This window comes from Scyliorhinus torazame, chromosome 5, assembly GCF_047496885.1.
Source record: "Scyliorhinus torazame isolate Kashiwa2021f chromosome 5, sScyTor2.1, whole genome shotgun sequence".
NCBI classification, from domain to species: domain Eukaryota; kingdom Metazoa; phylum Chordata; class Chondrichthyes; order Carcharhiniformes; family Scyliorhinidae; genus Scyliorhinus; species Scyliorhinus torazame.
The window spans coordinates 252816606-252948666 of NC_092711.1; the positions used below are offsets into that span (position 1 = coordinate 252816606).

At 47.9% G+C, this 132061-nt stretch overlaps 2 protein-coding genes across 2 annotated transcripts; one reads left to right on the forward strand and one right to left on the reverse strand.

Annotated features, from left to right (window-relative positions):
* Positions 1 to 20519: 20519 nt before the first annotated feature.
* On the reverse strand, positions 20520 to 60069 carry irg1l (immunoresponsive gene 1, like). The gene is made up of 8 exons (XM_072505354.1): positions 59895 to 60069; positions 43530 to 43608; positions 28425 to 28678; positions 28253 to 28310; positions 27563 to 27750; positions 26225 to 26317; positions 25850 to 26055; positions 20520 to 23902 (listed from the first exon to the last, which is right to left on the reverse strand). Exons 2-8 carry the CDS (start codon positions 43606 to 43608, stop codon positions 22984 to 22986), a joined length of 1797 nt encoding a protein of 598 aa, XP_072361455.1. The 5' UTR covers positions 59895 to 60069; the 3' UTR covers positions 20520 to 22983.
* LOC140421043 (uncharacterized) lies at positions 58961 to 74023 on the forward strand. The gene is made up of 11 exons (XM_072505353.1): positions 58961 to 59072; positions 62544 to 62711; positions 63935 to 65398; positions 66127 to 66219; positions 66309 to 66413; positions 66519 to 66628; positions 69938 to 70132; positions 70629 to 70791; positions 70918 to 71083; positions 71174 to 71268; positions 71977 to 74023. Exons 2-11 carry the CDS (start codon positions 62555 to 62557, stop codon positions 72057 to 72059), a joined length of 2631 nt encoding a protein of 876 aa, XP_072361454.1. The 5' UTR covers positions 58961 to 59072; positions 62544 to 62554; the 3' UTR covers positions 72060 to 74023.
* Positions 74024 to 132061: the final 58038 nt, after the last annotated feature.

Sequence of the window (132061 nt, forward strand, 5' to 3'; positions counted from 1 at the left end):
AACAAATTGCAAGAAGTTATTAAGAAACTTTAAGAATGGGTATATAATTAACAAATTAATTTCTTGTAGTTGATGGTTTCTTCACAGCTTGGTATGAGATGATGTCTGTCTTCAGCTCTTTCCAGTTTTCCTTCACTCCATTAGGATAAACATGTTGGAGATTTTGGAGAAGACATCGTTGGAAGTTCGCTGGCATACATGGCTCTTGAGCCGCTCAACATTGATCTTTTTTTTGAGCTCGTCCTTCTTCATCCGCAGCTTCTGGTGGAGTTTTATGGATATAGACAAGAGGATGAGCCGGTGGGCTAAAATTACCAAACATTTAAAGTACAATGTTTAAGAACTGTATTTACTTCTGGCATTAGCACATTTTATAATCAAATATTTGGGGTGAAATTCTCAGTTTCAGAGACCAAATGCTGGGTTCTACAGCCCAAAAGCGGCGCCAGTCCCGGAGCCATCAGTAATTCCGCCTGGCAGTGGCAGAGCAACACGGGAAGCCCGGCAAATGCCGGGTCGGGCACGTTTATGGTATGCCAATGGCCTTTACTGTACAATTTGCATGCCTACACCAGTGTGCGGCTGAAACACATTCACGCCGCTGTTGAGGCCCCGGAGCATGGTATTCTGTTCGACGCCCAGTGTCGGCCTCGATTTTCGGCAGATGCGTGATTCTCCGCCCAATCGTGATTCCGTCGATGGATGGAGAATCCTTCCTTTAATGTATGAAAACGCTGAACATTTGATTCCACCACAATGCAAAACATTCCACGGCCAATAGGTGGCAGGACTGTTCCATTCAGTCTACTGATGTTGACGTTAATTTTGTACTACGTATTTAATTCTGCCAGTGATCCAAATTAAATGGAATAATTTAAAAAGAAAAGTAGGAATTTAGTACAGAAAGGATGGAATCAGATCATTTGAATGAAGTAACTAAATTAAAGGCAGGTGACCGTATTTTTCAATGTCAATACAATTCTGCTTCATTTGTTCGATTTCAATACAATAACAGCAATGGCACTTACGTCACGATAATGCTTCTTCTATAACAAATAATGTCACACATTACAAGACTGGGGGAAAATGTATCCCATGACTGGGAAAGAATTGACAAAACCAAAACTAGGGGAAGGCGAATTCAACCAAATGATGAGCAGGTCATCCAGAGGCTCCGGCAGGTATGTTGGGACCAAGAATTCCCTCGGAGTTTCTGGGATCATTGTGGAGAACATATTTACACCACAAAGAAGCCAGCTGGAAAGGGCTTGGTGGAGGAGTAGAACTACCACATCTGGAATATTGTGTGCAACTTTGGTCTCCAATTTTGAGGAAGGATTGACTTTAGTGGAGACAGTACAATGAAGGTTCACTGGATTCCTCCCTGGAATGAGACATCCTACGATGAGGGGCTGAATAAATTGTGCCTATATTTCTCTGGAGTTTCGAAGAATGTGAGGTGATCTCATTGAAGAATTCAGGATTCTGAAGGGGCTTGACAGGAAGATACGGCGACTTTGTTTCCTCTGGCTGGAGGAAATTAGACCAAAAGGGGAAGTTTCTGGATAAGGGGACGATCATTTAGGACTGAGATGAGGAAAAATTTCTTCACTCAAAAAGTTGTGGATCTTTGGAAGTCTGTACTCGTGAGGATGTGCCACCATTGAATATATTTAAGGTTGAGACAGACAGATTTTAGGGAATCGAGAGATATGGGGAACAGAGGAGAAAATGGAGTTCAAGGCCAAGGTCAACCATGATCACATTGAATGACAGAGGAATCTTGACATGACATACGCAGTGGGATTCTCCGTTTCTGAGACTAAGGGCTGGATTCTCCGTTTCTGAGACTAAAGGCTGGATTCTCCGTTTCTGAGACTAAGTGCTGACGCCGGGGTGGGAACCCTGGTGTTTTACAACAGAAAAATCGGCGCAACATCTGCACAGATTCAGCTACTTTAAATGGGCTCGCACCATCGCCACGTGGAACGCAATCAACTCCATGGAAAATGGTGCCGGATTCGCCTGGTCCGTGATTGCCGCACGTGAGGCTCGCACGCCGCAGCCGCACTTAAACGTCCCTTCCCCCCCACACGCACCATCCCAGTCAACAAGATGGCTGGAAGGAGGGCAACACCTCGGTTCAGGATCGCCCTCCTGGAAGCCGTGGAGGAAAGCAGGATGCCTCTGTATCCCGGCCTGGGAGAAAGGCCGCCAAGCACCGCAATTTGCCTTGCCTGTGCGCAGGTGGCATAGGCAGTCAGCGCTGTGGGCAACGTCGTCCGGACTGGCATGCAGTGCCAGAAGAAACTCCACGACCTCCTCAGGGCGGCTAGAGTCAGTTGGCTGCTCCATACCCCTGGCACTAACCACTCCCCCGCCCGCCATACATACACACCCGTAACCCGGCCCTTCCCTCCCACGCCCCCAGGCAACGGCAGAACCCCCACACTGCCCCACATGCCAGCACCAGCCACCATGGCTGGGTTTCCTGGCCACTGAGGCAACCATCTACCTAAGCTCTGGGCTGCATGCGTCAGACCGTCTAACGGTGTTGTTGTGTTTCCCCTTCCCCCACCCAGGTGAAGGCCGCGCACAACCGACGGGAGAGGGAGAAGACTGGAGGAGGGCCTCCGGACCTGCGGCCCCTCACCATGGCCAAATAAAGGTCAGTGTTCAGTGGCCCGGAGGAAAGGGAGTTCGCCGAGGTGGAGGCCGCGGGCAAGGAAATGAGAGCCCGCTTAGTTGCGGTTCCACATGACGTGTGTGTCAATACCTCCCCAACACCACCCCCACACCACCCTCACCTAAACACCATCCCAACCCCTCACCCTACACCATCCTCACACCCACTCCCCCCCACAGCCCGCAGTCTAATCATGCAAATTGTCTGCGTCTTACAGGATCTGCTGGAGATGGGGCGGGTCCATCTGGTGTCTCACGATGGAAACAGCTCGGACACCAGCCCTCCGCCTGAGACTCAGGAGACGGGTCGGAGGATGACAGTGATTTTACATCAGTGCTGTCTCCAACACCCTCCATCATCCCAGAGTCACTCACCTCGGTTGGGCATGTTAGTGATGAGGCTCCTGGGACACTATCTGGTGTGCACCACACAGTTGGCCCACAGCAGGTGAAGGTAGGAACACCAGAGGCGGTGGACGGTCAGAGGGCAGGCCAACCCTGTGGGCGGCCCGTTAGCACAGTGGTTCGCACTGTCACTTCACAGCTCCAGGGTCCCAGGTTCGATTCCTGACTTGGGTCACTGTCTGTATGGAGTCTGCACATTCCTCCGGGTGCTCCGGTTTCCTCCCACAGTCCAAAGATGGGTGGGTTAGGTGGATTGGCCATGCTAAATTGCACCTTGTGTCCAAAAAGGTTAGGTGGGGTTACGATGTTACGGGTGGAGGTGTGGGCTTAAGTGGAGTGCCCTTTCCAAGGGCCAGTGCAGACTCATTGGGCCAAATGACCTCCTTCTATATTGTAAATTCTATGATTAGCCCAAGGAACTACATTCCGTCCAGATGCAATGCAAAACATTCCACAGCCAACAGGTGGCAGGACAGTTCCATTCAGTCTACTCCTGAACTTCTGGAACACCGTGCCGGTGACCCCCGCAGGGGAGGAGCCAGAACACCGCAGCACCTCTGACTCCTCCCATCCTGTCCCTGGTGCATCTGGTGGGCAATGGGCAGAACAGGGCAGCACCATGCCACCCGGGACACCCGAGCAGCAGCCGGGCCCATTCAGGCCCGGTCGCCCCAGAAGACACTCGCCAACAGGGACCCAGGTTGCAGGGCAGGAATCACAGCAGGCTGCCTGCACTCCTTTTTTCTTTTTTAAAAATAAGTTTAGAGTACCCAATTATATATTTTTTTCCAGTTAAGGGGCAATTTAGCGTGGCCAATCCACCTAACCTGGACATCTTTGGGTTGTGGGGGTGAAACTCACGCAGACATAAGGAGAATGCACAAACTCCACACGGACAGTGACCCAGGGCTGGGATTCGAACCCGGGTCTTCAGTATCGCAGTCCCAGTGCTAACCACTGCACCACATGCCTCCCTTGGCCGCCTCCACTCCTGCTGTACCAGGAAACTACCTAGACATAGCATTAGGGCCCGTAAGGCCAGTAAACACTAGGCAAGATTGCATGGGTACAGGACACAGTTTAGTTACAGGGGCTACATTCATTCACATTAAACACCACTGTTACAACCTGCCTCGGTGCTCTGTCTGATGGGTGTGAGGGGTGGGCTGGTCTGGGCTGGCCGGTGGCGGGGGCGAATGGGCGGGCCCTGTCCTTGGCTCCACAGCTCCCCACCCCCACCCCCAGACTATCCCCATCACTGCCACCCCAGTGATTCGATGGGACCTTGTGATGGAATGGTCATCTCGTATGCAGGGATCACCCAGGTGGACGGTGGAAAGTGCTACCGTGAGCAGGAGTCAGACATTGTCATATGATGTGGAGCACCAGAGCTCATCGCAGAGCGGGTTGTCATCATCCTCCATCCCATGGACCAGATCCTGTGTAACTGCCAACCCAGTGCCCCCACCCCGTAGTCCGACAGGGATGTATCACAGAGAGAGTTGCAGGCAGGAAGCAGCCGGGGGGGGGGGGGAGTGAGGGTGTGTGTGGTAGTCACCACTGTTGTATTATATTGTATATATGGGTATTACGGTAAGGCCCCTGTACTACAGGTACGGGGGTAGATTCTTGCCTGCTGGCTCCGCCCAGGAGGCGGAGTATAAATGTGTGTGCTCGCCGAACAGCAGCCATTTCGTAAGCTGCTGTCAGAGGCCACACATCACTGTGTAATAAAGCCTCGATTACTCTCTACTCTCGTCTCGTCGTAATTGATAGTGCATCAATTTATTACACAGAGATGTTTCAGAGATGGACCTCCGCATCAAGCCGGATCGCCTGCAGCTGCATCCTCAAGCAGACAACGCCAAAAAGGACTTCCAACATTGGCTAGCTTGCTTTGAAGCGTACATCGGGTCTGCGACAGACCCAATCCCAGAAGCACAGAAGCTCCAGATTCTGTACACGCGGCTGAGCTCCAACGTTTTCCCCATCATCCAGGACACGCCTACCTACGCAGAGGCCATGGCGATACTGAAGGAGAATTACGCTCAGCAGACCAACAAGATCTACGCCAGGCACCTCCTATCCACGCGGCACCAACTTCCCGGTAAGTCTGCGGAAGATTTCTGGCGTGACCTGCTCGCCCTGGTGAGAGACTGTGACTGCAAGCTGTTTCGGCCACTGAACATTCGAACCTGCTAAAGAGAGATGCGTTCATTACGGGCATAGGGACTGACTACGTCCGCCAGCGCCTCCTAGAAGGGGCCACGCTTGATCTCGCGATGACCAAGAAACTAGCGCTCTCGCTCACGGTTGCCTCACGCAACGTACAGGCTTATGCCCCCGACCGCACGGCCCACCTCCCCTGTGCATCGTGGACTCCGCCAGCGGCCACCCCATCGTGGACCCCATCAGCCAACCCCCACGCCTGCGCCGCCCAGTTGTCCAACGAACCCCGGGGGACCCAAGTGCTACTTCTGCGGACAGATTGCACGGCGCGGAGCGCGCTCTGCAAGGCCTGTGGCAAGAATTGACATTTTGCTGCAGTGCGCCAGGCCAGCTCCATCGCCGCTATTGTCCCGGCACCCCCCATGTGCGGCCAGTGGGCGCCTCCATCTTCCTCTCCTCAGACCACGTGCGGCCCGTGGGCGCGCCATCTTCATCCACTCACAACACGTGCGGCCCGCGGTCGCCGCCCTCTTGCCTCAGAACCAATGGGCACCGCCATCTTGCCTGCCCAGGACACGTGTGGCCCGAGGGCGCCGCCATCTTGCCTGCCCCAGGATACGTGTGGCCCGTGGGTGCCGCCATCTTACCCGCCTAGGACCCCTGCCCGTCGGGCACCTCATCGGGCCGCTCATCGCCTGCAACCGCCGACGACCAGCCGCGTCTCGCCTCGGTCATGATCGACTAGTCTCGACCGCACAACCTCACGACCGCTTCAACAAAGGTTAAGGTCGATGGGCACGAGATATCCTGCCTTCTGGACTCCGGGTGCACTGAGAGCTTCATCCACCCCGATACGGTAAGGCGCTGCTCCCTCGCAGTACACCCCGCTAACCAATGAATCTCCCTGGCCTCCGGATCCCACTCCATGGCGATCCGGGAGTACTGCATCGCCACCCTCACTGTCCAGGGCGTAGAGTTCAGCGGCTTCCGGCTCCACGTGCTCCCCAACCTCTGCGCTGCCTTGCTACTCGGCTTGGACTTCCAATGCAACCTCCAGAGCCTAACCCTGAAATTTGGCGGGCCCCTACCAACCCTTACTGTTTGCGGCCTCGCGACCCTTAAGGTCGACCCACCTTCTCTGTTTGCAAACCTCACCCAGGATTGCAAACCCATCGCCGCCAGGAGCAGACGGTACAGCGCCCAGGACAGGACCTTCATCAGGTCTGAGGTCCAGCGGCTGCTGCGGGAAGGTATCATCGAGGCCAGCAACAGCCCCGGAGAGCCCAAGTGGTAGTGGTGAAAACCGGGGAGAAAAACAGGATGGTCATTGAATACAGTCAGACCATCAATCGGTACACGCAGCTCGACGCGTACCCCCTCCCACGCATATCTGATATGGTCAATCAGATTGCACAGTCCCGGGTCTTCTTGACAGTGAACCTGAAATCTGCCTACCACCAGCTCCCCATCCGCAAGCCGGACCGCCCGTACACCGCGTTCGAGGCAGACGGCCGCCTTTACCATTTCCTTAGGGTTCCCTTTGGCGTCACCAATGGGGTCTCGGTCTTCCAACGGGAGATGGACCAAATGGTTGACCGGTAGGGGCTGCGGCCACTTTCCCGTACCTGGACAACGTCACCATCTGCGGCCACGACCAGCAGGACCACAACGCTAACCTTTCCAAATTTCTCCACACCTCCACACTCCTCAACCTAACTTACAACAAGGAGAAGTGTGTGTTCAGCACAAACCGATTAGCCGTCCTCGGCTATGTGATTCAGAACGGAGTTCTAGGGCCCGACTCCGATCGCATGCACCCCCTCATGGAACTCCCCCTCCCCCACTGCCCCAAGGCCCTCAAACGTTGCCTGGGGTTCTTTTCGTATTACGCCCAGTGGGTCCCAAACTATGCGGACAAGACCCGCCCACTCATTCAATCCACCGGTTTCCCACTGACGGCCGAGGCTCACCAGGCCTTCAACCGTATCAAGGCCGACATCGCCAAGGCCGCGTTGCACGCGGTCAACGAGACGCTCCCCTTCCAAGTCTTGAGCGATGCATCAGACGTCGCTCTGGCCGCCACCCTCAACCAGGCAGGCAGGCCCGTGGCATTCTTTTCCCGTATCCACCATGCCTCCGAAAGTCGGCACTCATCCGTCGAAAAGGAGGCCCAAGTGATCGTTGAAGCTGTGCGACATTGGAGGCATTACCTGGCCGGCAGGAGATTCACTCTCCTCACTGACCAACGGTCGGTTGCCTTCATGTTTAACACACAGCGGGGTAAGATCACAAACGATAAAATCTTGAGGTGGAGGATCGAGCTCTCCACCTACAATTACGAGATTTTGTAACGCCCCGGTAAGCCCAACGAGCCCTCCGATGCCCTGTCCCGAGGTACATGTGCCAGCGCACAAATGGACCGACTCCAGACCCTGCACGACGATCTCTGTCACCCGGGAGTTACCCGCTTTTACCACTTCATTAAGGCCTGCAATCTGCCCTACTCCATCGAGGAAGTCAGGGCTATCACCAGAGACTACCAGGTCTGCGCGGAGTGTAAACTGCACTTCTACCGGCCAGACCGTGCGCACCTGGTGAAGGCCTCCAGCCCCTTTGAACGCCTCAGCGTGGATTTCAAAGAGCCCCTCCCCTCCACCGACTGCAACACGTTCTTTCTTAATGTGGGTCGACGAGTATTCCCGATTCCCCTTCGCCGTTCCAAGCCCCGACATGACATCTGCGACCGCCATCAAAGCCCTCAACACCATCTTCGCTCTGTTCGGTTTCCCTGCCTACGTCCACAGTGACTGGGGATCCTCATTTATGAGCGATGAGCTGCGCCAGTACCTGCTCAACAGGGGCATTGCCTTGAGCAGGACAACCAGCTACAACCCCAGGGGAAACGGGCAGGTGGAGCGGGAGAATGGGACAGTCTGGAGCGCCGTCCAGCATGCCCTACAGTCCAGAAATCTCCCGGCCTCCCGCTGGCAGGAGGTCCTCCCCGACGCACTTCACTCCATTCGGTCTCTCCTGTGCACCGCGACCAATGAAACCCCCCATGAACGTCTCTTTGCCTTCCCCAGGAAGTCCACCTCCGGGGTTTCGTGGCTGGAAGCTCCAGGACCCATTCTCCTCCGCAAGCACGTGTGACTCCACAAGGCGGACCCGTTGGTTGAGAAAGTACAGCTACTCCATGCGAACCCGCAGTACGCCTACATAGCGTACCCCGATGATCGCCAAGGCACAGTCTCCCTCAGGAATCTGGCACCAGCTGGGTCCCCACACACCACCCCTCTGCCCCGGCACCACCCTCCCCTCCCCCGGCGCAGCCCACGGCAGCCCCACTCCATGACAATCCGTCCTCCCCTTGTTCCCACCCGGGGATGAAGAGGATTTCGACACGCTCCCGGAGTCACCGAAGACCAAGCCGACGCCTGAGTCGCCACCAGCACTGCAGTGCTCTCAACGACAGATCAAGGCGCCCGATCATCTAAATTTGTAACCTTCTCTGTAATTTTAAAACCAATCTGTATGTATATAGTTTTCCACCACTCCCGCTGGACTCATTTTTAACAGGGGTGAATGTGATAGTCACCACTGTTGTATTATATTGTATATATGGGTATTATGGTAAGGCCCCTGTACTACAGGTACGGGGGTAGGCCCCTACCTGCTGACTTCGCCCAGGAGGTGGAGTATAATTGTGTGTGCTCTCCGAACAGCAGCCATTTCATAAGCTGCTGTAGGAGGCCACACATCTCTGGGTAATAAAGCCTCGATTACATTCTACTCTGGTCTCGTCATAATTGATAGTGCATCAAGGTGTTGGAGGGGATGCAGCGTCTGTGCCCCTGACCAGTCCACCTCCAATCAGTGAACCCGAAGACGATCTCAGCGTCCCGTGTGCGTTGGCCCTGGCGCACATGTCATGCAGCCTCCCATGCCTGCCTGGGTTCCATGTTCTGCCCATCCCCACCCTCTCCCACATCCTCCTCATCGGACAAGGCCTGGTGTTCATTCTCCTCTTCCAGCACATCGTCCCTCTGCTGCACGATGTTGTGAAGGGCACAGCAGGCCACCACAATGTGGGTGACCCTCCCAGAATCATATTGGAGGGCCCCTCCGGAGCGGTCCAAGCACCTGAACCACATCTTCAGGAGGCCACAGCACTGCTCAATCACGCTCACGTTTGCTGCATGGGCTTTGTTGTAGTGGGTCTCCGCGTCGGTCTGTGGCCTCCGGATAGGCATCATCAGCGACGACTGCAGTGGATAAACCCTGTCACCCAGGAGCCAAGGAGGCATCTCGAACATGTCAGGCATCATTGAGCGTGCCAGGATAAAGGCATCCTGCACACTGCCCAGGTATCGGGTGCACACGTGCATGATGCGCAGCTGATGGTCACATATCAGCTGCACGTTCATCGAGTGAAACCCCTTTTGGTTTGTGAAGATCGGCCTGTCATCTGCAGGTGTTCGTAGGGGGACATGCATTCCGTCGATCACCCCTGAACCTGGGGCATCACGGCGATGGTGGCAAACCCCGCTGCCCAGGATCCTGGTGGGCTCGGTCAGTGAAATGGATGTATTGAGCCACCTGGGTATATAGGGCCTCCATGGCAGCGCGGATGCATCTGTGCCCCGAGTCTGTGAGCTCCCGGAAAGATCCCCACTCGGCACCTGGAAGGACCCCGTGCTACACATGTTCAGGACGACCGGCACCTTTACGGCCACCGCGAGCGGGTGTCCTCCCCATACCCCCGCAGTGCCAGGTGTGTCATCATCCGGCAGGTATGTCGCAATCCCTTTGCTCAGCCGGAGTCTTCGATGGCATGCCCAGACCGGCAGGTCCTCAAATGTCAGGCGGTGCCGGTACACACGGCATCTCCTTGGCACCTCCTCCTCCTCGGCCTGTTGGGCAGATGGCTCTGCATCCTGGGCGGCTTCCACCTGTCTCTCTGTGGAACGCTCCGCTGCTGCAGTTTCCGCTTCTTCCTCGAGCAACGCCCGCTCATACAGCCTCAGGGCAATGCACAGGGCTGCAGCGACAATCAGGAAGGTCACCATTGCTGGTTGAATTCCAATATTAATTGTCTGCAGGGGGTGAAAGGAGGACATGTGAGTGTGGTGCATACCCCCATGCCCAACCAGGTCCACTGGGCTACATGGTGACCCCAGTTGGCACTGCGGGCTCTGCACCAGAATGTCCCTCCCCCACACCCTGGCCCCGTTGGCCGGCACTGTGGGGGCCTCTGGTCCTGGTGCCTGTCCCGGATGACAGGGGGTACCCCTGGCACTGCCCTCACCAGGGGTATGCACCGCGGCCCCCATAGGGTCTACTGTCCCCCTGCCAGTGTCCGCCCTGGCATCCACAGTCGCTCCTCTCTGTCCTAACTTGTTATGATGTGGAGATGCCGGCGTTGGACTGGGGTGAGCACAGTACGAAGTCTTACAACACCAGGTTAAAGTCCAACAGGTTTGTTTCAATGTCACTAGCTTTCGGAGCGCTGCTCCTTCCTCAGGTGAACTTGTTATGATTGAGCACTGATGGAGAAATAGATGTTCCCCTGAAGTGGGGGATTTTCCTTTTCAACTCACGATATGGGCAGTCTGAACAAGCTGCAGGAAATTTATTGTTGCATCTATGGTTTTATTTTTGTGTGCACCTGGAGATCACCAAGCCTTGGCTCCACCAACCTGTCCCGAAGCTCACTGGATTTGTACAAGTATCGCTTTGCCAAAAAATAATTGCTGTAACATTTATCACTTACCAGAACACATTAACCTTATTCTTGTCCTAGTTGCAACAAAGAATATACTGTTACTCTTTTTTTGTATTCCTATGAATCTAGGTTATAGACAATTTCAAATGTGAACCGGTAACATTTGAGTTAGCTGAAAGCTGTTGTGATGAAATATAAGAAAGACGTCTATTCATATATTGCCTTTCGTGACCTCAGAACATCTCATCGCTGTCCTACTTATATTGTCCTCCCTACATATCCCTTCATGCCAAATACCAATCCTCCCCCAAATCCCAAATATCTATGCAAGATATAAGATCATAAGATCTGTTGAAGGAAACAGTAGATGCTCTGGGGATCATTTTCCAATCCTCACTAGATACAGGCAAGGAGAATCCCTACAGGGCATAAGGAGGCCATTTGGCCCATGAAGTCTAGACTGACCCCCCCCCCCCCCCCCCGAAAGGTCCCAGAGAATTGGAGGTCAGTGATGTTGAACTATTATTTCAAAAGGATGTGAAGGATAGGCCAGAAAACTGTAGGTAGGTCAGTTTGACTTCAGTGGTGGGAAAATTGTTGGAAACAATTCTGAGATAGGATAAAGGGATGGATTGATCAGGGATAAACAGCATGGTTTTCTGAGGGGAAGATCGTGTCTTACTATTTAATAGAATGTTTTGAGGAAGTAACAAGGAGCATTGTTGAGGGCGGTGCAGTGGATATTGTCTACATGGATTTCAGTAAGGCATTTCACAAGGTCTCACATGGCAGACTGGTCAGAAAAGTGAGATCTCATGGGATACAGGGGAAGGTGGCAAGTTGGATCCAAAATTTGATCAATGACAGGAAACAAAGAATAATGATCGATTGATGTCTTTGTGAGTGGGAAACAGTTTGCAGTGGTGTTGCACAGGGCTCATAGTCCACCTGATGACACCATTGAAGAAATTATTTTGCAGATTGCCCTTGCTGTTTGTTGTATATATATTAATGATTTAGGCTTAAATGTGGGAGGCAGGATTGGAAAATTTGCAGATGCCACAAAAACGACTGTGTAGTTCATAGTGAAGAGGTTAGTTGTTGACTCCAGTTGAGGAGGGCGAGGTGGAAAAGTGGCAAATAGAATTCAATCTGGAAAAATGTGAGGTAATGCATTTGGGAAGGGCAAACAAAGCCAGGGAATACCCAATAAATGGGAAGATGTTGAGAGGGGGTGAGGAAGTTAGAGCCCTTAAAGTGCATGTTCACAGGTGCTTGAAAGTGGCAGAACAGGTGGACTAAATGGTTAAGAAAATATATGAAATGCTTTCCTTTATTGGGGGAGGTACTGAATACAAAAGCAGGGATGTAATGATGTTGCCAGGGTTTGAAATTGCAGCTATGAGGAGAGATTGGATAGGCCAAGGTTGCTTTCCTTAGAACAAAGGCGGCTAGCGGTGACCTAATTGAGGTGCCCAAAATTATGAGGGGCCGAGATAAGGTACACAGGAAAGACTTGTTTTCCATAGTGGAGGAGTCAATGGCCATAGATTTAAAGATCTGTAAAGATTTAATCACCTGCTAATGCTCGCATTCCAAGCATTGTTTGGCATCTTTGAATTTGTCTATATATGTGTTTCTGGAACAGACCTCTTCATTCACCTGAGGAAGGAGCAGCGCTCCGAAAGCTAGTGACATCGAAACAAACCTGTTGGACTTTAACCTGGTGTTGTAAGACTTCGTACTGTGCTCACCCCAGTCCAACGCCGGCATCTCCACATCATGGCTACCATCGACACCGCAAACTGCCGGCTCAAAGTGGAGAGGATCTCCAGGAAGATCGCGCATATAGACACTGACATTAAGTTTCTACAAAGATGCAAGAAAGCAGACAAGATCCCGAAAGGGCTACAGATCACAAACCCACTCAAGTCGACCTACAACACAGACTTCGCTGAGAGACTCTGCCGTCGCACCTCTCTCACACTCCTCAACCACCTCGTCCGCCAGCTCTACAGCAGACGACGCAACCTGGAAACCAAGATAGAGGCCATATTCTCAACTTGCGCTCAGGACGCAGCAGACCATCTGCGGAACACCGCCAAACAGATGAGACAACAATACTATGCCACCTATATGCATACCAAGAACAGAAAGCTTGAGAAACTTGGCATCACCACCGGCAGCAACCAAGCCACCCCCGGTGTCACAGTAGAAAACAATACAGGGGAATCTATTGTCAACTTGTCAGACTACACCCTTCAACCAGACGAAATCGAAGTCCTCAGCAGAGGGCTTAATTTCTGCACCACCACCAAAATGGACCCCATCAGTCTCGCGGCAGACACGGAGGAATTTATCAGTCGAATGAGGCTCCAGGAATTCTTCCACAGACCCCAAGAGGCCAACAGCGAACCCAAGCAGACTACCAATGAACCGGAACAGCAGACCGAGAGATCTGCAGTGCGGCAACCGAAGAGGAAAGAGTCGAATTGGACCCCTCCGGAAGGCCGCTGCCTTAGACTCGACATGTATGCTCAAGCCGTCAGGAGTCGCGTCAATGCCAGATTCATCAGTCGCATTCACAAGACAACCCCGAACGTCACCCAAGCACAACGCAATGCCATCCGCGCTCTCAAGACCAACCACAGCATCGTCATCAAACCAGCAGACAAAGGGGGGGCCACTGTCGTACTGAACAGAACGGACTACTGCAAAGAAGTATACCGACAACTGAACAACCAAGAACACTACAGACAGTTACCCGCAGATCCGACCAAGGAACACATCCGCCAACTTAACAGACTGATCAAGACCTTGGATCCAGATCTTCAGAGCACCCTACGTGCTCTCATCCCACGTACTCCCCGCATTGGAGATCTCTACTGCCTCCCAAAAATACATAAGGCCAGCACACCAGGCCGCCCAATCGTTTCAGGCAATGGGACCCTGTGTGAGAACCTCTCTGGCTACATCGAGGGCATCTTGAAACCCATCGTACAAGGTACACCCAGCTTCTATCGCGACACGACGGACTTCCTACAGAAACTCAGTACCCATGGACCAGTTGAACCAGGAACATTCCTCGTCACAATGGACGTCTCGGCACTCTACACCAGCATCTCCCATGACGACGGCATTGCTGCAACAGCCTCAGTACTCAACACCGACAACTGCCAATCTCCAGACGCAATTCTGCAACTCATCCGCTTCATTCTGGATCACAACGTCTTCACCTTCGACAACAAGTTCTTCATCCAGACGCACGGAACAGCCATGGGGACCAAATTCGCACCCCAATACGCCAACATCTTCATGCACAAGTTTGAACAGGACCTACTCACCGCACAGGACCTTCAACCGATGTTATACACCAGATACATCGATGATATTTTTTTCCTTTGGACCCACGGCGAAGAATCACTGAAACGACTACACGATGACATTAATAAGTTCCATCCAACCATCAGACTCACCATGGACTACTCTCCAAAATCAGTTGCATTCTTGGACACACTCGTCTCCATCAAGGGCGGTCACCTCAGCACTTCGCTTTACCGCAAACCCACGGATAACCTCATGATGCTCCACTTCTCCAGCTTCCAACTAAACACATTAAAGAAGCCATCCCCTATGGACAAGCGCTCCGTATACACAGGATCTGCTCAGACGAGGAGGAGCGTAACAGACATCTACAGACGTTGAAAGATGCCCTCGTACGAACGGGATATGGCACTCGACTCATCGATCGACAGTTCCAACGCGCCACAGCGAAAAACCGGACCGACCTCCTCAGAAGACAAACATGGGACACAACCTACAGAATACCCTTCGTCGTCCAGTACTTCCCCGGAGCGGAGAAACTACGTCATCTTCTTCACAGCCTTCAACACGTCATTGATGACGATGAACATCTTGCCAAGGTCATCCCCACAACCCACTACTTGCCTTCAAACAACCGCGCAACCTCAAACGAACCATTGTTTGCAGCAAACTACCCAGTCTTCAGAACAGTGACCACGACACCACACAACCCTGTCATGGCAATCTCTGCAAGACGTGCCAGATCATCGACATGGATACCACTATTACACGTGAGAACACCACCCACCAGGTACGCGGTACATACTCGTGCGACTCGGCCAACGTTGTCTACCTCATACGCTGCAGGAAAGGATGTTCCGAAGCGTGGTACATTGGCGAGACCATGCAGACGCTGCGACAACGAATGAACGGACATCGCGCAACAATCACCAGGCAGGAATGTTCCTTTCCAGTCGGGGAACACTTCAGCAGTCAAGGGCATTCAGCCTCTGATCTCCGGGTAAGCGTTCTCCAAGGCGGCCTTCAGGACCCGCGACAACGCAGAATCGCCGAGCAGAAACTTATAGCCAAGTTCCGCACACATGAGTGCGGCCTCAACCGGGACCTGGGATTCATGTCACATTACATTCATCCCCCACCATCTGGCCTGCGAAATCCTACCAACTGTCCTGGCTTGAGACAATTCACACCTCTTTAACCTGGGGTTACCCCATCTCTGGATCTGTAAAGATTTAATCACCTGCTAATGCTCGCATTCCAAGCATTGTTTGGCATCTTTGAATTTGTCTATATATGTGTTTCTGGAACAGACCTCTTCATTCACCTGAGGAAGGAGCAGCGCTCCGAAAGCTAGTGACATAGAAACAAACCTGTTGGACTTTAACCTGGTGTTGTAAGACTTCGTACTGTGCTCACCCCAGTCCAACGCCGGCATCTCCACATCATAGATTTAAGGTGATTAATAGAAATATGAGAGGGGCTATGTTGTAACCTGAACAGATCCTATTGGGCAGGGACAATTGGTTACCTCTTGGAGAATATTTGGTTCATTAAACAGTAAACAATATCTTTATACAAAAGATACAAACAACTGAACAGTGAACAGCATATTAACCATGAACCAACAAGGAAAACGCATTGTGTCATACACGTGGGCACCTTTTCACTACAAGATAGTGAGCTGCGACAGTGTATATATACAAAGAAAATCAAGGACTCATTAAACATAAAACACGCAACAGTATAATGCAGTTTTGTGCATCCATATCAACCCGCTGCTCGCTTACCCTCCCACAGCACCCAGCCGCAGAGTTCAGTGGATGAGCGAAAGAGCACCCCTTTTCGGGATCCACGTCACAGATAAATGGGGCTGCAGCTGACAAACATACGGCCTCCATACCTCAAACAATAAACAGTCAGCAGTACAATGAAGATACCAACATCCAGATCAACCACCACTCTCTCCCCCTCCTGCAACATCCAGTAGCAGACTCACGTCAGTGGAAAGTTGCTTGGGGACAACGCAACGATACACTGGAAGGCCACACTGGTGCAGAGTTGGCTGAAGAGCCAGACAGCATACCTTTCCGGGATCCAGGCCTCAGATAAAAGAATCTGCAGCTGACAAACACATAGCCTCCAGCCAACAAACAGTAAACAGTCAACTGTGCAAGAACTCCTCTCCCAACACCCTCCTCCACCCCCACAGTTCCAGTAGTAGACCCACATCAATAGAAAGCCACTCAGGAGTGAGCATAACAATACACCGGAAAAGTTACACCAACACAGAGCTGGGCAGAAGAGCAAGAGAGCGCCACCGCCCCCTGTCCAGCACTGGCAGTGGTTCCAGGCTCCAGGTCACAGAAGCAAAAGGGGCTGCAGCAGACAAGCACACAGCCTCTAGGCAGTAAACTGTAAATAGCAATGATAGTATAGCAAACATACGATGTCTGAACATTAAACATAAACAGACAACAATTCAAATAGGCACCAGAAATTTTCTTGGCATCCAAAACGGAAACAGTAAACAGCCACCAGCACAATAAAGCCACCAGCAGTGCACAAAGTCAGCTTGACACGATCTTCTGGTTGCTCAGTGGAATTGGGCCAACATCCTTCCCCCCCTGTAGTACTGGCATCAGGTCACCTGACACCACCCAGTACTTGGTCCAGGCCACAGAAGTAAAAGGCAATAGAAAACAAACTCACACTTCCAAACATGAAACAGTGAACAGTTATCACTACAACAAAAGCACCAGCAAGCTGCAAGAGCAGACACCTCCCCCATCTTCATCCGGTAGTAGGCAGGCCAAATCCTCCCCTCACCTCACTCCAGGTCAAATAAGCAGAAGGGCAGCAGCAAGCAGACACACAGCCTGCAGGCAGTTGCAATAGTATTCAAGGCACTCCTTATCTCTCGCCCCCTCTGGTAGCTCCTAGCAGCAGACTCTCAAGGCAGGAACAATCATTACAATGAAGCCATACCAACACAGCATATCAGGCACAGTGGGCTAAACAGCTGGCTTGTAATGCAGAACAAGGCCAACAGCGCGGGTTCAATTCCCGTACCGGCCTCCCCGAACAGGCATCGGAATTTGGCGACGAGGGTTTTTTCACAGTAACTTCATTGAAGCCTACTTGGGACAATAAGTGATTATTATTATCAGAAGGAGTGAGAAAGCACCCATTCCCCCTCTTCAGTCTGCTAGTAGGCTAGCAAAAACCTTCCCTGGCCTCACTCCAGGTCAGTGAAGCAGAAAGGGTCTTCATTGAGAAAGCACCCTTCCCCCCTCTTCAATAATAATAACAATCTTTATTAGTGTCACAAGTAGACTTACATTGACACTGCAATGAAGTTACTGTGAAGTTACTACTCAGCCTGGTAGTAGGTAGCCAAAACCTCTCTTTGTCTCACTCCAGGTTAAAGAAGCAGAAGAGGCAACAACAAACAGAAACTAGGCCTGCAGGCAGTTTTGCAGGAGCATATAGAAAACACAACCTGCAGCCACTTGGATTTATTTTAGTTTCTTGACAGTTCCTTTGTAGAATTCTAATGCAATTACATAAAATAATATACAGGCAACAATACAATAAGGTCACCAGCATTCCACCTTTACAAAGGAGACAAACCCAATTACAGAACAATGGCATGAACTAGAAAACAGGCAACAGTGTAATGAAGGTACCAGCATGCAAATCAACCTGTCGCTCTCTTCCCCAACTTGCAGCTCCCGACAGCAGACTCGCATCAGTGGAAAGCCACTAAGGGTGACATGCGGAAAGGCACACTGGCATGGAGCATAGCGGAAGAGTGAGGGCAAAGATACGGATAAAAGGGGATGTGACTGATAGGCACACAAAATGGCAACAATGGACAGTCAACAATATAATAAGGTATCAGCATCTAAATCAACCCATCCCCTCTATCTCCCTCCTGCAGCACCCAGCCACACGGCATGGGGGAAGGGCAAGGGAGCACCCCATTCCGGGAGCCAGGCCGCAGACAAAATGGGCATGAGCTGACAAAAACATCCAGACATTGAGCAATACACAATCAACTATACAAAAACTCACCCTCCCTCTTGCAGCCCCAGTAATAGACCCAGATCAATAGAAAGTCACCCAACCAGTCCACCAGAAAGGTCACACCAACTCAGAGCATGGCATTCCAACTAATGAGCAGACTTCTTTCACTAAGAATGAAAGCAGGCAGGCAATGAGGGTGCCCAAAGTGCATATACAACAAGTCTGTCGGCAAAGGGCAGGGCAACCCAGACCAGACCTCTGTTTGATGGCTGATGAAGTGGACATAGTGCTGTGGTTGTGAGAATGATGCTCCTCTTGGCTATCCCATAATAATTATCCTTGAGATTAGCTCAGTGATAAGCCTGTGAAAGAGGTAAATTTGAGGTTCAAACTGATTTAGATTAATCAAACATGAAACTTTATTCCATATGAAAGCTATATTTGTCTTTGCATTATATGACACAATAGGTGCAATTTTTTTCCAATATTGGCAAAGATTGATGTCAAGTGGGAAAAACTGTAGAGACCGCTGATTGCAGTGGTGGCTTTTTTTTGCCATATAGTTCGGGACTTTCAAGAGAGAAAAGGCAGACAGAAGCTCCATCACATATCGCAGGCCCTTGATTCACCCGCCCGACCATCAATTCAGTAAATCAATTATCTGGGTGCCATTTTTAAATGCCGCATAAGTGCAAAGCGAGCACACAAGGAAATACCCAGGTGCACCCCCGGCAACCTAGGCAAAACCCTGGCAGCCCCTGAAACCCACCCCCCCCCCACCCCACCCACCCCCCCCCCCCCCCCCACACACACACACACACCCGCAGCACTGCATTCACGTCCGAGCTCCCCTGGGTGTACCGCATGCCAGGTTCACACCTTCTGAGACCAGTCATGCTTCACGTCGATCTGACATCACGCCACCGTGGATGCATTATTGGTTTTGATCTGTCGACCTCTGGGTTCTGGGCCCAGCATGCTTCCACTGCACCACTCTGCTACCTTGAAGCATTATTTAACGTGGGGGTATTGATTCTAGCATGAGCCCAATAATGAGATTTTAATTTATTATAATGAGGTTCCTGATGTTGAACGGTGGGAAATATGGCCCACCACTCACAGGGGAAGGGGACAATTGCTTTCTGCTTTTACGTTGGCGCGGAAAGTGACTTTAGGCTTCTCACGATCACATCGGCAAACTTGCCCGACTCGGATGAGAGCAGAAGATCCCAGTCAAATGTTTTATTTTCACTTTGCTGATCTGGACCCTAGGCTGTATACTTTTGTATACTGTATACAATTTGCAGACTAAGTGCTGACGCCGGCGTGGGAACAGTGGAAAAATGGTACAACAGCTGCTCCGATGCTCTGCCCAGTGGGGGGCGAGCAGCCACGCAGCGTAAAACCTCCGGCTTTACCTGTGGATACAGCCGGAGAATTGCCGGGGCCCTGGCCGCGCATACCGCTGGTTGCGCGTGGAACCGGCCTGCCAAAAATTGCCCCCCCCCCCCGTAACCAGCCTCGCCACCCCCGGACCACCCCCCATCAGTCCCCCCAGCCGCCGCCCAAGCCTTCTCTGCCAGCAGAATGGTTTCCCCCCCCGCGCCCTACCCCCAACTGTGGCAGTGCTGGACTCAGCCCGCAGTTGCCATGCAGGGTCCATGAAAAAAAAGTGTTCCACGCCCTTGGGAACTCGAACCCGGAGCATCGGGGGTGGGCCTCGGGTGACATCCTGAGACCGTCCATATAGCATGCAGTGTACTCCCCGAGTACGCTGTTCTGGAGAGGGTAGAGCCTCACAAAAGCGGCGGCGCCCCAGATTACGCCGCAAACGGGGATTCTTCGGCCGATTGCCGGATGCAATTTTGGCATCGGCAACCGGAGAATCCCAGCCCCATGGATTGGCAGCTTCCTGTGGGCATTATCAGTAAGTTGTTCCAAAGCCTCCATGGTGACATCTTCGCAGTGCTGACAATCCAATTAGACTAGCTGTTGAGCCCCTGTGGCATCCTTTATTTTGGTAGTGTGACTGAAAGATGGGACATACTATGATCAGGATGCTTCTGAGAGAACATCCTAGGTTATTGTTAGATATTAAACTGCCTGTGATTTACCAATATCTGTTTCTAGTGGGCAAGCCCCTGCATAAGAAAGGTACATGAGCATGTAATCAACAGAAGCCAATAAATAATTAAATTGCATTGTTTATTGGAAAGCTATCAACATTAACAAATATTTTAAGTATAATATGTATAATCAAAATAATTATTATGATACTGAATTACATTAAAAATGTACAATTTATACCTGACACATTTGGAATAAAATTGAAAGATTTACAATAGAACTGTAGGGTCAGCTTTGCTTTGCATCCACGCTGATGTTATGGTGAATGCAGCTGTAACCTGGAGTGAGAGCTTAGCTGGACACCAGAATGAAGTGGAAAGAAACCTTCTGAAGGAAAAAAGTCTTGCTCCTCTTCTGACTGGAGTCCATTCAAGCCTCAACACCCAACCTTGGACAAGTTTAATGTCAATCTGAAGCTGCAACAGTTTTACTCCAAAGCTAAACTTGAACTGTAAATATACCCCGAGATCCAGCAGCATCACACTTTCTGAGGTAAAAACCATGACAAGTGCCTGATTATTTTGTGTGCCACGGACATCCATGTGATATAAGGTGCCCTGTTACACTGTGTAAGTTTTAGTTACATAATTATCAGGGCATCATATAATCCAGAGCAAAATTTTCCAAAACATTTCTATACTCTTGCCTGTTAAATAAATTACAGACTTCACAGTCAGTTATTTTCTTTATATATATGCACAAATAAAATATTTCAGGGACACACAAGTGGGAAACATAAGGAAGCTGAAACTCCTGGGGTGAGAAAGGGTGCATGAGGAAATAGTTCATATTTTCAGTGGAATCCAGAATTGCTGTTTTTATAAATTACAATCAATGGGCAGTGGAGATTTCCACTTTTCCCCACCCAGGCACACAGACAGTTTTGGGGTTATATTCAGAGGTGTTCCAAATTCATAAACTCATTAGACCAAACAGATGCCATGCCTGTTGAGAATAGACATGCAGGTTAATTTCAGCTTCTGGGCGGCCAATTGGCAGAAACCTGCTCCCCCCCCCCCCCCCCGATGCAGTTTGAAAAAGAGGCAGCCACGATTTTTGCGGCTCCAACCTTGTTTGCTTTGAATTGAGCAACTAAAGGGCAGTGAATGGATGGCTAGATGCAGCTTGCTGGATGCAGGCTGGGTTATATCAGGCTAGGGCAGCTGGCGGGAAGGTAGGTTTGGATACGGGAGGGGTTCCAACGCCGGGAGCCGTTCAAAATTATTGAAATTATTTTTGCTTCAGCTGCTTCGCTCATGGACTTATCAGCAAGTGCACAGATTCTTCCTAGAAAAGCAAGCAAGGTCCTCAAAATACATCTGGTGATAGGCGTCTGTTTAAATTTCAGGCAATCATTGCTCAAGAGATAAGGCCTTTACCTATCTCACCCAGGAAATGTGATTGGGCGAAAATGCAATCTCAAGTAGTGGAATTGTTTCCTTTGAACAGCTAAGAGTTCAAGCAGATAAGGACAAAAGACAAACTGGAAAGTTTAGGCAGTCTCAACAAAACCAGACAATTTATCATTGCTCATTCTGTGGAAAGCCATGTAGGTCCACAGCCAAGTTAGGATGCACAACGGATGACTATGCACTTAAGAAAAGCCATCTTCCAAAATGAAGAGAAACTCCCAGTGACCCCCAACTTTGAAAAATTCAAAGTAATCCCCATAAATGGCATTCTGGGCCTCTGAAAGGCTCCAAAGGTGAGAGGGGTAATATCTCTGAAAGACTACAGCCTCTTTTCACCCTGCAGTGAGAATGGACTTCATTCTCCCGTTCCCCCAGCCGTGTGTTTGTCGAGGGCGTGCCATTCACTGGCAGCGGGATTCTCTACTCCCGCCGCTTGTCAATGGGATTTCCCATTGAAGCCACCCCACGCTACCAGGAAACCTGTGGGCCGGGGTGCGTTGCCAGTGGTAAAAGAGTATCCCAATGGCCGGAGAATTCCAGCCAATATTTTTAACCAACTTGCTGCATCTCACAGAGTACCACTCCATGTAGCCCACACCTCATGAGGCCAAGTGCACCTAGGTCGCTGTCCTGAACATTAATATTTTGCTCCTCCCCGCTGGCCCATCCCCCCAACTCCACTGATCCCAGAATTTTAGTCAGTGGAGGGAAGCCCTGCCCCATTGCATTAGTGGACTGTAATAACAGTAATTCCTGCCTCAAGGTTTCAGGAGCTTGAATCCATTTTTTTCGAATTTAGAGTACTGAATTTGTTTCCAATTAAGGACAATTTAGCATGTCCAATTTACCTACTCTACACATCTTTGGTTTTGTGGAGGTGAGACCCACGCACACACGGGTTGAATGTGCAAACTCCACACGGACAGTGACCCGGGGCCGGGATTGAACCCGGGTCCTCGGCGGCGTGAGGTGGCTGTGCTAACCAGTGCGTCACACTGCCGCCTCTCAGAAGTTTGAATCCTTTCAGTGCAAATTACATATTATCAAATATGAAAACCCATTATCAACCTGTTAATTTACATTTAAACATTAATGCGAAGAAGTTGAGATTTATCACTGCAAATAAGAAGTTAAAGTGGAACAATCCCTCACTTCTTCAAGGTTCTCAACTGTGTTGATAATAGCCTTTATTTTGTCCTGCTCCAATACATATGAAGCATTGTTTTTGAATTTGTTGAGCAGCGATTCTCTCGATAGCGGGTTTCTCCAGTGTCCATAGAAAGTGCCACATTTTCCGCTGAGCACATCTCCGTTCTTCAGGACCAGAACCACTTCTCCATACATCTTCTCAAAACTGGCCACATTATCTTCAGGATGTTGAAGCTCCACTTTGTTAAGTAACTGACTGAGATCATCTCGCTGGAGTTTACTTTCACTGAACGATTCAATGTTCACATCACCATCCAACAATGCAGAGCAGGCATTAAACTGGAAAGAATGGCGAGCCTCATGCTCTGTCTCTGGGAATGGCCTATTGATGTATCGGGAAACGGGGACCCGCAGAATTATTTTGTCAATCATGGAGGGTGAAAAGGCACCATCATTGGTAGTCGCCAACTGCCTAACTGAGACAGCAGCATCTACTACCCAATGCATGCCCAGATGGGCAGGGAAGCGCTTAAATGCAATATCTTGGTCCTCGAGCAGAAAATGTGTCTGCTCAAGTGGTGCCATCTTCTCAGGTTCATAATCACCATAGAAAGCAGAAAATCCAAAGCAGCCTATGGTCTTGTCTAGAATTTTCACATTCCCCTCCATTCCTTTAGAAGCCAGGAGAGCTGCTTCAAAGCCCAGCCGTGTGGCATTGCCAATATGGATGGGTTTTGTTTGAGTTGCTGCATTGGCCATTGGTGCCCCTGAGAGTGAAGCTGCAATAGCCAGGGCATTAATACATTGATTAGCATTCAGTGATAGCAATTTGGCTATGGCTGCAGCACTGCCCATTGTCCCAACCACACTGGGAGGGTGAAATCTGTTCAAATAAACAAAAAGACATTCAAGCACCTGATCCTTTTAATTATTTCTTTGTATTACAGTAACACTTGCATCCAACACAATTAACAGCTTATTGTGATTAATATTTCTGCAAAGTGTCCTTTGTAAAAATTCAAAGTAACCTCACCAAGCAATCATTTACATAAATGTTCTTAATTAATTGTAATAAAACCTTAGTAAATTGTAATTGTAATTACAAAAACTGAATTGTAATAAAACCTTGGAATAATATCTTATATAAAAATAGTCTTTGTGGGTTCTACCTATATGTTGAAATGTATTCTCTGGGATGTTGTATGTTCATTTATTGCTTAGATTTATGCATTAAATAAGTGTGGCTATTACTGAGTAAATAAGCATCATCTTCAAGCAACTGCATATGAGCAGTTGAACAGAGAAATGTGGATGTTTCTGTCTGATTGGCTCTACTCCTCCATGCTTGGCACTCATATTAAAATAAAATAGAATAGTATCCCGACAGTGCAGAAGGGGGGCATTTGGCCCATCGAGTGTGCACTAAGCCTCTGAAGGAGCACCCTACTAGGCCCAATTCCCCCCCCCCCCCCCCCTATAACCCCACCTAACCTGCACCTCTTTGAACACTAAGGGATAATTTTAGCATGGCCAATTCACATAACTTGCACATATTCGGACTGTGGGACGGAACTGAAGCATCAGGAAGGAACCCACGCAGACATGGGGGGAATGCGCAAACTCCACAATCACCTTTTCTTTTTAAATTTAGAGTACCAATTATTTTTTTAAATTAAGGAGCAATTTAGCATGGCCAATTCACCCACCCTGCACATCTTTTTGGGTTGTGTGTGAGAGACCCACGCAGATACGGGGAGAATGTGCTAACTCCACACGGACAGTGACCCAGGGCCAGGATCGAACCTGGGTCCTCAGCGCCGTGAGGCAGCAGTGCTAACTACTGCACCACCATGCCACCCTAACTCCACAGTCACCGAAGGCCAGAATTGAACCTGGGTCCCTGGCGCTGTGAGACAGCAGTGCCTCAGTAGTGAGACAACACTGTGTCGGCCCCATGGCGATCATAAAAGATGTGATACATATCCACTAATTACCCACAAAACACACCATAAAAGTGTTAGTGTATGTATATTCCAGTCTAAGTGATGTTTGAACAGTGTGTTAAGTTGTAAGTCTGGGGAAGTTGGTGGTGTAGTGATAAAGTCACTGGACTAGTAATTCAGAGGCCCTGGCTAATGCTCTTGGGACTTGTGTTCAAATCCCACTGCACCAGCAGGTGGAATTTACATTCAATTAATACATCTGGGATATAAATCTAGTGTCCTATTTGTGTCACTAATGTCCCACAGGAAATCTGCCTTTCCCACCTGGTCTGACCTACCAGTGAGTCCAGACCCACAGCAATATGGTTGACTCTTAATTGCTTTCAGTGCAAGAGAAATCATGGATGGGCAAGAAATGCTGGCCTTGCAGTGGTACCCAAATCCCATGAAGGAATATGGACAGAAAATGCTATCAAACAATCTCTCTGGCATTTTACAATGGTGAGCTATTATTCCCTTTTTGTTGAAATGTTTTTCCTATCCTTTTACCTCCTCAATTCCATTTTTGTTTCGCTATTTTCATTTTGCTTTCTGTAAATAATTCTACATCAAATTAAATATTCTAGTTTTCACTTTCTGGTGTCGACGCTGCATACACCAGGGAGTTTTGAACTTGATTGGTTAAGGAGGTATAAAGTTACATGTTCTATTCGCACAGCTCTCAGATCCCCTGTAGAGGGCGCCACGCTTTGACTTTCTAATTACCAGGTGCTCCAATGGAACAAAAAACCCATAGAAAATCCGCAGGTAAATTTACATGTAATTAATAGCTAGCATCTGGCCCTCAAGGTGCAGCGATGGAATAGAGTTGAGTGTCAGCATCTTACCTCTTGGGGATATTGTTCGCCTCTTGGGAGAAACGCATTAACCTGCCTTGTATTTCAATGCCCACATTAAAGGCCAGCAGGAAGTCAAGCCCACTGGGTTTAGAGTTTGCAGGCAACATCTCGGCAGCAGCCAGGAGAGCGGGCAGTACAGCTCCCGAAGGGTGAGTGGCAGGATGCCAGGTATCATCGAAATCCATTGAGTGGGCCTGAAGGTGAAGAAAATGTAGGACCCATATTAACTCTATGGAAACAGGAGGAGGTGCCTGAAGAGTCACTTGAGATAAGGAGAGTATTATCGTTATTTGTCTATTATTCGACACTTTGGGAAGCTCAGCGGAAGTAGATAAGAGTACAAAGTGAGTGCAAAATTCTTACCGCGACTCCATTGGCGAAAGCTGCCAGAGTGGGAGACAGTTTTAACCCTTTGCGTCCATACACTGAGCTGACTGGATCGTGAGCAAACATTTGCTGTTGGAAGGAGGAAAAGGGGAACACGTTAGAAATGGCCTGTGGGAGTCAGACAGTGAGTGTCATTGCCAGAATGTGGGTGATGAGCAATGGTTGGATTGTGGACACTCGGGTGTCAAGTTTCACTGAAACCAAATTGAAGACAAAAATCAAGAGTTGTAAAACAGGTTGGAAGTCCGCCATCCCTTCCATTTACACAAACTCTCTTGGGTCTATCCTGCAAACTTTGAGAACCAGCCCGATACGCTTTGCCATTCGCTTTCGCATCGCTGTTAATTATGTTTATTTGTGAATCCATTCACCTGAGGATGGAGCAGTGCTCCAAAAGCTAGTGATTTGAAACAAACCCGTTGGACTTTAACCTGGTGTTGCAAGACTTCTTACTGTGCTCACCCCAGTCCAACACCAGCATCTCCACACCAATTATGTTTAAAGTAGCGCTTTTGCTACTTGGCCACTACTGGCGCAGACATTGTTGTAGGAATGTGGATGCTGGCTGCACTGGCTCAGAGTGTGTGGATGCTGCCTGCACTGGCTCAGAGTGTGTGGAGTGTGTATGCTGCCTGCACTGGCTCAGAGTGTGTGGAGTGTGGATGCTGGCTGCACTGGCTCAGAGTGTGTGGAGTGCGAATGCTGCCTGCACTGGCTCAGAGTGTGTGTGGATGCTAGCTGCACTGGCTCAGAGTGTGTGTGGATGCTGGCTGCACTGGCTCAGAGTGTGTGTGGATGCTGGCTGCACTGGCTCAGAGTGTGTGGAGTGCGAATGCTGCCTGCACTGGCTCAGAGTGTGTGTGGATGCTAGCTGCACTGGCTCAGAGTGTGTGTGGATGCTGGCTGCACTGGCTCAGAGTGTGTGTGGATGCTGGCTGCACTGGCTCAGAGTGTGTGTGGAGTGCGGATGCTGGCTGCACTGGCTCAGAGTGTGTGTGGATGCTGGCTGCACTGGCTCAGAGTGTGTGTGGAGTGTGGATGCTGGCTGCACTGGCTCAGTGTGTGTGGAGTGCGGATGCTGGCTGCACTGGCTCAGAGTGTGTGCGGATGCTGGCTGCACTGGCTCAGAGTGTGTGTGGATGCTGGCTGCACTGGCTCAGAGTGTGTGTGGATGCTGGCTGCACTGGCTCAGAGTGTGTGTGGATGCTGGCTGCACTGGCTCAGAGTGTGTGTAGGAATGTGGAGTGTGTGGAGAACTCGTTCAGCGCACTGACTATTTCTCTGTCTGAAATTCTCTGTCCGTGTGTGAATTACCTGGCAGTAACTGAGGCAGATACCGAAAACGTGGCCGGTGCTGCCCAGGATCCCCACTCCGATGTTATCCAGGATCATGCGTTTACTCCTGTGTAAAACTATGTCTGAGAGATGGTCAGCCTCGACTCTCGACACAAATGAGCCGAAACTGCTCGTCACCGACTCTTTCAAATCCGGTGCCTCGAAAGCTAACACAGAGAAAGTAATAATAATTAGAAATATGGGGCATACGAGGAGTTCATTCGTTTAAAACATTCAATTGAAACTTCCCATTTAAACCGTTATGTTTTATAAAACAAACAGGAAGAGTAACCTATACATTGGCAATGGGTAGACACCCCCTCGCCAATTGTGAGCGCTCTCGTATGTTGCAGCTGAAATATAAAAACATATTTATTGTTCCTTAGGTGACCGGGATTTGAGCTGAAATTAACCAACCTGTTTCTCACAAACAGCAGCTTTAGTCATTTCATGATCGATCTGCAATTAATTCGCTCAGAATAGAATTGTTGTACGTTTGAACGGGTTTCGACAACACAACTATTGGGACATTGCACAGCCCTCCCTCCCCACCTTGTGTGCCACAGACTGTCCTGTACACCTCACTCCAAAAAGGAAGCTTGCTCCAGAAACAGCCACCGTTTCATTTTAATGTCATATCAGACAGAGAGCAGGCAGCTGAATATTTACCTTCGCGGGGACTGCTGTGGCGTAGTCGCTTTGCAGCTGTCAGGCAAGGTTGAATTTTCTAAAGAGAAACAAAAGATTCAGAAATAGCATTTAATCTTCAAAACTGCGTTTAAAACAACGGCAACAAAGGAAGACAGGAAAGATTTTTTTTCAAAGTTAGCAAAATCGCTACCCGCAATTTGGAAAACATTCTGATGCTTTTCTCTCCGTAACTGCACTTGCAATCGGGACAAACTTCACTGAGGAATGTGTTAAACCGCTCTCTTGAAAATGGACATTTATGGAGCATTTTGGAGCTGGAGGACGGAGAAGTCACGTCAATCAATCTTCCCGCTCTCCGCCCCCATTCCTCAGGGTCAGCTGTTATCACCACAGATTTGCATAGTTGGACTTCCCCGGATTTCCTCATTGTTCGGTCAGAAAAGGCTGAAAGTAAAACCAGATGTCTATTGAGGGACTGTGGCTTCGATTTCCTGTAATTCCCAATAACTGCAAAGAAATAATTGGAGGGGGAATGAGGAAGAGCGAGCGAGGGAGGATGGTGCATATCCTTGTTTCTCTAACATGGACTGGCAACTATGGTTCTAATTTGGCTAACCTCACTCTTAAGTTTTAAAGGCATGAAACCAAAGCTTCTGCCTCATATCTATAACCCTCAGTTGGGACATTTCTGAGGCCTTGGAGATGGTGGGTAATGACCTACTGCCATGTTCCTGGCTCTGTAAAGATTTAATCACCTGCTAATTCTCGCATTCCAAGCATTGTCTGGCATCTTTGAATCTGTCTATATATATGTTTCTGGAACATACCTCTTCATTCACCTGAGGAAGGAGCAGCGCTCCGAAAGCTAGTGACATCGAAACAAACCTGTTGGACTTTAACCTGGTGTTGTAAAACTTCTTACTGTGTTCCTTGTTGTCACTGTGCTAATCCTCCCTGGTCTTCCACTAGCTGAACAATGTACGCCCTGATTCAAATGTGGTGCTATAACAAACATAAAGACATTGATTAATAGCTAAGGAGAATGATGTACTGTGCCGTCTGGGTTCAGTATCTGTTGTCAGCCCAGCTGAGGAGGATCCCACTGATAAGTCTGATTCTTCATGCGGCCAGGAGCAGTAGGAGTCCTCTGACCCATGTGAAACTACTGCATGCCACTGTTGGCACAGACTGGCACCCCTGGCCCTCACCCCTGCCCTCCTCCTACCCAACCCTGGTATCCCAATTTGTGGCTCAAAGACCGGAGCTGCTTCAAGGATGTCCATGTGGCATTCACAGCTCACCAGTCAAACTGAAAAGGAAACTAAGTAATTAACTTATGGCGGCCTCTTTACTCCTGATTGATGTCAGATCAATGGGTGTCCTCTTCTCGTTTGGCAGTCCAAAAATCAAAATCCAGCCAAAGTGCCACATGTTAATAAGAACCCGTCTTTGCCTCACATCTCACAATCCATGAATGTGATTGAAGTTGCAGCCCAAACCACAGTGAATCCGATACCAGAGGAGCCAAGATATCAGTAGCCCAAAATTGTGCCCTGTTTGTGTTCACCCCAGTAATAACAGAACCCTCAAACAATGTATAGTGACTCCACAAAGGTCTACCCTCCAGAGGGTGGCAGTAGTGGTATGGTGAGGACAGAGATTGGTTCAATCAGACTGCAATCCCGAGAAGGAACCCCTTGCACAATCATCAATCATCACGACATGAGAGTAAGATAATTTTGTTTGGAGTCAAAAAGCCCATCTACGCCCGATTTCATCATTGTTCCTTCCTCATTCAAGAAGCACAATATCCTTTTGAACCAATTTGTACTATTTAATTAAATTGATTTCAACCATGGCCAATTCCTTTACAAGACCTTCAGTATTTATGTCAAGTGTAAGTTAACTTTCTGGACTGTATTTCTAATTTGAAACATTGGATAAGGACATTTTCACAATGTATTTGGAGTGCTGCATGAGGAAACCAGAAGAAATCTTCCTGGAGAATTTCAATTTGCTATCATTCTTCCCTTGTTTACATTTCTGTGCTACAACGCACCCCCCCCCCCCCCCCCACCCCTACTTTGCTTTTGTTTATGGTTTTGGTCTCATAATTAAAGTTAATCTTGCTTGACATCTTGAGAAGTGACTTGATTACGCACCATATGATTTTGATTTTCACAGATGAAAAGTGGGCTGTCAAACCAGTTACTGCCTAGCGCTAAATTCACGTTCATTCTTTTTTCAGCAATTCCTTCAAATTTTGCATTTCTTTTGTATCTACATACAGTAGCGACATGTACACGCAGCATAGATTGGACCATTTTGAGGATGGTTTGAAATGCTGCGTGGGTGACACGACAGGTCAGGGTTCACAGGACCTATTCTATTTTCTGCAAGACCTGCTTTTGAATTCAATAACACTTTCTATTCAGCTGAGCGCCAAAGTCCATTTGTTGTCGATGTAGGGATGCGCTGGACGATTAGCTTATTGCAAAAACACATAGGAGACAGTCTTGGATTGCATTGCATCAGTTTCAGGCAGAGACCATGACACCAATCTACAACTAATCTATGTCTCATAGATGCTGAGGTAGTTGTTCATTTTTTAAATGTATTCCTTCACAGGCTGTGGGCATTACTGGCCGGACCAGCATTCATTGCTCATGCCTAAGTGCCTTTAGGAAGGTGGTGGTGAGCCACTTTTGTGAACTGCTGCAGTCCATAGTCCATGTTGTGTAGGTACACCCCTGTGCTGTCAGGGAGGGAGTTGCAGGATTTTGATACAGCGGCAGTGATGGAACGATTATGTATTCCAAATCAGGATGGTGTGTGGCATGCAGAGAACTTGCAGGTTATGATGTTCCTATGTATCTGTTGTCCTTGTTCTTCGAGATGGTGGAGTTCATGAGTTTCGAAGGTGCTGCCGAAGAAGCATTGATGACATGCCCCAGTGCATCATGTCAATGGAATGTGCTGCGTTGTGCAAGGGACACAGGGAGTGAAGGTTGGAGGTGGTGGATGAGATGCCAATCAAACGGGATATCCTGTCCTGGATCGTGTCCAGCTTATTGAATGTTGTTGGAGCTGCACTCATCCATGCAATTGGAGAGAATTGCATTACATTCCTGACTTGTGCCTTGTGAATAGTTGACAATCTTTGGGGAGTTACTCAATTCACCTCTTATCTGTTCTTCCAGCCACAGCATTTAAATGACTGATGCAGATCGTGGGCTCGGGGCTGGGGTGGGGGAGGGGGGGAGCATTGAGAGAAAAGATGGACAAGTGTAAATTAATACATTTTTTCCTGTATAAGCTAGCCTGTACATCTCAGACACACCAAACATTCCTGGGGTCATGCCCAACAGAGGGTATAGTAGATCACTTCCCAGGAAAATAAGTGCTCTACAGCTGAATTTATAAGTTGTATCCACCATTTATCCAACAAAGGAGGACAGATACAAAAGGGAAAGGCTTTCATTTCTCAAATACAGGGCATCCCAAATCACTCCACAGCCAATGAAGTGCTTTTGAAGTTTTCTCGCTGTTATGTTTCCGGACTAGAACCCTAAATTTAGTTAAGATCCCTGACTAGAACCCAACACATTTGGCAAAACTGCGAGAAAATGTTACTGCACCACAGGAGTGATAACAGACCAGTAGACTTTAATTTGAACACAAACTTAAGTGCATTAGCAGCAAAGAAATATCTGCATAGTTAACAGGTGCAACACCTTGACTTGCTTCCTGAAACATGCCTCGATATTCCAATTAAGCAACCCATATATTTTGAACACCACTTCTGTACACAGTTAGCAACCAGGTTTTACTTGTTTCTCTTCGTGCAGAGTCCTTCAAGAGAGAAATACTTTTTTAGGACCAAGCTGAAAATCTTTTGCTCAGCTTAGAGCCGTGAAAGCAACTCCTTTATCCAAATACACCTGGCCCCTCCCATTAGCTATACCAGCTGCACTCAAATCACACAGCATTCCTTTGTCTCCTGTTACAAGATGTGCCTATAAAGTATAATTTCTCACATTCATCACACTTGAAAATGTCAGAAAGGCAACAGCCAATTTGGCTCCAGCCAGCTCCCACAAACAGCAATGTGATAATGAGCAGCCAATCTGCTTACCTTACGTTGATTAAAGGATGAATATTGACTAGGGCACCAGGAAGAACTCATCTAGTTTTCCTCAAAATAGTGCCATAGGATTCTTTTACACCCATCTGAGAGGGCAAACCAGACCAACTTGGTGGAGCCCGATCATGGGCCAAGCCATCCTGGGGGTCCGCCCGGGGCCAGATCCCCCCGCACCCTCCCGAGGACTCCGCAGGCCGCCCGTAGAGCCAGGTCCCGTTAGTACGGACCTGGTTTGATTTACGCCGTCGGGTCTGGTCAAAAACGGGAAGACGCTCGGCCCACCTTGGGCCGGAGAACCGCCGACCGGTGCAGCGAGATTCCCGCCAAAACCCCGGCACTGGAGAATTTTGCAGCCGGCATCGGGGCGGTGGGGCGGGATTCACGCCGCACCCCGGCAATTCTCCGACCCAGCAGGGGGTCAGAGAATCCCACCCCATATATTTCGAATGAATAAAACAAGAACAAGAAAGACAATAGGCGGGATTCTCCGATCCCCCGCCGGCCGGAGAATCACCGGGGGGCAGCGTGAATCCCGCCCCGACGCCGGCTGCCAGATTCTCCTGCGCCGGTTTTTCGGCGGGGGCAGGAATCGCGCTGCACACTTCGGGGGCCGTTTGCAGCGGCCCCCCCTGACGATTCTCCGGCCCGTGATGGGCCAAGTGGCCGCCTGTTTTCGGCGGGTCCCACCGGCGTATATTACACCAGGTCCGTACCGGCGGGACCTGGCTCTGCAGGCAGCCTGCGGAGTCCTCGGGGGGGGGGGTGGTGTGGGGGGATCTGGCCCCGGGGGGTGCCCCCACGGTGGCCTGGCCCGCGATCTGGGCTCACCGATCCGCGGGCGGGCCTTTGCCGTGGGGGCACACTTTCCCTCTGTGCCGGCCAGTGTAACGGCCCGCCATGGCCGGCACGGAGAAGAACGGCCCTGCACATGCGCTGGGATGTTGCCAGCACACTCTGCCGCTCCTGCGCATGCGCCAACTCGCGCTGGCCAGCGGAGGCCCTTCGACGGCGGTTGGCACGGCGCCAAGCCCTTCAGCGCCGGCTGGCGCAGCGCCAACCCCGCCGGCGGCCGGCCTAGCCCCTGAAGGTGCGGACATGCAGATAATGATATACAGACAGACAGCTAATGAACACAGACAACAAGACATGACCAATGAGCAGGCAGGACACTCAGGGGTGGTATCTCACTATAAAAGGCACAAGGCCCCTTTCCACTGATGAACATCTACAGAGTGAGTCAGGGTGTATTTACAGAATCACACCTCCAGCACGTGGCTAAGAGCTAGTCTGGTTCAGTCAGACAGAGTAACCACACTTAGGTTAGCAGAGAGTCGAACTCATAGAGAACTGTGCTAACTGTGCTCTTGGTTCAATAAATCAGATTGAACTAACTTCAAGGTCTGGAGTATCTTTTGGGTAAAGCTGCATCCAGTTGCAGCCTGTGTTATCCCAGGTACATAACACAACAGACGCCGGAGTGATTCACGCCACTCCTCGGCGCCAGTACAGCTCGCCCCGCCGGTTAGCAGAGGATCCCGCCCAATATTGTGACGCACTCTACATTCCTCTGGTTCTTACAGGAGTACATTTTTAGCACACCCCAGAAAGAATGATACTCAGAGATTGTGAAACAACCATTACTGGTTCATTAATGATTTTCATTCATGATTTTCTGAAGAACAATGCTAATATTTCTTGTTTCCTTATTCCTGTGATGTGTTAAGTGCCGTGTACTCTTCACACTCAAGACTCCACCTGTTGCCCTTTAACTATTAATATTTTTGACCTTTAAAAGGAAATCTCATATATTCACCCTTGGCAAATCTAGCTGCAAGAAACTCCTTTTAGTCTTTCATGATAAACACGTTCCCTCTAAGTCTCTAAAGATCCCAACTCCACCCTAGATTTGAAAACTGAACCCATCTCTCCTTCGCCCTCAAATCACTTTCAGTGCACAATATTGCTTTATAAGAGATCTTTCTCTCTCCTTCACCAGGGATTTCATGCTTTCTTTTCAATTCATTAAAAACTTTGGCAATGATTCCAAGTTTGAATCAAATGCCAAACATCACATTCAATGGTTAGGATATGTCCCACAGAGACACATCCCCCCCCACGTTAATTTGTGAAAGTTTTAGAACATAGAACATAGAAAAATACAGCACAGAACAGGCCCTTCAGCCCACGATGTTGTGCCGAACCTTTGTCCGAGATTAATCATAGATTATCCTAGAATTTACAGTGCAGAAGGAGGCCATTCGGCCCATCGAGTCTGCACCAGCTCTTGGAAAGAGCACCCTATCCAAGGGTCAACACCTCCACCCTATCCCCATAACCCAGTAACCCCACCCAACACTAAGGACAATTTTGGACACTAAGGGCAATTTATCATGGCCAATCCACCTAACCTGCACATCTTTGGGCTGTGGGAGGAAACGGGAGCACCCGGAGGAAACCCACGCACACACTGGGAGGATGAGCAGACTCCGCACAGACAGTGACCCAAGCCGGAATCGAACCTGGGACCCTGGAGCTGTGAAGCAATTGTGCTATCCACAATGCTACCGTGCTGCACTTCAGAACAAATTAATCTACACTACATATTTCTACCATAATCCATGTACCTATCCAATAGCTGCTTGAAGCTCCCTAATGTTTCCGACTCAACTACTTCCACAGGCAGTGCATTCCATGCACCCACTACTCTCTGGGTAAAGAACCTACCTCTGACATCCCTCCTATATCTTCCACCATTCACCTTAAATTTATGTCCCCTCGTAATGGTTTGTTCCAACCGGGGAAAAAGTCTCTTGACTGTCTACTCTATCTATTCCCCTGATCATCTTATAAACCTCTATCGAGTCGCCCCTCATCCTTCTCCGTTCTAATGAGAAAAGGCCTAGCACCCTCAACCTTTCCTCGTAAGACCTACTCTCCATTCCAGGCAACATCCTGGTAAATCTCCTTTGCACCTTTTCCAAAGCTTCCACATCCTTCCTAAAATGAGGCGACCAGAACTGTACACAGTACTCCAAATGTGGCCTTACCAAGGTTTTGTACAGCTGCATCATCACCTCACGGCTCTTAAATTCAATCCCTCTGTTAATGAACGCTAGCACACCATAGGCCTTCTTCACAGCTCTATCCACTTGAGTGGCAACTTTCAAAGATGTATGAACATAGACCCCAAGATCTCTCTGCTCCTCAACATTGCCAAGAACTCTACCGTTAACCCTGTATTCCGCATTCATATTTTTCCTTCCAAAATGGACAACCTCACACTTTTCAGGGTTAAACTCCATCTGCCACTTCTCAGCCCAGCTCTGCATCCTATCTATGTCACTTTGCAGCCAACAACAGCCATCCTCATTATCCACAACTCCACCAATCTTCGTATCGTCTGCAAATTTACTGACCCACCCTTCAACTCCCTCATCCAAGTCATTAATGAAAATCACAAACAGCAGAGGACCCAGAACTGATCCCTGCGGTACGCCACTGGTAATTGGGATCCAGGCTGAATATTTGCCATCCACCACCACTCTCTGACTTCTATCGGTTAGCCAGTTCGTTATCCAACTGGCCAAATTTCCCACTATCCCATGTCTCCTTACTTTCTGCATAAGCCTACCATGGGAACCTTATCAAATGCCTTACTAAAATCCATGTACACTACATCCACTGCTTTACCTTCATCCATATGCTTGGTCACCTCCTCAAAGAATTCAATAAGACTTGTAAGGCAAGACCTACCCCTCACAAATCCGTGCTGACTATCCCTAATCAAGCAGTATTTTTCCAGATGCTCAGATATCCTCAGTACCCTTTCCATTACTTTGCCGACCATCGAAGTAAGACTAACTGGCCTGTAATTCCCAGGATTATCCCACAACAGGAGCACAACATTCACCACTCTCCAATCCCCTGGTACCACCCCTGTTGACAGTGAGGATGAAAAGATCATTGCCAACGGCTCTGCAATTTCATCTCTTGCTTCCCATAGAATCCTTGGATATATCCCGTCAGGCCCAGGGGACTTGCCTATCCTCAAGTTTTTCAAAATGCCCCACACATCTTCCTTCCTAACAAGTATTTCCTCGAGCTTACCAGTCTTCCTTACATGTTCCTTTTGCCTGCAGAGGACAGGCCCCTACATATGAATAGAGGTGGCTAAGTAATCTACATGTGAGCCAACTGATAATCTTAAATTGGTTGTTAAAATAATTCTTAGCACTCTTGGGATTGTTCAGCAAGTGCTATTCAATCGTGGAATCACAACTAACGTTACACATTAAGTAAAAGCAAATTACTGCGGATGCTGGAATCTGAAACAGAAGAGAGAATGTTGGAAAATCTCAGCAGGTCTGGCAGCATCTGTAGGGAGAGAAAAGAGCTAAGGTTTCGAGTCATCGCTCAAAACAGCGAGCTTCACCTATTGCTCAAATTTGAGGCATTTTACTCTTCCAGGTAGGATTGGACGCTTTTCAGTCTGAACTGGCTGCCTTAGTCCCATGAGTATGCACAATACAAAGCGAGCAATGATCCGATAGGGGTTCCCATTATCCTGCAGGATAGCGTTGATGTGTCCTATTTCGGCATGAAATAAATAAGGCCCAAGTCAATTGTTTCACCTTCAAGCTTACCAGATGAGGCTAGCTGTTTAACATTGCTTCTATGCAGTCTAGGTATAGAATAGAATCATAGAATGTCTACAGTGCACAAGGAGGCCATTCAGCCCACCAAGTCTGCACTGACCCTCTGAAAGAGCCACGCGACTAGACCCACTCCCCTGCCCTATTCCCACAACCGCACCTAACCTACACATCTTTGGACACTAAGGGGCAAATCAGCATGGCCAATCCACCCAACCCGCACATCCTTGGACCGTAGGAGGAAACGGGGCACCCGGAGGAAACCCACGCCGGCACAGGGAGAAAGTGCACACTCCACACAGACAGTCAGCCGAGGCTGAAATTGAACCCGGGTCCCTGGCGCTGTGAGGCAGCAGGGTTAACCACTAATAGACCAGACTTGGCCAAGTTCCCACACTGATCGCCCCTGAAGATTGAGGTCATCAATCAAAAGTTGACTCAGGTCATACATGAAGGCATCATTTACTGAACACGAATCATAAAACTGCAGAAAGGTATGGTGTACAAAGAGGCCATTCAGTCCTTCGTGTCGGCACTGGCCAAAAAAGAATATAAAAAGAAAATAGCTGCTCATTTTAATCATACTTTCCAGCACCTGGTCTGAACTTCAGGGTAAGATCCAGGTACCTTTCAAAGGAGTTGAATATTTCAGCTTTAACCACCAACTTAGACAATGAATTCCAAATGCTCACCACCCTCTGAGCGAAAAGGTTTCCCCTCATGCTCCTTTTAATCCTCTACCAATCAACTTAAATCTATGCCCCTTGGGCACTGACCCCTCAGCAAGAGGAAACAAGTTTTTTCTGTCTATTCTATCTAGGCCCCTCATAATTTTCTACACCTCAATAACGTCTCCCCTTAGCCTCTTCTCTTCTAAGGAAAACAACCCAACCCAGTCCAATTCCTCCTCATGACTGCAATTTTCAAGCCCTGGCAACATTTGTGTGTAATCTCCTCTGCTCTCTCTCCAGACCAATTATGTCCTTCCCAGAATGTGGTGGCCAGAACTGTACACAAGCATCCAGCTATGAGGACTCTGGGTCTGTACTCACTGGAGTTTAGAAGGATATGGGGGATCTTATTGAAACTTACAGGATACTGCGAGGCCTGGATAGAGTGGACGTGGAGAGGATGTTTCCACCTGGAGGAAAACCTAGAACCAGAGGGAACAACCTCAGACGAAAGGGAGGATCATTTGAAACAGAGAAGAGGAGGAATTTCTTCAGCCAGAAGGTGGTGAATCTGTGGAACTGTTTGCCACAGAAGAATGTGGAGGCCAAACACTGGATGTCTTAAGGCAGAGCTAGATAAGATCTTAATTAATAAGGGGTTAGGGGTTATGGGGAGAAGGCAGGAGATGGGGATAAGAAAAATGTCAGCCATGATTGAATGGCGGAGCAAACTCAATGGGCTGAGTGTCTTGTGGCCTAACCAGCATTTTATACAGTTCTCCAAGAGAAAATGCTGGAAAATCTCCGCAGATCTGGAGCTTTGACAAAGGGTCACCTGGACTCAAAACGTTAGCTCTTTTCTCTCGCTACAGAGGCTGCTAGACCTGCTGAGATTTTCCAGCATTTTCTCTTTGTTTTCAGATTCCAACATCCGCGGTAATTTGCTTTTATTTTATACAGTTCCATCATTATATACCTACTTTTGTATTCAATACCTCATCCAATAATGGAAAGCTCTCCATATGTTTTCTTGGCCACCTTGCCCCTGTCCTGCCACCTTCAAGGACCTGGGAACATGCATTCCAAGGTCTCTCACTTCCTCAGCACCTCTCAATATCTTCTTGTTTATTGAGTATTCCCTTGTTTTGTTTGTCCTCCCCAAATACATTACCTCACACTTTTCCAGATTGAATTCCATTCACCACTTCTCTACCCACTCAACCAAACCATTGCCATCATTGTGGAGTCGTCAGCTATCCTCACCATTATCAACTACATGGCCAATGTTTGTGTCATGTGCAAATTTCCCAATCATGCCTCCCACATTGAAGTCTACACCATTAATGTATACAACAAACACTGAGGGTTCCAACAGTGGGCCCTGTGGAATGCCACTGGAAACGGCTTTCCGTTCACAAAAACATCCATCGACCATTACCCTTTGTTTCGGTCACTGTGACAATTCTGGATCCAACTCACCGCCTTCCCCTTGTTCTCCCGAGATCTCACCTTTCTGACCAGCCTGTCATTTGGTACCTTGTCACATGCCTTGCTGAAATCCATGTAGATAACATTGACTGTACTACCCGCAATCTCCAACAATTTATTATCTCAGCGTTATATCAGCTAGTAACAACTAACCATAATCGATGTCCCAGCAAATGAAATTGGTAGATAGGCCTTTAAGATGATTAAAGTGGGGATGGGTGTGCAGAGAAGATTCAGGAAAGGATCATGATAAAAACAGAGTGTTAAGGCTGCACAGCTGATTAGTAGTTTGGGTAGAAACAAGCAAAGTGGGTCATAAAGGGCCAGAGAGCTTAACAATAGTGTTTTAGTGACTACAGAGATATCAGAAAAATGGAAAGAAGTTGAAGCTCAAGGCTCTTAATTCAAACATGCAAAACATTCACAAAAAAAATTGAATTAATAGCACAGACAGAAATAAATAGGTTTGATTTAATAATCATATTGGGGATTTGGGGCTGAATTTAGGAAGATCAGTGGTGGACCCTACGGCAGGCTGGAGAGCCAGGGGCAACTGCATCTCGGATATTTCAGGGAACACCAGAACGATTCTGTGTCTGTCATGAAATTCTTAAGTGGCTTGACAGATGCTGGGAGGATGTGACCCCAGCTGGAAAATCTAGAACTAAGGATCACAGTTTCAGAATAACGGGACAATCACAGAGATGAGGAAAATTTCTTCAAAGGGTACGAAACTTTGGAATTTTCTATCCCAGAGAGCTGTAGAGCTCAGTCACTGAGAATATTCAAGGCATGGATCAACAGCTTTTGGATACGAAGGGAATCAAGGCATATGGAAATAGAAGGAATGGTAGAGCTGAGGTAGAAGATTAGACACGATATTGACTGGTGTAGAAGGAAAGAAGGGGCTTCTGGCATACCCCCACTTCGATGCTTTTATTTCCCCCCCTTTTAAATTAAAAGTAAAATTGAAGCACATATTTTTAAAGCCAGCTTTTATTGCTGGTTTTAGTGCCTGTATGGGTTTCCTCCCGGTGCTCTGGTATACTCCCACTATCCAAGGATGTGCAAACTAAGTGGATTGGCCATGCCCAACTGCACCTTAGTGTCCAAAAAGCCAGGTGGGGTTATTGGGTTAGGGATAGGGCAGGGAAGTGAACCCAGGCAGGGTACTCTCTCAGAGGGTCGGTGCACTCGACGGGCCGAATGGCCTCCTTCTGCACCGTAGGGATTCTATGATCCGAAGGTCAAGGTTCAGAAAAAGTCCAGTTCTCCTGGCCAATAAAGCCACTTCCAACAAAGACCTTTTCCCAAGTTGCAACACTGTCAACTCTACCAATCTATTTCAACTGTTGAGGGAGATAAGTAACAAATAAAAATCTGAAATTAATCCAAACTCTGTAGACTTTATTGCAGACCATATAAATGATATTCAACTGAAAACTATCAGATTAAATCTACCAAACAAAAGATTGAAAGCCAGTTGAACAAACATACATACTGTGCATTTTGTGTGATACTGTGCATTTATTGATTGAGGATTGACTCGCAAATAACCTGAAGGTGGTGTAAGAACAGTAGAAACTGAGGATATTTGTGCACAAATGCTTGATAGTGGCAGAGCAGGTTAACAAAGCAATTGATGAAGCACTAGGGATCATGGGCTTTATAAATATAAGCATTCGGTACAAAATCCAGGAAATTATCCTAACCTATATAAAACACAAAATAATGTATAAATAATTGCTTTGGGGCGGCACGGTAGCACAGTGGTTAGCACTGTTGCTTCACAGCGCCAGGGTCCCAGGTTTGATTTGTGGCCTGGGTCCCTGTCTGTGCTGAGTCTGCACGTTCTCCCCGTGTCTGCGTGGGTTTCCTCCGGTTTCCTCACACAAGTCCCGAAAACGTGCTGTTAGGTAATTTGGACATTCTGAATTCTCCCTCAGTGTACCCGAACAGTGTGCCGGAATGTGGCGACTAGGGGCTTTTCACAGTAACTTCATTGCAGTGTTAATGTAAGTCTACTTGTGACAGTAATAAAGATTAACCATTAAACATAAAGAATGTTTTTACACAAACAGAGGTTTGGGTTTGGAATGTACTGCCTCATAGGGTGGTGTACACAGATTCAATAGTAGTCCTTAAAATTGGATAAGCTTTTGAAGGAAAAAAAACTGCATGAATTTTGAAAATGTGGAGTGGAGTGGGACTTGCTGTGTCATTCTTTGAATGAGCCAATGCAGACTAGGTCAGCCGGATGATCTTCTGTCCTGTTCTATTTTATAAACTGTGGTGCTTAATAATGCCAACAGCATGGATACAATCGCTGTACTGGCTGTGATGGCTCTTGGATTTTACCTTTTCGAGTTGCCCCATTCTGATGTCATGCATAAACCACGATTAGCAACCCTCAGACAACTGCATTATGATAATGGGATACTATTAATATGATACTGTTTGAGAAATAAACTTTGGCCAAAGCACCAGGAAAAACTAACCTGCTCTTTCTCAAAATAATATCGAGGGAACTTTTACACCTGCCTCAGAGGGCAGTCAGAGCCTCAGTTTAAAACTGAGGACAGCACCTCCAAAACTACAGCATTCCCTCAGTAACACAGTCAAGTGTCAGCTTTCATTTTTGTGCTCAGGTCCAGGAGGGGAATTTGAACCCACAATATTCTGACTCAGAGGTGAAAGCCCTACTAACTCAGCCATGGCTCATACTTCGAGGCTGAACTGTGGTCTCCTTAAAGATCAATATTGTTGTTGTAACAATCTGATTTTTTTTCACTTGTTCTGTTCACTTGCCAGACAAATAGAAACAGGAAGGACAGAACTTTGAAGCACTCTACATTTCACTGCTTCTTCCAACTCTACACCCATGACGTACCCCAGGAAAAATGATGTCCATGGGATTGACTGAGTGGATATTGAAATAATAGTGGAATCTTGACCTTATTTTTTCCTTAATTCAAATATTAATTGTTTTCCAATTACGCTACCCCAGAGGGCAGTGGATGCTGGGATACTGAGTAAATTTAAGGAGGAGTTGGACAGATTTTTAATTAGTAATGGGTTGAAGGGTTATGGAGAACGGGCAGGACGGCAGAGTTAAGCCAGGATGGGATCAGCCATGATCAAATGGCAGAGCAGACTCGATGGGCCGAATGGCCTAATTCTGCTCCTATATCTTATTAACTTATGATTTTTGTTGCATGCTAATCTTCAGCATCTATTCTCCAGTTATAGGGTTACCACCCTTGGGCTTTCAAATATTACCATTTTATTTCCTGACTGATTTGTCTCTGATTCCAAATGGAAATCCACTTGTTAAAGTCACTTTGAGAAACTCAGCTTTGTCCCTCATGGTAACCACATCTCCGCTATGTGTCTATAAATCCCAACTCCATCCCAGATGCTCCCTTTAGTCCTCTGGTCATTCTCAATGCACACTTATGTTTCATAAAGTATTCTTTTCTCTCAGTGTATTTCTTGCATTGTAGATTCTCAACCGTTTCAGTTGTAACATTTCTTTTTCTCTGTTTATTCAGCCTTCAGTTTCTTTTATTGCCAGTAATTGTGCTCATCTACACTTCTCACTTTCCAATCCCAGTACATAATCCCAATTCACTTGTTGAATGGGTTGGCTGTCGAGGGATATTTTCTCAGTGTTAGTGGAATTCCACGGGAGTTTGATGCTTGCTTTTTTTTCTTGCTCAATATGTTAGCAAATGCCGTACATCACATACTGTGTCTTATATGTTGTACAGATGCTTAATGCACACAATGTCAGCATATCATCTGCACATTCATTCAATACAAAAGGGCAGAATTTATAAATGTCATGTGGACTGCAGTTTTACTGTTTGAAAGTTGACTTGCTACTATTAGAAAGGGGATGCAAGAACAGAGCAGGAGGATGGCAGAACAGATTAACAAATCAGTTAACGAAGGACTCGGGATCCTGGGTTTCATTATTTAAGGCATGGAGTATAAAAGCCATGAAATTACACCAAATCTATAACATATTATATACAACTAGATTTGCCTCAGCTGGAGGATTGTGGGCTTTGGGAGGGACTAAATACTTTGAAGGTGATACAAAAGAAATGGTTCCAAGGATGAGAGATCACAGTTGAGTAGAAAGACTGGAGAAACTGGGTTAATCTCCTTAGGGAAGAGAAGGTAAGGAGGAGATTTGATGGAGCTGTTTCGAATTATAAAGAGTTCAAATGGAGTAAATTAAAAGAAACTGACTCAGATGGTTGAATGGTCGATAACCAGAGGGTCCTGATTTAAGGTGATTAGCAAACAACCACAGAATGTCCCAAAGTGCTTACCAGCCAATAACGTGCTTTTGACATGCGGCCACTGTGGTGATATCAAAATCACAGGAGTCAATTTGCATGCAGCAAACATCTATAAACAGCAATGAGATAATAATCAAATAATCAATTTATGTGATACTGATTGAGGACTGCATATTTCCCAGGACACCAGGTAGAACTCATCTATATTTCTTCAACATATTGTCATCGGATCAATCCGCCTGAAAGTGGAGGTGAGATTTTGGTTTAATAGCTCATCTAAACAGTGGCACATTGGACAGTAATACTCCCTTATTACTGTACTTAGCCTCAACTTCAATTTTTGTGTTCAAGTCCTGGCATCGGACCCAATCCCACAATACCCTGATACAAAGGCCTGAGCACTATGAACTCTGCCATGGCTAGCACTTATGCGGCTTACCTGTGGTCTTCCAAAAGATGCATACTCTTATTGTAACTGTAAAGTCCTTTTTAACTTCCTCTATTCATTTGTGAGAGAATTTTTTTTTAAAAGAACATAAGTTATAATGAACATTTCGAGGTGCATTATCACTTCAAGGAAGAATTTCTTCCAAGTGAATGAACCACACTTTAGTCTGTAAGGGAACTTGGGAGGTTTTGGACTAAAAAGGCTGAATTCCAAGCCATCCCAGCCTGAGACTGAAAAGCCCCAAAAAAGCAATCAACATTGTCTAAGTCAGAAACCATGCAGTTGTGATGACAAATTCCTAAGAACAAGAAAAACAGGATTATTAATCACCCTACCTTTCTTTTTCAGATTTACATCCTTAGGGCATGTGGAAATATTAATTTTCAAAAATGATGCTTAGGAGACTGAGTAACAACAGTTGAATTTTGATGTGATTATTTCCTCTCTGAATTTCCGAAGAACAATGTGAGTATTGTTTGTCTCCTTATACTTTTTCTATTACGTGTTAATCATTAGAACATACTGTTCTGTTTCAAGGCTGCACCCTTGGTCCTTCAACTGTGAACATATTTGGTCTCACTGTTCTCTCTGATTTAAATGAAAATCCCTCAGAAAATTCAGCTCTAAGAAACTTAGTTTTTGTCGTTCATGGTAATCACATCCCCTATAAATCTCTAAAATTCCCAACTGTATCCCAGATTTGAAAACTGCCCGCATATCTCCTGTAGGCCTCTGGCCACTCACAGCATACAATACCGTTTCATAAGTTATCCCCTTCTCTCTGGGTCTTTTTCCTAAGTAGATTCTCAACCATTTCAGTGTGTTAGATTTATTATTATCTTCTTATTCATCTTTCACTCTCCTCTATTGCCATAATTGAGCTGTTGTTCTACTCTCTCACTACCTATCTGCATTTATAAATAAATTATTGATGGAGAAAAGGGTGCAGGGCTGTGGAGAATGGACAGCGGGATGGGACTGACTATATTGCTCTTCAAAAGAGTCAGGCCATACGTTATATGCTGAATGACCTCCTTCTGTGCTATACTATTCTATAATCCTATGATTCTACACTATGATGGATATGAGGGTTAGTTTTCAGATTCCTTTCTGTTTGTTTTCTGCCATTTACTGGTTCAGAGATTGCTCCCATGGTCCTTTAGACTGCTAGGTGATGAGTTTCTAATGTTGAGATCTGAATTCACGCATTAGGAACTCTTTATTGTGCTAGAATGGGCAGATCGCTGACAGAATGATGAGAACATTCAGTCATGCACAGATCTTCTTCAAGACCTGTAACGTTATTTCTTCCTCTGTCTGCTTGCACACTATCGCTTTGTGCAATGTTATTTGCAGGTTTCTGGTGTGCACTAAAGATATAGGCCTGGTCACCCAGTCTCTTTTTGGTTTCTCCAGTGTGGAGCAGTGAATAAAGTATACTAAATTGAAAGAATGACAAGTAAATCACTGATTCGCCTGGAAAAAGTTTTTGGGTCATTGGACAGTAGGAAGGGAGGAGGTAAAAAGGCAAGTGTATCTTCTGTGATTGCATAGCAAGGTACCCTGGGAAGTGGAGGCAGTACTGGGGCTGACTGTGGAGTGAAGGAGGGAAAGAGCTGAAAACAGGAAACAGAATGGCCCATTGAGTTTATACTGACCCTCCAAAGAGTGCCCCATCCAGGCCCAATTGCCTGCCCTATGCCCATAACCCCACCTATTCCTTGGACACTAAGGAACAATTTAACATGGCCAATCTACCTAATATGCAAATTTTTGGACTGTAGGAGGAAACTGGAGCAGCCAGAAGAAACCCATAGAGCCATGGGGAGAATGTGCAAACTCCACACAGACAGTCACCTGAGGTCAGAATCGAGCCAGGGTCCCTGGCGCTGCGAGGCAGCAGTGCTAACCACTGTGTCACCATGCCATCATTGATGTGGAAGGTGGTATTGCCAGGTAACTGCAACACAGATGGAAAAACTGGGAGAATGGAATAAAGTCCTTACAGCAAGTCGTGTTGGCGAAAGTGTATTCAACGTAACTTTGGGGGGTGGGGGGGGGGGGGGGGTGGGGGGGGGGTGGGGGGGGGGGGAGCATGGGGGGAGAGGTATATGGGCTATATAGCCTTGCACCAGAAATGGATTCTGAGCCATTAAGGAAGAGAAGAATATGAGGTGGACCATGTGAAGGCAAGGAAAGTGTGGAAATTAAAATAAAATGTGATGATATTCGTTAGTTCTGAAGGAAATGGCACAGAAGCAGTCATCAATGTACCCAAAAAGGCGAGGGAGGAGAACATTTCCCTTGAAGAGGTAGAGATGGCTAGGACCCCCAAGAGGTCCCCGTAACAACACTATTTATTTGGAGGAAGTGACTGGAGGCAAAGGAGAAAGTGATCAATGCGAGAATAAATTGAGCCAGTATAGTGTTGGTCCTCCATTCAGTGAAGTAGTGGACATCCCTCAGCCCATGCCGATGGGAAATTGATACATAGAAGGATTGGATGTCCTTGGTGAAAACAAGGACCAAGAAACTGGAAACTGTTAAGGTTGTGGAGTGAAGCAGAAGAGTTGCATTAGTGTGGGAAGAGTTGGATGAGGGAGAAAAGATAGAGTTGAGATCAGAAAGAAATAGTTCTGTAGGACAAGAATATGTTAAACGTTGGATTTCCAAGGAAAGGAGACACAAGTGGCTGAGCATGGTTGGAAGCTATGAGATTTGAAACCATGGAAACAAGATCACCAGAGGAGCTGAAGTCAGCAATGGCCTTGGAATAATAGCTTGATGTTTGTTGGTGAGGTCATGGTTCACTTTGTAAAAATGCTGGTTTTCGAGTATTAGGAAAACATATGTAGTTTTAAGGGAATTCGATTTGTATTGATAAATATTAGGAATAAGGTATAGTTTTAATTGGTTTAATTTAATGTTTCTGTACCTGGAGGAATAAAGTCTATAGTTAGAGTAATGTCAGACAAAGGCTTTTGTATGTGTTGGTTTAATTTCCAACCGTGATTCTATTGTGCTTAGAGAGAGCTATGGCTTGAAGAGTAAATAAACCAGCAGTGGTTGCTTATCAACTGGGGCCGTGTAAGGTAGCGATTCTACATTTTAGTTTAGCTAATTTGATTGCAGTTTGAGATAGGTAGTGTGAGAAGGCAGCTCTCACAGCTCTGCTAGAAGCGGTTGGTTTTAGAAGGCTAAAGAAGGAACATTTCTCTTAGTCTTGCTAGAGGAAAAAACATACTATGGAGTAATGGTTAAGGAAAGAGATACTGTAAATTGGAAGTCCAGTTAGTTAAAGAAACTAGAGAAATGAAGAGAAGTTTTGAAGAAGTCTGGAGTTAACAGAACAGAGGAAACTGGGAACCTGAGCAGATTACTGTTCAGTGAAGTCACAGAGTTGAAAAGGAATTGGATCGTGATAGGCCAGAAAGATATTTGCAGTGGGGCTAAGGTTTGTGAGAAATTACTAGTTTGGGAGACATTACTTGAAATAATTGTGGAAATTGGTGGTTGTACCTCAAAGTTTGTTTAACAGCCTTTAAGGAAATCTGAAGGGAGAGGTGTGAAACCTTGATGGAAGCATTGGAGAGAAAGCATAAGTTAAAAGAAGATTTGAAAGTGTGACTTTTGAAAGTGGAATCTGAAATCACTCGTGCGGAAGACTGAGCTCAGTGACACAAGGTGGCTCACTGTATGAGAATCATCTCAGGGGAATTTGAGGAGAAATCAATAGACATTCACTTGGGTTCAGAGAGGGGGGTGTCTGACCACAGCCATCTTGAGTGCTTAAAAGGTACTTTGTGTGTTAATGAAGCCATTGTAGATTAAGATGCACATTGAAATCCGTGTTAATCTTAAAATCTGTGCGTAAACTAAGGGGGAAGAAAAGGAGGATTGTTTTATCATCAATTTTTTTTTCCTGTTTAATAAATATTTTGTTCTTGTTGTTAAAGGTAATTAGCGGTCCTGTGACTCTGTTGTTCCTAACTTTGCCTTAGTTTAATTGCTCTGTTTTAACACCTTTGTTCTTGAGTCACCAGGTATCTTTATGATACCGCCACGAGGTTCAAGTCCGAGTAATGATCAATAATCCAATACACCACTTAGTAAGATTTAAATCAAAGCACATTTATTACACACAGTAATCACTACTCATGTACAAATTCTACATCTAAGCTACTTCTACAGCTAACAAGCCAATACTTAACTTGGAACTGGCCCACCAGGTCAGGGAAACGAATGGCCTTTTGTTCGGGTTCTGAGCCTGCGGGATTCGAAGTTGGTACAGATTGGTAGCTAGGAGCCCCTATCTCGTAGCGAGCGTTGAAGTAAGACTTACAGTTTTGAGCGGCTGTTGAAGAGTGAAGAGCGAGTGAAGAGAGAGTGCCTTGAACTTGGGGCTCAATTCTTATAGTCCCCAGGGGCTTTCCGCCTTTCGGGGTGGACCCTGTACCTGGTTCCAAGTGATTGGACTTTGTCCCAATCACTTGGTTCAATTTTCTCCATGCTGGAGCGGTTCCCTGATCGATGGGCGGTCTTGAGGTGGTCGTTCACCTCCTTTTGTGTAGGCTCCTGCTGGCGCCGAAGAGTCTGGTTTTGCTTTGTGTATCTAAATGTTGCTTATTGTTCCCGGGGATTGCTCATTAGTATGCAGATGGCTGGAGTTTTGTTATGCTGATGGTTGCTGGTATCGATCTTGTCTGGTCTTTCCAGAGGTAAATACACAGCCAACCTGCAGCTGCTCATTTTTGTCCTGGTGGCTGACTTTCCCATCAGCCTTTGCCGTTCACCATTTTAAATCGGGAGTTGGCCATTGTAAGTAATTCCCTCCTTGTGATCCTAACGCGAAGCGTGAAGGATCACATAACTATGTTGCTTTCCATTCCCTGACCTGGGGGGGCGGGGGGGGGGGGGCGGGGGGCACTTCCTTCATGGCCTCTGCACTGACCATAGCTATGCAAAACATTTTTAACTAACAATTCTAAGGGCGCTATGTCAAACAGGGATATGCATTATAAAACAATAAACTAGGAACCTCTAACTATTCTTAATACACTACACTCACTTAAACATTTCATTATCCTAACTTCCTCAACCATACAAACAAAATCATAACAGTTTATTCATCAGTCGTCCTGCCTTGGCAGTCAAGCTCAGGATCGTACAATTTGCTCATGAACAGTTCTTTACATTTCTTTATTTGCAATAAAACGCAAGTGAATGCTCTTTATTTTTCGATCGCGGGGGTCGGGGGTCTGGTCGTATCCGAAAATAGGGGATGTGATCCTATATACCGGGGTTCGAGCGCGGTAGCCTCTCCTTCTCCATTTCCGTAGACGCATAGTCTGCACTATGCAGCAGAGTATCGCTAATACCAGTAAGGTTTCTATTACATAGGACAGGGAGTACCAGGTTATAAACCTGGCACACCAAGATGATGTGGTGTCGCTGATGACTGGGCTCTGGGTACTGCGGGGAAGTGAAACATTAACGGCTGGGGGGCTTGAAGTCGTGGGGTTCGCGTTCAAGCCCAACCAAATGTCCATAAAGATGATGCTGATCCATGTGAAGGAAGTCCTCATGGCCCTTCTCTTTCCTTTTCTTTCTTCTCTTCTCCGATCCTGGAGCTTCTGGAGTTCTGTGGAAACAAGCATAGTGTCTGTAACTATCTTTGTTTAATATCTCGTACGATAGTGTGTCTGTCCTGTAGTGCCAATTACTCCCTTTATGATTGGTCACTATGTGTGACTCCCTAATTTTTTTCAAAAATCTAATTTTAGGATAAGACACACTTCCCAATAATGAACCAGTGCGAGCCATCTCGCAGACTGTGCAATTTACCATCCAAATGTTTCAGGATGTAAATAGCATGTGGTTGGCAACCTAAAGGTTACCTAAACAAAACAAAACTTTTTGAATGAAAAGTGCCAAAAGGAGGTGCGTATGGGCCACGACGGGTAAGAGTTGGATGGAGTCCCCGGGTAGGACGGCTACCAATGCCGTGTCTCTCCTACCCGAGCGTAGTTGACCAGAGGGGGGGTTCCCAGGCAGGGCGGGTCCCAAGCCGTTTCTCCACTGCCTGAGCAACCGACAAGAACGGGCAAGAAATGTAGTCATCGTGGTGGGGCTGCCGTAGTGGTTCTTTCCTTCGAACCAGAAGGGCAGTTATGAACGGGTGTCTGGTACCTTAACCAGTCTCTGCAGACAAGTCCTAAGAGGTTTCTGCTGAAAAGGCGTGCGGTCAAGTTCCCAGAGGTTTCGGCCGAATAGGCGTGGGGCAGTGAAAAAAAAAATGTTTTCCTGTCGGGCATACAACATTTAACAAACTTACAAACAACATAAAACATGCTGCAGGTTCCATCAGAAAGGACACCACTTCTCCCAAGCGGTTCCTTTTAAAACATCATCTGGACACCTCAGTTCTTGGTTGCGAACAGGGTCGCAATGGGGTTCTCGGTTTGGGAGTCAGACCCAATGTCGTCCTCTTCTCCCGGGTGCCAAACTCTTGAGTGTATTAGGGCTGAAAGGGCTGCATGGTGTGAGGTGGGGTTGCTCTCGTCGTTGCGGACGAGTCGAAACGAGTTATCTCTGTGCCAATAGTTGGTGTCTAGTTGTGTGGGGACAAAATCGGGGTCGTCGTGGTAGTTCGGTGGTCGGTGGTGGGGTTTGTTCAGGAAAGTGATCATGAAGGGATCACTCGGATCGTAGTCGGAATCGCTCGTGTGGGTCCTGTTGCATGGGGATAGTAGGGAGGCGTTCTGTGGCTATCGTCCGAGTCACAGTCGTGGTCTCTGATGCTGCAGTCTGTGGGCGTTCCGGGGCGGAGTGTATATTCCGAGGGTGGAGTCGAAGTCGAGTCCGTGGCTGGGCTGGATGTGGTGGGGGTTGGTAGGGTTACGTTGGCTGTGGGTGGGGCGTGGTGTGCTGCGTCGAGCATGACGTGGTGTGCGTGGTTAGACTGTGTTCCATATGCCTTCAGCTGGTTTATATGGAACCACGCAGTCTTTCCGTTGGGGTACTTTATTTTATATACGGAAGGGCTTACTTTGTCCGCAATGGAGTACGGACCCGTGTATTTTGGTGACAGGAATGTGCTGGGGTTATATACAGAGAGCATAACTTGCTGTCCTATACTGTACTCTTGTCGAAACAAGCCTTGCTCTGTTTCTTCCTGGTGCCCAATTTTACTGCGGCTGCTAGCTGAGCCGTTTTAACATTTTCAACTAATTGCTCTACTGCTTTCTCGTGTGTGAGGGCCGTCACTTCGGGGCTGGTCAAGTCCAAACCTAGCAAAAATTCTGTGCCTTTCATGGGGAGTCTGGTCATGAGAGTGTGTGGGGTGTAACCTGTGGAAGTAGAAATTGTGTTACGCAAAAACATCAGCGCAAAAGGGAGAACTGAGTCCCAAGTGGTGTTGTTCTGCTGGACCATTTTTCTGAGGGTGGATTTTAGGGTCCGATTCATGTGATCCACAAAACCACTCAACTGTGAGTGGTATGCTATGTGGAATTGTTGGGTGATGCCAAATATCGTGAGGACATTCTGCATCACACGTCCCGTAAAATGGGAACCTTGGTCCGATTCAATGCTGCGGGGGAGTCCCCATCTCGTAAAGATGTGATGGGTCAAAATCTTGGCTGTGGTTTTTGTCGTGTTTGTGCGGGCTGGGAAAGCTTCCACCCATTTCGTAAATGTGTCAATTACCACAAGTACATATTTATAGCCATTCCTGCAAGGGGGCAATGGTCCTATCAGGTTAGTCCAGGGACCATTAACGGGTCGGGTGTGGCTGAGTTGAGCCTTTTTGGCATATCTGTCCGGATTATTCTGTGCGCAGATAAGACAATTCTCGATGTAGTGGTTTACATCATCCTTTAAATTCGGCCACCAACAAGGCTGCTTGAGATGGGCTGTAGTGGGATCGATTCGCTGATGTCCATGACCGTCATGGAACAAATAAATCAGTTGATTCCTGTCCTGTTCAGGAACCACATAAAGGGTGTCTTTTAACACCACACCGTCATGTGTGGTCAGTGCATTTTTAAACCTCTCATAGGGTGCTGTATATTTTCCTTTTACAATCTCCCTGAGATTGCTGTCCTGCTTCTGGGCCTCCACTAGATCCTCGATCTTTGTCTGTGAGACCTGAACTGCACTCACTGGTGCGCTTTCGGGGGGTGTCCAAAAATATCCATGCCTGGAACCTGCTTTAGCCAGTGCGTCAGCTTTCACATTTTCAGGGGGGGGAGGAACGGTGGTGGCTGCGAACTTTGATTATCCCAAAAGTCCTGTTCTGGGCTCTCTGTAAAATATGACGGAGCAATGGGGCTGAGGAGAGGGGTTTTCCGTCTAGCGGAGACAAATCCTCTTGCTTTCCACAGGGGCAGGAATTCCGTGAGGCTGTTGCAGACATAGAGGCTGTCCGAGTATATGTCTGCTGGGCTGGGGAAGGAATCTGGGTGTTCCACTATGTTCGCGATGGCCGCGTGCTCTGCGGGCTGCGCGCCTAAGTGGCCTGGAAGTTTTAATGATATATCCTCAAGGGCGCGTCCCTGCGCGTCCTTGACATAGATACCACAACCTGTTATGCGCGTCCCATCCAAGACTGTGGAAGATCCATCCACATAGATCTTTATGGGCTCACACGTGTCCGTGTGCTGGGGGCTCTGGGTTGAACTACCTATCTTTCTGTGGGGTGTTTTAGCGATAAAGGGGCCTGTGTTGTGGCGAGAAAATTTTGCATTCATGGGGGTTCCGGGGTACTGTAAGTTGTCGGCTAAATAGGTGTGCATCTTTGTCCTTTTAACAGTAATGCCCTGTCCCTGCAGGAGAAGGGTCCATCTAACTGCTCCAGTCTGGCTTACTATACCGTCCTTGAGTCGTCCGTCCAGTAAAAGTTGGGTGGGGTGTGTTCGGTGAGAATTGTGATGGGGCTCAGTCTGGCAATATATGAAAAATACAGCATCCGTATGCTGCGGAAGCCATTCCCAGGGGGCTTTTTAGCAATCGAGTCAATCCTTTTATGCTCGATCTCGCATTTACCATGTGTGATACTTGTTCCCAAATATATCACTTTTTCTTCCAAAATCTGGGCTTTTTGGGGTTGACTTTACAACCGATTGAGTGTAATAGTTCCAGGAGTTCGGACAGAAGCTCAATGTGCTCTTTCTTGATGTCTGTCTGCAGTAGTAGGTCGTCTACATACTGTACCAGACATTCGGGGCGAGAGAATTTGGCTAAACCATTTGCCAGCTGTCGGTGGAAAATGGAGGTGCAGTTGTGGAAACCTTGTGGCAGGCATGTCCACGTGTACTGTTGTGCTTTAAAGGTGAAGGCAAATTTGTACTGGCACGCCTTTGCCAATGGAATGGACCAGAATCCATTACTGACATCCAAAACCATGAAGAATCGGGAATTGAGTCCCTGCTTGAGCCTGGTCTCGGGACTTGTTGCTACTGTGGGGGCTGCTGCGGGGGTGATTTTGTTGAGTTCCCAGTAATCGATGGTCAGTCGCCATGATCCATCGGGCTTTCTCACTGGCCAAATCGGGGCATTATTAGTTGAGGCTACTGATCTAAGTACGCCCTGTTCTAATAAACTTTCTATTACCTTTGAGATTTCTCCCTCTGCCTCTTGGGGAAATCCATATTGTTTTTGGGGTCTAGGGTCAGGTCCTGTTATTTGTACGGAGCCAGTCATCCGTCCACAGTCGTGCTTGTGAGTCGCGAATGCTGCCCTGTTCTTTTGCAGAACTGCCCTAACCCGCTTGTCCGTACTAAGCGTGGTCGGGTTGAACCAAAATTCACCTACTGCGCTAATTTTGTTTGCGTACTCTCCTATGTTGAGTGTTGCGGGGGCTCTTGCGGATCTTGCCATCTTCCAGACACACTGGTTGACTGGATCAAATGAAAGATTGTGGGAATTCATGAAGTCGATTCCCAGGATGTGTTCTGCTGTGTGGGGCAGGTCAACTAAAACTACGGGGTGCTTGGTGGTGATGTTACCGATTTGAATGGGTACAGGGGCTGTGATGTGTCCCTGCTGTGAGTGGCCTGTAAAGCCGCTGAGGGTGATGGTGGCTGTAGTGGGCCACGTGTCTTTTTGAAACAGGGTGTTAGGAATTCATCGTGGCGCGGGACCCTCCTGTGTCCCATAGAAATTCGATGGGCTGTCCCCGGGTTTTCGCTGCAACTACCGGTCGTCCGGACCTATCCCAAAGGGTGTCGCAGACCCAACTGGGGGAGCCCGTACACCGTCAGTCCGTTCCAGTCAAGTCCGTCTGATCTGAACGGGCACTAACGCTATTGGGCTCTGTCTTTTTCTTACTCAAAGTGCCCGTCTGCTGGGCTCTCTGTGGCCTTTTAGGGGCATTGCACTCTCTTGCGAAGTATCCCGACTGTCCGCAGTTGTAACACTCCTGTGACTTGGGTGGTGGTCTGTTCTTTCCCTCATTCACCCATGCGGGGTTCTGGTGTGTTGTCTTTACTGCCTGCATATCTGCGCCGGCCTGCTTTTCCTCGGTATTCTTAACTGCGGGTTTGCTTTGTACAGATTTCTCCCAGGCCCGGGCCAATCTTTTCACTACCCACTTCTCGTTATGGGCCTCCTCTGAGGGATCATAACTCGTGCAAGCTTTCTGTCCTGTTTCTGTGGCATGGGAGATAAGGGTGCGGGTCCATTTGGCCATGTTGTCTGGGGACAAATGGGCACGGTCTCCAAAGACTGCTGCAAAGTGGATCCACAGGCGACCAGCAAACGTTGTGGGGTGCCCGGATTTCTTTTGCCTACATTTGTTGAGGCCATCTACAGGGTCACCCCGGTTATACCCGATCGCAACCAGGATCGCGGTATGCATTTCTGAAAGGGTGCCTCCTCCTACATTCTGTGGGTCGGGAAGGGCTGTTGCTACTGAAGGGTCTAAACTTACAACTGTGAGCTTTACAAGCTCTCGCTCATCCAGGCCATACATGGTCGCCTGATGCTTAACTGTGGCAAAGAAATGGTGGGGTCTGAGGTGGGGAGGAACGGTGTGACCTTATCGCACGCGTCCCGTAATTGGGTCACTGTTAAGGGGGTGGAATATAAAAATTCCGCGTCGTCCGATGTGGCTGTGCGGCGGGTGGTTACTGTGTTCATTGGAGCGTGAACTATATGCTCTGTGGGGGGTTGGGGTGCTTTTCTCTTTTGTAACTTTCCCTGCGCACATGTTCCCTGAACATATCTCTGCGCTGTTTCGTTCAATTCTTCCCAATCAGGGCCGTCTTCCTGATCTAATCTTTCTCCAAAGGTTTCTTGAAAACCTTTCTGAACAGAAAGCAGCGATTGCAGCTCTGCAATCTGCTTCCGGCACTTTGCGTGATCTAATGTGCTTTGTCTTTGTTCTGTGGTGGCAGCATGGAGTGCTCTTAATGCTGCCTTGAGGTCACTACACTGTTTCTGTAATGCCTCTACCTGTTTTTCCGTTTCTTCTTGTACCAGGACTGCACGTTGCGTGTCCTGATAGGCCTTTTCGTATTGAGACTGGAAGCTGCTTAAGTGCGCCAGACAAGACTGGTGAGCCCTTTTGGCATCCTCCACCTCTACATCTTTTGCTGCCATCTTCCTTCTCAATTCTAAATTCTCCTTTTCTACCTCGCTTACATCAACCTTACTCATCCGATGTGTGCCCTCAACTTCTTTCCGGAGCATCCTAACGACCTCCTCTGTGCCTCGCAATTGTGCCAAGCAGGACACGATTGCCATCGGCTTGCGAGCTTTCCCTAAGCTCATTTTGTGGATCTCGCTCAGGGTCTCCCACCAAGTATGTCCTATAATCCCGGGGCCTGATTCCTCGTTGTCACAGAATTCATTCCAAAGGGGCCATCCTTTCCCTTTGAGATATTTCCTGATCTCTTCCTCCCAAATGGGACATTGTCCCATTCTACTGCTGCTGGTCGCTGCGACCGCAAATTCCTCTGGGTTCACTAGGCGCTGCATTGCCTGCATTGCCATCTTTCCTATCCGAATGCTGCTCTTCAAATTTGGGATGGGGTTTTAATCCGAATGCTGCTCTTCAAATTTGGGACAGGGGTATTAAGGCAGTGCTGTAAATACGGTTACGGCTTTCGCTACTTTCCGAGAAACAAACTTCCGACAGTTTTGTTGCATCAAAAAATCTATCAGTTTTACCTTATCGCCCTGTTAGTTATGCATGCATACACACACTTCCAAATTAAGAGTATTGATCAGAACTGCTTGAACACTTGTGGTTTTCTGTTTCCAATTGGATCTCTAATTCAAATTCTGGATTCTCCCAGAGTGGTTTTCCACTGCTAGATCGGGTCCCGTCAGGATGTCGCCAGATAATGTTGCTAACTTTGCCTTAGTTTAATTGCTCTGTTTTATCACCTTTGCTCTTGAGTCGCCGGGTATCTTTATGATACCGCCACGTGGTTCAAGTCCGAGTAATGATCAATAATCCAATACACCGCTTCGTAAGATTTAAATCAAAGCACATTTATTATACACAGTAATCACTACTCAGGTACAAATTCTACGTCTAAGCTACTTCTACAGCTAACAGGCCAATACTTAACTTGGAACTGGCCCACCAGGTCAGGGAAACAAATGGCCTTTCGTTCGGGTTCTGAGCCTGCGGGATTCGAAGTTGGTACAGATTGGTAGCTAGGAGCGCCTATCTCGTAGCGAGCGTTGAAGTAAGACTTACAGTTTTGAGCGGCTTTTGAAGAGTGAAGAGCGAGTGAAGAGAGAGCGCCTTGAACTTGGGGCTCAATTCTTATAGTCCCCAGGGGCTTCCCGCCTTTCGGGGTGGACCCTGTACCTGGTTCCAAGTGATTGGACTTTGTCCCAATCACTTGGTTCGATTTTCTCCAATGCTGGAGCGGTTCCCTGATCGATGGGCAGTCTTGAGGTAGTTGTTCACCTCCTTTTGTGTAGGCTTCTGCTGGCACCGAAGAGTCTGGTTTCGCTTTATGTGTCTAAATGTTGCTTATTGTTCCCGGGGATTGCTCATTAGTATGCAGATGGCTGTTGTTTTGTTATGCTGATGGTTGCTGGTATCGATAGTGTCTGGCCTTTCCAGAGGTAAATACACAGCCAACCTGCAGCTGCTCGTTTTTGTCCTGGTGGCAGACTTTCCCATCAGCCTTTGCCGTTCGCCATTTTAAATCGGTAGTTGGCCATTTTAAGTGGCTACACTGTCGTCCAAGTTTTATAAGAGGACATTCTCCAATCCTGAGACTGTGTTTATGCCGGGGCAGGATTTGTGGATTTCCACGACAGAAAAACTGGCATCAGACCTGGTCCGATTCAGCGTCTGTGGAGGGGCTAGCATCAGCGCCATGTAGAACACAATAGATTCAAATGAGAAATGGTGTGGGATTCGCCGGGTCCGAGATTGACACTCGGGAGGCTGACAAGCTGCAATCGCATATACACATTACACTCCCCACACACACCACCCCAGCCAACAAGATGGCACTGGTAGTGCTTGAGCGTGCCCATCCACTGATGGGTCAGCTGGGGCCAGAGGGCACCTAAGGAGTGCCCTGGGAGGCACTCATACGACCTGTGGCCCTAAGTTCACAGTGGGCAGTCAGCGACACGCGCAGCGGCAAGGCTGCGGCAATCGTGTTCCGTGCCCATCCACTCCCACCCCTTGCTACCCCCCCCCCCCCCCCCCCTCCGGCAGAGGCGGCACAACTGTCAGCAAACTATGGTGATGTTGGACACTTTCCATACCCCCTCTCTCTCCCTCAGCAGCCACGACTCCAGTTTCATGATTTTTAGAAGCACAAGTGAACCACGCCGCTGGGAATTCACCCCAGTGGAGGCAGAACCTCATGGAGGCTCTGGAGTATCGTGACTGGGTCAGGCCTGCTAATGACATGCAAACAGTGTTTACTGTACATGCGTTCTGGCGCGCATTGACGGCGCTGGCGAGGCAACAGACAATTACAATTTGGTGTGAGATCTGAGCCAGCCGCGACATCGGCGCCAGAACCGATTTTCCGTCCAATCACAATTTGCGATTCCGGCGACAGCCGACGGAGAATCGCGCCCACGGTCCTTTGAGCCAGGATCCCATTCTGGGATCTTCCCACCCAGTTATAACGCCAACTGGGATGGTATCAGGAGACAGAGCTCCTCCTGGCATATCCTGTTCAGTATCCATTCAACATATCGGTGGGCAGCTCATGTGGAGCATCTCTCCCTGGTAATTAGCCTCCTACCCCCCTAACTTTTCCGTTTACTTCCTCAGGGGCTTCTGAATCTGTCATGCTCTACTTTGCTCCTACTCTGCATCATCACTGACTGTATTGTAATCGAGGACCAAAATGCAGTCTCTTACTAATTCATGCTTCTTAGGACCTCAGAACCTGCGAGACTTCTTAATGTTCCCCGTGCCACTGGCAAAGATTGGTGGAAGAGATGTCAATGGAAAAAAAGTCACTCGCCCGCTCTCAGTCATAAGGATATCACGAAACTGAATTGTATAACATTATATTCCTCGTTCATTAGCAGCACCAGGATGGAACATTTTCTATAGTCTTGTAAACAATTTTTTCATCTGTTTTGGGAACGTGTCAATGTGGCTAATAATAAACGGGAAATAAACTCTTAATTCGTTACCCTGACCATTCCCGCTTTTTAAAAATGAAATTCCCCGGGTCGCCAATTCAACACAGTTTTGAAAAAAAAAAAGCCACTTTCAGATCATTTTAATCCAGAAAGGAAGCAATTACTAATAGTGTAAAAAAAAGTATACCCGCGAACTTGAAAATACTGAATAATGGTCACTCAGTGAAAACATTTTTCCTTGCTCCCAATTTTCTGCGCTGTCTTTTGGATATATTAGCCTCTGTAATGTAATAACAATAATCGCTTATTGTCACAAGTAGGCTTCAATTAAGTTATTCAATTTATTCGGACCTTCATCCGATGACGAATAAGGAAGTTATGCTCGGGGAGAAAATAAAGTTGACGGTAAATGTGCTGAAGGAGGTGGTTACATTATAGCAGATAATGTCTGTTATTTGCTCTCTCAAAGCCAGCACCTATAAAACTTGAGGCGATATGGTCATTTGGACCAATAGCGAGGAAGGTGATCCAGGAAGCTACATGTAAGCAGCATTAAAATTCATTCGATTTAGAGGGTGATACTTGTTAATATAGAAGCAATTCAGTGATCCAAACAATCTAGAGCAAAATTATATATGGTTTTAAAGAAAGATAAATAAATGCTATAATTGAATACATAGATAACAAATCATTGGGTTCGATAGCTATAAACTGAAATATATGTCAAAGATGAGATAATTTGATATTAATTGTGTAATGTTAACTGAAATCCGATTTAAGAAGTGCGTTCATGATAATATCCTCGCATGGTTTTTTTGTCTAAAATATGGGTGGATCAAATTCAGCCAGGGTTGACGAATACTTTTAACAGTTTCGGGTTCAAGATAAACTAAAATCTATTGTTAGTTAAGGAGATTTATTTCCACTGTAGAAACAAGCGTTAGTGACTTCCATAAAATTCTTCAAAAATTCGCCACCTCGACGAGGATGCTGGCCAGCTTGCCTAACATAGTCTGGTATAACATTGGCACTCATTTGTGAGGGCTTTTCGGACATTTATCTATTTTGAAGACGCTGCACAAATCAAAGTTAAAATAATATTCTGAAGGCAAATGCGACAAATTGCTCCGGGAAACTATTACTGTCGATTACTGCAACAAAAACAAAAAGTGCTGGACAATCTCAGCAGGTCTGACAGCATCTGGAGACTGGAGAGAGCGCGGAGGGAACGTTTCGAGCCTGGACGACTCTTAGCTCCGCTCCCTCTCTCCAGATGCTGTCACATCTGCTGAGATTGACCAGCAATTTCTGTTTTTGTTGTAGGTTCCAGCTTCCGTAGTAATTTGATTTTTTAAAAATCTTACTGTTAATGAGTGATTTGGTGGTTCTATTTCCAGTTGGGTTTCTTGAACTCCCCGACGTTCCTCAAGAATGGGTCCCAGAAATTGTCAGTTTCCTGAACTTTTCTGGAAACATTCGGCAGGACAGGTAGATTTCCAGCGCCTGCAGCTTTTTTGTGTATTTTTCCAGGTGCAATGCACTATAGAGACGTTTGGTGCAATTCTGGCACCCTGTTTGCTGGTATCGTCTTGGAGGAGCTCCCCCAGCAACATGAGATCATGCAGGAACGTTTAGCGCTGATATTGTCATTCTTGTATTGGCATTCTATATTGTCAATAGATGGCGCCTTATTCACACGGTTTAAGTCTTCTAGTCTCCTGTAAGCTTTCTATTATCGCTAAATTCACCTTCCGAACGCTCCACTTCGAAGCTCAAAAATGTCAAAACAACCTGTATTTGTGCAACGGATCCCTGACCGACAATCACCACACTGTAGAGCTGATGGGGTTAACTGTTTCAGCGAGTGCTAATATCAGAATATTATTTTAACAACTTTGATTTGTGCAGCGTCTTCAAAATAGATAAATGTCCTAAAACCCCTCACAATGAGTGCCAATAAATCAGAATATGTTAGTCAAGGAGGCCAGCATCCTAGTCGAGGAGGCGAATTTTTGAGGAATTTTATGGAAGTCACTAATGCCATTCTCGGAGTCTATGATAAAGGTGGTGGGAGGTGGTGATGCGGTGGTATTGTCACTGGGCTAGTAGACCAGGAACCCAGAGTAAAGCTGTGGGGATCCAGGTTCAAATCCCACTACTGGAGATGGTAAAATTTGAATTCATTGAAAATCTGGAATTAAAAGTCTAATGATGACCATGAAATCACTGCCAATTGTCATAAAACCCCATTTGGTTCCTTCATGTCGTTCAGGGAAGGAAATCTGCCATCCTTACCTGGTCTGGCCTACATGTGTCTCCAGACCCACAGCATCATGGTTGACTCTTAACTCCCCCCTCAAGGGCAATTAAGGACGGGCAGTAAATGCTTGTACAGCCTGTGATACCCACATCCCATGAACAAATTTTTTAAAAGTAATTTTTTTCACCTCCAACCTTTGACATGGTTGACCACACCAGTCTCCTCCGTTGCTACTCTGCTCTCCTTCAGCTGGGCGGGGTTCCTCTCACATGGCTCTCTATGTAGTTTAAAAAAATCATTTTCAATGGTTTCCTCTTCTTACTCTCACAACACTACCTCTGGTATGCCCCAAGGACAAATCTTTGGCACTCTCCTGCTTCTCATCTGCAGGCCATTCCCTGACACATCCAAAGGCAGAACATTTGTTTTTTTCCCCGCAAAAATATACTTTACTCATAAAATGTGTACTCAGCAATTCAAATTTGACATTACTTGAAGTGCAATCCAGTTCAATGTTTTTCCAGACAACTGTGATGAGGAGAGGGTAAGAAGGGCCTCAAAGCCAGCCTGGAGCACTGACCCCCTGGCCTAGAGGCAGCCCTCCAAGCAACTAGTCTAGTCTCAACAGCCTCTTATAACAGGCCTTATCAGGCTTCCAAATGCCATTAATTGCCTACCCACCACTTTTGGGGAAAATGACCCAGGAATGGGATAGTGCCAGAAAACTAACACCACCCACCACTGGCATGAGTAATTGTGCATTCCCGCTTCTGTACTTAACTCTATTGGGAGGTGCTACAAATTTGTGTCTCCATTACTGTATCTACGTTTATCTGGGGCTGGATTCTCTGCCGCTTGCCACTGGTTGCACAGTTTGCGGTGCGGCAGAAAAGCCAGCACCAGGGAGAAATTGGGTGCACCGACCCATTTCCAATGCTCCGACCACTCAGCTGGCATCGATTTTGGTGTTTGCATCCGTGCGCCAACGGGAAAGTGAAAATGGGTCCTAATGGCCTATTTGCATCCACTTAGTGGGCAGGGCACCATATTCTCTGAGCTCGGGTGATTCTCAATCCTCCGGGCCAGGAATCACTGGGGGTGGATTACTACAGGTATGGACAAGCGTGCCTTGACATGGTGAAACTCATGGTGGACCAAGGGGTCAACTCCTCAGGAGGGGTTGCCCCAAAGTCCATCCGAGGGCCACCCATTCCACCCCACCCGCCACAATGCACCACCCTACCCCCATTCAGCGCTGGCGGGAGAACATTGGGTGTGATTCTCCGATTGCTGACGGCGAAATCGAATTCAGCAATTGGCCGGAGAATCCGTTCTTACGGCGGAATCGGGGGCGGCGCCGTTTTTTTGATGCTCCGCCCCCTGAAAATCAGCATAATCGGGGAGTACGCCGCATGCTGTTGGGATGGCCTCAGGACGTCACCTGAAGACCCTCCCCCGATGCTGCGACCCCGATAGGCAGACTTCCTGATGGCGTGGATCACATGTGCTCTCAGTTTTCGTCAACCTCGCGTGGCAGCTGCGAATTGTGTCCAGCACCACCACAGTCCGGGGGGGAGCCATTCCGCTGACCGGGTGGGCTTCGGCAGGGGCTGGGGAGACTGGTGGGAGTGGTCTGGGGGTGGCAAGGGGAGGTGACAGGGGGACATTATCTGTCAGGCCAGGTCCGCGCACGGCTGAACGAGAATTGTCTGATTCTTGAAGTTTAATGCATTGATTTATTCATTCATTCCAGACATAAAGAAAATGTCTAGCTCAGAAGGTTTTGCTGCTGTGTTTTACAGTGAGCCAGGAGTCCTGGGGCTCTTGGCCAATGTGATCAGTGCTCTAATTGTAGCTCTTCAGAATTTTTCTCAAGTCAATACAAACGTTTTGGCCAATGGAACAGAAAACATCTTGGCAGGTTAGTAAAATCTGTGCTGTGTACTACAGCCGTGATGAGTGATCACCTCACAACAATATAAACTGTCAGCTTATCTTACTTCGATAACAATATAAACTAACTTCAATTATGGGCAAAACTTTGAGATGTTTTGTTGTGGTATTACTCAGTAAAATGGTTTAGGGTGATAGGATTTTGTAACTCTGATATGAAATATTATCTGTTTTATATCTAAAACAAAGAGTTTATTTGCAATTCTAACTCTATGTTTTGTTTTACTTGTCAGGTTAATGACAAGTTATTAGAGGGAAAATAAAGAAGGATTCATAAAGAACTGTCATTCCTGTATTTGTTTCAAATTCCAAAGGTGATAAGTAACTAAAGGGAAGATTAATATATCATGTACAATAAATGGCCTTTTATTGCAAGTAATGGCCAATGATCAAGAGAACCAACAGAGAACTTTTCCCCCATTAACTATTAACTCACCTTTAGTTAGTAGATTATAGAATGTGCCAGAAAGTAATCATGGAAAAATTCAAAATAATTAAGGTTCAGGGCATTACCCCTTTTGTTAGAAAGGCTCTGTGTTTGGGCTCTCTGTAAAAAGTCTTCACACTGAAAGTAAATTGTCTTTACTTTGCTATACATTAACATCACTGCAAAACAATTGTTCTTTTCAGCAACATTGATGTTGCCAGGGTCCATTCTGACCTCCAAAATAAGCTTGAGAGAAACCATTGTCCAATGGGGTAGAATATCAGTGCATTGTCAATCATGTCCCAATGCTCCTTTGACCTTCTGTGACCCAGCTCATTACTGAATATAACATTTATGGAGTGTAAACACTCCGACATGCACTCCCTAACTATTTGAACTCTACGTGCTGTAAAGTTCCGCACTTTCACACTGCCTCTTTCAGGAGTTGTCGCATAACCCTCTTTGAAGTCAGTCAGAATCTAACACTAGTGTTACGCTGAAACTATAGGATGCTGCAAAACATATTTCTAAACAAAACTAAAACCACAGTATTAACAAATGCTAAGGAGATTTTGAATGAGAGATTCTTTTCGACTGGTCTCCTCATCCCAAGATCCTTTTTTACAGTCTTGCCTTTTGACTTTGTTTAAAATTATAATGGTCAAGAATGCAGGAAGTATGAAAATTATATATTTGATATCCAATCATAAGAAGTTTGTCAGAGCAACCGATTCTATTCAATATTTCACTCTCTGTTTTTTCAGGTGTTCACCTTGTCTTGATTGGTGGAGTGACACAACTTGTTGCCGGACTAATGTCCTTCAGGAAGTATGATCATCTTGCTGGCACAGCTTTTATAGCATTTTCAGCTTTGTGGAGCAGCTTTGGGGCAACACGGATCATTCTGGGAGCAAACTCCCCTCTTAATGTCACCTCAGACATTCTGAATCTAAAAAATATCAGTGTCGTAACGAATAGTCCAAGTGTGGCTTTTCCTCCTATTAGTGAGTCAGCTGTTGCAGGGTTAGTAGCTTACATCAGTGTGGCATTTATCTTGTCCTTCTGTTCGGCCACAGCTAATTACATCATGCCATTTGTGTTTGGGGCCATAACAATTACACTCATTTTTGAGGCCGTCGGTCTCTTTAGCCAATGGGCATTAATAGTATCTGGAATCTTTGAACTAGTGATTGTTGCCTTTGGGCTTTATGGAGCCACTGCCCTGCTTTTAAAGGGAATCACCCAGAGGTACATCCTTCCAGGGTTTGGCAATGCATTATTTAATGTACTGCTTCTTGGAGCAGCTAATAAATCAACTTCTAAAACCATTGGTGAAGAGAAAAAGAAGAACACCAAATATGCTGAGCCTATTGCTCTTGGTAACTTATGCAGTGTGATTTCTCCTTTCTTCTTTGCTTTTTATTGCTTTGGGTACATTAAGTCATTTTATGTGGGAGCTGTGTGGGTCAGCATCAATTCTATTGCCCAGCTTTACGCCAGCTACTATGGTTATTTACGCAGTGATGTCTACTTTGCCACAAAATTTTGTGTCCATAGTACATACTGGCTTGTGAAGGCCTGGGAGGAGTTCATTTTAACAGTCCTCATTGATGTTGGCAATTTAGATAGCAGCAGAGCCAGGATGACAGGGGATTGGTTTTTCTTAGTCACGGCTTTGATCTTGTGTCTGATGTCTCTGAATAGGAACAAACTTGAAATAATCCATAACAGCTTTTTTGTTCTTCTCACCATTTCCACCATTCCTCAGATTGGCACTATATCATATTACAGGTTTTTTGGGGCAGTTTGCTCTATGTATACAGTCCTCTCCCTTTTTGCAACATTTGCCAGCCTAGTTAACTCTATAGCAGAAAAGGCACTGATTCCGATTGGAGCCCAAATACTCTCTTCAAAAACACTTCAGAGTATTCTATTTTCCCTAAAACAGAGGTTCACCAAAGCTGAGGAGAACCCATCCTGTACCACCGTGCAGCTTCCTGATGCCCTCTTCTACATTTGCAATGGACTGGCAGCCCTGTCTGCCATCCAGAGTGCAGACATGGATCAGGCCCAAGCACATATTACTATTCCCTGGGTTCTGATCCCTGGAACTCTGATCCAACTTTACGTGTCCAGGATTCAAGTTCGAGGAGCACGGTACTTTGGCTCTACATTACCCTTCTGTTATGCAGCTATCTGGGCAACTTGGACCTGGCTTCGATTTGCAGGTATACATGTCAATGTAGGATTACTATGACAAGCAAATTTTTATTGTTTTTCTAAAAGTTACATTTCTTTAACTTAACACAATTTTATATTTAAAAAGGTCAGTTTATTCTTTGCTACAAGGAGTGTTCCCCATTTATGTTGTCAATCTACCCAATGCCATAATTGTCATTTTACAAAATATTTCTTTACTGTTAAAGTCGTAATTCATTTAAGGGAATGAACTATAATTATGTATGTGCTCTACCTTTTTGTGCTCAGGATTCATTTACAAGCATGGAAGTGATTTTGTGATACCATCCTGCTACACTGCTACCTCCTTTAACCTTGAACTGTTTAAATGTTTAACACCCTATCTCTTGCAATGAACAATTCATTGTATGAAGTCATGTTAACACAGAATCATGTTAACAAGGAAAGGAAATTGTTGGTCTGTGCACAGAACAATACTTTTCACTGTACCTCGGTACACGTGACAATAAAGCTAAATCTAAAATCTAATTAAAATTTATTAAAATTTCACAAAAAAGCAACTCTCAGAAAATGTTTAGCTCTCAATCAATTCTCAGTCAAGTGGAAATTTCTATGGACTATTTCTTTGCTACCATATCTTGACTGGAAATTCCCAGCCATAATTTATTGCTCAATTTGCTCGACTATTGACAGTAGTATTATGCACTTTCAGTCATGTCTGTCTGTAAGGAGTTTCATAAATATGTGTTTCTTGCAGGTCATTTGTTAAATATTGATCCCAGTTCTGATGGTGGATTCACTGCAGGAGCCATAGCTTTCCTGATAGTCAACATGTTTCTGGTTGTATCAGGTGAGTGTTTTAATTGCAATTTTTCTCAGTTTGTGTACTTCAATACCTGGTGTTTATGAGGAATGAATTTATTGTGTGCTCTATCACAGCTATTTATACTAATGTGGTGCTACTCCTAGTCACCATCATTATGGAAGTGATAATCATCTGCTTTCTACTCTTCACCTTGGAGCAACTGCCTCTTCCTTTGGAAGGTCAATCACTCATTTAAATTATTATTTTTTAAAATTCCTTTAAAAAAAATAGTTTATAGCCACATGAGCACTGACAACTGTTTCTTTCCATTGTTAATCCCACAGGTGTGATGTTGGCTTTGTTCAGTTTTGTCTGTGTTTATGGAGCAACTGCCTCTTTTGCCAACCATATGTTTGGGAAACAACTAATTCCTCTGGGTGACTCTCTCTTCAAGGCAAGTACTTTATGATATCTATTTGATTCTAATAATAATTTTTCAATATATTGCACACAGGATATTGAGGCTAAGTTTGATGTTCAATTGAAGCAGGATTCCAGGGCAGGGTATAATTGGACCTGTGTATGTACACATAATTCAGGTGCCCATTTTAATGGTCATACATTCTGTTCCTATTTTTATATATTGTTGTTTACATTTAAATAGCACAGCTTACTAAAGCTTGGGAAGCAAAGCAGTTAAATTGGTTGAAACATAGAAGTTTTTGTCCAGTACAAAGTGAGAGTTAGGAGACAAAATGGCATCACGGGCCGAAAAACAAGTTTGCATAGTGTTATGATCCTTCACTATATCCCCAAGTTGTTGGTACGATTCGGTTAGGGGCCAATGATGTTTTGTTTAAAGTAGATAAAGTTTGAGATTCAAGACACTTTCTAAGAGAATAAAGCCACAAGATTTCATTGTTTTTGAGCAAACAAAAATGAACTTTAATATACAAGGTCAGAAGGATAAAACAATTTATAATGCATATATATTATATTCTAATAGTCAGTATTAATATCAGGTACATGTGAATTAACAAACTGTGGTTGGACATACATTGCACAATAAATGGCACAATGCAACCAAGACAGAGTCCCTGGATTTCTCAATAGTCCACCTAGACTCCAGTAACACTATAAGCCAACCAATCACACCAATCTTCACCTTTGAAGATTTAACCAGGGAATTCTGTCCAAAGGTTGCCCCAACTTGGACGCATCAGTAATGGCTCACTTTGTAGAGTTTCAATCTCATTGCTGAGATTCTGTTCATCTGGATTTCTGAGTATACACTCAAGTAGCAACTCACAAGCATGACTGTAGCTCTTTAGTTGTGCTGAATAGTACACAACTTCTCCACATGGATACCTTTGGCCCAACGGCCAACAATATGGAGTCATCAACCTTCAGCTGCTTTTTTGGATCCTCACGACTTCTCCTGAGCCCTCTTCATTTTAAGTCTGCTACTCAAAGTCTTTTTCTTACTTGGAGCCTGTTTCTCTGCTCCTCTCTTATTTACTTTAATGGGGATCTGTCTCTGACCCTTGCCTGGAACTCGTTTTGGGATTTCTCCCTGTTTCTTCTCCCTTTTTGGGTCTCCCCTTGTTCTGCTCTCTTTTGGAACTGCACCCTGTTTCTTGTCTCTGACACTGCCTGGGACATTAGCCTTTCATGCGCTCCGCTCCCAGTCAGCTCATCCAGGTTTTCACCCCATTTTGATTCTCTGCACTCACAGAAAAAAAATTGCAGAACTGCCTACTCTTATGTTGCACATGCGCAAAATCCAAGAGGTCCATTGCAAGTTGAAGTTCCCAACCTCTTGAAACACTCTCTTCCTGAAGTATGCTCAGTTCACATACGTTTCCTGGTTAAAATTTGTTGGACTAACATCATAAACTTGTTTTTAAAATATCTATTTTGTAATGTGAGGTTTAATAGTGAAAGGATGCCAATGTGAACATTATTTTATATATATGGGTTTTGATAGACTCTGTGCTATTTCCAACATCACACATTGATCTGACAAAAGTATTTTAAAAAAACCATTTAACACATTTTTATTCATACTGGAGCTGAACATTTCCAAGCACCTACACCTTTACAAACTTGCTACAAAATAATAAACTTCAATTGATCTATTTACTGAAAGTAGGCAAATATTATGATGATCTTAAATGGAAGGCACTTGAACACTGCTACACTTTGGCAACAATGTGTACCTATTGCATGGTAAAATGCTCCTGTCATGATTAAATAGCCCACCGTCTGATTGTCTGTGAATAACGCCATGAAAAGATATATTAGTTAAGGAGCAAACTACCTGGAACCATATTTAACTTTCTTGCTGGTTTATAAACTGCTAACATATACTATTTAAAGTTTGGGATGTCATACAAATTTCCACAACTTTCTAATGCTCTATCCATTTTCTATTTTTGTTCACAAGTATCTTATCCATTCATTAAACAAAAGACAATGTATTTGTTTAAAAATAAACAACATTGAAGACTGTTTCATGAACGAATAAACTGACATAAACATCTTGACTATAAGATCAGAAGACCATAAGACTTGGGAACAGAAGTAGACCATTCAGCCCATCGAGGCTACTCCACCATTCAACTCCACTTTCCCAGTTTATCTGCATTACCCTTGATTCCTTTACTGATTAAAAATCTGTCCATCTCAGCCTATACTTATCGACCCAACCTCTACAGCCCATGCAGTAAAGAATTCCACAGATTCAATACCCTCTGATAGAAGAAATTCCTCCTCATCGTTGTCTTAAATAGATGACTACCGTGGCAGCACGGTAGCATTGTGGATAGCACAATTGTTTCACAGCTCCAGGGTCCCAGGTTCGATTCCGGCTTGGGTCACTGTCTGTGCGGAGTCTGCACATCCTCCCCGTGTGTGCGTGGGTTTCCTCCGGGTGCTCCGGTTTCCTCCCACAGTCCAAAGATGTGCAGGTTAGGTGGATTGGCCATGATAAATTGCCCTTAGTGTCCAAAATTGCCCTTAGTGTTGGGTGGGGTTACTGGGTTATGGGGATAGAATGGAGGTGTTGACCTTGGGTAGGGTGCTCTTTCCAAGAGCCGGTGCAGACTCGATGGGCCGAATGGCCTCCTTCTGCACTGTAAATTCTATGATAATCTATGATGACTCCTTACTCTAAGATTATGCCCTCTGGTCCTAGACTCTGCCACAAGAGGAAACAACCTCTCAGCATCTACTCTGTAAAGCCCCCTAAGAAGCCTATATGTCTCAATAAGATCAACTCTCATTCATCTAAAATTCAATGGGCACAACTCAACCTACTCAAACTCTCCTCATAAGAAATTCTCTCCATACCCAGGATCAATCAAGTGAACCCTTTCTGGACTGCCTCCAATGCAAGTATATCTTTCCTTAGATAAGGGGACCAAAGCTGTTCACAGTATTCCGGATGTGGTCTAACTAGTGCCTTGTATAGTTTTAGCAGGATGCCCCTCTTTTTCTACTCTATTCCCTTTGAAATAAAGGCCAGCATTCCATTTGCCTTCCTGAGTACCTGCTGGACTTTCATGCTGGCTTTTGGTAATTTATGCAGTTTTCTGCAGTCTTTCTCCATTTAAATAATATTCAATTCCTTTATTCTTCCTTCCTATAATCAAATGTTATTCTGCAACATAAAGTGAGTTCTGAAGGCTGCAATCTATATCTTGCATATTGATGATTAGTTATTTTTCTGAAGCGCCTTAAACCTATTATTCAAAAATTACAGGTTGGAAAAAACAAAAAGGCAGATCAAGCCCCTTTGCCTTGTTCCATTGCTTCTTCACGGCAAACTAGTGGTCTACGAACTATTGCAAAGATCTTAGATTCTGGCCATGTGTGTGGCATTCCAACTGACACTGTGTACGCTCTTGCAGCTTCCTGTAAACATCCAGAGGCTATTAAAAATATCTACAACATTAAGGTAAGGAACGGAAAGCAGTGAGATATAAATGCTGTACGTTCAGGTGTGATTTTTTTTTTAAATGCCTACAGTGCAGAAGAGGTCATTCGGACCATCAAATCTGCACTGACCCTTCGAAAGAGCACTTTATCCATGCCCACTCTTCCCTTTCCCGTAACCCCATAACCTAACCTACACATCCCTAGATACTAAGCGGCAATTGATCACAGCCAATCCCCCTAACCTACACAGGTTTGGACTGTGGGGGGAAACCGAAGCACCCAGAGGAAACCCACGCATACACGGGGAATCTACAAACTCTATACAGAAAGTCACCCAAGGCCGAAATTGAACCTTGGTCCCTAATGCTGTGAGGCAGCAGTGCTAACCACTGTGTCACAGTGTGGCCCCTAATTCTTAGTATTTTATTCTTATCCAGTAATACCATTTGCCACAAAGTGCACTTTGTGCAAAAGTGCAATCTTTTAATTTCTGATTGCTGTCCATGATTTTCCAGGACCGTCCTGCAGAGAAGCCCATCTGTATCTGTATCTCCAATCTGGAACAGCTTTCTGCGGTGCATCCTCCATTCAGCCCTTTGCTTTGGGAGTTCATGAATCAGGTCTACCCTGGAGGGATCAGCTGTATTGTGAAGAAAGGAGAATGGCTGAAGAAACTAGGTATGCATCACAATTAGTAGAATACTTTGAAGCATCAATGACCCATATACAAACAGCCAATTGTACCAGTTAATCAATATGAATTTAGATTAGACTCTAAAAATCAGATTGTATCCTTTATTAAAGGTGTTGGCACTGCCTATGACCATGTTGGTACAAAGGATAGCATCATGATCCGTGTTCCGGACCACACCGTGACAGCCCATCTCGTGTCTATGACTGGCCCACTAGCCATTACATCAGCCAACCCCAGTGGAGAGCCTGATAGCATCCACCATGATATGGTCATCTCGTATGTATTCAACTATTACCATTGAAATTATTGTTGTTTTACCTTGTAGTACCTGCATTTTTCAATGTGTGTGTTCATATTTATCAATAGGCGCCTTGGGCACAAAATTGATGCTGTTTTATGTGATGGAAATTCGAATGAATTGGTTGCTTCCACTGTTGTCAACTGTACCAAGATTGATGAAGGTATCACAGAATTATGCTCAAATATATTAATTATATATTGTTTTGGCTAGTGATTAACCTGATTGTGTCGAAGAACCTCTGCACTTCTCTAACTCCACCCCCAGGGTTTATATATGCATGTATTTCTTTAAATTGTATGCTAGTTTTAATATGTTAACATGGTGCTGTTTGAAGTATGAAGTTGCAGTTGGAGCTGTACATCTGGCAGTCTCTAATGCTGAGCATTTTCCATCATAGCATTTGTTACACTGGTGAATGTATATTAAGGCGAGTGCAGGTCAGCCAGATGCCACTCACCTTGACTGCTGTGAGGTTCATAGAAGGCGTACAACTGTAAACAGGTTATATCCAACAGCATTCACCTGGTACAAACCTTTATAGTCGAATGAGATTTTTTTTGTTAAGTATGATGTGGCAATGCCGGCGTTGGACTGGGATCATCACAGTAAGAAGTCTTACAACACCAGATTCACCTGAGGAAAGAGCTGCACTCTGAAAGCCAGTGATTTGAAACAAACACATTGGACTTTAACCTGGTGTTGCAAGACTTCTTACTTTGTTAAGTATGATCTTAGTTTTAATGTAACATTCTTTAATAATTCCTTGTTATTCTCAATCATTCTCTGATGATCATTTCAGCAGTAATTGCAATGGGCATTGGCAATGATGAATCTGCTTCTCACAGAAATTATTTACTTTCTTCTGAAGGAATCACCATTGTAAGAGAAGGCTGTGTCCCAGCAGTGAGAGTCATTCAGCTTTTTGAACAAGTGAAGAACAAGCTTGACTAATGGCGAATCCGTTGACCAAAACTTTCAGAACTGACATGCAAAGATGCACAGAACACTTGCAGATAGTCATATAGTGCAAGCAATACGTTTGTTACACATGTGGATGATTTCTCATTATCAATGATAAGATGTGGTGGCATTCGGTACAATGTAGTGATACTTAGTGGTTTCCTTTCATTAAAGGGAATAGGGGAGATCAGGATTTGTTGCACTTTTATAGTTATTTGTTTCTTATCGAAGCAACACTCTGTATTACAGGACTATAAGCTTCCCGATAGGAAGTTTGCTGATCCAACTGAATAACACTTTGAAATTAATGAAGAGTTAAATAAATGTCAGTTTCAAAACCTCTATCAATCTGATGAGAAAAGTGAAAGTCGTAAGATACATATTTATACAAACAACTGCAGTGAAATAAGCTGATATCAATGAATTCATTGAAATCACTCATTAAAGAGCTGAAACTCCATCTTCAATTTGAGACAGTGCATCTACATAGTTCAGCTGTGAGGTCTGATGCTAACCATATTATTATCTTGTTACATTTCCAAGTGAGGTTATGAAGCTGAATACCAAATTATTTTTGGTGTCATATTTGTTCGCCTGTACACCCCAATAAGCTGCAATCTACCTCTGTGAAATCGTCCTTCCAGTCATAATCCTGGTGGCAATTGCACCTTTTTTATTATTTCCCAGTCTAACAGTTAGACTATCCTTTCTGCTATTCGAAACTATGATTTTTGTCAATACTCGTTTTGATAAGAAGACAGTACTAATATAAATAGTAAAAATAAAAGGAAGACGTCACATTTTGGATATTTGAACACAGCAATATCTGAAAGTGAAAAGGAAGTTACGTTTTCGGGGGATCCTTGATCAGAACTGACATGCTTTAATTACTTCAGAAGATCTAAATGATGATACTGTTGTAATGTGTCCAGTAAAACGTTTTGTGGACCCATATCAGGTAATAACATATACGGTAGCATTGTGGATAGCACAATTGCTTCACAGCTCCAGGGTCCCAGGTTCGATTCTGGCTTGGGTCACTGTCTGTGCGGAGTCTGCACGTTCTCCCCGTGCGTGCGTGGGTTTCCTCCGGGTGCTCCGAATTCCTCCCACAGTCCAAAGATGTGCAGGTTAGGTGGATTGGCCATGATAAATTGCCCTTAGTGTCCAAAATTGCCCTTAGTGTTGGATGGGGTTACTGGGTTATGGGGATAGGGTGGAGGTGTTGACCTTCGGTGGGGTGCTCTTTCCAAGAGCCGGTGCACACACGATGGGCCAAATGGCCTCCTTCTACACTGTAAATTCTATGATAATGGAACAAAATGTTTTGAAAACACAGAATAAGAAATAAAGATCACTGTAATTATGGTCTAGAAACGGCTGGGAGTTATTTTACACTAGATTTTTGTTGTTATCTTGGTATTTTATCACAGACCCTAATCGGCATATTTCAAATTGGCCAATATTTTTTTCAAAGGGCACACAATTTGATGTCATACAAATGCATTACACTAATATCATACCATAATTTCAGGACTTATGTATATTGAGCAGCTGGTGCTAATATCTCTTTATTGTACTGTTTTGTTATCAAGCTGTAATTGTAACTGTTCCTGAAAGGATGGTGGAACAGATGGAATAGTGACTGTCAAAATGGAATTAGATACATACTTGAAAAGGAGTGACTTCGTCAAGTGACCACCGTTACTATTTACTTGGATGTGTCTTTGGTTTTACTCGAAGCATAATGTGCCGTTTTGCCAAAACTACTTGAAAACAAAATATTATGAACCCTGGTTGAAAGTGAAGGAGGGAACAATGTAGAATGATCAAATAATACTTGAAGGTTTTGTAATGTATTTCTGTTTCTTGTTTGAAGGAGATTATTTGTAAATTATTTTATTCTGCATTTGCGACGCTGATGTTAATAAATATTACTCAAGGCAATTATACCACATCAGTAATGTTTTGGTATTTTTTTCCGTGTGCTCTCTGGCGCTTATTAACTAAACTTGACCAGGATCTGAACAGCCCCTAATGTAATGAGGAGTACCTATAGGTCTTGAAAGTTGAAGTGTTGCCTATGAATCTTTGACCTTCCTGGTGGGATTTCCAGTGGCTGGTGGAAATTCAAACTGAGAAATAATGGAGGAAACAGTTTCCTTGGACCACACCTGTATTTAAAAAATCTTTGAGAGGTATGGGGCGCCCAAAGGATTAAGGAAGGTGCTCAACAAGGGGGAGCGGATGGGGTTAGATCAGTCTGGTTGAAGAACAAAAGAATGAGGACATTTATATATTGCTTTTCATGACCAAGGTCAACAGACCTTTTGTTTGTCCATCAAAATCTCAGTCCCACCCGTGACAATTTCCGTGGTGGGTGGGACTGAAAGCTTTAGGCCATAGTCACTACTGTAATGCAGGAAAGGGGGATTCAGCAGGAATAGTAGACTTATTATTGTACAGCATGGGAATGTCAGTCTGGAATACCTTGGATATAGAGACCATGGGCTGGATTCTCTGTAGCCTGATGCCAAAATCGCGTTCAGCAATCGGGCGGAGAATGGATTTTCACGCCGAAATCGGAGTCGGCGCAGGTTTGACACCGGTCCGCCATGCTCTGCCCCTCCAAACTGGTGTCATTGTGACACTCGCCGCACGGCGTTTCAATGCTGTTGGCATGTCATCGGCTGGCCCACCCATGATGCTGCGCCCCCAATGGGCTGTGTTCCCGATGGCGCAGGACACGTGTGGTTCCAACCGTGCAGAAACTTGGTGTGATGGCTGCGGACTGTGTCCAGCACCACCAAACTTGTCCGAGATCCGTGCCACTGGCCGGGGGGATTTCTGCAAAGGCTGGGGGGCCTGGTGGGCGGTGGCCAGAGGGTGAGCTCTGAGGTCGCGGTTGGTGGATTCGGGTTGCGTGCACGCAGGTCGTCAGTTGTGCACATGCGCGGCCTGGAACCCTGCCATTCTCCATCCGTTTTCGGCACGGGAGGTGGGAATTTCAGTCGGCGCTGATGCTAGCCCTTCACCGGTCCCGAAATCGGTGAGGGTTTCACGCGTATTTTATGGTCATAAAAGACCACACATGCTCCGCTGGCACCAGCACTTAGCCACTGAAACAGAGAATCCAGTCCCATATATCAACAGTGTTATGCATCTTATATTGCAAGGGATTAGTGGATTAACAATTGATAATGTTTAATTGTTGTGGTATGATGTGCAAGCACCTTTAAGGATGTGTATCTTAAACAACTGTCAATCAATACCCACCTTGACAGGATGAGTTGTAGTAACCCCATGACTTGTAGGCAGTGTGCAAACAGCAGTGATTAAGATCAGGCGTGTGCCCCTCAGCCTCCCTGTGAACATTATCTGTATGTAGTCTTCTTCAAATAAAGAACCCACATGTTCTTTCACCAATCTTTGTGCATGATTGGGATACTTATGTCAAAGAAAATGAGAATGTAACAATAACATGCAACATGTTGCTAACTGGTTCAATGAGAAATGAGATAAAATTAATGCTAACACTGAAAGAAAGCAAAGAACGAGAAATCAGCAGCTACGGTCATTTGGACCCATTATCTGGGGTTGCCACCCTACCAGAATTGTCTGAAGTTTCCAGGAATTGAGGTTGAATGTTCAGGACACCGCCATGGAAAATGGGGTGACACAGTGGTTAGCACTGCTACCTCACAGCGCCAGGGAGCTGGGTTCAATTCCGGCCTTGGGTGACTGTGGAATTTACACATTCTCCACATGTCTGCATGGGTTTCTTCCGGGTGCTCCGGTTTCCTCCTACAGTCCAAAGATGTGTAGGTTAGGTGGATTGGCCAGGCTAAATTGCCCCTTAGTATCCAAAGATATGTAGGTTAAGTTGAGGGTTATTGGGATAGGGCGGCAGAGTGGGTCTCGGTAGGGTGTTCTTTCAGAGGGTCAATGCAGACTCTGTCATAATATACACCAGTATATCATGGTGCAGACACACACTGATGGACACACAGTGGGACCAATCAACACACACAACACCGCAGCCAAGCACCAGTGAGAGCACACGCACTATAAAGACAGGGGACATCAGAGTTCCCGCTTATTCGAGTTGCAGCTCGGTAGGAGGACAGAACTCACAGCCTGCAACACAGACATTCACCATGTGCTGAGTGCATCGACTGGTTAGGACAAGGCAAAGGTCTTTAGTTAAAGCTAATATCGTATTAACCCACCGTCTGAGTATGTTCAAACAGTTAATGATTCAATAAAATAGTGTTGCACTATTTCAAGTGTTGGTGACCTGTATGTGATCCAGAACACCCAACACATCAAACTCGTTGGGCCGAATGGCCCCCTTCTGCACTGTAGGGATTCTATGATTCTATGAACCTAGAAGAGAAAAGTGGCATTCAACCTATTTATTTTCATTTACTTTGAACACTTTCATTTATAAGTTTCAGAATAATTGGGGTTCAAGTAAAACGGTTTGTGGACCATGAAGGGAAATAATGGGCACAGCTCAGATACTAAATGAACACTTTACCTCTGTCTTTGCCAAAGAAGGTGCTGCTGCACAGGTTAGGTGAAAGAGAAGGCAGTTCATACATTTGAAGGCCAGAATTCTCCCATTGTTGAGATTCATTTTTCTCTCCAGCATTGCATCCTCACCCACGGGTTTCCCGATGGAGTGCGGGTGGTTTTGATGGGAAATCCCGTTGACAAGCAACGGAAAGGTCGACTGGAGGACTGGAAAATCCCGTCCAAAGTGTTTCAAATTAGTAAATAGGAATTGTTGGATAAGCTGATTTTACTTAAAGTCTATAAGTCACCAGGACAAATGAGGTGCATCGAAGAACACCTCGGCAGTAAGTATGGAGCTTGCCGAGACAATGGCTGTAATTTTCCAACCTCCGAAGATAAAGTGGGTACTAGCTGCCAGAGGACTGGAGAATTCTAAACGTTGCACCTTGTTCAAAAAAGGTTTTAAAGAGAATCCCAGGAACTATTAGCCAGTTAGTTTAACATCAACAGTGGGAAGATTTTAGAAATGATAATTTGGGTCAAAAGTAATAGTTACTTGGGCATATTTGGATCAATTAAGGAAAGCCATAATGGATTTGTTAAGGTGAATCATGTTATAAATTGATTGAGTTTTGCGATGGAGCAGCCAGAGAAAATGAATGTGGTAATTCATAGACTTCCAAAAGGTATTTAATAAAGTTAAAAGCAAAGTTAAAGTTCATGGAATAAAAGAGGCAGTGGCAATGTAACATGAAACTCAAACACGCAGACGTCACACAGGTTAAAAAACACGGATCCTTTATTTTACTAGCATCAAATCATTATAAACTTTAATGGAAAAGCAGCAAGCACTCTGGATCCACCAGGATATCGCCAAGAAGCTAACCCCTGATCTCCAATCAGCAGGGTTGCAGAGTTCAATTGGTGGAGCTCCTACTGTTAATGTCCCATGACCATGTGACCCAGTTTACCTCATCTCTCAGGCACAGTGAGAACTTGTCTCTTTGGGGCTTTATGGACTCAGGGGTGCTGTACAGGCAATCCAACTAAGTCTCCAACAGCTATTTGCCCTCTTGACTTTCATTTCCCAGTTCCGTCAGCACAGTCAGAAGCTTCAAGCTGCCCTATTCTTGGCCCTGACTCATGTCCTGCTGCAAGTCTTGGATTTCTGCCCCTTGATGATTCTGTAGTATTTGCTCTCCACTCGTGGCCTCTGGCTCTTTTCACCTCAGCTTTACAAACACACAGCTCCTGCACAAAGGAACACATGAGGGTTGACCAGTTCCCCTGCACAATTCTCTTCCCCACCATCACCATCTCCTGTGGAGGGACCACTACAATAACATGGATAAAGAACTGGCTGAGTAACAGGAAAAAGAGTGGTTGCCTTTCATAGAATTTATAGTTCAAAAGGAGGCCATTCGGCCCATCAAGTCTGGGCTGGCCCTTGGAAAGAGTACCCTACTTAAGCTCACGCCTCCACCCTATCCCCATAACCCAGTAATCCCACCGAAACGTTTGGACACTAAGGGACAATTTAGTATGGCCAATCCACTTAACCTGCACAGCTTTGGACTGTGGGAGGAAACCGGAGCACCCAGAGGAAACCCAAACAGACACAAGGAGAATGCGCAAACTCCACACAGACAGTCACCCGAGGCTGGAATTGAACCCGGGACCCTGGCATTGTGAGGCAGCAGTGTTAATCACCGTGCCACCGTGAAACAACATTTACAATGGGTTTCTTCAGGGGTTGGTATTATAAGACGTGCTGTTCTGGATATATATTAATGACCCAGTACTTGGCACAATTCCGAACCAGCAAGCTTTCAGCCACGACTTCAAACTAGAGGCAACAAGGTCTGTCACTCTACACCTTAGTGATGATTGTCCTTTAAAACCCAACAGCTCATGCTCAGCAAACATATAAAGATAGCCCTGCTGCAACTTCAAACAGCATCAAGCAGACAAGTGGGGTGCCAAAGCAAAGGTTGCACTGCCTTGACTGATCTGGAGGTGCCCTCCAGTAATAAGTTGAGGGGGCATCCAGATACATCACACTGAGCTGCATCGTTGCAACCAGGCAGTCACAAGGGCACAGTTGTCACCACCATAAATTTGGCAACGATCTTGGGAAGAGGAAGAGGTGGAGCTGGTGGAGGAAAGGAAGAGAAAGTGAGAGTCAGCGGGCAAATCAATGTTCTAGGCAGACTGTTCGTCAATGATGAATCCAACTCCGGTTCCCAAGAATACAACTCAGACCCATATTGCCCGACAGGCCCACATGCTCAATTATTGACCACTATGGTGTCCTCTTGGTCACATTCCTGAAATAAAAGCCACCAGAAAACCATTCCATACTAACTCTATGCAACACAATACCCAATAATCCATAGAAAACTCAACCCTTGTGGTTTCCCTTAGTGTATATCTTGTATTTGCCATTCTCTGATCTAGTTTTCTAAGCAGTGCCACATGAGTGGCTACAGCAGGGCTGGTGGAGAGACTGCAGATGGCCATGCAGGTTGCCCTTGAACAGTTTTAGGTCTACAGGACCTGACTCTGAACTGCACTACTTCTGCCTGGTTGGCACCAATCTAGGTTGGCTGACTGACAGGCATCAACAAGGGCAGTGGCACAATGGCAGTGCAAGGACCCTAAATACTGTCATCCACTGAGCTGCTACCACTCTCCTGGGGCAGTGGCTCGGCAATCTGGATAATCTTCTAGAAGACAGATTGCTGAACATTTGAGAGACCCCACAAGCTCCTTTGAATGCTAATATCCACAGCTGTGGTGGGCCTTCATGGTGACACTCTGAGATGGTATGATCTCAGTTTAAGCTTCTAATTTAGCATTTAAGTGTTGGGTGTCTTCTGTCAGTGCTGCAATGGAAGCTGAGTCTTGGCAACCAAACTCTGCACCATAGCCAGCTCTGCAAGTGCACACATGGACTTGACAATCGCATCCACATGGGAAAGGATGAGCTTGTAGCTCTGCATAGAATCTGATGTCAGGCTGGTGACTCCTTTTCCATGCTCCTGGACAGTGACAGCAGGTTGCTTGGTACACATGGCATCAGTTGTTTCCTGTAAGTCACCTTATTGATGTCCTCATCTAAATCCTTTGCAGCATAATTCATACACAACATGCCAACTGGGGAGTCGGCACCTACCTTCCTTGCCTTGCCTTCATGCATTTTGTGCGTGCTGACTAACCGGCCAGGATTTTGTCAGCAGCGACCATTCCTGATGTTCCATAACTGCAATTGTACGCCACTTCTGCTCTGTCTCTCGTTGCCAATTCCCATGCAATTATCATTAAAATTCGAACTGTCAGGGGCATACATGCAAAACATAGCAGCATCAGCTGGCAATGCTGCATCCACTGAAGGCCTATTAAACACCTTCCTGGTCAAACACTCTTTGTTGAATGTTAATGTTAATGCCCAGTGTTGTACTCACCACTCTGTGGAAGCTGGCTGAACTTGCAGGCTGTTTAGTGCATTGTGAAGAATATTACCTGAGAGCAATTTCAGTGGGCACAATTGAAATGTTGTAGTTGATCTCAATCCTCTGGAAGGACTCTGCCAGCCAATGGCTTGAGATGGACCCACATTTGGACAGTACCCCTCATTTTCTTATCTTGATTGACTGTCCTCATCAATCCCAACTCCATCACCTCATCTAGGATGCCAGCCCTTTCCATTCCATTCCTCTATGCACCCACACCAGTCTCTGTATGCCCATAGTTCCCATTTCCGCTCTTCAGATCAGCATCCAATGTGTGCTGATCCCGCTTCTATACTTCCCATTAAAACCTTTGTAGTGTGAGTCTCTAAGCTGCTGGCTCTCAGTATCAGGTGGAGTGATAGTGGTTCTTCCTCATCTACTTGTTCTTCACCTTGGCCTTCAGCGTCCTGCACCCCTACCTGGCCAGAACGCAGTTCTTGGGTGTCTGAAATCATAAAGGTAGAGAGGCAGGGTTGGGATGAGGAAAGAGGAGAAAAATAAGGGGTGTATTGTTACATCACCTGCTGATTGTAAATCATAAGAGATTGTGGGATGAAGGGGAAGGGGGATGTGAGTAGGTGGCAAAGACAGATGGCAGGGATAGATGGCAAGGTCAGGTGGCAGGGACTGGTGGCAAGTCAGAAGCTTGGACCAACTATAAGGAAAAGCAAAGGATGACTAATAAGGAGAGAAAAATAGAATATGAGAGAAAGATAGCCAGAAATGTAAAAAAGATAGTAAGAGTTTGGATAAATAGTTTAAAAAGAAAGGAGTTAACAGAGTGAACATTGGTCCTATAGAAAGTGAGTTTGGAGAATTGATAAAGGAAATCAGGGAGAAGGCAGATGAATTGAATTTGAAGGTATTTTGCATCAGTCATCGCTATGGAGGATATCAGTAACATCCTCCAGCTATAGAAGCAGCTATAAACCAGGAAATGTTGTTGTTAACGTGTCTTCACACTGATATACTTTTTTCTACCCTTTACGGAATAGTGGGGAAGTGGTGGAAGGATTTCCAAACTGATTATCAGCATCTGAGCCACATGGGACACTCCTTCCGTGGTCAACAAGTCCTGGCGGTAGACTACAACTCAGAGCTTCTGATCCAGTGGTGGAGGCATGGCCACTGTACCACAAGGCTTCCTGCAAGCAGGAAATGCAAGGAAGGGATGAACTCAGGAAAATTAGTCATCAGAGAAGTGGTAAATTGTTCAAGCTGTGGGCTGACAAGAGCTCGGGTCCTGATGGATTTCACCCAAGGGGTTTATAAGAAATGTCCAGTGAGTTAGTTGATACATTGGTTTTAATTTTCCAAAATACCCGAGATTATGGACGGGTCCCAGTCGTTGGAATATAGCAAATGTAACTCCATTATTCAAAAAGGGAGGGAGACAGAAAGCAGGAAACTACCAGTCAGTTAGCTTAACATTTGTCATGGGGAAAATGTTAGAAACTATTGTGAGAGAAGCAATAGTAGGGCTTTGATAAGTTTATGGTAATCAAGCAGAGTCAACTTGGTTTTGTGACAGGGAAATCATGTGTAATCAACTTACTGGAATTATTTGTGGAAGTAACGTGTGCTGTGAGCAAAGGGGAACCAGTGGTTGTACTGTGCTTAAGTTTTAAGGCATTTGATAAAGTGGCAATCAAAGATTGTTGTGGAAAATAAAAGCTTGTGATACATGGGGTAACATGTTGGTATGAATAAAAGGTTGGCAGACTAACAGGAAGCAACAAGTAGGCATTAATGTTTCAGCCTGGTAAGATGTAATGAGGGATGTGCCACAGGGAACAGTGCTGCGGCCTCAACTGTTTACAATTTATATAAATGACTTGGTGAAGAGATTGCAGGGATGGTTGCCAAATGTGCTGATGAGACAAAGATAGGTAGGAAAGTAAGTTGTGAAGAGGACATAAAAAGGTCACAAAAAGATATAAATGGTTAAATGAGTGGGCAAAGGTCTGGCAAATGGAGTATAATGTTGGGAAATGTAGAATTGCCCATTTTGGCAGGAAGAATGTTAAAAAAGCATCTTATATAACTGGTGACAGATTGCAGAGCTCTTGAGGTGCAGAAGGATCTGGGCGCCCTTGTCCATGAACCACAAAAGGCTATTGTGCAGGTACAGCATGTAATTAGGAAAGCTAATAGAATTGCGAGAGTATTAACTACAAAAGCAGGGAGGTTATGCTTCCGTTGTACAGAGTACGAGTGAGACCACACATTTGGAGTAATATCTGAGTATTGATCACCTTACTTAAGGAAGCTTGTGAATACATTGAAAGCAGTTCTGAGAAATTTACCATTTACCTGGAATGAGTGAGCTGTCTTATGAGCAAAAGGTTTAACAGGCTAAGCATGTATTCGCTGGAGTTTGGAAGAATATGAAGTGACTTGATTAAAACACACAAGATACTGAGGAGTCTTCACAGGGTGGATGTGGAGAGGATGTTTCCTCTTGTCAGAGAACTAGGGGTTACTGTTTAAAAATAAAGTGTTGCCCATTTAAAATGGAGATGAGGCAAACATTTCTCTCAGAGGTCTTGAGTCCTTGGATGGTGTTGCTGAAAAGGCGGTAAAAAAGCAGTCTTTGAGTATTTTTATAATAATCTTTTATAATCCTTATTAATGTCACAAGTAGGCTTACATTAACACTACAATGAAAATACTGTAAAATCCCCTGTGAAAATGCCACACTACGGCACCTGTTTGAGTACATAGAGGGAGAATTCAGAATGTCCAATTCACCTAATAGCACTTCTTTCAGGACTTGTGGGAGGAAACCGGAGCACCCGGAGGAAACCCACGCTGACATGGGGAGAATGTGTAGACCCCACACAGACAGTGGCCCAAGCCAGGAATCGAACCCGGGTCCTGGCGCTGTAAAGCAACTGTGCTAACCACTGTGCTACCATGCAGTGGTGGATAGATTCTTGGTAAGCGAGAGTGTAAGTGGGATTTGAGGTTACTATCAGATCAGCCACGATTCTATTAAATAGTGGAGCTGTTTTGAGCAGCTGAATAGCCTACCTCTCCTCCTTGCTTGTATGAATTAGACAAGGACATTTCTTCATTCTGCATGGTTTCAGCTGCACCCCTGACTGTTACCTCAGTGACGGCAGCTCTAATCATTCTATTATTCCCAGCTCCGTCTTCTTCATGGGGTCAGCACATGCAGTTGTGCCTGCAACACCGCACCCATTCGCCACCCCCCATCCGCCCCCACATCACTTCATGTGTGTAAGTGCTCAGGTAAAGAAAATTGAGTTTATCTTATTTGAAGAACTAATACGTGGGAAAGTTTGCAACTTTGTAACTTAAAAAGCCTCACAAAATATTTCTGTTGTCTGCAACTATTGTCGCAATGCAAAAGTACCAATTCGGAAGGTAATACAGGAGTAAAGAATGAGGAAACACCTAAGTTTTTCTCTGTTGCTCTATCCCAGAGGATACAAATAGAAATCTACCAAGAAGAATGTTTCAAGATATAGATCTGTGTTTCACCCTTATAATTAACAGATTACATGGATATAACAGAGAAATGGGAAATCGACAGGGAAAAACCCAAATGTTTCCTCATTCTTTACTCTTCTGTAATTAACAGAGTAAGGAGTCTTACAACACCAGGTTAAAGTCCAACAGGTTTGTTTCAAATCACTAGCTTTCAGAGCACTGCTCCTTCCTCAGGTGAATGGAGAGGTAGGTTCCAGAAACATTTATATAGACAAAGTTAAAGATGCAATATGTCTATATAAATGTTTCTGGAATCTACCTCTCCATTCACCTGAGGAAGGAGCAGCGCTCCGAAAGCTAGTGTTTGAAACAAACCTGTTGGAGTTTAACCTGGTGTTGTAAGACTTCGTACTGTGCTCACCCCAGTCCAATGCCGGCATCTCCACATCATCGTTATCAACATAAATGAACTTAACTGGTTTTCTGTATTTCTCCCAAGGCTCAAACCATTGAATGTGAGACTACAGCTGCAGACAGTAGTGATATTTTCAGAAAGCACTGAAGACAACGTGAAGTTGGCAGAGTGGCCATGCAATCTGCCCAAAGCTGACCCACTATCGCTGCCAAGAATTGGTCTCCAGTTTAACTTGCTGGTTTTGTGGGAAGCTGGAAAATCGCAGCCGAAGTGAAGTGCACAATGGGGTTTCAACCCACAATCCTAAAGCTAGAGGCAGATGTAATCCCAGCTGAGTTGTATCTGACACAAGTGCAATAAAGTTATAGTTTATTCCAGATAAGTTTAAAGTAGAACAATCCATCATTCTGATCATCAAACAACAGTGATGTAATAACAAATTGAATAATTGAAAGATCATTTATTTTAAAAGCTCCAGATTTCACAGTAGCGAATATTAAACAGCTTTTGTTTTGTGATTATCTTAGAAGCCTTTTGATGTGGAGGAATTTCACAGAAACATGGAAAGGTTTGCAGCACAGGAGGCCATTCAGCCCAACCTGCCTGTACCAACAAAAAATGAGCAATCCAGTCTAATCCCACCTTCCAGTTTTTATTCCGTATCCCTGTAGGTTAACATAAGAATATAAGAACATAAGAACGAGGAGCAGGAGTAGGCCATCTGGCCCCTCGAGCCTGCTCTGCCATTCAATGAGATCATGGCTGATCTTTTGTGGACTCAGCTCCACTTTCCGGCCCGAACACCATAACCCTTAATCCCTTTATTCTTCGAAAAACTATCTATCTTTATCTTTATCGGGCAAGGAATTCCATAGATTCACAACCGTTTGGGTGAAGAAGTTCCTCCTAAACTCAGTCCTAAACTCGGTGGCGTGAGAGCAGCTGGTTAGTCAGTTTCAGCGGGAGCATTGCGGAAGGAGGGTGCTGGGAGGGGCAGGCCAGTCGATTTCGGTGGCGTGAGAGCAGCTGGTTAGTCAGTTTCAGCGGGAGCATTGCGGAAGGAGGGTGCTAGGAGGTAAGTCAACCTTTAAAAGCACTTCTCTTTGCAGGGGCAGGCCAGTCGATTTCGGTGGCGTGAGAGCAGCTGGTTAGTCAGTTTCAGCGGGAGCATTGCGGAAGGAGGGTGCTGGGAGGTAAGTCAACCTTTAAAAGCACTTCTCTTTGCAGGGGCAGGCCAGTCGATTTCGGTGGCGTGAGAGCAGCTGGTTAGTCAGTTTCAGCGGGAGCATTGCGGAAGGAGGGTGCTGGGAGGTAAGTCAACCTTTAAAAGCACTTCTCTTTGCAGGGGCAGGCCAGTCGATTTCGGCGGCGTGAGAGCAGCTGGTTAGTCAGTTTCAGCGGGAGCATTGCGGAAGGAGGGTGCTGGGAGGTAAGTCAACCTTTAAAAGCACTTCTCTTTGCAGGGGCAGGCCAGTCGATTTCGGTGGCGTGAGAGCAGCTGGTTAGTCAGTTTCAGCGGGAGCATTGCGGAAGGAGGGTGCTGGGAGGTAAGTCAACCTTTAAAAGCACTTCTCTTTGCAGGGGCAGGCCAGTCGATTTCGGTGGCGTGAGAGCAGCTGATTAGTCAGTTTCAGCGGGAGCATTGCGGAAGGAGGGTGCTGGGAGGTAAGTCAACCTTTAAAAGCACTTCTCTTTGCAGGGGCAGGCCAGTCGATTTCGGTGGCGTGAGAGCAGCTGGTTAGTCAGTTTCAGCGGGAGCATTGCGGAAGGAGGGTGCTGGGAGGTAAGTCAACCTTTAAAAGCACTTCTCTTTGCAGGGGCAGGCCAGTCGATTTCGGCGGCGTGAGAGCAGCTGGTGAGTGGTGAGTCAGTTTCAGCAGGAGCTGAGACTTTTTCTCTTTTCTTTAAATTAGTTTTTTAGGCGGGATCAGGAAGTCGACCCGCGGACGTCTGGGAAGACCCTCACCAATAAATTCTGGTGGAGAGGAAACCGATTGGTCTGAGGTAAGTACCATATTTTTATTATATTATTATTATTTTTTATAAAAATTTAATTTAGTTGTTAGCTAGATCTTGGTAGAAAGTTAGAGGAATGGCAGGGAAGGGAGTACAATGTTCCTCCTGCAGGATGTTTGAGGTGAGGGATGCAGTTAGTGTCCCTGCTGATTTTACCTGCAGGAAGTGCTGCCATCTCCAGCTCCTCCAAGACCGAGTTAGGGAACTGGAGCTGGAGTTGGAAGAACTTCGGATCATTCGGGAGGCAGAAGGGGTCATAGATAGCAGCTTCAGGGAATTAGTTACACCAAAGATTGGAGATAGGTGGGTAACTGTAAGAGGGACTGGGAAAAAACAGTCAGTGCAGGGATCCCCTGCGGTCGTTCCCCTGAGAAACAAGTATACCGCTTTGGATACTTGTGGGGGGGACGACTTACCAGGGGTAAGCCATGGGGTACGGGCCTCTGGCACGGAGTCTGTCCCTGTTGCTCAGAAGGGAAGGGGGGAGAGGAGCAGAGCATTAGTAATTGGGGACTCTATAGTCAGGGGCACAGATAGGAGATTTTGTGGGAGCGTGAGAGACTCACGTTTGGTATGTTGCCTCCCAGGTGCAAGGGTACGTGATGTCTCGGATCGTGTTTTCCGGGTCCTTAGGGGGGAGGGGGAGCAGCCCCAAGTCGTGGTCCACATTGGCACCAACGACATAGGTAGGAAAGGGGACAAGGATGTCAGGCAGGCTTTCAGGGAGCTAGGATGGAAGCTCAGAACTAGAACAAACAGAGTTGTTATCTCTGGGTTGTTGCCCGTGCCACGTGATAGTGAGATGAGGAATAGGGAGAGAGAGCATTTAAACACGTGGCTACAGGGATGGTGCAGGCGGGAGGGTTTCAGATTTTTGGATAACTGGGGCTCTTTCTGGGGAAGGTGGGACCTCTACAGACAGGATGGTCTACATCTGAACCTGAGGGGCACAAATATCCTGGGGGGGAGATTTGTTAGTGCTCTTTGGGGGGGTTTAAACTAATGCAGCAGGGGCATGGGAACCTGGATGGTAGTTTTAGGGTAAGGGAGAATGAGAGTATAGAGGTCAGGAGCTCAGATTTGACGTCGCAGGAGGGGGCCAGCGTTCAGGTAGGTGGTTTGAAGTGTGTCTACTTCAATGCCAGGAGTATACGAAACAAGGTAGGGGAACTGGCAGCGTGGGTTGGTACCTGGGACTTCGATGTTGTGGCCATTTCGGAGACATGGATAGAGCAGGGACAGGAATGGATGTTGCAGGTTCCGGGGTTTAGGTGTTTTAGTAAGCTCAGAGAAGGAGGCAAAAGAGGGGGAGGTGTGGCGCTGCTAGTCAAGAGCAGTATTACGGTGGCGGAGAGGATGCTAGATGGGGACTCTTCTTCCGAGGTAGTATTGGCTGAAGTTAGAAACAGGAAAGGAGAGGTCACCCTGTTGGGAGTTTTTTATAGGCCTCCTAATAGTTCTAGGGATGTAGAGGAAAGGATGGCGAAGATGATTCTGGATATGAGCGAAAGTAACAGGGTAGTTATTATGGGAGACTTTAACTTTCCAAATATTGACTGGAAAAGATATAGTTCGAGTACAATAGATGGGTCGTTTTTTGTACAGTGTGTGCAGGAGGGTTTCCTGAAACAATATGTTGACAGGCCAACAAGAGGCGAGGCCACGTTGGATTTGGTTTTGGGTAATGAACCAGGCCAGGTGTTGGATTTGGAGGTAGGAGAGCACTTTGGGGACAGTGACCACAATTCGGTGACGTTTACGTTAATGATGGAAAGGGATAAGTATACACCGCAGGGCAAGAGTTATAGCTGGGGGAAGGGCAATTATGATGCCATTAGACGTGACTTGGGGGGGATAAGGTGGAGAAGTAGGCTGCAAGTGTTGGGCACACTGGATAAGTGGGGCTTGTTCAAGGATCAGCTACTGCGTGTTCTTGATAAGTATGTACCGGTCAGACAGGGAGGAAGGCGTCGAGTGAGGGAACCGTGGTTTACCAGGGAAGTGGAATCTCTTGTTAAGAGGAAGAAGGAGGCCTATGTGAAGATGAAGTGTGAAGTTTCGGTTGGGGCGATGGATAGTTACAAGGTAGCGAGGAAGGATCTAAAGAGAGAGCTAAGACGAGCAAGGAGGGGACATGAGAAGTATTTGGCAGGAAGGATCAAGGAAAACCCAAAAGCTTTCTATAGGTATGTCAGAAATAAGCGAATGACTAGGGAAAGAGTAGGACCAGTCAAGGACAGGGATGGGAAATTGTGTGTGGAGTCTGAAGAGATAGGCGAGATACTAAATGAATATTTTTCGTCAGTATTCACTCAGGAAAAAGATAATGTTGTGGAGGAGAATGCTGAGCCCCAGGCTAATAGAATAGATGGCATTGAGGTACGTAGGGAAGAGGTGTTGGCAATTCTTGACAGGCTGAAAATAGATAAGTCCCCGGGACCTGATGGGATTTATCCTAGGATTCTATGGGAGGCCAGGGAAGAGATTGCTGGACCTTTGGCTTTGATTTTTATGTCATCATTGGCTACAGGAATAGTGCCAGAGGACTGGAGGACAGCAAATGTGGTCCCTTTGTTCAAAAAGGGGAGCAGAGACAACCCCGGCAACTATAGACCGGTGAGCCTCACGTCTGTAGTGGGTAAAGTCTTGGAGGGGATTATAAGGGACAAGATTTATAATCATCTAGATAGGAATGATATGATCAGGGATAGTCAGCATGGCTTTGTGAAGGGTAGGTCATGCCTCACAAACCTTATTGAGTTCTTTGAGAAGGTGACTGAACAGGTAGACGAGGGTAGAGCAGTTGATGTGGTGTATATGGATTTCAGCAAAGCGTTTGATAAGGTTCCCCACGGTAGGCTATTGCAAAAAATACGGAGGCTGGGGATTAAGGGTGATTTAGAGATGTGGATCAGAAATTGGCTAGCTGAAAGAAGACAGAGGGTGGTGGTTGATGGGAAATGTTCAGAATGGAGTACAGTCACAAGTGGAGTACCACAAGGATCTGTTCTGGGGCCGTTGCTGTTTGTCATTTTTATCAATGACCTAGAGGAAGGCACAGAAGGGTGGGTGAGTAAATTTGCAGATGATACTAAAGTCGGTGGTGTTGTCGATAGTGTGGAAGGATGTAGCAGGTTACAGAGGGATATAGATAAGCTGCAGAGCTGGGCTGAGAGGTGGCAAATGGAGTTTAATGTAGAGAAGTGTGAGGTGATTCACTTTGGAAGGAATAACAGGAATGCGGAATATTTGGCTAATGGTAAAGTTCTTGAAAGTGTGGCTGAGCAGAGGGATCTAGGTGTCCATGTACATAGATCCCTGAAAGTTGCCACCCAGGTTGATAGGGTTGTGAAGAAGGCCTATGGAGTGTTGGCCTTTATTGGTAGAGGGATTGAGTTCCGGAGTCGGGAGGTCATGTTGCAGCTGTACAGAACTCTGGTCCGGCCGCATTTGGAGTATTGCGTACAGTTCTGGTCACCGCATTATAGGAAGGACGTGGAGGCTTTGGAGCGGGTGCAGAGGAGATTTACCAGGATGTTGCCTGGTATGGAGGGAAAATCTTATGAGGAAAGGCTGACGGACTTGAGGTTGTTTTCGTTGGAGAGAAGAAGGTTAAGAGGAGACTTAATAGAGGCATACAAAATGATCAGGGGGTTGGATAGGGTGGACAGTGAGAGCCTTCTCCCGCGGATGGATATGGCTGGCACGAGGGGACATAACTTTAAACTGAGGGGTAATAGATATAGGACAGAGGTCAGAGGTAGGTTCTTTACGCAAAGAGTAGTGAGGCCGTGGAATGCCCTACCTGCTACAGTAGTGAACTCGCCAACATTGAGGGCATTTAAAAGTTTATTGGATAAACATATGGATGATAATGGCATAGTGTAGGTTAGATGGCTTTTGTTTCGGTGCAACATCGTGGGCCGAAGGGCCTGTACTGCGCTGTATTGTTCTATGTTCTATGTTCTATGTACTTCCCCTTATTTTGAGGCTATGCCCCCTAGTTCTGCTTTCCCCCGCCAGTGGAAACAACCTGCCCTCGTCCATCCTATCTGTTCCCTTCATAATTTTATATGTTTCTATAAGATCCCCCCGCATCCTTCTAAATTACGTGTACAGTCCCAGTCTACTCAACCTCTCCTCATAATCCAACCCCTTCAGCTCTGGAATTAACCTAGTGACTCTCCTCTGCACACCGTCCAGCTCCAGTATGTCCTTTCTCAGGTAAGGAGACCAAAACTGAACACAATACTCCAGGTGTGGCCTCACTAACACCGTATACAATTGCAGCATAACCTCCCTAGTCTTAAATTCCATCACTCCAGCAATGAAGGTCAAAATTCAATTTGCCTTCTTAATCACCTGTTGCACCTGTAAACCAACCTTTTGTGACTCATGCACTAACACACCCAGGTTTCTCTGCACAGCAGCATGTTTTAATATTTTATCATTCGAATAATAATCCCTTTTGCTGTTATTCCTACCAAAATGGATGACCTCACATTTGTCAACATTGTCTTCCATCTGCCAGACCCTAGCCCATTCACTTAACCTATCCAAATCCCTCTGCAGATTTCCCGTGTCCTCTGCACTTTTTGCTTTACCACTCATTTTAGTGTCGTCTGCAAACTTGGACACACTGCCCTTGGTCCGCAACTCCAAATCATCTATGTAAATTGTGAACAATTGTGGGCCCAACACTGATCCTTGAGGGACACCACTAGCTACTGATTGCCAACCAGAGAAACACCATTAATCCCCACTCTTTGCTTTCTATTAATTAACCAATCCTCTATCCATGCTACTACTTTACCCTTTTAAAAAAATATATATTTATTAAAGTTTTTTAACGCAATTTTTCTCCCTTACAAACAATAACCACCCGCCCCCGTAACAAAAAAAACCGAGAAATCACGCAGAGCAAGATATATACATGGCAAAATGATATATTTACACAGCTTTGTACACTGGCCCTCACCCGTACGTGCCAGTTTCCCCAACCCTTCATGTTATCTCTTGATCATCCACCCTCACAGGCAGTTCCCCCTTCCCCCCATCCTCCCCCCCCTCCCCCCCCCCTCCAAGGACGTCCCCTCCACCCCCCCCCCCCCCCCCCCCCAAGGTTGCTGCTGCTGCTGACCGACCTTCCTCTAACGCTCCGCGAGATAGTCTAGGAACGGTTGCCACCGCCTGTAGAACCCCTGCGCAGACCCTCTCATGGCGAACTTAATCCTCTCCAACTTTATGAACCCAGCCATATCATTTATCCAGGCCACCAGGCTGGGGGGCTTCGCCTCCTTCCACATTAGCAAGATCCTTCGCCGGGCTACTAGGGACGCAAAGGCCAGAATGCCGGCCTCTTTCGCCTCCTGCACTCCCGGTTCGTCCACTACTCCAAATATTGCTAGCCCCCAGCTTGGCTTGACCCGGACTTTCACCACCTGAGATATTGCTCCCGCCACTCCTCTCCAGAACCCCTCCAGTGCCGGGCATGACCAAAACATATGGACATGGTTCGCCGGGCTCCCTAAGCACCTTCCACATCTGTCCTCTACCCCAAAGAACCTACTCAACCTCGCCCCCGTCAAGTGCGCTCCGTGGACCACCCTAAATTGTATCAGGCTGAGCCCGGCACACGAGGAGGAGGAATCAACCCTACCTAGGGCATCAGCCCACAGACCTTCCTCGATCTCCTCCCCCAGCTCCTCCTCCCATCCACCCTTCAACTCCTCCACCAGCGCCTCCCCCTCTTCTTTCAACTCCTGGTGTATTTCCGACACCTTGCCCTCCCCGACCCAGACACCGGAGATCACCCTATCCTAAACGTCTTGTGCCGGGAGCAACGGGAATTCCCTCACCTGTCGCCTCACAAAAGCCCTCACCTGCATATATCTAAAGGCATCTCCCGGGGGTAACCCGAACCGAACCTCCAGTGCCCCTAGGCTCGCAAACGTCCCGTCGATGAACAGGTCCCCCATTCTTCCAATCCCCGCCCGATGCCAGCTCTGGAACCCCCCCGTCCATCTTCCCCGGGACAAACCGGTGGTTACCCCCGATTGGGGACCACACCGATGCTCCCATTGCACCCCGGTGCCGTCTCCAGTGGCCCCAGATCCTTAGCTTTGCCGCCACCACCGGGCTCGTGGTATACGTTGTCGGCGAGAGCGGCAGCGGTGCCGTCACCAACGCCCCCAGGCTTGTTCCTTTACAGGACGCCATCTCCATCCTCTTCCATGCCGCCCCCTCTCCCTTCATAACCCACTTGCGGATCATCGCCACATTTGCTGCCCAGTAGTAGCTCCCCAGGTTTGGCAGCGCCAACCCTCCTCGGTCCCTACTGCGTTCCAGGAACCCTCTCCTTACTCTCGGGGTCTTATTCGCCCACACAAACCCCATAATACTCCTGCCTACTCTCTTAAAAAAGGCCTTAGTGATCACGATGGGAAGGCACTGAAACACAAACAGAAACCTCGGAAGGACCACCATTTTGACCAACTGCACTCTACCCGCCAGCAAGAGCGGTAACATGTCCCATCTTTTGAAATCCTCCTCCATTTGCTCCACCAACCTCGTCAGATTCAGTTTATATAGGGTCCCCCAACTCCTGGCTATCTGGATCCCCAAATACCGAAAGCTCCCCTCCGCCCTCCTCAGCGGTAGGTCCCCTATCCCTCTTTCTTGGTCCCCCGCCTGTAATACAAAGAGCTCACTCTTCCCTACATTGAGCTTATAGCCCGAAAACTCCCCAAACTCCCTTAGAGTCTGCATGACCTCCACCATCCCCTCCATTGGATCCGCCACGTACAGCAACAAGTCATCTGCACATAACGACACCCAATGCTCTTCTCCCCCTCGGACCACCCCCCTCCATTTATTAGACTCCCTCAATGACATGGCCAATGGTTCGATCGCCAATGCGAACAACAGGGGGGACAGGGGGCACCCCTGCCTCGTCCCTCGGTACAGTCGAAAGTACACCGACCTCCGCCGGTTCGTCCGCCGGGGCTCTGTAAAGGAGCTTAACCCAATTGATAAACCCTACCCCGAACCCAAACCTACGCAGCACTTCCCAGAGGTACTCCCACTCTACTCGGTCAAAGGCCTTCTCCGCGTCCATAGCTGCCACTATCTCCGCCTCTCCCTCCTCCGATGGCATCATTATCACGTTTAAGAGCCGCCGCACATTGGTGTTTAGTTGCCTGCCCTTTACAAATCCCGTCTGGTCCTCGTGGATTACCCTCGGGACACGGTCCTCGTGGATTACCCTCGGGACACAGTCCTCGATCCTCGTGGCCAGCACTTTTGCCAGCAACTTTGCATCCACATTGAGGAGCGAGATCGGCCTGTACGATCCACATTGCAGTGGGTCCTTGGCCCGCTTTAGGATCAAAGAAATTGTCGCTTCCGACATTGTCGGGGGCAGGGTCCCCTCCTCTCTTGCCTCATTAAAGGTCCTCACCAGTAGCGGGGCCAACAGGTCTGCGTACTTCCTGTAGAACTCCACCGGGAATCTGTCCGGTCCCGGGGCCTTCCCCGCCTGCATGCTCCCCAAACCCTTGCTCAGCTCCTCCAACCCAATTGGTGCCCCCAAACCAGCCACCTCTTGCTCCTCCACCCTCGAGAATCTCAGCTGATCTAGGAATCGTCTCATCCCCTCTTCCCCCGCTGGGGGCTGGGATCTGTACAGCTCTTCATAAAAGGCCTTGAATACCTCGTTTATTTTCGTCGCACTCCGAACCGTGGCTCCCCTTCCATCTTTGACTCCCCCTATTTCCCTCACTGCCATCCTCTTACGGAGCTGGTGTGCCAGCATCCGACTAGCCTTTTCCCCATACTCGTAGGTCGCCCCCTGCGCTTTCCTCCACTGTGCCTCCGCCTTCCCTGTGGTCAACAGGTCAAACTCCGTCTGGAGCCGTCGTCTTTCCCCAAGTAATCTTTCCTCTGGGGCCTCTGCGTATCTCCTGTCCACTCTCAAGATCTCCCCCACTAACCTCTCCCTTTCCATACCCTCTGTCTTCTCCCGATGAGCCCTAATGGAAATTAGCTCTCCCCTGATCACCGCCTTCAATGCCTCCCATACCACCCCCACCCGCACCTCCCCGTTGTCGTTGGCCTCCAAGTACCTTTCGATACACCCCCTCACCTTCCCACACACCACCTCGTCCGCCAGCAGTCCCACATCCAGCCGCCACAATGGGCGTTGGTCCCTCTCCTCTCCCAGCTCCAGTTCCACCCAGTGCTGGGCATGGTCCGAAACGGCTATAGCCGAATACTCCGTCCCCTCCACCCTCGGGATGAGCGCCCTACCCAGAACAAAGAAATCTATCCGGGAGTAGGCTTTGTGTACATGGGAGAAGAAAGAAAATTCCCTGGCCTGCGGCCTTGCAAACCGCCATGGGTCCACTCCCCCCATCTGATCCATAAACCCCCTAAGTACCTTGGCCGCCGCCGACCTCTTTCCAGTCCTTGGTTTGGAGCGGTCCAGTGCTGGATCCAACACTGTATTGAAGTCCCCTCCCATTATCAGGCCTCCTATCTCCAGGTCCGCCATGCGCCCCAACATGCGCTTCATGAATCCTGCATCATCCCAGTTCGGGGCGTATACGTTTACCAACACCACCCCCATCACTTGCAACCTACCACTCACCATTACATATCGCCCTCCATTGTCCGCTACAATAGTCTTGGCCTCAAATGACACCCACTTTCCCACCAATATTGCCACCCCTCTATTCTTCGCGTCCAGTCCCGAGTGGAATACCTGTCCTACCCATCCCTTTCTTAACCTGACCTGGTCCGCCACCTTCAGATGTGTCTCTTGGAGCATGGCCACGTCCGCCTTCAGTCCCTTTAAGTGCGCGAACACTCGAGCCCTCTTCACCGGCCCATTCAGGCCCCTCACATTCCACGTTATCAGCCGGATTGGAGGGGCTCTCACCCCCCCCCACGCCCCGCCGACGAGCCATCTCCTTTTCTGGGCCAGTACCGTGTCCACGCCTCCCTCACCCTCCAGTCCCCCAGAGGGGAGACCCCCGTCCCGACCACCTCTTCTGTGTCCCATTCCCTTTCGGCCAGTGCAGCAGCAACCCTTTCCCCCCTCCTTCCCCCCTCCCCTCCCGCCCGCTAGACCCCTGCCTAGCTTTTTTGCTCCCCCCATGTCACTCCCGTAAGTCAGCTGACGCCTGCTGACCCCGGCTTCCCCCGCCGTCCCATTGACCTCCCCGCGTGGGAGTCTCCCAATCCATATGCATTCCTTCGTTCCCCTTCCTGCCTTTCTTCCCGCGCGCGGGAAAAAACCCCGTGCTTTCCAAAGCCTTGTCTCTCTCCCCCAGCCCATGTAACATTTCCTGCGCGTAATTGACCCCCTATATACAACAACCATCACACATCAAACCCCAAAACATCCCCCCACCCTCACAAACCCTCAGTTAGAGTCCAACTTTTCGGCTTGTACAAAGGTCCACGCCTCCTCAGGCGTTTCAAAGTAATAGTGTTGGCCCTTGTATGTGACCCACAGTCGCGCTGGCTGCAGCATTCCGAATTTCACTTCTTTCCGGTACAACGCCGCTTTGGCCCAGTTGAAACCCGCTCTCCGCTTTGCAACCTCCGTGCTCCAGTCCGGGTATATTCGGATCTCTGCATTGTCCCACTTACTGCTCCGCTCCGTCTTGGCCCATCTCAGGACCCACTCTCTGTCCGTGAACCGGTGGAACCTCACCACCATCGCCCTTGGCGGCTCATTTGCCTGGGGCTTCATCGCCAGCACCCGATGTGCCCCGTCCAACTCCAGCGGCCTCGAAGGGGCCTTCGTGCCCATCATCGTCTCGAGCATCGTGCTCGCGTATGCCCCGGCCTCAGCCCCCTCCACTCCCTCAGGGAGACCCAGGATTCGCAGATTCTTTCTCCTCGACCTGTTCTCCAGGTCTTCGGGTCTTCCCGCCCACCTCTTGTGTTGCGCCTCGTTCTGCTCCACTCTCACCGCCAGTCCCACGAGCGCGTCCTCGTTCTGACTGACTCTTTTCTGTACCTCCTGGATCTTAGTTTCGTGGGCCTCCTGCGTAATCCCAAGTCCTTCAATTGCCGAAAGTAAGTTGTGAAGAGGACATAAAAAGGTCACAAAAAGATATAAATGGTTAAATGAGTGGGCAAAGGTCTGGCAAATGGAGTATAATGTTGGGAAATGTAGAATTGCCCATTTTGGCAGGAAGAATGTTAAAAAAGCATCTTATATAACTGGTGACAGATTGCAGAGCTCTTGAGGTGCAGAAGGATCTGGGCGCCCTTGTCCATGAACCACAAAAGGCTATTGTGCAGGTACAGCAAGTAATTAGGAAAGCTAAAAGAATTGCGAGAGTATTAACTACAAAAGCAGGGAGGTTATGCTTCCGTTGTACAGAGTACGAGTGAGACCACACATTTGGAGTAATATCTGAGTATTGATCACCTTACTTAAGGAAGCTTGTAAATACATTGAAAGCAGTTCTGAGAAATTTACCATTTACCTGGAATGAGTGAGCTGTCTTATGAGCAAAAGGTTTAACAGGCTAAGCATGTATTCGCTGGAGTTTGGAAGAATATGAAGTGACTTGATTAAAACACACAAGATACTGAGGAGTCTTCACAGGGTGGATGTGGAGAGGATGTTTCCTCTTGTCAGAGAACTAGGGGTTACTGTTTAAAAATAAAGTGTTGCCCATTTAAAATGGAGATGAGGCAAAAATTTCTCTCAGAGGTCTTGAGTCCTTGGATGGTGTTGCTGAAAAGGCGGTAAAAAAGCAGTCTTTGAATATTTTTATAATAATCTTTTATAATCCTTATTAATGTCACAAGTAGGCTTACATTAACACTACAATGAAAATACTGTAAAATCCCCTGTGAAAATGCCACACTACGGCACCTGTTTGAGTACATAGAGGGAGAATTCAGAATGTCCAATTCACCTAATAGCACTTCTTTCAGGACTTGTGGGAGGAAACCGGAGCACCCGGAGGAAACCCACGCTGACATGGGGAGAATGTGTAGACTCCACACAGACAGTGGCCCAAGCCAGGAATCGAACCCGGGTCCTGGCGCTGTAAAGCAACTGTGCTAACCACTGTGCTACCATGCAGTGGTGGATAGATTCTTGGTAAGCGAGAGGGTAAGTGGGATTTGAGGTTACTATCAGATCAGCCACGATTCTATTAAATAGTGGAGCTGTTTTGAGCAGCTGAATAGCCTACCTCTCCTCCTTGCTTGTATGAATTAGACAAGGACATTTCTTCATTCTGCATGGTTTCAGCTGCACCCCTGACTGTTACCTCAGTGACGGCAGCTCTAATCATTCTATTATTCCCAGCTCCGTCTTCTTCATGGGGTCAGCACATGCAGTTGTGCCTGCAACACCGCACCCATTCGCCACCCCCCACCCGCCCCCACATCACTTCATGTGTGTAAGTGCTCAGGTAAAGAAAATTGAGTTTATCTTATTTGAAGAACTAATACGTGGGAAAGTTTGCAACTTTGTAACTTAAAAAGCCTCACAAAATATTTCTGTTGTCTGCAACTATTGTCGCAATGCAAAAGTACCAATTCGGAAGGTAATACAGGAGTAAAGAATGAGGAAACACCTAAGTTTTTCTCTGTTGCTCTATCCCAGAGGACGGGACATTGTCTGGCATCTTTGAATCTGTCTGTATATATGTTTCTGGAGCATACCTCTTCATTCACCTGAGGAAGGAGCAGCGCTCCGAAAGCTAGTGACATCGAAACAAACCTGTTGGACTTTAACCTGGTGTTGTAAGACTTCGTACTGTGCTCACCCCAGTCCAACGCCGGCATCTCCACATCACGTAATTAACAGAGTAAGGAGTCTTACAACACCAGGTTAAAGTCCAACAGGTTTGTTTCAAATCACTAGCTTTCAGAGCACTGCTCCTTCCTCAGGTGAATGGAGAGGTAGGTTCCAGAAACATTTATATAGACAAAGTTAAAGATGCAATATGTCTATATAAATGTTTCTGGAATCTACCTCTCCATTCACCTGAGGAAGGAGCAGCGCTCCGAAAGCTAGTGTTTGAAACAAACCTGTTGGAGTTTAACCTGGTGTTGTAAGACTTCGTACTGTGCTCACCCCAGTCCAATGCCGGCATCTCCACATCATCGTTATCAACATAAATGAACTTAACTGGTTTTCTGTATTTCTCCCAAGGCTCAAACCATTGAATGTGAGACTACAGCTGCAGACAGTAGCGATATTTTCAGAAAGCACTGAAGACAACGTGAAGTTGGCAGAGTGGCCATGCAATCTGCCCAAAGCTGACCCACTATCGCTGCCAAGAATTGGTCTCCAGTTTAACTTGCTGGTTTTGTGGGAAGCTGGAAAATCGCAGCCGAAGTGAAGTGCACAATGGGGTTTCAACCCACAATCCTAAAGCTAGAGGCAGATGTAATCCCAGCTGAGTTGTATCTGACACAAGTGCAATAAAGTTATAGTTTATTCCAGATAAGTTTAAAGTAGAACAATCCATCATTCTGATCATCAAACAACAGTGATGTAATAGCAAATTGAATAATTGAAAGATCATTTATTTTAAAAGCTCCAGATTTCACAGTAGCGAATATTAAACAGCTTTTGTTTTGTGATTATCTTAGAAGCCTTTTGATGTGGAGGAATTTCACAGAAACATGGAAAGGTTTGCAGCACAGGAGGCCATTCAGCCCAACCTGCCTGTACCAACAAAAAATGAGCAATCCAGTCTAATCCCACCTTCCAGTTTTTGTTCCGTATCCCTGTAGGTTAACATAAGAATATAAGAACATAAGAACTAGGAGCTGGAGTAGGCCATCTGGCCCCTCGAGCCTGCTCTGCCATTCAATGAGATCATGGCTGATCTTTTGTGGACTCAGCTCCACTTTCCGGCCCGAACACCATAACCCTTAATCCCTTTATTCTTCGAAAAACTATCTATCTTTATCTTTATCGGGCAAGGAATTCCATAGATTCACAACCCTTTGGGTGAAGAAGTTCCTCCTAAACTCAGTCCTAAATCTACTTCCCCTTATTTTGAGGCTATGCCCCCTAGTTCTGCTTTCCCCCGCCAGTGGAAACAACCTGCCCGCATCTATCCTATCTATTCCCTTCATAATTTTATATGTTTCTATAAGATCCCCCCCGCATCCTTCTAAATTACGTGTACAGTCCCAGTCTACTCAACCTCTCCTCATAATCCAACCCCTTCAGCTCTGGAATTAACCTAGTGACTCTCCTCTGCACACCGTCCAGCTCCAGTATGTCCTTTCTCAGGTAAGGAGACCAAAACTGAACACAATACTCCAGGTGTGGCCTCACTAACACCGTATACAATTGCAGCATAACCTCCCTAGTCTTAAATTCCATCACTCCAGCAATGAAGGTCAAAATTCCATTTGCCTTCTTAATCACCTGTTGCACCTGTAAACCAACTTTTTGTGACTCATGCACTAACACACCCAGGTTTCTCTGCACAGCAGCATGTTTTAATATTTTATCATTCGAATAATAATCCCTTTTGCTGTTATTCCTACCAAAATGGATGACCTCACATTTGTCAACATTGTCTTCCATCTGCCAGACCCTAGCCCATTCACTTAACCTATCCAAATCCCTCTGCAGATTTCCCGTGTCCTCTGCACTTTTTGCTTTACCACTCATTTTAGTGTCGTCTGCAAACTCGGACACACTGCCCTTGGTCCGCAACTCCAAATCATCTATGTAAATTGTGAACAATTGTGGGCCCAACACTGATCCCTGAGGGACACCACTAGCTACTGATTGCCAACCAGAGAAACACCATTAATCCCCACTCTTTGCTTTCTATTAATTAACCAATCCTCTATCCATGCTACTACTTTACCCTTTTAAAAAAATATATATTTATTAAAGTTTTTTAACGCAATTTTTCTCCCTTACAAACAATAACCACCCGCCCCCGTAACAAAAAAAACCGAGAAATCACGCAGAGCAAGATATATACATGGCAAAATGATATATTTACACAGCTTTGTACACTGGCCCTCACCCGTACGTGCCAGTTTCCCCAACCCTTCATGTTATCTCTTGATCATCCACCCTCACAGGCAGTTCCCCCTTCCCCCCATCCTCCCCCCCCTCCCCCCCCCTCCAAGGACGTCCCCTCCACCCCCCCCCCCCCCCCAAGGTTGCTGCTGCTGCTGACCGACCTTCCTCTAACGCTCCGCGAGATAGTCTAGGAACGGTTGCCACCGCCTGTAGAACCCCTGCGCAGACCCTCTCATGGCGAACTTAATCCTCTCCAACTTTATGAACCCAGCCATATCATTTATCCAGGCCACCAGGCTGGGGGGCTTCGCCTCCTTCCACATTAGCAAGATCCTTCGCCGGGCTACTAGGGACGCAAAGGCCAGAATGCCGTCCTCTTTCGCCTCCTGCACTCCCGGTTCGTCCACTACTCCAAATATTGCTAGCCCCCAGCTTAGCTTGACCCGGACTTTCACCACCTGAGATATTGCTCCCGCCACTCCTCTCCAGAACCCCTCCAGTGCCGGGCATGACCAAAACATATGGACATGGTTCGCCGGGCTCCCTAAGCACCTTCCACATCTGTCCTCTACCCCAAAGAACCTACTCAACCTCGCCCCCGTCAAGTGCGCTCCGTGGACCACCCTAAATTGTATCAGGCTGAGCCCGGCACACGAGGAGGAGGAATCAACCCTACCTAGGGCATCAGCCCACAGACCTTCCTCGATCTCCTCCCCCAGCTCCTCCTCCCATCCACCCTTCAACTCCTCCACCAGCGCCTCCCCCTCTTCTTTCAACTCCTGGTGTATTTCCGACACCTTGCCCTCCCCGACCCAGACACCGGAGATCACCCTATCCTAAACGTCTTGTGCCGGGAGCAACGGGAATTCCCTCACCTGTCGCCTCACAAAAGCCCTCACCTGCATATATCTAAAGGCATCTCCCGGGGGTAACCCGAACCGAACCTCCAGTGCCCCTAGGCTCGCAAACGTCCCGTCGATGAACAGGTCCCCCATTCTTCCAATCCCCGCCCGATGCCAGCTCTGGAACCCCCCGTCCATCTTCCCCGGGACAAACCGGTGGTTACCCCCGATTGGGGACCACACCGATGCTCCCATTGCACCCCGGTGCCGTCTCCAGTGGTCCCAGATCCTTAGCGTTGCCGCCACCACCGGGCTCGTGGTATACGTTGTCGGCGAGAGCGGCAGCGGTGCCGTCACCAACGCCCCCAGGCTTGTTCCTTTACAGGACGCCATCTCCATCCTCTTCCATGCCGCCCCCTCTCCTTTCATAACCCACTTGCGGATCATCGCCACATTTGCTGCCCAGTAGTAGCTCCCCAGGTTTGGCAGCGCCAACCCTCCTCGGTCCCTACTGCGTTCCAGGAACCCTCTCCTTACTCTCGGGGTCTTATTCGCCCACACAAACCCCATAATACTCCTGCCTACTCTCTTAAAAAAGGCCTTAGTGATCACGATGGGAAGGCACTGAAACACAAACAGAAACCTCGGAAGGACCACCATTTTGACCAACTGCACTCTACCCGCCAGCAAGAGCGGTAACATGTCCCATCTTTTGAAATCCTCCTCCATTTGCTCCACCAACCTCGTCAGATTCAGTTTATATAGGGTCCCCCAACTCCTGGCTATCTGGATCCCCAAATACCGAAAGCTCCCCTCCGCCCTCCTCAGCGGTAGGTCCCCTATCCCTCTTTCTTGGTCCCCCGCCTGTAATACAAAGAGCTTACTCTTCCCTACATTGAGCTTATAGCCCGAAAACTCCCCAAACTCCCTTAGAGTCTGCATGACCTCCACCATCCCCTCCATTGGATCCGCCACGTACAGCAACAAGTCATCCGCACATAACGACACCCAATGCTCTTCTCCCCCTCGGACCACCCCCCTCCATTTATTAGACTCCCTCAATGACATGGCCAATGGTTCGATCGCCAATGCGAACAACAGGGGGGACAGGGGGCACCCCTGCCTCGTCCCTCGGTACAGTCGAAAGTACACCGACCTCCGCCGGTTCGTCCGCCGGGGCTCTGTAAAGGAGCTTAACCCAATTGATAAACCCTACCCCGAACCCAAACCTACGCAGCACTTCCCAGAGGTACTCCCACTCTACTCGGTCAAAGGCCTTCGCCGCGTCCATAGCTGCCACTATCTCCGCCTCTCCCTCCTCCGATGGCATCATTATCACGTTTAAGAGCCGCCGCACATTGGTGTTTAGTTGCCTGCCCTTTACAAATCCCGTCTGGTCCTCGTGGATTACCCTCGGGACACAGTCCTCGATCCTCGTGGCCAGCACTTTTGCCAGCAACTTTGCATCCACATTGAGGAGCGAGATCGGCCTGTACGATCCACATTGCAGTGGGTCCTTGGCCCGCTTTAGGATCAAAGAAATTGTCGCTTCCGACATTGTCGGGGGCAGGGTCCCCTCCTCTCTTGTCTCATTAAAGGTCCGCACCAGTAGCGGGGCCAACAGGTCTGCGTACTTCCTGTAGAACTCCACCGGGAATCTGTCCGGTCCCGGGGCCTTCCCCGCCTGCATGCTCCCCAAACCCTTGCTCAGCTCCTCCAACCCAATTGGTGCCCCCAAACCAGCCACCTCTTGCTCCTCCACCCTCGAGAATCTCAGCTGATCTAGGAATCGTCTCATCCCCTCTTCCCCCGCTGGGGGCTGGGATCTGTACAGCTCTTCATAAAAGGCCTTGAATACCTCGTTTATTTTCGTCGCACTCCGAACCGTGGCTCCCCTTCCATCTTTGACTCCCCCTATTTCCCTCACTGCCATCCTCTTACGGAGCTGGTGTGCCAGCATCCGACTAGCCTTTTCCCCATACTCGTAGGTCGCCCCCTGCGCTTTCCTCCACTGTGCCTCCGCCTTCCCTGTGGTCAACAGGTCAAACTCCGTCTGGAGCCGTCGTCTTTCCCCAAGTAATCTTTCCTCCGGGGCCTCTGCGTATCTCCTGTCCACTCTCAAGATCTCCCCCACTAACCTCTCCCTTTCCATACCCTCTGTCTTCTCCCGATGAGCCCTAATGGAAATTAGCTCTCCCCTGATCACCGCCTTCAATGCCTCCCATACCACCCCCACCCGCACCTCCCCGTTGTCGTTGGCCTCCAAGTACCTTTCGATACACCCCCTCACCTTCCCACACACCACCTCGTCCGCCAGCAGTCCCACATCCAGCCGCCACAATGGGCGTTGGTCCCTCTCCTCTCCCAGCTCCAGTTCCACCCAGTGCTGGGCATGGTCCGAAACGGCTATAGCCGAATACTCCGTCCCCTCCACCCTCGGGATGAGCGCCCTACCCAGAACAAGGAAATCTATCCGGGAGTAGGCTTTGTGTACATGGGAGAAGAAAGAAAATTCCCTGGCCTGCGGCCTTGCAAACCGCCATGGGTCCACTCCCCCCATCTGATCCATAAACCCCCTAAGTACCTTGGCCGCCGCCGGCCTCTTTCCAGTCCTTTGTTTGGAGCGGTTCAGTGCTGGATCCAACACTGTATTGAAGTCCTCTCCCATTATCAGGCCTCCTATCTCCAGGTCCGGCATGCGCCCCAACATGCGCTTCATGAATCCTGCATCATCCCAGTTCGGGGCGTATACGTTTACCAACACCACCCCCATCACTTGCAACCTACCGCTCACCATTACATATCGCCCTCCATTGTCCACTACAATAGTCTTGGCCTCAAATGACACCCACTTTCCCACCAATATTGCCCCCCCTCTATTCTTCGCGTCCAGTCCCGAGTGGAATACCTGTCCTACCCATCCCTTTCTTAGCCTGACCTGGTCCGCCACCTTCAGATGTGTCTCTTGGAGCATGGCCACGTCCGCCTTCAGTCCCTTTAAGTGCGCGAACACTCGAGCCCTCTTCACCGGCCCATTCAGGCCCCTCACATTCCACGTTATCAGCCGGATTGGAGGGGCTCTCACCCCCCCCCCCCCCCCCCCCCCCCCCCCACGCCCCGCCGACGAGCCATCTCCTTTTCTGGGCCAGTACCGTGTCCACGCCTCCCTCACCCTCCAGTCCCCCAGAGGGGAGACCCCCGTCCCGACCACCTCTTCTGTGTCCCATTCCCTTTCGGCCAGTGCAGCAGCAACCCTTTCCCCCCTCCTTCCCCCCTCCCCTCCCGCCCGCTAGACCCCTGCCTAGCTTTTTTGCTCCCCCCATGTCACTCCCGTAAGTCAGCTGACGCCTGCTGACCCCGGCTTCCCCCGCCGTCCCATTGACCTCCCCGCGTGGGAGTCTCCCAATCCATATGCATTCCTTCGTTCCCCTTCCTGCCTTTCTTCCCGCGCGCGGGAAAAAACCCCGTGCTTTCCAAAGCCTTGTCTCTCTCCCCCAGCCCATGTAACATTTCCTGCGCGTAATTGACCCCCTATATACAACAACCATCACACATCAAACCCCAAAACATCCCCCCACCCTCACAAACCCTCAGTTAGAGTCCAACCTTTCGGCTTGTACAAAGGTCCACGCCTCCTCAGGCGTTTCAAAGTAATAGTGTTGGCCCTTGTATGTGACCCACAGTCGCGCTGGCTGCAGCATTCCGAATTTCACTTCTTTCTGGTACAACGCCGCTTTGGCCCAGTTGAAACCCGCTCTCCGCTTTGCAACCTCCGTGCTCCAGTCCGGGTATATTCGGATCTCTGCATTGTCCCACTTACTGCTCCGCTCCGTCTTGGCCCATCTCAGGACCCACTCTCTGTCCGTGAACCGGTGGAACCTCACCACCATCGCCCTTGGCGGCTCATTTGCCTGGGGCTTCTTCGCCAGCACCCGATGTGCTCCGTCCAACTCCAGCGGCCTCGAAGGGGCCTTCGTGCCCATCATCGTCTCGAGCATCGTGCTCGCGTATGCCCCGGCCTCAGCCCCCTCCACTCCCTCAGGGAGACCCAGGATTCGCAGATTCTTTCTCCTCGACCTGTTCTCCAGGTCTTCGGGTCTTCCCGCCCACCTCTTGTGTAGCGCCTCGTTCTGCTCCACTCTCACCGCCAGTCCCACGAGCGCGTCCTCGTTCTGACTGACTCTTTTCTGTACCTCCTGGATCTTAGTTTCGTGGGCCTTCTGCGTGATCCCAAGTCCTTCAATTGCCGAAAGCATAGGTGCCAACATCTCTTTGCGCATCTCCTCGTGCTGCTCCTCGAAGCAGCGCTTGTGAACTCCTGCAGCTCCCCTTTGTCCCTGGCTGCTGCCATTTTGTTTTCTTTCCCTCGCTTCTCCCGTTGCTCCAGTGCCGCTCCTTTGGCCGTTACACTTCTGGTCCGTTTCATAGAAGTTGGCAGTGTTTGCTTCACCAGTCTGCCCCAAAAAGTCTATGGAAACTCCTGAAAAACGTCTGAGAGTCGGTTCCAGACGGGAGCTGCCGAATGCGTGACCTACTCCTCCATGGCCACCACCAGAAGCCTCGTCCCCGCTTCTTCAATGGCCTTGGTAGATCCTTTCACAGTTGTTCCCTCTGCTGCTAAACTTCACCTTTGATAGAGTGTGGTGATACACCACTGTGCCTCCCTACCATTGTACATAGTATATAATAGTTGTGCGTAACGTGGCCCTGTAATACTGTGTATTGTACTGTAACTCTGCAGAGGTTCGGTCACTGGTAGGTAACCCGACCTGGCCACGGAGAGCTCCGCCTTAGCCACTCCCCCGGGAGTCAGTATAAGAACCTCTTCTGGGACAGCCCCCATTCTGTCTGGGGTCGTCAGTGTCGGGTAAGCCTCCCATGTAGTATATTAAAGCCTGAGTTAAAGTCTCATGTCTTTGTGGTTCTTGACGCTTAGCGCATCAATTTAATATACTACATGGGAGGCTTACCCGACACAGACGACCCCAGACAGAATGGGGCCTGTCCCAGAAGAGGTTCTTACACTGACTCCCGGGGGAGTGGCTAAGGCGGAGCTCTCCGTGGCCAGGTCGGGTTACCTACCAGTGACCGAACCTCTGCAGAGTTACAGTACAATACACAGTATTACAGGGCCACGTTACGCACAACTAACTGTTCAGCCTGTGGCAGGAAAGGCCACTTTGCAAACGTCTGCCGCTCCACTGCTGCCTCGGGGTCCAACGCCGCGGCCTGCTACTCCGGGGTGCCGCCGTCCTCCGTTCCCGGCTCGCTGTTCAACATGTGCGATGCAAGGGCGCCGCCATCTTTGATCATCCCCGGCCCGGCTCACTGCACTCCCGGTTCGCCGATCGTCACTTCCGGTTCGCCGATCGTCACTTCCGGTTCGCCAATCTTCGCTTCCGGTCCGTCGCCGATCGCCGCTTCCGGTCCGTCGCCGATCGTCGCGTCCGGGTCCGCCCCGCCACCGAATTACGTCACTTCCGGTCCCCCGCCGTGCATCATAGAGTCAAGTCAGATTGCAGCTTTAAGCTTGCCCTTCCCCCACCTGCATGCTGGAAGAGGTCTCTGTCTATTGCTGCAGATCAAGCCAAATCCTTCACCTTTTCAGCCGGGTCTGACAGCCAAAAGACATAACATGCCTGGGGGACACCGTCAGGGGAGTATTGCAGCCTTCTTCCCACACCGGGAAATGTCAAACAAATGCCGTGGGGGCCCTGTAAAAAAGCCCAAAAGTCAGTTCCAAGCGGGAGCTGCCGAATATGCGACCTCGCTCTGCATAGCCGCACCCGGAAGAGCTACTACTTTACCCTTAATGTCATGCATCTTTATCTTATGCAGCAACCTTTTGTGTGGTATACCACATCCATTGGCTCCCCGTTATCTACCGGACTGGTAATGTCCTCAAAAAATTCCACTAAATTAGTTAGGCACGACCTGCCCTTTATGAACCCATGCTGCATCTGCCCAATGGGACAATTTCCATCCAGATGCCTCGCTATTTCTTCATTGATGATAGATTCCAGCATCTTCCCTATTACCGAAGTTAAGCTCACTGGCCTATAATTACCCGCTTTCTGCCTACTTCCTTTTTTAAACACTGGTGTCACATTTGCTAATTTCCAATCCGCCAGGACCATCCCAGAGTCTAGTGAATTTTGGTAAATTATCACTAGTGCATTTGCAATTTCCCTAGCCATCTCTTTTAGCACTCGGAGATGCATTCCATCAGGGCAAGGAGACTTGTCTACCTTTAGCCCCATTAGCTTGCCCATCACTACCTCCTTAGTGATAACAATCATCTCAAGATCCTCACCTGTCATAGCCTAATTTCTATCAGTCACTGTCATGTTATTTGTGTCTTCCACTGTGAAGACCGACCCAAAAAACCTGTTCAGTTCCTCAGCCATTTCCTCATCTTCCATTATTAAATCTCTCTTCTCATCCTCTAAAGGACCAATATTTACCTTAGCCACTCTTTTTTGTTTTATATATTTGTAGAAACTTTTACGATCTGTTTTTATATTCTGAACAAGTTTACTCTCATAATCTATCTTACTCTTCTTTATAGCTTTTTTAGTAGCTTTCTGTTGCCCCCTAAATATTTCCCAGTCCTCTAGTCTCCCACTGATCTTTGCCACTTTGTATGCTTTTTCCTTCAATTTGATACTCTCCCTTATTTCCTCAGATATCCACGGTCGATTTTCCCTCTTTCTACCGTCCTTCCTTTTTGTTGGTATAAACCTTTGCTGAGCACTGTGAAATATCGCTTGGAAGGTTTTCCACTGTTCCTCAACTGTTTTATCATAAAGTCTTTGCTCCCAGTCTACCTTAGCTAGTTCTTCTCTCATCCTATTTTAATCTCCTTAGTTTAAGCACAAAACACCAGTGTTTGATTTTACTTTTTCACCCTCCATCTGTATTTTAAATTCCACCATTTTGTGATCGCTCCTTTCGAGAGGGTCCCTAACTATGAGATCATTAATCAATTCTGTCTCATTACACAGGACCAGATCTAGGACCGCTTGTTCCTTGTAGGTTCCATTACATACTGTTCTGGGAAACTATCGTGGATACATTCCACAAACTCCTCCTCAAGGCTGCCTTGACCGACCTGGTTAAACCAATCGACATGTAGATTAAAATCCCTCATGATAACTGCTGTACCATTTCTACATGCATCAGTTATTTCTTTGTTTATTGCCTGCCCCACCATAATGTTACTATTTGGTGGCCTATAGACTACTCCTATCAGTGACTTTTTCGCCTTACTATTCCTGATTTCCACCCAAATGGATTCAACCTTATCCCCCATAGCACCGATGTCATCCCTTACTATTGCCTGGGTGTCATCCTTAAATAACAGAGCTCCACCACCTCCCTTACCATCCACTCTGTCCTTCCGACTAGTTTGATACCCTCGGATATTTAACTCGCAGTCGTGACCGTCTGGTTTGTACTGGTCCCACCTCCCCCATAACCGGTTCCAATGCCCCAGGAATTGAATCCCTCCCTCTTGCACCATCTCTCAAGCCACACTTTCATCCCATCTATCCTGACATTCCTACTCTGACTAGCTCGTGGCACTGGTGGCAATCCTGAGATTACTACCTTTGAGGTCCTACTTTTTAGTTTAATTCCTAACTCCCTGAATTCAGCTTGTAGGACCTCGTCCCACTTTTTACCTATATCGTTGGTGCCTATGTGCACCATGACAGCTGGCTGTTCACCCCCCCCCCCCCCCCCAATGTCCTGCAGCCACTCCGAGACATCCTTGACCCTTGCACCAGGGAGGCAACACATCATCCTGGAGTCTCGATACCGCCTGTCTATTCCCCTTACGATTGAGTCCCATGTCACTATAGCCCTGCCATTCTTCTTCCTGCCCTGCTGCACAGCAGAGCCAGCCACGGTGACAAGAACCTGGCTGCTGTTGCCTTCCCCTGGTGAGCCATCTCCCTCAACAGTATCCAAAGAGGTATATCTGTTTTGCAGGGAGATGACCGCAGGGGACACCTACACTGCCTTCCTACTCTTGCTCTGTCTTTCGGTCACCCATTTTCTATCTCCCTTAGTACCTTTCACCTGCGGTGTGACCAACTCGCTAAACGTGCTATCCACGACGTCCTCAGCATCGCGGATGCTCCAAAGTGAGTCCATCCGAAGCTCCAGAGCCGTCAAGCGGTCTAACAGGAGCTGCAACTGGACACACCACTCGCATTTGAAGGAGCCAGGGACAGTGGACGTGTCCTTGAGCTCCCGGTCCCTGAGCTCCCACGTCGCACACGAGGTTAAAGCACCTCTGCTTATCCAAGTACTTTTAAAATGTGATCAGAGTTTCTGCCTGTACCACACTTTCAGACAGTGGATTCCAGAGCTTACTACCCTCCGGGTGTAAAAACTATTCCTCGATTCCCTCCAAGCCTTCTGGCAATCGTTTTAAATCTGCGCCTCCTGGTTATTGATCTCTCTCTGCGAAAGGTATAGGTCCTTCCTATCCACTCTATCTTGACCCCGGCTTCATCATTTAATACACCGTAGCAATGGTTAGCACTGCTGCCTCACAGCGCCAGGGACCCGGGCTCAATTCCAGCCTTGGGTGACTCTGTGTGGAGTTTGCACATTCCCCCCATGTCTGCGTGGGTTTCCTCCCACAGTCCAAAGATGTGCAGGTTAGGTCGGGTTACGCGGATAGGGCGGGAGGGCCTAGGTTGGGTGCTCTTTCGGAAGGTCGGTGCACACTCAATGGGCTGAATGGCCACCTTCTGTACTGTAGGGATTCTAAGAAGCTCCTCTAATATCCTTTCTAAACAACCCCAGTTTAGCCAGTCTGTCCTCATAAGTAAAACTTTCAATTCCTGGGAACATCCTTGTAAACCTCTTTTGTGCCACCTCCAGTAAGATGCACTGGCATCCACAGCCATGATGGCGGAAATTGGAGCCGGCATGGCACCAAGATGGGATGGCATAGCAACGGGATTGATCTCATGACTTCAGTATGTCCTTTCATTGTAAGCTCCTCTAATCTCCTTTCTAAACAACCCCAGTTTATCCCGTTTCAATTCCTGGGAACTGACTTCAGTCTGTCCTTCCATTACAACACACAGATTGTTTCTGTGCTGTAATGGGAGCTGAATCTTGGCCACCAGTCGCTACATGGTCAGCTCTGCAAGAGCGCACATGGAGTTGACACCACGTCCGCAGTGGAAAAGATAGGCTTGCAGCTCTGGGTAATATCTGCTATCAGATTGATGATGGTTTTTCCACTCTCCTTGGCAGTGACTGCTGGCTCTCTGGCAGGCCTGCCTTTGTGCTAAGCATTTCAGTGTTCATGTCACCGTCCTTTTTCTGTAAGGCATCCTGCTGAAGGCCTCACTCATATCCATGTGCAACCATGCCCATTCTTTTTCCCTGCCTTGGCTTCAACACACCTGTGCCTGCTGTCTCACCATCTTGAGATCCCACTAAAACTTGCGCACTGCAGGTATCTGAGCTGCTGGCTGTGAGTGTCAGATTGAACGGTGGTCTTTTCTCATCAGTCTGTTCTTCACCTTGGCCTTCAGCCTTTTGTACCCCTTGTCATGAGGTCGGAGCACTTTATTCTTTGAAAACTAATTTTTAAAAATACCTTGAACCGGAGCTCTGTCATTTGAAATGAGATAGCACAAACTGCTTTCAAAATGCGAGACCACCTTCCAAGGTGACGGTGGGAAAGCAAACACGAGTCCCTATCCCCTTCCCATCCCCCGACCCCCTGTGATTACTTGTTCTAAAACAATGACTGCAGCAGACACAGTAATCAAATTCCTTTGGAATATTTACGTCCAGTTTGGTTTTAAGAATTGGGTTTAAACAAGCCAAAAGACACCAACAGAGAGATTTTGGGGGAAAAAACTTCAGCAGAGAAACAGGATGAAAGGATCTCTCTCTCTCTCTCTCTGGGAATGTGCAGCACCCGGTTCAAGAAATCAACACGCCCAAGACCTGCCAATGATCCGAGATCTTGTAAAAATAGTAACAACTTCTACATCTACCTGCTCCAAGGAAAAAAAACAACTTAAACCTGCCGCAAAGTTTAATAATCTATGCCTCAAAGACAAGGAAAGAACTTCTAATTATGTGTTCATTTAACTTTTATTTGGGCTCAGTCTTTCCTTACTTCTGATATCTGTGTGTGTGTAACATCGTGGGCGGGATTCTCTATTTCTGAGACATGGGGCGGGATTCTCCAACCTTGGCGCCGCAATCGCGTTCGGCAATCGGCTGGAGACTCCATTTTCACGCCGGAATCGGCGTCGGGGCCGTTTTTACGATGCTCCGCCCCCTCAAAAAGGGCGTACTCCGCATGCCGTCGGGAAGGCCTCAGGACGTCGCCTGAGGCCCTCCCTCAATGCTCCGCCCCGAATGGGCTGAGTCCCCGACGGCGCGGGGTGCATATCCTCTCACTTTTCGGGGACCTTGCGTGGCGGCTGCAGACTGTGTCGTGGGGTGGGGCAGGGGGGGTGAGCAGGTCTGCAGGCAAGGAGGCTTTGGCTGGGGCTCAGGGGACTGGTGGGGGGGTGGTCCAGGGGTAGCGTGGGGATTACTGGGGGCAGTTTTTGGCAGGCCGGGGCCGCGTGCAGCCGCGCCATGTTGTACGGTGCGGCAGCCTACGCATGCACGGCCACGGACCTGGCCATTCTGAATCCGCATCGAGAGGCAAAGCCTGGGGTTTTACGTGGCGCGGCTGCTAGCCCCCCACTGGATTGAGCATCATTGCGGCTGCACCAGCGACTTTTTGGTTTTAAGACCAGACGGATCTTGCGGACGTAGCCGCAGAACTGGAGAATCCAGCCCTAAGTGTTGACACCAGCACAGGATTCATGGGCTTTCACGGCAGCAAAACTGGCACCGAACCTCAGTGACTGTGGAGGGGCTAGTACCACCGCCATGTGGAACACAATTGATTCCAATGAGAAACGGTGGGATTCGCCGGGTCCATGATTGACACTCGGGAGGCTGACAAGCTGCAGCCGCATAAACACATACCACCTCCAACATTAGTTGTGTTGGAGCACGTCCACACAACTGATGGGTCGGCTGGTGCCAGGGGGCACTTATAGGGGTGGCCTGGGGGGACACCTCTCTGACCTGTGGCCCTAAGTTCACAGTGGGCAGACAGCGGCACGCGCAGATGCATGGCTGTCTTGCAGGTTGTGGCAATGGTGTTCCATGCCCATCCACCCCAACCCCACAGCCCATCTCCTGTCCACACACTGCTACTCCCCCTGGGCCTGGCATATCCCCCTTACTAGTGGCACAACTGTCAACAAACAATGACGATGTTGGACACTTTCTTTTGTAAGGGCCACGAAGAATCCAGCACGAGTTTTAAGGATACAAAGTAATAACATTTATTTACTATAACATATATACATAACAGTAGCAGTAACTTCCCTTGCTACATACTCCTTCCTGCTGGTTCCTGAACTGGCCAGCTTTATTTATACTAGGAGTTTACTAATGGTTTCTCCGCCCCCCTAATTGGGGAAGCTCATACTCCCACAGGATTGTGGATAGTCATTAGTCCCCAGCCAATGGGAAGTAGGCAGGTTATAACATCCCTCCCCCCAAAAGTCCAAGGAATCCACCGAAGACCCTGGCGAAGGAGGGCGTCGGACTCGTTTGGCCGCAGGCCGGACACCATTTGTACGCGGCGCTGGATCAGGCGGCGTGTAACGAGACGGAGACCGGCGCTTCCGTGATGAACGGCGCGGTTGGACATCCACAGCCCGTGGACCCGAGGATTCCCCCTCTGATGCGTCCTGTGTCTCCATCTTGGAGTCAGAGTCTGCTGCCTCCGTCATGTCAGCGTCTCTATCTCCATTCGGTCCCGTAACGACCTGCGCAGGCTTCGAGTGAGGCACCAGTGGAAGATTGTGAGGACTACCTTCCCTTGTCTCTGGTCTCTGCGGCTGTTGAAATGAGCTCCGGGGGCGGGGAATCTTTTGAGGGGATGGTCTTCTGGACCGAACGTGGTCTACATGTTTTCGCTGGAGATGAACCTGGGCTTGCACTTGGTAAGATATAGGGCCCGTTTGGCGAAAGATTACACCAGGAACCCATTGGGCACCACCAGCAAAATTCCAAACGAACACTGGGTCACCGGGCGCAAACTGCCGAATCAGCCGATGCCGAGAAAATCCCTACCCCTGCCGTTCTTGTGTGCGGCGTACTTTTGCGCCACTGTCCAGGAAAACCATACTAAGGCGGGTGCGAAGTCTCCGGCCCATTAGGAGTTCTGCGGGAGCTACCCCAATCACTGCATGGGGGGTGGTCCTGTACGTAAACAAAAAGCGAGCCAGTCTCGTGTCCATTGATCCGGAAGACTGCTTCTTTAGGCCTCTTTTGAATGTCTGCACTGTGCGCTCTGCCAACCCATTTGAAGCTGGGTGGTAAGGGGCAGTGCGGATATGGCGGATGCCGTTCATCTTCGTGAACCTCGCAAACTCCTCACTCGTGAATGGAGTGCCGTTATCCGTGACCAGCACCTCGGCAAGGCCATGCGTACTAAACGATAAACGCATCTTTTCAATTGTTGCGCAGGACGTTGTCCCCTGCATCTTATGCACCTCTAGCCATTTGGACTGGGCGTTAATTAGTAGAAGGAACATGGATCCTTGAAAAGGGCCTGCGAAATCTGCATGCAAGTGTGCCCAAGGCCGCCCTGGCCATTCCCAGTGATATAGGGGGGCGGCCGGCGGAAGCTTCTGATGCTCCTGGCAAATGGAGCAGTTTTGGGCCACCTTCTCAATGCAATGTCGGTGTCGAGGTCTGGCCACCAGACATAACTCCGGGCCAGCATTTTCATTCTGGTCACGCCTGGATGCCCGTTGTGCAAGTCTGATAGTATCAGCTCCTGGCCTTTTTCCGAGACAATCTCACGCGTCCCCCACAAGAGGATGCCGTCTTCCACACTGAATTCTGACAGCTTGGAGGAAAATGCCCGCAACTCGCCTGGGAGCTGTCTATGCTGTCTACCGGATGTCATCAAACGGGTGGAACTCGGGGGAGCTGGTGGCCACCTTCGCCACTCCATGGGAATGGGTCCTTGTTGGCACCTGGCACCCACTCCCGTTCGGTGCCCACAGGGCCCTGGGTTCACCTTGCGGTTCCCCATGGTCCGCCCTATCGTGTTGATGCACTCGGTAATGCTCCTCAGTGACTGGGCCATGTTCTGCAGGGCCTCAACAATGCTCACCTATGACTGGGACAGGCTCCGTAGCGCTACGGCCATTCCCATCTGAGCGTGGACATGTCCCGCAGAACCTCATCAAATTCAGCCTCGTACTGGGTCACGTCTCTCAGCGAGTCAGACATTCTGCCAAGACCCTCAGCCATGGCCGTCACCGACAGTGCGAAGCCTTGGACACCTTCACTAATGGTGCCAACATCATGCAGCAGGCTCTCCACTGCAGTCGCATTGTTGTCCTCGGTGCCACGCATTGCTGGTGACATCTCCTGCGCTTGCAGCCTCTTCCAAGCAGTTGGGAGGTGGGGTGTGATGGAAGGTTTTGAGGAGGCTGAAGAGAGGGGGGTCATGATGGAAGGGCAGGGGGGGTTGAAGGGAGAGGGGGGTTGTGAAGGAAGGGTTAGGGGATTTGAGGGAGAGGGGGGGTTGTGAAGGATGGGTTAGTGGGTTGAAGAGTGAGGGGGATGTGCAGGAAGGGTTGGGGAATTTGAAGGGACGGGGATATGAAAGAAGGGTTGGGGGGTTGAAGGGAGAGTGGGGGTACGAAGGAAGGGTTGGGGGAGTTGAAGGGAGGGGGGTGTGAAGAAAGGGTTGAGGGGATTGAAGCGTGAAGGGGGTGGAGGGACGTTTGATGGTTGCATGAAAAGCTGGGGCGGGGATGCTTGCGTGGGGGCGGAAAGGTCTCGGGGGGGGGGGTGCGGTGGCGTTGGTGTCTTACTCACTCTTGTTGGTCGGTGTAGGTCGTTGACCTTTTTCCAGCATTGGGGCCAATCCTCCTGGTCACACTCTCGGCACTCACAGCGCCACCAACCCTTCCCAGGCAGCACTGGCTTCTCTATTGCTGACCCTCTGGGACCCCTGGGGGAAGAGGATATCCCTCCTGGCCTCCATTGTGTCTCATTGCCTCCCCAGATCTGCAGTCCCGAATCTTGGGACCGGTCTCCTGGGCGCCATTGTTGCGAGCTGTCTGGAGTTGGCTGAACAAGTGCAGCCTAAGTGCTGTTTGGCCTTGTTAGTGAGGGGCTGGTGAGCACGGTGCAGGCGAATCAGCTGGTGAGCCTTCATGTGCGGCGAGAGGCCTGCGAGGCCTCGTTAAGTGGACAAATTAACGTTGAATAGCATTGCCGGCATTGCTGGGCCGAGCGGCGGGAAGCTCGCTGCAGTTTCCGCTCGCTACCACACTTAGAAATTCTTTCCAGAAAATTGCACCATTAGTGTGGGCTAAACCAGTGAGAAACTCCACAGAGTCCAGAAAATGACTAAGTGTGTGACACATTAACGGCATTCAAAAGATATCTCAACAAATACATGGCCAGGGTGGGTATAGAGGGATATGGCACTAGGAAGTTCTGAGGGTTTTGGCCAAGGATGGTACATACAAGCTTGGAGGGCTGCATTGTTCTTTGTCACTGAATAGTGTTGGGAGACTCACTGGTAGAGCCAGCGGGAAACTCACTGAAAATCCTGCCACAAATTAACTTAGAAACGTTTTGGGGGAAACGCGCCCATAAAGTTAGAAAGAAATGCTCGTGGTCTATGAAATTCCTTCTTACTCACGACTACATGACTGCACATCATAGCATTGGTTTTGAAAACATTAACGAGGAGGAAGAAACTCTGCTGGGGCATTGAGACTGAATGAAGATGAAATGCTGCCACCAGTTGAGATAAACCAGAGCAGTACAAAAGGGGAAGTCCATGAGTCAATTATGAAAGTACAAAATAACGTGAAATTCCTAGGCGTGGTTCAGATACGAGACCTTGCTCGGAAAATCATTAAACAGACAACTAACCATAAATGCTCGTTTATACTTTGGAGGAGGTTTTCCAAGAACGAAGGCAAAATAGAGGTGTGGATAACCAGTTCTAACATTTGTGCTTTCATAAAGAGACTATTACTTAGACAACTTACAGCAGGTTGAATCCTCAGTGGTATAGAACATAGAACATAGAACATAGAAAATACAGCACAGAACAGGCCCTTCGGCCCACGATGTTGTGCCGAACCTTTGTCCTAGATTAATCATAGATTATCATTGAATTTACAGTGCAGAAGGGGGCCATTCGGCCCTTTGAGTCTGCACCGGCTCTTGGAAAGAGCACCCTACCCAAACTCAACACCTTCACCCAACACCAAGGGCAATTTGGACATTAAGGGCAATTTATCATTGGCCAATTCACCTAACCTGCACATCTTTGGATTGTGGGAGGAAACCGGAGCACCCGGAGGAAACCCACGCAGACACGGGGAGGACGTGCAGACTCCGCACAGTCAGTGACCCAAGCCGGAATCGAACCTGGGACCCTGGAGCTGTGAAGCAATTGTGCTATCCACAATGCTACCGTGCTGCCCTTGAGAACAAATAAATCTACACTATATCATTTAACCATAATCCATGTACCTATCCAATAGCTGCTTGAAGGTCCCTAATGTTTCCGACTCAACTACTTCCACAGGCAGTGCATTCCATGCCCCCACTACTCTCTGGGTAAAGAACCTACCTCTGATATCCCTCCTATATCTTCCACCTTTCACCTTAAATTTATGTCCCCTTGTAATGGTTTGTTCCACCCGGGGAAAAAGTCTCTGACTGTCTACTCTATCTATTCCCCTGATCATCTTATAAACCTCTATCAAGTCGCCCCTCATCCTTCTCCGTTCTAATGAGAAAAGGCCTAGCACCCTCAACCTTTCCTCGTAAGACCTACTCTCCATTCCAGGCAACATCCTGGTAAATCTTCTTTGCACCTTTTCCAAAGCTTCCACATCCTTCCTAAAATGAGGAGACCAGAACTGTACACAGTACTCCAAATGTGGCCTTACCAAAGTTTTGTACAGCTGCATCATCACCTCACGGCTCTTAAATTCAATCCCTCTGTTAATGAACGCGAGCACACCATAGGCCTTCTTCACAGCTCTATCCACTTGAGTGGCAACTTTCAAAGATGTATGAACATAGACCCCAAGATCTCTCTGCTCCTCCACATTGCCAAGAACTCTACCGTTAACCCTGTATTCCGCATTCATATTTGTCCTTCCAAAATGGACAACCTCACACTTTTCAGGGTTAAACTCCATCTGCCACTTCTCAGCCCAGCTCTGCATCCTATCTATGTCTCTTTGCAGCCGACAACAGCCCTCCTTACTATCCACAACTCCACCAATCTTCGTATCATCTGCAAATTTACTGACCCACCCTTCAACTCCCTCATCCAAGTCATTAATGAAAATCACAAACAGCAGAGGACCCAGAACTGATCCCTGCGGTACGCCACTGGTAACTGGGATCCAGGCTGAATATTTGCCATCCACCACCACTCTCTGACTTCTATCGGTTAGCCAGTTCGTTATCCAACTGGCCAAATTTCCCACTATCCCATGCCTCCTTACTTTCTGCATAAGCCTACCATGGGGAACTTTATCAAATGCCTTACTAAAATCCATGTACACTACATCCACTGCTTTACCTTCATCCACATGCTTGGTCACCTCCTCAAAGAATTCAATAAGATTTGTAAGGCAAGACCTACCCCTCACAAATCCGTGCTGACTATCCCTAATCAAGCAGTGTCTTTCCAGATGCTCAGAAATCCTATCCTTCAGTACCCTTTCCATTACTTTGCCTACCACCGAAGTAAGACTAACTGGCCTGTAATTCCCAGGGTTATCCCTAGTCCCTTTTTTGAACAGGGGCACGACATTCGCCACTCTCCAATCCCCTGGTACCACCCCTGTTGACAGTGAGGACGAAAAGATCATTGCCAACGGCTCTGCAATTTCATCTCTTGCTTCCCATAGAATCCTTGGATATATCCCGTCAGGCCCGGGGGACTTGTCTATCCTCAAGTTTTTCAAAATGCCCAACACATCTTCCTTCCTAACAAGTATTTCCTCGAGCTTACCAATCTGTTTCACACTGTCCTCTCCAACAATATCGCCCCTCTCATTTGTAAATACAGAAGAAAAGTACTCGTTCAAGACCTCTCCTATCTCTTCAGACTCAATACACAATCTCCCGCTACTGTCCTTGATCGGACCTACCCTCGCTCTAGTCATTCTCATATTTCTCACATATGTGTAAAAGGCCTTGGGGTTTTCCTTGATCCTACCCGCCAAAGATTGTTCATGCCCTCTCTTAGCTCTCCTAATCCCTTTCTTCAGTTCCCTCCTGGCTATCTTGTATCCCTCCAATGCCCTGTCTGAACCTTGTTTCCTCAGCCTTACATAAGTCACCTTTTTCCTCTTAACAAGACTTTCAACCTCTCTTGTCAACCATGGTTCCCTCACTCGACCATCTCTTCCCTGCCTGACAGGGACATACATATCAAGGACACGTAGCACCTGTTCCTTGAACAAGTTCCACATTTCATATGATGATGGAAGATTCTCATTTTTTTGGCTAAGTGTTGTTTCGGGTGGGAAAAGCGGTGTTTAGCCTGCTGCGGGGGTGGTGGGTTTTCATCCCGTGTTTTTAACCACTGAGAAAAGTTTGCATGGATTTTACCCTGCCTCCATGGCAGGCGACCTCTGATTCGCCCGCCCTGCCATCATAATAATAATCTTTATTGTCACAAGTAGGCTTACATTAACACTGCAATGAAGTTACTATGAAAAGCCCCTAGTCACCACATTCCGGCGCCTGTTCGGGTACAGTGAGGGAGAATTCAGAATGTCCAATTCACCTAACAGCACGTCTTTCAGGACTCGTGGGAGGAAACCGGAGCACCCGGAAAAAAAAACATGCAGACACGGGGAGAACGTGCAGACTCCTCATACAGTGACCCAAGCCGGGAATCGAACCTGGGACCCTGGTGCTGTGTAGCAACAGTGCTAACCACTGTGCTATGTGCCACCCTCATTGGCTGAATTCAAGCAACTGGGTTCCCCATTTAAAGGCCTCAACTATCCACAGCACTTGTTCAAAATAAGCTGATTAGAATGTCTCCAAAGAGGGCTGTCCCCAGATTCAGTGAGCCATCCCCTGGCAGAATGCTGGATGCCGCGGAGGAACGGCGGCACAGCTTGTACCCACAAACGGGGAGGTGACCCACGGGTCACCAACTCCACATGGGAGGCTGTGGCTGCACTGGAAAGTTCCAGCTCTCTGCAGAAGAGGACGGGCATCCAGTGCCTCAAGAGGGTGAATGATCTCCTCCATTATGCCAGGGTAAGTTGTCAATGTACCACTCACCAGTGTGGCAATTAGCTTGTGAAGAGAATTTCCAGAACAACCTGCGACATTGATTGTATTATTTATAGAGTCAGCTGCAATAAAATATCTGAACCTCAAGATCAGTCTGAAGTGATTCTTACAGCACAATCACCCATTGTTACTAACATAAGTCACTCGTCTCATCTATCACCACTCACATACCCATCGCACACCCACAGGGAGCTCATTCACTGCCACCTTTTTTAAAAAATAATTTTTAAAAAATAATTTTTATTGACGTTTTCACAAAATATCAACAACAGAATGAAAAAGGAACCCAACAGAATTAAATGCAAAACACAGTAAAACAACCCGTGTCCCCCTCCCCCCGTACATAAATAATAAATTAGCACCCCGAATTAACACAAAGCAAACATAGCAAATATATACACCCCCTCAGATCCCCCAGTGCAAATAAACAAAAATAGAATAGAACCCCCCCTCACCGGGTTGCTGCTGCTGCTGACCATTGTCTACCATTCTGCCACGTCTGCCAGGAAGTCCAAGAACGGTTGCCACCGCCTGAAGAACCCTTGCACCGATCCCCTTAAGGCAAATTTCACCCTCTCCATTTTAATAAACCCCGCCATATCGTTGGTCCAGGTTTCCACCCTTGGGGGCCTCGCATCCCTCCACTGAAGAAGAATCCTCCGCCGGGCTACCAGAGACGCAAAGGCCAGAATACCGGCCTCTTTCGCCTCCTGCACTCCCGGCTCCTCTGCAACCCCAAATATTGCGAGCTCCCAGCCCGGCTTGACCCTGGATCCTATCACCCCCAACACTGTCCTCGCTACGCCCTTCCAAAATTCCTCCAGCGCTGGGCATTCCCAGAACATATGGGTGTGATTTGCTGGGCTCCCTGAGCACCTACTACACCTCTCCCCCAAAGAAACGGCTCACCCTTGTCCCGGTCATGTGTGCCCTGTGTAGCACCTTAAACTGTATGAGGCTGAGCCTCGCGCACGAAGAGGAAGAGTTCACCCTCCCTAGGGCATCTGCCCACGTCCCATCTTCGATCTCCTCTCCGTACTCCTCCTCCCACTTACCTTTCAACTCCACCACCAAGGCCTCCTCCTCCTCCTGCATCACCTGGTACGTTTCCGAGATCTTCCTCACTCCAACCCCCCCCACCCCTCCACCGCCCCCAAGAGCACCCTGTCCTGTACTGTGCGTGGCAACAGCTGCGGGATTTCCACCACTTGCCGCCTGGCAAACGCCCTTGTGTTCCCCGGGGGGAGCCCATACGTCTCCTCCAGCTCACCCAGGCTCGCGAACTTTCCGTCCACAAACATGTCCCCCAACCTTCTTATCCCTGCCCTGCGCTACGCAAAAACCCTCTGTCTATGCTCCCTGGGACAAACCGGGGATTCCCCCGTATTGGGGTCCACACTGAGGCCCCAACATCCCCCCTGTGCCGCCTCCACTGCCCCCAGATTTTGAGGGTAGCCGCCACTACTGGGCTCGTGGTATACCTCATTGGAGGGAGTGGCAGCGGCGCCGTTGCCAGCGCCTCCAGACTCGTACCCTCCCAAGACGTCGTCTCCAGCCTCTTCCATGCAGCCCCCCTCCCCCTCCATCACCCACTTGCGCACCATCACCGCATTGGCGGCCCAGTAATACCCACAGAATTTGGGCAGTGCCAGCCCCCCCCCATCCCTACTCCGCTCCAGGAACACCCTTCGCACCCTCGGAGTCCCTCGTGCCCACACAAACCCCATTATGTTCCAGTTGACCCGCCTAAAAAAGGCCTTCGGAATAAACACGGGGAGGCACTGGAGCAGGAACAAAAACTTTGGGAGCACCATCATCTTAACTGACTGCACCCTACCCGTCTAGGACAGCGGCAACACATCCCACCTCTTGTACTCCTCCTCCATTGCTCCACCAGCCTTGTGAAATTAAGTCTATGCAGGGCCTCCCAGCTCCTGGCCACCTGGACCCCCAAATACCTAAAGCTCCTCTCCGCCCTTTTTAGTGGGAGCTCGCCAATCCCCCTCTCCTGTTCCCCTGGGTGAACCACGAACAGCTCGCTCTTCCTCGTGTTGAGCTTGTACCCTGAGAAATCCCCGAACTCGCTGAGGATCCTCATTACCTCCGGCATTCCCCCCATCGGGTCCGCCACATATAGCAGCAAGTCGTCCGCATAGAGCGACATTCTATGCTCCTCCCCACCCCGCACCAACCCCCTCCAGTTCCTCAACTCCCTCAGTGCCATTGCCAGGGGTTCAATCGCCAGTGCGAAGAGCAGGGGGGACAGGGGACACCCCTGCCTCGTCCCTCGATGCAACCGAAAGTACTCAGACCTCCTCTTGTTCGTGGCCACACTCGCCATCGGGACCTCGTACAGCAGCCTAACCCACCTGACAAACCCCGCCCCAAACCCGAACCTCTTCAGTACCTCCCACAAGTACCCTCACTCTACCCGATCGAAGGCCTTCTCAGCGTCCATCGCCACCACTATCTCCACCTCCCCCTCCCTCGCCGGCATCATAATAACATTCAGGAGCCTCCGCACATTCGCGTTCAAATGCCTCCCATTCACAAACCCCGTCTGGTCTTCGTGGATCACCTGCGGCACACAATCCTCAATCCTCGTGGCTAAGACCTTCGCCAGCACCTTGGCATCTACATTTAACAAGGAAATCGGTCTGTAAGACCCACACTGCAGGGGATCCTTGTCCCGCTTCAGGATCAAGGAAATCAGTGCCCGGGACATCGTCGGGGGCAAAGGCCTCCCCTCCTTTGCCTCTTTGAAGGTCCTAACTAGCAACGGGCCAAACAGGTCCACATATTCTTTATAAAATTCGACCGGGAAACCGTCCGGCCCCGGTGCCTTCCCCGCCTGCATGCTCCCTATCCGTTTGGCCAGCTTCTCCAGCCCAATCGGGGCCCCCAATCCCGCCAAGAGTCCTTCCTTCACCTTTGGAAACCTCAATTGGTCCAGAAAGCGGCCCATCCCTCCCTCCTCCAGTGGGGGTTCGGAACGATACAATTCCTCATAAAAGTCCCTGAAGACCCCATTAATGTCAACCCCACTCCGCACCACACTCCCTCCCCTATACTTAACTCCCCCGATCTCCCTAGCTGCGACCCGCTTCCAAAGCTGATGCGCCAGCATCTGGTTTGCCTTTTCCCCATACTCGTAAATCGCCCCCTGGGCCTTCCTCCACTGCACCTCCGCCTTCCTGGTGGTCAACATGTCGAATTTGGCCTGGAGGCTACGCCTCTTCAACAGTCCCTCCTCAGGCACCTCCGCATACCTCCTGTCTACCCTCACCATCTCCCCCACCAGCCTCTCCCTCTGCTCTCTCCTCACCTTGTGGGCCCTAAAGGAGATCAGCTCTCCCCTAACCACCGCCTTCAGCGCCTCCCATACCATCCCCACTCGAACCTCCCCGTTATCGTTGGCCTCCAGGTATCTCTCTATGATTCCTCGGACCCGCTCACTCACCTCCTCATCCGCCAACAGCTCCAACTCCAAGCGCCACAACGGGCAGTGGTCCCAGCTCTAAGTCTACCCAATGCGGGGCGTGATCCGAAATGGCTATCGCCGAGTACTCGGTATCCTCTACTCTCGCTATCAGCGCCCTACTCATAATAAAAAAGTCGATCCGGGAATAAGCCTTCTGAACAGGCGAGAAGAATGAAAATTCCCTAGCCCCCGGCCTTGCAAATCTCTAATGGTCCACCCCTCCCATCTGGTCCATAAACACCTCAGCACCTTAGCCGCCGCCGGCCTCCTACCGCCCGTTGTGGCGCTTGGAGTTGGAGCTGTTGGCGGATGAGGAGGTGAGTGAGCGGGTCCGAGGAATCATAGAGAGATACCTGGAGGCCAACGATAACGGGGAGGTTCGAGTGGGGATGGTATGGGAGGCGCTGAAGGCGGTGGTTAGGGGAGAGCTGATCTCCTTTAGGGCCCACAAGGTGAGGAGAGAGCAGAGGGAGAGGCTGGTGGGGGAGATGGTGAGGGTAGACAGGAGGTATGCGGAGGTGCCTGAGGAGGGACTGTTGAAGAGGGTCGGATTCCGGACTTGGAAGTGGGGGGCCTAAGTGGATCCGCCGCATAAAACCCGCATCGTCCCAGTTCGGGGCGTACACGTTGCCCTGCACCACCCTCTCCCCCTGCAGCTTACCACTTACCATTACGTACCTGCCGCCATTGTCTGTCACAATGCTCGACACCTCGAACGACACCCTCTTTCCCACCAAGATCGCCACGCCCCGATTCTTGGCATCCAGCCCCGAATGAAATACCTGACCTACCCACCCCTTCTTCAATCATACTGGTCTGCCACCTTCAGGTGTGTCTCCTGGAGCATGACCACATCCGCCTTCAGCCCCTTCAGGTGCGCGAACACCCGGGCCCGCTTGACCAGCCCGTTCAGTCCCCTTACATTCCAGGTTATCAGCCGATCAGGGGGCTACCCGCCCCCCTCCCCGCCATAACCTCTCCTCGGCCAGCCACTCACCCGCACCCCATGTCCGGCCCGTTCCCCACGGCGGCAGACCCCATCCCAATCCCCTCTACTCGCTCCAGCTCCCCCTTGACCATAGCAGCAGCAACCCCTGGAAGGACCCCGCACCCATCAGCGAGTTCAACATGGTGACCAGGTAGGCCCCCACGTCCGACCCCTCCAGCCCTCCTGGAGGCCCAGAATCTGCAAATTCTTCCGCCTCGATCGATTCTCCATCTCCTCGAACCGTTCCTGCCATTTCTTGTGGAGCGCCTCATGCGCCTCCACCTTTACCGCCAGGCCTAAGATCTCGTCCTCATTGTCAGAGATCTTTTGTCGGACCTCGCGGATCGCCACCCCCTGGGCCGTCTGTGTCTCTAGCAGCTTATCGATAGAAGCCTTCATTGGCTCCAGCAGGTCCGCTTTGATCTCCCTGATGCAGCGCTGGATAACCTCCTGCTGCTCCTGCGCCCACTGCATCCACGCTGCCTGGTCCCCGCCCGCCGCCATTTTGCTCTTCTTCCCTCGCACCTTCTTCGGGTCCACCACCACATTTTCTAGTCGCCCCGCTCCTGGTACAAGCCATATACCGTCGGGGAATTGTTGCAATCTCCTTCCCACACCAGGAAACGTCGAAAAAATTCCATTGGGGGCCCTGAAAAGAGCCCAAAAGTCCGTTTCTAGCGGGTGCTGCCGACTGTGCGACTTAGCTCCGCATAACCGCAACCGGAAGTCCCATTCACTGCCACCTTAAGGGACACATTTTGTCATCTCCCCTTCAACTTGCCTCTTCATCACATCCCTGCTCCTACTCACCGACCATACATACCAGGACTCCTTACCATCCGCTCTGGTGCGTGAGATGCCTACACCCCTCCCCGGCTGTTTTCTTTCAGGGCAAGCTGGCTCACAGTAAATGGAGGAAATCCCGATGGGCTGAGGGTTGCGGAAGCAAGGATGTCCCAGGGTGCCAGGCCAGGAATCTGCTGAGGCCCAGTCACATGGCAGGCTTCTGGGAGTCGGCCATGCCTCAGTTGTTGGAGCTGCAAAAGCAAAGTCGGGAATATCTGGAAAACTCCTCGGATTGAAAGACCAAGTGGAGGAGTCCCAATGCCTTCTGACCAAGGAGATGGTGTCGGCACTCCAGGGCAGCCAGGTCAAAACTGCAGGGGGTGACAGACTCAGTGGATACCTTGGTGTGAGATCTCTGTTCTGCATTGGTGGAAGCCATGAACTCCGTCGTGCATTACGTGTACTTTCTGATTCAGGGCATTAATGCCAGAGGACGCAGAGGACGAGGGGCTTTTCAACTTTATTCCAGCTGCCACTTTATCCTGAGGATGAAGCCAGGGGCCCTTGAGCACTCAAATGGAGCAGGAGAAACTGGTGCATAGCCCGGGGCATTCCACCCAGGAGAATCCGGTGGTGTTCAGACAATCTGAATCCCCTCTTCATGTGATCAATTCAGCTCAGCTCCAGCCCCACAGGCCGAGGAGGATGGCATCACCACACAGCAACCCCTGAAAGCAGGCATGGGCCCTCTCGGTCTTGGCATTTCTTAGAACCATAGAATTCCTACAGTGAAGAAGGAGGCCATTCGGCCCATTGCAGCTGCACTGACCCTACGAACGAGCACCCTCCTTCGGCCCAATGCCCCACCCCATCCATGTAACCCCATACCCCCACCTAATCTGCACATCTTTTGACATTAATGGGCAATTTACCATGGCCAATCCACCAAAGAGAGGAAACCAGAGCATCCGGATGAAACCCACGCAGACACAGGGGAAAAGTGCAAACTCCACACAGTCACCTCAGGCTGAACTGAACCCGGTCCCTGGCACTGTGATGCAGCAGTGCTAACCTCTGTGCCACCATGCCACCCCAGAGGACACCCACCCATGGTATCAGACAACAGGGCATGGCAGAAAGCAGGCAGTCACTAGCTGTACTGTGGATCCTGGAGATAGACCAATATATAGCGGTGGAGTTAGAAAGGTTAAGAAGGTATAGTTTCACAGTATGGGCACGTTTTTAGGAATGTGGGGAACGGTTTAGCTCAGTTGGCTAGACAGCTGGTTCGTGATGCAGAGCGATGCCAACAGCGCAGAATCAATTCCCGTACCGGCTGAGGTTATTCATGAATGCCTTCTCAATCTTGTCCCTTGCCTGAGGTATGGTGATCCGCAGGTCAAATCACCACCAGTCAGCGCTCTGCCTCAAATGGGAAAGCAGCCGATGGTCATCTGGGATTTACTTATTATTCAGAACTTGGAGATAGCGTCCACCAATGTAAGTTTGCAACCACCTTTCTGACGAATGTAGAAATTGTTAGATATTATAGTTCCCATTTGTGGTCGAAACGTTATTTAAAAACACTGAATTAAAGTACATACAGGCAGTGTGTCTACTAAAGCTGTAATCAAGGTGTTGTAAAAGGTTTAAAAGATAGATTTTAACCATTTACTTGTTTACAGAGAGATGGCTAATGGGATATTGTTTTAATTGCTGGAGACTCCCTGTTAGGCTACCCTGAATTGGGCAGCACAGTAGCATTGTGGATAGCATAATTGCTTCACAGCTCCAGGGTCCCAGGTTTGATTCCGGCTTGGGTCACTGTCTGTGCGGAGTCTGCACATCCTCCCCGTGTGTGCGTGGGTTTCCTCTGGGTGCTCCGGTTTCCTCCCACAGTCCAAAGTTGTGCGGGTTAGGTGGATTGGCCATGATAAATTGCCCTTAAGTGTCCAAAATTGCCCTTAGTGTTGGGTGGGGTTACTGGGTTATGGGGATAGGGTGTAGGCGTTGACCTTGGGTAGGGTGCTCTTTCCAAGAGCCGGTGCAGTCTCGATGGGCCGAATGGCCTCCCTCTGCACTGTAAATTCTATGATAAGTCGAAAGGTTGGGCATAACCTAGTTTATTTACTGAGCTAACCAAGAGGACAGTAAATTTTTTTTTTGTTTTGCGTTATTTTGTGGTTGAACATCGGTATTGGTTGTTTACTATGTTCAAAGCTAAGGGCATGACTTATTGACTGCATTTCAGCTCTTATAACTGACATCTTTTCAATGGTGTATTATTAATGTAATTCATGTCAGGGACAAGCCCCATTAACGAGGTTAATATGCAAGATTAAATACCTCTGTTTGTCTTGTTTATAAAAGCAAGTGTAGGATTTGATTTCAGGTTAAGGGTTATCATCACATCCTTGGTTCTAACAGCTGAAGGAGGTGGTGATTATTCCAGGAGCGGAGTTTTTTTTTGTTGACTGTAATCAAGAACCTGTCTGTATGTCGCCATTCTCAGTTGGTAATGGAGCCTCTCAACCTGGTTTGCTTATTTTACTGATCAGTTTGTAAAGTCTTTTTATACACATGACCGGCTCAGGCGGTCAGGGTGGTTGGTATGGGGCTCTAAATCAGGCTAGTTACATGGAATGTTAGGGATTGAAGAGCCTGGTTAAATGTTCCAAAGTGTTTTCACATCTCAAGAGTCTTAACACTATGATTGCATTCCTTTTGGAGTCGCACTATTGTGTTAGTGATCACATCTGATTACATAAAGCGTGGGTTGCCAGGAGTTTCATTCCAACTCTAATGCTCGAGGGGCAGCAGTCCTGATTAACAAAAGAATACAGTTCCCGCCTTTTAACATAATCTCAGATCCTGTGGACGTTATACAATAGTTAGTGGTGCACATTTTCAAATCCTCATAGTGCAAACGTGAGTCTCAGGAAAAAAAGGTTTGAAAAAAACTGTTCTGGTCAACAGTTTCTCTGAAAGTGTGAATTCTCGAAGTGGTGGGGGGGGGGTCTTTTCAGGTGGGTAAAGCTAAAGGTCAGCACAAGTGACTGACTAAAGGAGCACCATAATGATTGAGGCAACTGGGTGTCAAAAGATGCTCACTTGTGTTCTCTCGTCTATGTCGAAGCCCTGGTTGCAGGTTCCTCGCTCGTGGATCTCATAACACGGAGATTGAAGAAAAGCCTGTAAACGTCATGCTCAATTAATATATCACTTCGATTCATTCACATATCCACTGAGGTGTCGATGATGCAGGCTCCAGGCGATCCTGCCTTGGAAATGTCTTTCATCCAAATGAAGAGATGAGCTGAAAAGTGGAAGGTCGTGCGTGTTCACCTGCCCTTAGTGTTCCTTAGTGTCACCCAACACTAAGGGCAATTTTGGACACTTAAGGGCAATTTATCATGGCCAATCCACCTAACCCGCACATCTTTGGACTGTGGGAGGAAACCGGAAACCGTGCGTGTTCATCTGCCCTCACCCAGCTGGGATCGCACCAAATTTCACCATGGAGTCTCCAGAATGGAAAGTTCCAAATTATGTTTCGATGTGCTGAGCTTTATTTCCTGTGCCACAGCGTTGGCATGTTTATAGACTGTTGTAATGACAGTATTACAAACTGTAAAAACTCTATTTTAAAGATAACTTTTTAAAAAAGTAAACTGATTCAAAATGAACCCCGAGGAGTTACCTTCTCTTGTGGATTTTAACCATTTTTTTCTAATCGCCTGAGGAGACAAAACGAATACACTCCCAGACATGAAAGATACTTGGAATTCAATGAGAGCTCGGCCTATGGAAATAAACACCATTGACAGTGAGAGGATTCAGACTCATTAAAAATTTCACAATGTCTCATTTGGGAGATGACTTGGCATTTGTTACAACCGGGTTTTTCAAAGTCGGTTCATGCTCCCCGGGTCGGTTGCGGAGCGATCGGTCGCAGTGGTGCCGATCGCAGGAGAAGGGCCCAACAGCCACCACCGACTTTTTAAATTGAGAATGGTGGCTGCTGCTGCCTTTTAAATGAAAATAAATGAGGCTGTGTGCAGTCTTCTGGACAGAAGCGGCAGCAGAGGGCAGGTCACCCACCCAGCACGGACACTTGGCGTCAAGCGCCCTGCACATGCTCTTGGTGCCAAATCATGCAGTAGAGCTGCTTCCATTTTGTAACTGCTGGCAAGAGGACTGTGAAGGGGGATTGTTTCCTTAAAAGTAAGAGACGGCCAGAGACTCAATAGGCAGTGTATCTGGACAGGATCTCACACCAAAATCTGCTGGAGAGAGCTGCTCAGGAAAGTCCAGGGCAGGACAGAGCAGCACGAGTGTTAGCACTGTACAGAACTCCAGGGCCTCTGGTAAGCAGCCTACAAAGAAGAAACTTAACTCAGGAACAAAGCTGTATAAAAACGATTTCCTGAGGTATGATTTTGTCAATTGTGCCAATGCAAATAAGGGTTCAAAGCCCATGTGTGTAATATGCAGGGAAGTATTGGCAAATAAGAGACAATAAATAGGACGGCACGGTGGCACAGTGGTTAGAATTGCAACCTCACAGCATCAGGGTCAGGGTTCAATTCCAACCTTGTGTCAATATCTGTGCGGAGTCTGTACGTTCCCCCCGTACCTGCGTGGGTTTCCTACGGGAGCTCCGGTTTCCACCCACAGTCCAAAGATGTGCAGGTCAGGTGGACTGGCCATGCTAAATTGCCCCTTTGTTAGGTGGACTACGGTGATAGGGGCAAGGGGGCTCTTTCAGAGAGTCAGTGCAGACTCGATGGGCTGAATGGCCTCCTTCTGCGCTGTATTGATTCTATGATTTCAAAAAGAAGTGGTGGGTGAAAATTCTTTGAGGTTGAGACCCGAGTCAGTTATTAACCTACAGCTGACTCCAAATTAAATTACTACACTGCTGTAACTGTCCTGTGACAGCACATTAAAAACACAACACTAGTCTATGAGGCTGTCAGTATTCTGGAACAGCGCTTAAAGGTGGCATCTAGCATGGCTGGTGGGAATCTGTGGTTGCCATAGAAGGGGGCCAGGTGGACGCCTCGGTTAAGCCAAAGTGTTGTATCATCTGGTTCCAGATTCTTAGCATTGCTACTGCTGGGCTGGATGTGCATTTTGCCGGCAGGGATGGGAGCGCTGTCGTGGCGAGGGCTGGATGAGTCGTTCCCATGCAGGACTGCTCCTCCAACCTCACCCATTCCGTGTTCGGTTCCCTTACCCATCCTCTCACCCTCTCGGCTGTGGCTGCCCAGTGGTAACATTGCAAGTTCGGGAGGGCCAGGTCGCCCACACTTCTTCTTCTTTGCAGTGTTGTCTTAGGGATTCTTGGATTCTTACCACCCCCCCCCCCCCCCAACCCTCCCCTCCCCCTAAACAAATGCCATAATAATTTTATCTGTTCTTTGGAAAAAGGCCTTGGTGATGAAGATCGGTATGGACCTAAACAGGAAGAGGAACCTTGGCAGTATGTTCATCTTGATCACCTGCACTCTCCCTGCCATGGAAAGCGGGAGTGAATCCCATCTCTGCAGATCCTTTTTAACTTCCTCTGCGAGACCGATCAGATTCCACTGAGGATTTCTGTCCAGTTGTGGGCTATCTGGATCCCCAGGTAGCGGAATTTGTTTCAGGCTATTTTAAATTGGAGATCTTCCATTTCTGTCTCCCCCCCACCTACCCTGTTTGGGTTCAACGGGAAAACCTCACTTTTGCCCAGATTGAGTTTGTAGCCCAAGAAGTTCCCGAACCCGAGATCAGAGACTTTGACACGGGAGACAGACCTGAGACCTTAGAAGAGCTGATGGGGAGACTGGAACTACTGAATGACAGGAACTCTGACATTTACAAATCAAAAACTTTCTCCGCAAGGAGATGACGAGGGACCCTAGAGCCCCAAGAGATGCAATGTTGGAGGAGCAACTGGATGCGGAGTATATGAAAAAGTTAACTGTGGGGACATAAACAGGCGACCTTTAGAAAGGGCGAGAGCACCACTGGATGGAGCAAGACAGAAGTGGGAGGATGAACTAGGGATGGAAGTAGGGTGGGGACTCTGGAGCACAGCACTAAGCAGGGACAACTTCCTGTGCAAGGCTAAGCCTCATGAAGTTTAAATTGGTGCACAGAACACACTTGACCAGAACCCGAATGAGCAGGTTCTTCCCAGAGGTGGATGACAAATGTGAATGGTGCCAAGGAGGCCTGGCCAACCACACCCACATGCTCTGGGCATGCTCCAGACTTGTTGGGTTCTTTGAGGCGATGTCCAAGGTTGTGGGGGTGAGGGTGGATCCGTGCCCAGGAGTGGGAGTCTTTGGAGAATCGGACCAGGCAGAACTTCACGACCTTCTAGACCTGTTTGAAGCCAATAACAGATAGAAAGGGAGGGGGAGGCGGGGGGGGGGTCGTGTAGGAACCACCAGGGCCACATAAAGCAGACACGAACGGGGGGGGTGGCAATGGGGAGGGGACCCAAGGAAACACCAGGAGGGTACCCAGGGAGAGACAGACGAGAGGGCCAGGGGGGACCCCACATAGCAATAAGAACAAAATGAGCGATAGATAATCCACCTATGGCAGGGGAAAGGACCTAATACAGGGCCCAAAAATAGCAGGAAAAGTGTGTGTGTGGGGAGGGGGGGGCAAACAAGGTACGGCATGTAAATTGTAAATAATAACCATTTCAACCTCGTCCGGTGCAGTATACAAATGTAAAATGTAATAAAAAATATTTATTTTAATAAAGTATTATGGATCAACATTTCCAAGGAGTATCCAGTGTCATCGAGTCATGCAGCACAAAAAAGGCCCTTCGGCCCATTGCGTCTGCACCAGTCAAAAATAACCACCTCCTATGGGCCAGGGTTTAGAAAACTCCAAAGTACATCATGGAGTTCACCTGACTTACAACTATTGATTTTGGTTACGATGAGCACAAGGGCCTGCCTTTCAGGTTTACTCAACAGAGGCCTTAAGTACTTTTAATCAAAAACAAACTTTATTCTACGAATTTAGTTAACATTTTTATACATACACAGTAAGCATTTTAATCAACTACAAACATAAATATCCCACACAGCTACAGTAATCTATGTATCACGCTTAACAAATTCCCCCCTTTAACTGTTCCAATTTAATAACAAGATCCCAAAATCCAGAAACCCCTTTTCAAAGGTGTGGTCCAACACACGCACTCTTACTATCTAGAAGATCTGGTTTGGATGCTCCTGTTTCCTTTCCAAAACAGCAGGTTTGAATTCTTTCCAGAATACAGTTATCACTTTTAAGTTATCAAGTAATCTGGAAACAGCTTTTAAACTGAAGATAGAGAGAGACTTTTTTCCAATCTGCGTAATACAAAACCATGTCAAACTCAAAGCGAAAGTAAAACTCAGAGCCACAGCCAGTTCCCAACTCAAAAACGAAAGTAAAATCATTTCTTGAAGGAACATTTCTCCCCTGACACTTCTCCCCAAGAAAATAAAATAA

Bases quoted from the DNA above. Each gene is read 5' to 3' on its own strand.
- irg1l (XM_072505354.1), bottom strand. From the start codon at position 43,608: ATGTTTGCTGCATGCAAATTGACTCCTGTGATTTTGATATCACCACAG. The intron at 27,751-28,252 runs GTAAATATTCAG...TCTCTGTGTTAG, and splicing joins CCACAGCAGTCCCCGCGAAG to CTTTCGAGGCACCGGATTTG. The intron at 26,318-27,562 runs GTAATTCACACA...TCCTTCCAACAG, and splicing joins TCTGCCTCAGTTACTGCCAG to CAAATGTTTGCTCACGATCC.
- LOC140421043 (XM_072505353.1), top strand. From the start codon at position 62,555: ATGTCTAGCTCAGAAGGTTTTGCTGCTGTGTTTTACAGTGAGCCAGGA. The intron at 62,712-63,934 runs GTTAGTAAAATC...CTGTTTTTTCAG, and splicing joins AACAGAAAACATCTTGGCAG to GTGTTCACCTTGTCTTGATT. The intron at 71,084-71,173 runs GTATGTATTCAA...ATTTATCAATAG, and splicing joins CACCATGATATGGTCATCTC to GCGCCTTGGGCACAAAATTG.